This window comes from Gymnodraco acuticeps, unplaced genomic scaffold (genome assembly GCF_902827175.1).
Source record: "Gymnodraco acuticeps unplaced genomic scaffold, fGymAcu1.1, whole genome shotgun sequence".
NCBI lineage: Eukaryota > Metazoa > Chordata > Actinopteri > Perciformes > Bathydraconidae > Gymnodraco > Gymnodraco acuticeps.
In genome coordinates, this window is record NW_022990673.1 from 1 (window position 1) to 144,179 (window position 144,179).

The 144,179-nt window shown below is 41.0% G+C and overlaps 4 protein-coding genes across 6 annotated transcripts in view; 2 read left to right on the plus strand and 2 right to left on the minus strand.

The window, feature by feature from the left end:
• The first annotated feature begins 9,364 nt into the window (after positions 1–9,364).
• Positions 9,365–67,858, plus strand: LOC117555087 (neurocan core protein-like). The gene is made up of 8 exons (XM_034229790.1): positions 9,365–9,407; positions 9,545–9,661; positions 37,994–38,107; positions 53,183–53,341; positions 56,383–56,465; positions 56,949–57,093; positions 64,708–64,890; positions 66,096–67,858. The coding sequence occupies exons 1-8, from the start codon at positions 9,365–9,367 to the stop codon at positions 66,224–66,226; spliced, it is 975 nt and encodes a 324-aa protein (XP_034085681.1). The 3' UTR covers positions 66,227–67,858.
• A 29,041-nt stretch (positions 67,859–96,899) lies between these two features.
• Positions 96,900–106,241, minus strand: hapln4 (hyaluronan and proteoglycan link protein 4). Its single transcript, XM_034229709.1, has 7 exons — positions 106,044–106,241; positions 104,585–104,717; positions 102,252–102,441; positions 101,740–101,912; positions 101,017–101,132; positions 100,268–100,454; positions 96,900–98,168 (listed from the first exon to the last, which is right to left on the minus strand). The coding sequence occupies exons 1-7, from the start codon at positions 106,044–106,046 to the stop codon at positions 97,777–97,779; spliced, it is 1,194 nt and encodes a 397-aa protein (XP_034085600.1). The 5' UTR covers positions 106,047–106,241; the 3' UTR covers positions 96,900–97,776.
• Positions 106,242–114,032: 7,791 nt separating this feature from the next.
• Positions 114,033–126,299, minus strand: tm6sf2 (transmembrane 6 superfamily member 2). Its single transcript, XM_034230061.1, has 10 exons — positions 126,220–126,299; positions 123,902–124,005; positions 121,434–121,531; positions 121,203–121,306; positions 120,589–120,671; positions 120,095–120,219; positions 119,205–119,306; positions 118,373–118,465; positions 114,924–115,043; positions 114,033–114,269 (listed from the first exon to the last, which is right to left on the minus strand). The coding sequence occupies exons 1-10, from the start codon at positions 126,297–126,299 to the stop codon at positions 114,033–114,035; spliced, it is 1,146 nt and encodes a 381-aa protein (XP_034085952.1).
• A 3,791-nt stretch (positions 126,300–130,090) lies between these two features.
• Positions 130,091–144,179, plus strand: part of si:ch73-63e15.2 (protein strawberry notch homolog 2) — a 73,675-nt gene continuing 59,586 nt past the window's right edge. For 2 of the 3 annotated variants that reach the window (XM_034229750.1, XM_034229751.1), the window contains exons 1-2: positions 130,091–130,274; positions 143,579–143,801. In XM_034229750.1, coding sequence (XP_034085641.1) covers positions 143,694–143,801 — 108 coding nt within the window. In that variant the 5' untranslated portion in view covers positions 130,091–130,274; positions 143,579–143,693. The remainder of the gene's footprint in view (positions 130,275–143,578; positions 143,802–144,179) is intronic. The other variant, XM_034229752.1, reaches the window with a different exon arrangement.

Here is a 144,179-nt window from a genome sequence, read left to right on the forward strand (position 1 = left end):
ACCTTCGTGGGTGTCATTTATATTTGTGGGGTTATTGAAGGTTTGGTCAGATTTTTGCCATAGTGATGCGTGGTCTTTTTCTGAATCATAATGATCGATACTTACTATTCTGTGCATGTACTGCTTCATTCCTGCACCATCCATTGAGATTGAACCAAACCAGTCAGACAGTCAGAGTTGTAGTTGGAATATATTGCAATTTAATCTGCAGTTTAAAAATCCTTGGAGACTTTTTCCCTTGTGCTGTGAGTTTTTCCCCCAGTGATAATGTTAATAATTATAAGATGAGGGCCTTTCATGTCACCCAACGGCATTTTACAAACAGGGAACAAGTAAAAATCTTAAAACATTTGGATTCAAACCTAGAATGAACGCTGTGCTGATTGGAGGCAGTTTGTTTTTCAGCAGCCTGATGTGTAGGTGTATGATGTCATAAAGCTACAGTCCCCACAGTTGATCCTAGGGCATTTTGACACGGCACTTCATCAAGTAGAAGCTGCAGATAAACCGATGCAGTCTATCTGGTTGGCTTCAGTTTGCTGTTGTGAGATAGCAGATGACAAAAAGATGTACCCACCTTCTGGCTGTGATCACTCTACGGTTGTACTTTTTAGTTCGATATCTGGAAAGTGTTTGGAGAGTAACTAATGAAGGTGTTTATGTCTATTTTTCAGGATTATTTTGTATTTTGTGACTCTCAGACCCAATGTTAGCCAGCATACAAACACCTCAGTGTGCACTCATTAATTTGCATCCCTCTCTTAAATGCGCCCCTCATCTCCCACTTGATCATCTCACTGGCCTTGCAGGTCATGCAAAACACAAACTGATGGGCAAAGTGCACTTCAACGTCAGGAACATATCCATTTGTTTTTATGCACCACTTTTTTCACCATTATAAAAATGTGAAGTACATGTCTAATTGTACTGGAAATAGAAACTCAGCCTTGATCTGTGTGCACATCCCACACTTAATTTCATGCATACTAATCAAGAGTGTGTTTGTTCATTAGACGCTGTGGCATCACTTGACGAGTAACAATACATGTTGTATGCCGTAATCATGTAAGGCGGAATATGAATAATTCATGACACATCACCGGCAGTAATTGTTACGGTCTGCCTTATACAATATTGCTAGATAATAAAAAAAAGTGGAATACGGTTGATTCAATATTCTCCTTTCACAAAGCCCTGAATATGAGAGTGAAGAGACATTGAAAAGAAGAGGGGGAAAAATCAAAGGTGGATAGAATGTGTTTGTGATGATAAGCCGGGATGGATTATTTTCTCGCCACTCTGACAGCGCAGATAATGCAATTTTTTAGGACGAATGGAGACGCCACAAGTGTAGCTCCTGTAACAATAGATCCTCAATTCTGCGTAAGTCTCACCGCACAAGCCCGCTGTATTGGCTTGTATTGAATTGCGGGCAGTTTACCCCCCTCTCCGGGCTGATCCAGTGTGACACTCTGAGGAACTCACTGGGAGCGCATCGGCTGCTTTCTGCTGTCTCAGGCTTCTGGCACAGTAACTAATTGCAAGTGTCATGCTTTTTCAGTGTGTGTGTGTACGTACGCTTATTCGCGCATTTGTGTGAGCTTGCTTGGCGAGGGGAAGCAAACCATCAACTGAAAAAGAGGTGAAACTCAACATATTGAGGATTCTAAATCGAAAATCGGAAATTTTGAAATAGTTTGTCTTTATATATAAAAACAAATACATGTGTGTAACAAAAATATAGTTTGTTTTTATATATAAACACAAACTATATTTTCTATATTATAAATGTTTTTTTCTTGCATCTTTCATGTCTTATGTCACATACACCTGTATGATAGATGTACACCATTAAACTGATCCTAGCTCTTTGTGAATAAATAATAACATGGAACAGTTAAATAAACTGGCAAGCGACTCTCAGTTATTTGAGTAATCCAGTATTGATAGCAGCTTTCAGCGTGCTCAGTAATAATAGATGCGCTTCTGTAATGGATTACATATGGAGTGTTTACAGACTGCAGTCTACATCAAGTGTTGTTTTCACTCTCCCATCTCTCAGATACACAAGGCGTCTATAAGCAGCCATACGCAGGGCGCTGCATGTGTTCAGACGGACAGAAATAGCTGCTCCCTCTTCTGCAGAGCTCATCAATCCTAGTTTGTCAGAGGCCGCTCAGCCTGGGCTCGGGACAGTAATCACACAGCTACACCTGCTCCTTCGACAACCCTCGCTCTACGGGAACACATTCCCAGAGGATGCAGGGTGGCGACTGCAGCCTTTCAAGTGGTCAAGCTGGGATCAAGCCCAGATTCAGTATCTAAAAGTTGTCAGTTGTCCTTGAGAACTGACTTCCTGCCAGCCTGGGAACGCTCAGCCGGGTGCTCCGATCTCCCTGTGGAGAGGAGATCAATGGAGTGATACTTTATTATTCTTTACAACAACACACTTCAAACACTATGCAACCTCTTGGACTAATAGAACCGTAGTTGTCTTTAAGACCACATGTTCAACACCAACATTAGCCATTTTTTGTGGACAATCCCCACAGGAGCAACTTGGGGTGAAGTGTCTTGCCCGGGGACACAACGACATGCTGACTGCAGTGGGGTTTGAACCTGTGACACCCTGATCCAAACACCTACGCACAACCCACTGCGCCACACACCGCCGCGTATAGATAAAACCTATACTTACATTATAGTACATTTAGCTGTCACTTTCATCCAAAGCCACTTATAATAAGTTAGTTCTAATGGCCAAGGTGCAGTCAAAACAGGCAGGTTTTTTAGTCTTAGATTAAAGAGTTGTACATGTTCAGCACTCCTGATATAAGGGTAGCTTATTTTGCCATTTCGGGAGCCATGAGAAAAGAGACAGGGTTTTTTAAGGCGATAACTGGGTCCCCCCCCCCCACAGTGAGGTAGTACAGTAGCTAACCGATTGGCCAATGCAGAGTGAAGTGCATATGCTGGAGTGTTGGGTTTAACCAAGGTCACGAAGTAGTAAGAATCATATCAATCCACAGCAGGCCAGTACCAGTGTCTTAAAACGGACTTACAGAACAACCATCCAATCCAATCCACTTTATTTATATAGCACAGTTTAAAAACAGAGGGTTTGCCAAAGTGCTTCACAATATACATAACATTATAATAAAATATAATATTACACGAATAGATAAAAGGCACACATAAGTTCAGACAGACAGTAAAAGCATACAAATAGGTATGACATAGCTCAGACTGACTGGTAAGCGAGGGAAAAGAGGTGGGTTTTCAGGCGGGACTTAAAAGCTTCAAGAGTGGGCGACAATTTTACATGAGGGGGCAGGTCGTTCCAGAGCCTGGGGGCTACCGATGAGAACCCTCGGTCTCCCCTGGTCTTTTTCTTTGTTTTTGGGACGATCAGCCGCAGCTGATCAGCTGACCTCAAAGCCCTTGAGGGGGTGTACACCTGTAGGAGGACGGAGATGTACTCTGGGGCCAGCCCATTAAGAGATTTAAAAACAAACAATAAAATCTTAAAATATATGGCATCAAATGACCTTACTGTCCTTTATTTGTTTTTTTAGTGTGAAAGGCCATGTTTGGTTCTTTTCTGTCCTGTCATTTCCAAACAGAGGTTTTTGTCGTGCTTGTTTTGACTGACAGTTGGAACAGTGGGTTAAAGAGAGGGGTGGACGCCTACATTCAGGGAGGCGAGGCACGCTGACCCTCCCCGATGTGTTTTCGACCTCATGGACTGAGTTTGTTGTAATGCTCTCACTGCAGACGCTCAGGCTCTGCTCACATTAGATTGTCTGACTCTGCAGACTGACTGCTGGGGCGCTGACATCATCAGCACCAACCGGAGCAGCTCCACCAACAAAACCTAACCTCTGTGTCTCTCTCTCTCCATCTCTTATTCTCTCCTCCGCCACCTCCTCACCCTCCATTTCAACCCTCATGCAGCTCACCTCCGCAAATCAATCACTTTGAAGTAATCTGAGACCACATTGGAGTTTGCGTCTTAGTGCAAGAGAGAGGTGTTATCTCTATTTCAGAAGAAATAGGTTTCATTTTCCCCTGGTGTGTATTCAACTTGCCATGGCAGTAATTGTAGCTCATCTGCAGTGAGAGACTTGTCTGTCAGGGGACACGTTGATACATGGATTATATTCCTTCCTGTGAGTCTGCCTCAGTCCTTCCTGTCTGGGAAGGGATGGAAACTTTGAGACACTCGGGTCATGCAGATGATACGGTGAACAGTAACAGTCATTGCGTTTGGGACAAAGAAGACAGACATACTCATCAAGGTCAGGTTGCAATGGTTGTCACTTATCAGATAGTTAAGGTAATGAGTCAAGCATCACCAAAGATAACCCAGAACCAAGGAGTATCAAAACTACTCCAGTAAAAAGATACCTGCACTTGATCCGATTTGTACCCAGATCGGAAAAAAGGGTTTTACTTTCAAAACACTATGCAACCTCTTGGACTAATAGAACCGTAGTTGTCTTTAAGACCACATGTTCAACACCAACATTAGCCATTTTGTATTGTCAGGATAGGGGCTAAACGGGAAATCTTGGGTTGTCAAACATTCTGAAACATCACCTCAAGTGTTATTCTATTTAATGAGTCACATGATCGACCCGCAACCACAGCAGCTATAACCAATACAGGCTGTTGTGTGGTTTAGTTGAGTGCTGTCTATTGCATGGAGTTGGAAGTAAAGACTTCATTGCATAGTAGTGACATGACAGATATCAAATCTAAAATAATACCCTATTGTTTTGCAGTATCACTTTATGGGTATTGGTACTGGTTGTACTTGTATCATAATTTCTTTAATCACCCAGTCCCACATTACCGTAACATCTCTGGTACACTCGCCATCATTTCCTGTTTGCATGAATACTATCTGCTACCCTGCTGTAGCAATGTCGCTGTGTTCTGTATGTGCTTTTGCAAGTCACCATCAAAACGATGAATAATGAGTATGCATAATTTTGAACTGTCTGCAGAAAATTATTAATTTAGGCTTACCTCCATAGTTGGACCAGGCATAGGTGACATTCAGCATTGACAGAGCCACTTACACTGATGTATTATGTATGCCTTGTATGGCACTGTAACGCTCAACGCATAAAACACATGTTCATTGCGGTCATCATGCAAGTGACAATATGAATATTTCACACTACGTCAAAGTAATGATGACAGGGACTGTATTAAGTCCATGCTTTGCAGTTTAGTACAGCTATCCACATGGCTCTAACTGTGCTGTGTGCCTCAGCACCTTAGAGGGAAACATTTTAGCGGGGCAGCTCTGGCCGCAGGTGAAGTCTTATCACGCTCATGGAGGGGAACACTTAAACAGGCCATTGCATGATCTCTTTCTCAGCAAAGCTATTACAAGGTTCAGTGAGTCCAAGCACAGCATCACGGCGGTGTATATACAGTAAATGCAAGTGTGTGCGAGTGCAGTTTTGCTCCAATTGTGTGTGTGTTTATCTGTGCAGAGTTCAGTGTTTCTGTCAGCATAACCTTTTCTGCAAGCTTCCATTATGTTGAATTTGCTAACCACTCAGCTTGGTACTTCATGGGATTCGTAACATTTTCCTTATCCCCAATCCTCTTTCATTGCCCGTTCTAAATCCTGGGTGCATGTATGAGTTGACATCAGGGAGTATCTTCCCAAATGTGGCAAAAGGCTAAGATAATCTCTTAGGAAGGAGGCTTCGGAAAACTTCAGATGATCCCATGGAGCAGTGAAATGTCACACGTAGGAACATCCATCCATCCTTCTCCCGCTTAGTAGGAACATATTTTAAGAAATTGTGCACAGGATTGAAGAGACGTTGTGGTATCTGTTCAATGTCAGGGGAAAATACCTTATATGATCTATTCTATTTGATAGATATGCCTGCAAAGGAACTGACAGCTGAACTATTGTAAGACCTAATATATCTCTCTTTTGTGTCTATAATAAACTGTAGTGCTACAGAGACTGTTCTTCCCTCCTTCGTCTCTTTCTCTTTTCATTTCTGTCTTTCTCGCAGAAAAAGAAAGATACACAGTCTGCATAGAAGAGGAGACCTATTTTAAGACCAGTGTGTAATTAATCATAAGCTAGCAGCATGCATTAAGAGAGGAGGAAATGTATGATAGCCCCCTCTGTGACTTTCTGTCCCTCCCTTTTCTCTCGCTTATACTTGTGCTACTCTATACTACATTTTAAATGTGTCTCCCTGCCTAATACCAGGGTCTCTCTGTTCTTCCTCCCTCCTCTCTGTCGCATTTTTTATCTGTTCTTCACTTGCATATTCATTTTTTGTTTCACATCTTTGCACACACACGCACCCTCCTAATTATGAAAACGCAAAATGTCATCTAATGCCCTGACGGGAATATTTAAACACTAAAGCGCTGCATGTTCAGGGCTGATTCGAGCGTGTGTTGATCCATTCATGCATTACGTTTCTGTCTACTGTACATGTGATGACACCACTAAGATTGCAGGCTCATGTTTGTGGGCAGATGGTGAAGAACACAGTCTCATTTGTGTGTAATAAGTCGTAACTAATTGTCTGCAGAGTGGATCAATGTGCTATTCTGCTGCAGCGCCACTCTCAGTCTGTATAACCACAGACAGCACAGCCACAATTTATCAGCGCTAGCAAATTCTACTGGAGGAAAAGTCCTTTTCATCTCTTTAGTAGGGCAATTTACTGGAACTGTTTAACTTATATAAATAAATTGTTTATGTTGTTAAGGAAGTGGACCAATAGAAATAGACCTAAAGGATTAGATGGCGTTAAACACATGCATGCCCACACACAAGTAAACACAGTTGTCACACACTAGCTATGCTCTAATGGTCCTATCAGATGGTGATGCCATCCACTTAAATCCTAAGGAGCTTATTGATTATGTTTTAAGATATGTCACTCTCATTTTTCACGTCGACAAACTATAAGCATTAAGCCCTAGCTGCAGTATTACCCTCTGTGGTGTGACTGACTCGCAGTGGTCTTAAGAAGTTTGGCCTTTTCGCTGCTGAAGCCCCCCTCACTAAGGCGACTTGATGACCCGCCCTCAGCTGTCAGTCACACTGTGTGCATCACTGCAGCAGATACATATCCACCTGTGCTGTGACAGAGCTGAAATGTAAAACCGAAACTGCAAGCAGAGATACCCACATGTCAGACTTAGTGTGCGAATATTATCTCAACATTAATGTCCACCTGATGGATGGCCCTAACATGTTCTATCCCCAGAGGATGAATACTTCAGACTTATTTTACTTTCAGGGCCACTTTTTTTGAGTAAAATATGTCATAGTTTTAAATCTATTGTTTAAGAAAATACTTAAAACTCAGACAATTAATTATGAATAATCAAAATGTAGTCTATTTCTGGTTTAGAAACAGCAGTAATGTTAAACCTTTTATCTAGTTCCCCCTTTTCCTACATCATTGCTTGCATTAAATATACTCATGCCTAATTTCTAGAATGATATTCTGTATTTTAGGCTTATAATGTATTAAATGCCACACACAAACACAATCATATACTATTTAAATGCCATTAAATGTCACCTGATGATGGCAATTTTGCGAGTTTGTGTCACAAAGACATTACATTTCACAGTGGATTAGAGAAAGCGATCGCATGAAATTGAAGGTACTGTGAGCCATTTCTGTGTAAACGTGAAGCCACCTTGAAAAGCTTATTTTACAAAATGGTTGCATTTTGACATTTTGAAATATGTCATCGAGAGTGAGCGTAGGCCAACTCTGACTCACAATAGGTTTTCATATCACATCACTTAACTGAACAGTTGCTGTTGTCAGCAGCAGAGTAAAGTAGATTCAGGTTCACGCTCATAAACTCCCACATTCCCCTATTTTCCCTCATGAAAACACACCGAAGGAGCTGTCGGTGACATGCTTTCATCCTGCCTGCTTGATGCATGGACTGAATATGGCACATTGTTGGGTTGTTAACATGTAGCAACAGCAAACTAATCATTTAAGCATGAAAGCTAGCAATCTGAAGCAACGATATTAGTCTTTTTTTTATATTTTCTACACTGCTGGAAACAGATTAACATTTGGATTTATCGTTGTTTACAGTGTTGGGCAAACTACTTTTAAATGTTAGATATTGAAATGATAAATTACTCTCTTGATGGATGGACGGATTGATAGATGGATGGATGGATAATGACTCAAGCAGCTTCTTTCCTTCACCTATTTTCTCCATTTCCCCCCTCCATTACCTTCCCATTTGAAACCCAACCAGGCAGATACATTGAACATATCTTGTGTGTCATTCACTGCTCAGCACTTTTTTTACCATCTCCATGATTACCCTTTAAGTTATGATGTTTCTCAAATCACACACGGGGTGTTTTTCTTTCTCCTTTCTGCTGTTGATTTTAGAAAAAGAGCCTGTCTCTAATGACTTTTCTCATTCAGCGAATCCCTTTTACAGTATGTCATTTCAAAGGCAGCCTTTCCATCTCCCCAGCCCTGTATATCACCAGCTGCCTCTCTGCAGCGGTGGGGAGTCTATCACTCCGTTTCACAGGAAATTGAGCACACACCCACGTCAATGTATTTCTCTCCAGCGTTTGCAATGAGTCAGGGTCACACAGACATCCACAATTGTACACACATATGATTGCAAATGTACACACATGCATAAACAATGTACAAGTAGAAATGTTCCCAGACTTTCAGGGGAACTGCACTCTGTGTTCTGCAAAGCATCCCTCTGCTCATACATCATTACGTGAGTCTGGGTGTATTATGGAGAAGATGCAGTGTATTAGATGGCCTGGCACATTGTGTCAGGGGCTGCAATCCTATCAGGATGGATAATAAAAGGACACTTAATCTAGCCAGTTCCCTACAGTCCTTTTTGCTCACAGAATAGAAATTCCTGACGTCCGCTCTGCGGTCTAACCGTCCTTGTCAAATTCTCTTCCTCCCTCCATCCCATCCTAAAATATAAGAGCAATAATTACGACTTAATCTCCTCAATCTCCACCTTCATCCTGCAAAATGTTTCCCACCAAGACATAGAGTTATAGCCCAGCAACATAAAATCTGTTTATTACCTCTTTTGCAACGCTGTTATGTGCCATAAAAATAGATGCCTATGCCAGTATGCACGGCTGGGTGATGACTAGCTAGTTTATGAGGGTCTTGGCTCATCGGGGGACCTGGGATGAGAGGCTGGAGGTTGTCGAGTCAGCACCCTGTCCTTCACCTGGCGAGCATCCGTCATGATAAACTGGCACAACATACGTAAAAACATCCAATATGTCACCTTTTAGAAAGTCATGGAGTTCCGGACGTGTCTCTACGTAATGTCTGCCCACTCTACTCTTTTTCTGTTCGAGGATGAGCTCAGTCAGGATATTGAAGAGCATAATGCTGGCTCACTGCCTGTCATAGTTTGTCAACATTTGAGGCACTTTGGTAATGCTCTTTCCCTGTACGAAATCAATTATAAATTCACATTTGTCCCACTCTGTCTGTCTTTACAGTGGAGAATAACCCATGCCAGACCAACCCGTGCCTCCATGGAGGGAGCTGCCTGCAGGAGGGGGATGGCTATAGCTGCTACTGTCCTCAGGGCTTCTCTGGAGAGAGCTGCGAGATTGGTGAGTCACTGCGGGGGTCGGGGCTGAGCGGGGAGAGGTCAGAGGTCAGCAGCTGAACACAGATGCTGTGTCGCTGTGGAATAAGGGTAAGCGAGACATGCATACTGTATGTTGGCATAACATTTACCAGATGTACTCGACTGTGCAGTGAATTCTAGAGAAAGCAACAACTAGTTCCCTTTGTGGGTTTTCTTTCCTTGTTTGTGCTGGTAGGACTCTGTATTCAATGCTCTCAAAGCCAAGATGAGTTTTCCTGTCAGGCCCCAGTAGTTTTGGTTGAAGCTCCCCGACTGAAAGTGAACTGGGAATATCCGTAAGCGGTCAAGTCAGCCAGTTGTGACAGAGGTTACTGAATCCTTGTTATATGTGCTCAGCTGTGTGTGTGTGTGTGTGTGTGTGTGTGTGTGGTGTGTGTGTGTGTGTGTGTGTGTGGTGTGTGTGTGTGTGTGTGTGTGTGTGTGTGTGTGTGTGTGTGTGTGTGTGTGTGTGTGTGTGTGTGTGTGTGTGTGTGTGTGTGTGTGTGTGTGTGTGTGTGTGTGTGTGTGTGTGGTGTGTGTGTGTGTGTGTTTTTCCCCTTCTGCCCCAGGAGTAGTTGGCAGCTCATCTTTCCTCTCAGCTGTGTGAAGGGAGATTGCGGCTGTCAGAAAATGGCTGTGCACTGTTTTTGTTGCGTGTGTATGTGGCAAAGAGACGCAAGGACACATTGGCCACAAAGGAGCCATGATCAGGATCAGTGAAGGATGTAGCCGCTGATTAAAGTGCTGAAGAAAAAACTGTAAAATAAAGTAGGTGTGGCATTTACAGAACATATCAAAGTGACTTTCTTAGTTACGAAGACATAAAACCCTAGGAGTAGGTTGTCATTGAGCTGTAACACATCGCAGTTGGTTCAAAGTTGTTGTTGTTGTTGACGGCGTTCAGTCTGGAACATTGATTCGTTGTCCAGGCCAAAGAACCATGGGTTGAATTGAAGTAAATATTAGATGACGTGCTCAAGTGACCCTCTTTTGTGGTGTAATTTGGAACCATTGGAACTGTAGTCTCACATTTTTGTCTTTCAAAGCTTCTCTTCGGCAGTTGTCTTTTTTCCAAAGCTTGTTTTGAGCACTGAGCTCAATCTGCTCTATCTAAGGCCTTGCAGAAAATCAAAGGCCATTCCTGTTTTTAAATGTGAACTGTTATTATACAGATGCACCATCAGCATTCCATATCCTGGATGTCCTGAAATAAAAATGACCAGAATAAATGTTATACCTTTTGCTAGTCCTGACTTCTCGAACTCTGAGAGATCCATATTCATGTGTAGGCAGAACAAAGGCCAAGCTGAGGTTTTAAGGGTCAATGCTTTTGGAGAAAGGTCATAGATCAGGGGTCATATGGGACATTTTGTCCTGGGTCTGATTATCAATAACCTTCAATTATTTTTAGCAAATAGTACATATTATGCAGCATTAAGGTGTGCCTGTGCATTTAAACCATTGGAGATCAATCAACAATCTGCCAGTGGATCAATAACTTGTGACAAATGTATGTAAACTGCATCAATTACACACACATGTAGTTTCTAATGAATCACTGCAGTCAATGTGGTTTAGGTTTGTTATTGAGACCTAATGCGATGAGAATAAATTAGGACATTTAAGCCTTACATAACGTCCACAAGGTTCCGTTGCGTGCTTCAACTGAGACCCTTCCCATTTACTTTGAATGGGGTGACGTCAAGCTTTGTCGAACTGCATTGTGGTTCCCGTCGCGTCGCTTTGCCTCCGTTGCTCGCTTCGAAAGTTGAGAAAAGTTCAACTTTTCAAGCGGCGACGGAAGCGCCAGCCAATCAAATCATATGCCAGTACAAGCTCTAGCCAATCAAACCGCGTGCTTGTGTGTCCGGGGCGGGAGATGAATGTGATTGGTTGTTAGTCGTGCGCCAGACACGCCCACCGGCAAGCTTACGAACCGTGTGGACGTACCGTTATGTCGGGAGGAAAGCACATTCATAAAATATTTGTTATTTACTCATTACTTGATCGTAGCTTGATCATATAGCCTACTGATTTCCAAGATGGCGCCGGGTTGTCTGGCAGGCCGTCCAAGCATCTCTGTTTTAGTACTAGTGTTTGTTCTGTGTCTGTTTTGCTCAGTGACAAGGACCATAGACTCTCTGTTAGTATACAACCGACACGAGCTGCTTAAGATCGATGAAAATGTGGGCTTTTTTGCGAAGTTTGGCCAGGGTGGACACACCCCCCCTCCCCCCCCCCCCCCTTCTATCGGATGTACCTGCACACCTACTGCGGGCCGGGCCCTCGTTACCCCGAAGACGCAGACGCCGAGGCACACGCAGTGGCCGGCTGGTTAGGGTGAAAGAGTGGCTAGCGTGGTCTCCTGAGCTGGCTCAGCACCCTTTTCCCCCGGAATATGGACCTTGTTTTCGCCGCCTGGCCTCCCGACGCCCCCTTGCCATGGTCGGCACCTGGCTGGTACCTGTCGCTGACCCGACTCAAGATCTGCATATCCTGCGCCCCCAGTGGTCTCGCCTCTCCCCCCCGCTGTAGTGAACCGCCGCAACCTTCGGTCGCTGGGTCGTGAAACTCACGCGACTGTTGCCCCGGTTCCAACTAAAGGCTCGCTGATAAACGCGAGATCGATCGCAAACAAAACTTTCATCATCCAGGACTTCTTCACGTCACATGCTGTGGATGTGCTTTTTATAATGGAAACCTGGATATCTGCGGGTGAGTCTGCTGCTTTTACAGAGCTATTGCCTCCGGAGTGCAGTTTCATTAATTCTCCACGGGTCGTGGAGGAGGTATAGCGACTGTCTTTAGGAGCAGTTTATACTGCAAACCCACGCCGTCTATCTCATTCTCCTCCTTTGAACTGAGCCTGTTTGAGCTGGGACGGATTAATCCTGTACTGTGTGCGGTGGTCTACCGACCGCCCAAGTACAACAAATACTTTATAAAGGAGTTCTCTGAACTATTGGCCGGTATCGTGACAAACTATGACAGCGTTTTAATTGTCGGGGATTTTAATGTGCATGTCTGTTGTATCTCGAAACCACTAGCTAAAGACTTTCTTGATGTTTTATATGCTTTTGACTTCATACAACATATCTCTGGCCCCACGCAAGAGCATGGGCACACATTAGACCTTGTCTTATCCCATGGTCTGCCCATTTCAAATGTCAATGTGTGTGAGGCAGCTTTATCGGATCACCTGCCTGTGCTATTTGATTTTATTCTGCCCTGTCATAGTCTTAAATCATGCGCTCCTGTCCGTCACGGTCGTATGATGAAACCTTCCACTGCTGCTAGTTTCTCTCCTGCCTTTGTTAAATTAACACAGTCTGATAATATGTCCGCTGACTCCATGGACACTGAGCTATTAACCTCAGCCTTTCTCTCTTCCTGCACTGGAGCTCTTGACATTGTTGCTCCCCTGAAACTCATGCGCCCCAAAGTTAAATCTGAACCCTGGCTCAATGACGTCACTCGTGCTGCCAGGCGTGAGTGCCGGCAGGCTGAACGCAGGTGGAAGAAGGACAAGCTTCATGTAACTCGTGACATTTTGAAAGAGAGTTGGAGAAAGTATCAGAGCACTGTAAAAGCTGAAAAGATTAGTTACTTTTCTGATATTATTTCTAGTAATTTAAACAAACCTCGTGTTCTCTTTAAAATAATCGATGCTATGTTAAACTCTCCTTTATCCACTTGTATTGATGCTTCAACTGAGATGTGTGAAAAATTCCTCTGCTATTTTATAGACAAGATCTCCACTATTAGAGCCAGTATCTCACCACCCTCTTTTGACCCCTCCATTGACTTCACATGCACTGCTGTCTTCCAGCAGTTTGGACCTGTGTCGTTGTCATCTCTCAGTGACATTGTTGCTAAATTAAAACCCTCATCTTGTCCCACAGACCCAGTCCCTCCTCGACTTTTTAAAGAGGTATGGGACACTATTGGACCTAATGTCCATAACATTATAAATAGCAGCCTAGAGTCCGGTTCTGTGCCAGTTTATTTCAAACAAGCTGTTTGAAATACCCCTGATAAAGAAAACTAATCTGGACACTTCTGTCTTCTCAAATTACAGACCCATCTCGAAGCTTCCTTTTATTTCAAAGATATTGGAGAAAACCGTACTCTTACAGCTGCAGTCTTTTATACATGCACACAATATTTTCGATATTTTTCAATCCGGTTTTAAAGCGCTTCACAGTACTGAGTCTGCCCTTCTAAGAGTATTCAATGACCTCCTGGTCACTACAGACCCTGGTGACTCTGCCATCCTTATGCTCTTAGACCTCACAGCTGCCTTTGATATGATTGACCACTCCATCCTTATCTCTCGTCTAGAGCACAGTGTGGGTATCAGGGGCACTGCCTTAGAGTGGTTAAGGTCCTATCTGTCCAAGAGATCTTTCTCTGTTACGCTTGGTGACTTTACATCCTCTTCTGCCCCCTTATCCTGTGGAGTTCCCCAAGGTTCTATTTTGGGGGCCTATTTTATTTTCCTTATACCTTCTCCCCCCTTGGACTGATTTTTTAGAAAATATGGCGTCTCCTACCACCTTTATGCGGACGGACTCCCAATTATATCTACCCCTAAGAAAAAACACTAGCTCTCTGATGCCCCTGGTTGACTGTCTTAATGACATAAAGGCCTGGATGGCGCTAAACTTTTTAAATATAAATGAGAGCAAAACGGAGGTAATTGTGTTTGGACCAAATGGTGATGTCCCTTCCATTGACCTGGGTTCCCTGCAACAGTTTGCAAAACCCATGGTCACAAATCTGGGTGTCAAAATCGACAGCTTTTAAATTAGATAAACAAATAAACTCTGTGGTTAAATCCAGTTTTGATCACTTGAGGCTCCTGTCCAAAATTAAACCGGTTTTATCCTTTTTAAACTTTGAGCGTGTAATTCATGCCTTTGTTTCAACTCGTTTAGATTATTGTAATGCACTTTATGCCGGCCTAAATAAGATTTTGCTGGCCCGCCTGCAGCTTGTACAAAACGCTGCGGCGCGGCTGCTTACAGGAACCCGCAAGTTTGACCACATCACACCAGTTCTGGCTTCGCTCCACTGGCTTCCTGTCCATTTTAGAGTCCATTTTAAGATTTTATTGTTTGTTTTTAAATCTCTTAATGGGCTGGCCCCAGAGTACATCTCCGACCTCTTACAGGTGTACACCCCCTCAAGGGCTTTGAGGTCGGCTGATCAGCTGCTGCTTGTAGTCCCAAAAACAAAACAAAAAGACCAGGGGAGACCGAGCGTTCTCATCGGTAGCCCCCAGGCTCTGGAACGACCTGCCCCCTCAGGTTAAATTGTCGCCCACTCTTGAAGTTTTTAAGTCCCGCCTAAAAACCCACCTCTTTTCCCTCGCTTACCAGTCAGTCTGAGCTATGTCTTACCTATTTGTATGCTTTTACTGTATGTCCATAGCCTTTATGTGCCTTGTATTTATTCTTATGTGTGCTTTTTTATCTTTTCTTATGTGTGCTTTTTATCTATTCGTGTAATATTATATTTTATTATAATGTTATATTCATTGTGAAGCACTTTGGCAAACCCTCTGTTTTTAAACTGTGCTATATAAATAAAGTGGATTGGATTGGATACTTCTGTGCTTACGTCTCTGTCCTCCAGCTCTTTTTCTCCTAGGAGTGTTTAATTACCTTTCCCAGTGTTACTAAAGTGTTGATGTTGATTATGTTGCTAACAGCTGCATATCTGATGTTTCTACGGCCATAGGCAAAAAGGTTAATTGCTTTTTACAGCAAATGCTTGACCAGAATTTAACCAACTTAACACAGTGCTGTGCGATACTGTGCCTTCATTTATTTTTGTTTATTTGTACATCTACAGCTTCTATTTCTCCTGCATTATTCATGGTTGACCCAAGGTCACATTTGTTCTCCTTAGGTGCCTAACGAGTGTAGATTCATACATCACAGCCATGTCATAGCCTACTGTATAGAGACGCAAATAAAGTAATATCTCCTGTTTCTGCTCTTCACATAAAATTGTTATTTAGTAAGAAATGAGGCAGTGGCACTACCGATGCAACACACCTAAAAGGCTGTCTCCAGGACTTCGCTTGTAGCTGCAATTATTTGGGTAGAAGCGTTTTAGGGAGCTGCATTATTGATGGCCTGTGTTTCCACTGCAGTTCTCTGGTTAATATTTATGAGGGAAAGAGAGAGAGAGAGAGAGAGAGCGCGGGAGAAAAGCTGTGGACGTTTCAGTGTTAGCTCCACAGATCCTCTAGATTCGGAGATTAGTCCTTTGCTTCATCTGTATTCCTTACCTGATCTAAATTGATTCAGGGCTGTCAGTTAAGACATAGACAATACCATGTAACACTTTTTATCGAAATCTCAGCTTTAGGTTTTTATATATCATTAATCAGCAGAATTGTTTGTTAAAGTCTAGATAGTGCTGCAGGATGTGTGATTAATGAGGCACTATACAGCCTGTCAGTTTGATGGCCATGTGTTGAGATACAATAATGAATTATATTCTCTTTTCCCAGAAGCTGAAATAAACATTTGTTCACAGATATGAGAGAATAAAGTATAGCCCAGAATAGAGATGTAAATACCTCTGGGGGGGTTGTTATCTTCTAGTCATTATGTTGAGATAAAATAACCAAATATTTCTATCTAAATGTCTCTAATCATTCTTGTTGTAGCGAAAGTCGGTCCTGTTGCTATGGGAATATATATTTGTATGGGTATGTATTCTCTCATTATAATGGGATAACTTACAATGTGATCATTTGAACAAGGACATAGAGTTTGGTTACGTCATGTACTTCCTATGTGGGAGTCCAGGGCCTTCAAGTGTACTGAAGATCAGTCAAGCTACAGTATGCAACACAGTCAACATGTCACTTACTATCTGTGATGCATCATTGAACAAATCCACCAGATGTTGTATTCTACAAAATAAGTATACAAGTACAAATGGCATGTAAACATAATAAAAAAGGCACTTTATAGACTGTATAATTTATCTCTGACTCTCTAATGAGAAATACACATGCACTACATTCTTTAATTGACTGTTTTACTTTAAAATAGACCAAATGAACTTAAAATGAGGGATATAATGCCCTTTATTTAAGGGGAAAATGACTTGGTAATGAAAGTAACAATACATTAATATTCTCAGTATGAAAATCATGATAGTAATGATAAAAACAGGTACATTATAACTTAACAATTAATAATAAATAACGAAGATAATTGCAGCAGTGCTTTAGTGCTAAGCAAAGTGCAAAAATAAAAAGCCTCAGCTAGTTGAATAGCGAAGTCAATAGAGTTCAATTTCTCTTTAAATATTTAGGAAGCTGGTTTTTCTGATATCTATAGGTAGAGTGTTGTGCTCTATAGTTTTTGGATGTTATTGACAAAGGCTGCTTCTCCGATTTTTGCTCGGCTGTTGCTGAAAAAAACCCAAAGCAGATGATCGCAATGTTCTTGAAGGCAAACAGTGAAAACAAAGGAGTTAGCAATAGAGCTTAGTCCCAAAGATTAAGGCCTTTGTATAGAAGAAGGAAAACCTTAGAATCAATTGTAAATGTTACAGGAAGCCAGAGCACAACATCCTGCCTGACATGCCCTCTGTTCTCGGTTCTGGGTTTTCGCCTGCAGCAGAATTAAAAATTAGCTGCCATGTTTAAATTCTGTCGGCCTTGTTTTCTTTTGTGGATCTTTAAAAATCAAATGTCATTCTTGTTGACAGCAGCAGCTATTTTTGTTTAGTTCAAATGCAGTTTGTTGTGGAGGAAATACATTAACCTGTCGCAGTCTATCGCTGAAGACGGGTCATCAAATCTCCGTGATTCATACCAGAGCACGAGTTAGGGAAATCATTTCTGTTGGACTGCTGATTGTTCTTCAGAACAACCATTCAGCAGAGAGGGAGCGAGCAGGCAGGCAGATAAATCACTTTCTGTGAGACATTCAAATGCATCTGGACCAACCAACAAGAAGCATTATTTTATTTTTGGCAATCCGCAACAGATTCCAAACAAATAGCTGGTAGACACGTGTTTTTGTATTAGAAATGCAGAATACGTAGTGAGGTCAAGGTGGTAAGTGCTCCTCTTCACAGGAGGAAATTACTTTTATCGCACTCTCATCCTGTCTTTCAACCGCATGTCCCTCGTCCTCTCCATCTATCTTCCTCGGGGACCTGTGTGGATCCTCCTCCATTTTCTACGTCTTTATCATCTTGAGTTAAAGGACATAAAACTACCTGAGCTGCCATTTCTTTTTCCATGTCGTTCTCTCACTCATACATTTTTTTAAACAACTCTTCGAGAGCAGATGGGCACAACACAACACATCTGAAAAAGGCAGAGACACCTTCACTGTCCTATCAGAACGTAACAAACTACATTCAGGCAGATTCACAGGTGGTTCGAATAACTCCCAGGTCAATTTCAGCCAAATAAATTGAATAGCAACATCTCCTATCTGAGCACACAGACATGTCCTCAAGTTTATTTTCTGCTCGACACGGACCAACCTGATGCCTTTTTTATATTATTATTTTGCACCTCCCCTCTCTCTGGCCTCATTTCTAATCATGTGATAAGATCTGAGTTCTCTCTCCCACTTCTCACCTCTCTCCTTCCTCGTGCGGTACATTTTTATAGGAAAATGTATGCATTTATTTCTCTGACCACGTCTTCCTTTCTCTATCATTTTCTTTGTCTCACTTCAATCATTTTTTTATTCTCCTTTCATGTTCAGTCCATCTCCCTGCCCTTCTCTCTCCCCCCTCCTCACCCTGTTTGGTAAGACCTACAGCACAGCACTGCATTGAAATTGCTCCGCAGTGCAGATATTGGGGTGAAAACAAGCCTGTAGCCCCCCCAGCATTTCTCCTAAATAACACATTTAATTTCCTGCCACACTTCCTCTCTCACCCACAACCCCTAACCTCTCTCGCTCACTTTCTCTCCATGGCTCCCTCCTTCCCTCTGTATCTCTCTCTTGCTCTGTATTTTCCTGTCAAAGGCCAATATAATTATTCATACAGAAATGCCTCTGTACTCATGCATAAAATGAAACTTTTTCAAGCTCACACGCTCACTCACCTGCATACTCGAATTGCCAAATAGGCTCACAAGGGTGTGCATGAAAATATTCTCCTTTAACGTCTTTTTTTTGTGTTGACTCTTCCTCTCACACAGATCCAGCCTCCCACACACACCTGTCTGGGCCAGTCTTATATAAAACCAATATCTACCTGAGAACATATGAAGATTGAATGCATTACTCATGTTTGAAGAGGCCAAGAGAAAAGCTCCTGCTGGGCTTCTGTATTAACTAATTCATCCTCTGGGACCCACTCCTCACATCAGCTCACATGATTGAGCTTGAAAGATTCATGAGGTTGCGGCTATTAATATCATTGGCCCCTAACCCACCTCACTAGTGTGTCCACAGATCGGAGAGATGAGGTCAAGGGGATAGAATGAGAAGGACAAGATTATGGATGAGGATAATGGTGCTTTGTTGTAGAGACAGGCTTTTCGAACATTTGTCCTCCAAAATCATGTAGTTTTAGGCAGCAAGAGAAAATGCTGAGAGCTAGACATATTTATGTAAAATAAACAGACTTATAGCCAAACAAGTTGTACAAAAGATGCAGATGATAGATTTGCAGTGAGTTGCAAGGATATGTGGAGAAAGACGGATGGAAAGGGCCAGTGCTGCCTTGCTGCACCACACAGGACATCACATTCAGTCCTTCATTAATGATGGAATGGATTTATGTGTTTGGCTCCCAGTCCTCCAAGTTCAAGTGCTTACGTCAATACAGTCTAGAGTTTTACTGCCCTTTCTTGGCTTTTAATTTTCCTGCAATATGAGATTCAATGCTAGACACAAGGTGAAAGAATGCAGCTTTAGAATGATGAATAATGTAATGAAGACCTGCTCACATATGGTACAACAGCACATACTCTACAAAGATGGTGGGGGTAAATACAGGAAATAGCAATTATGGTATATGTTGGCAAATAATCTGTTCCCTTTTCTCTGCAATAAACCTCCTGGGACCCAGAGGTTTTGTGACAATATAAACATTCTTGTTTTTGTAGTGAAAAAATACTTCTCCTCATAATCTTGAATATATTTAACTTAAAGAGCCTGTGACAGCATCCCAACAACTGTTGTGCAATGAAATATTGGGCTACTAGTAATCTCGAACCGTCAGTTTAAAAAAGAAAAAGCGATACCGTTCCGTTAAATATCAATAATTTCGAACATCGCGGGAAATTCCTTCGACTCATTTTGAAGTTTTGGGGGAAGCCGGAAGTGACGTCAATGCGGGAACGCTTCACTGTGCAGCGAGAGAGCCAAACACGGACAAAGTGTGTTGTCATGCGTAGAAATGGTGAATTACTGAGTTTAGGCACGTTAATAACGTTTTAATGAAGTTGACTACAGTATATTCATATTTGTCAGTGCTTTCATGTCAATTCGGCGAACATAAACATAAATGATCGTGGTGAAGATGATGATTACATTAGGATTAAAAATCGGTAGTGAGAGCTACTGCATTTCCTCCCGTAGGATGTGATATAAAACAAATCGATTATTTTTGTAGTTGTAAACTCAAGTGGATGAAACTACATTTATTAGTGCTTTCGTGTCAATTCGGCGAACATATGATACATTAAATGATCCTGAGAATGATGATTAAAAATCGTTTGTTTGTGCCGGTCTGCATTTCCTGATGAGAAAACAAACCGATGCTTTTTGTAGTTGTACACCAACATGGATGAAACGTGTGTTTTTTTCACCACAATGTTGGGGAAATTAATGGATAAAATGCACGGATTATTATTATTATTATTCCCACTCCGATCGGGACACCAGGTCCACCGTTTCCCCGCAGCGAGGCTCCCCCCGTTGACAGTTTACGTGGGCTGGGTGCAGTCGCGGACTGGCCATTGGGACGAATCCCGATGGGCCGCTACCGAAGTGGGCCGGTCGGATAAATCACTAGCACATCGCCCATAGGCGGCGCGTGAGGCTCAGGTTTGGGAAGGCTAAATAACTTTTTTTACGCCTCCGGCGTCTATAGAAAAGAGATCAACTCAGTGTGCGGAGTTTAAATCTCTCAAGTCATATTACAGGATAAAGGAAATACAGTTTAAACTGCCGTAGGCCTATGCAGAGAAGACGCCGACGTGTCGCACTTATCATTCATATTACATCATCAATCAGATCATCGATCATATAATATCATAATATATCATATATTTCCTTATCTGCCGTGTCTGGCCGTGCAACACTTACAGTGTCACATACTGTATGCAGAAGTATTATTTTTAGCAACACATTATGTTGACGAAACACTCGAGTCAAATGTAATTAAAGTCAGATCCACTCGTGTCTTAGACGTGAACGCGCTCTCAGCTGGTGAGAGAAACCCTGGCTTGATTTACCGAGTTGATAACCAGCGTCGTAGGACCGCTTAGCGAGATCTCGTTTGTTAGTTTGTTGTTGTTAGTTTGTTTGTTACTCAAACATATCCAGGGTCTGTTGAACTGGCTTCGTAGTACAGGGCACAGGTGGCTGGCAGCGCTAATGTCAAAGACACAGACATTGCATTATATTTGTATTTTACCAGGATGCAGTGACACAAATATTTACATATTTACATTTACTATCTACAGCACCCGCCGCCCCTGACATCCCCCACTCCCCCCGTTGACAATTTACTAGCGGTACCGAAGTGGGCCGGTCGAGAGTCCCGGGATGATTTTTAGTCCCATTCCACCACTGGCTACATGACCGTATGATCGCCCATATTGACGCACCTAATTCCTAAACTTCTAACAGATACAACATAAACCGATCCTTCAGCCTCATATGAGCTCTCAGACACGTTCAAAATGAAACCGTCTGAGCTGTCTGAGCTTGCTGCTGTGTGCACCATCGTGCATTTACATGCAGATGCTGGGATCCTGAACGGTGCAGCTGGAGCGCTGTGCCCGCAATGACGTCACACGTCATTTGGCGGGACTTGAAGAATCCCCGAGAAAATCCAGGAAATGGTCAACATTGAAGGGCAGATTAATGGTTATCAAAGTACAAATATCCAAAATCAGTTCAGTAACGGTTTTCAAGGGGACAATATTTACTCAAATTGATGGGTTTGGATGATGGGGGAAACTCGTGTCACAGGCTCTTTAAGTGTAAACTTTGTTTTGCTAGTAATTTAAATGTGCAGCTGCAGCAGCTCATTCCAATTAAAAACGTAGAATGTAGAAACATGAGATGTTTGTTATGTAGATACACTTAGTTATTTTCCCAAAATGTGCTTATTTACTTTCTTTCTGTTAGTCACACAATTCTGTCAATAACAAAACAACAAAGCTCTATGGTGCAAAATATGCCCCAATTAACAAAGGTTTATCTCATTTGTTTAAGCAATGCAAACACAGATTTGTAGAAACACCACATTGCAGATTTTATATTTAGTTAAGTGTAACTTGTTGTGTAATATTCTGGTTTTCTAAACAATTAGAACTACATGATTTATATAACAACATAGCGCAGTGACTGTGTTAACCCATGCAAGAGGTCTGCTTTGAGGCGGAGTATGTGTTTTTGGTGAGATTGATGACTAGCAGTTTGTCGGCAGCTGAGGAGCTCTGAAAGGGCGATGATTGGCTGGCTCAGCCCGTATTCACATGCCTCATTAATTCATCAACGCCATCGTATTCCTCAATCAACATTATGATTGGCTGTGCCCTCCCCCACCACAGAAGATACCACCAGCATTACTGCAATGCTGCCAATACAGGATAACTGAATCTAACTCAAACTGTGAAACATAGACACAACCACATAGTCAAAACTGGTCAACATAGACAAATGGAGTCATAGAAATAACACATTTAGACACAACACAAAGATTCAACATTCAGCTAACACATGGATGCAACCCCAAGTACCTGCAGCTGTGTACTAGTGTGTAGTTATACTCTATACAACACTTTATAAGAAATGGGTGGACTGTACCATTTCCCCGTACTTAATCAACGTGGTTACTCCGAGTCCTTCCTCTCCAAAATCCTCCGGACAATGAGAAGCAAAGGACATACTGCCTGCGGAGTTGAATGAAAATGCACTGTGTGTGCTACATGCAGTATCTTTTTGGTATAAACACACCTGCAGATTAATGAGCTGCTGGCCAGGACTCACCTCTCGCTCTTTCCCTCTCTCTCTCTCTCTCTCTTCTCTCTTCTCTCTTCTCTCTTCTCTCTTCTCTCTTCTCTCTTTTTTTCTCTCTCTCTCTCTCTCTCTCTCTCTCTCTCTCTCTCTCTCTCTCTAACACACATGTTTCATCTTTGTTTTCCCAATCTCCCATACACACACACATTCACACACCTGCCACCTTGAGTTGCTTCATCTTTACTTCTCTTCTTTGTAATTGCGTCTTCAGCTGAAGTATCGGCTGCAGTTAATGAATATGCATGTGTGTGTCTGATATGTGTTTGGTTTAGCTCAGCCCGTGTGTGTGTGTTTCTGTGTGTGTGTATCGTGCTGGATGGATTGAGGCAATGACTGGTATACACCGGGTGACAAGTGAAGCATATAAAAGGCTGGCCACGTAGAAAGCAGATCAAATTGATTTCCCATGAAGAGAGGGAACAGGGTTTTACACATGGGGGCCTTATCAGTGTTCTCGAAACACTCACACAACAAACCACACATACAGACACACTAACACCTGCACACTGGGACAAATATCATCTGGTATGAATCTGGATCACATAATGCTACATTCACATGAGTGGCATAAAAACACATGCAACAATGCACACACATTTTCTAGCTCTAATGGTCCCCTTTAGAGGCATCCTGTGGAGTTGTGGACCACTGCTAGCACTACCAGTATTTTATTGTATAAGTGTCCATGTTTTTTTTTCTGCATGCTATCAAACACAAATCACATCTTGCTGTTGTGTTCACCCCATTCCACACATCAACAGTTGATTTGTGATAACGTGCCAACAACCATTTGCATTTGACACTGAAGAAGAAAAATGCTCGCTAGCAAACATAGATTTAAACGATGCTTAAATGCACTGAGAATGTAAGGTTAGCTTAGATTAACTCGAGCAGCTACAGTGCAGAGCTTGCAACGAAAAGGGTCGAAACATGTATAATATGAATTAGCAGCAGTTACAATAATCTTATTTAGCAGATCTATCCATAAATATTCAATTATAACACTCAATTTGAGTTTGACTTTTATCTGACTCACTCACTTAAATAAGAAATTAACATAATTATATCAGAACTTGAAGTTGTTATGTAGTCTACAAATGCTATTATTGTCTAATAATTACTATAACAATCAAAGGTTTTCATCAAGTGAATCAGCCCTCAAATAAACATCCCATTTATTTGAAAGCCTCTTTCAGAAACGTAAATTGACCAAATGTTCTTCCTTTTGCATGATGCTCTTTAAGGATGTACGGATCCTCGAAGAAGTCTAAACACATGTATACAGTCCATACATTTACAACAGTATGTACACATACTGTACACACTCAAGTGAACTACCCATACCAAACAGTACAAAGTCATTTCATATTTTTCCTTTCCGGTGCCGGACAGAGATTCTGAAAAAAGAGACAAGAATGTGACAAAGAGAAATGATGCAATAAATATAGCATGAAAGAGACACAGACAAGATGACTAGAAGGATACAGCCCTTGACCAGGCCTGAGTGTGATTGACTGTCAAACACAAATTATCTTAAAAAAAAATAGAAAACTAAATCTTTCCTTAGATATACCAGAGGCCGTTTGTTTGGTTCATGAACCAGTTATTTTCAGAAATAGATCTAAAGATTCAACATCAGAGCTTCTTTAACTCAGAAACACATCCTTATATAATTTCTCTGTCAATGATTAAATGATTCTGATAGCACTAAGGAAAAAATAGATAATTCCACTCTACTATTTCCTCTTTAATATGTCAGAAATAGCGACAGGAGGCAGAGAATAGCCTGTCATTCACCCCTCTGGGGAACTGCTCTACTTTAAAAGTAGAAGATATTTTTTAAGTGTGTACGCTGACAGAAGTAAGAACCAAAAGATAAGAAAGGAGGAAATGGAGTAAGGAGAATGGAAGGATTAATGGTAAAAGTTAAGGAAAGGTAACGGAGAAAGGACACGAAGAAAGAACCCGGGTGGAAAGGAATAGAGAGTGAAGGAAGGAAATAGAAAAAGCAGCATTAACAATCCCTTTTAGGAGACGTCTAGCTCCTTTAAGCTGAGTCGAGGTGTGTTAATGATCTCACCCTGGGTGTCTCAAGCAGATACAGTTATCAAAGAACAGGCCAAACCATGTAATGCCCAGAGGGAAGTGCTACTGCTAACACCAGAAGCCCTAAAGGGACACCTGCAAACCCTGCTGTTTCCAAGGAAATTAGCCTGGTGGGACCCACGGGGCAAAGGAGGATAAAGCAACCATTTACACATCTCCAGAGGGAGAGAAAGGAAATAGGTGAAGAGGCTCAGGAGTGACTAATGAAAAAGCAGTATGCAAAGCAGAGAGGGAAGGAGGAAATATCTGGAGACACGAAGAGGAGAAATAAAGGGAAAGCATTCAAAAGCAAGGGCACGTCTACAAATGCTGATAATTCTCTGAATGTATTTGTTATTTCCTTTTTATTTGTAATTCTTCCACTATCTCCAGTTTCTTTCCCCTTTCTGTGAGGAGACAGAAATAGAGATTGAGGCAGTATGATACTGGTGGCGCTGTGGCTCTGTGGCAGCTTGCTTGGCTTCTCCTGCTCCTGGCTGCTTTTTCCTGGCCTCTTCCCACACAACATATAAACAGACACTGCATATGGAGCCAGTGAATACACGAGCAAACACACACACACACACACACACAGTGATTGGAGTCAGACTGTCAGAACGGAGGGCTAGCAGAGCGATGTGAGATGTTGTGACACTTTGCCTCATTACATTTTCCCTGGCTGTTATGAGTGTTGCAGTAGTGCTGTCAACCAAAGCTGGGACCTGTCTGAAACTGGGCGCACACACGCCTCCAATGCATGAATACCCACATACAGTAACAATGTTGCAATACATGAATTAAGTCAAATCATTTGCTGTTATTGTATGTCATATCACTGATTTTTTTTGGAAATGTCTACAAGGCAGGTTGAAGGCTCACTTTGCTTGCCTCCCCTCGACACACAAAGAAATCTGGTAAACCCAGACACAATTTGGATTGTTGCCTCTCAAAACACCGCCAGGGCTCAAAGATGTAACTGCGTCTGGGCCTAGCGCTCAGGTACTATATCCCTGCTCATTCTAACATGTTGGCAAGTGGAATAGATGGAGTATTTTCTCAATATTTACCACAAACCCCAGTGATTTTTCCTCCAGACGCTGGATCCTCTGATAGGTTGATCAGCGTTGAGCCTTGGGCTGTACCAGAGCTGCTCTGTAGTGTGTCTGTTTCCTCTCCTACCCGCGGATCCTGATCCCTTTATAATCAAACCCCACCCGAACACAGCTGAGGGCCCGAGACTCTACTGAATACTGCTAGCACAAACACTCATCTAAATACAGACACACAGAGAAACACAAACAACTCACTTGTCCATTCAGATAAACACACACTCACAGGTGCCAGCAGAAACACAGATGTATGCTTTATGTATTGTATTTTAGAATAACACTTACTACATGTGTTGATTCTAAAACCAATGTAAATATTGTTATAGTTGGGCACCAGGATTCATTCTTAACCTTGAATACTGCATTCATTGTCTTTTGTGGAAACCAGTTCTGTTATTCCTCTCTAAAGACTTCAAGTACGTCTTGTCCTTAAAAGTTAAGACTGAGAGAGTATTCTGGTTCTTGGAAACAGCAGATGATAAGACACTCCCACGTCAAGGTTCAAGCTTTCACACCTAGGTAAAATCCATCTGCTAATATAATGTAATATGAACACAAGCTCCGGAGCAGCTGCTAAATGGACCTCAAAGCAAGGTGAGGTTTTTCTGCAAACATTTTGCAATACATATCATAGTTTGCGATTCAGTTTCTGCTATTTATTAGGCAGAAATATCACATTCTGTTCGGTGAAATTGTATCATTATGTAGGATTATGTTCTTTGTATGGCCACTGAATTCAACCCACATTCTGCCATCATCTTCATGTATCTCTGTGCTTAAGAAGATGGACAGCAACACTCTGTAAGGCGTAATACACGGTATATACACTAAATATATAATATCCCTCTCCTTATTCTAAAGCAACCACACAGTTATCCTGCAGGCATTATGGAACCCATGTCCTCCCTCTTTCATATATTTTCAGTGAGTCACTTTCCAAAGCATACGTGTTGCGACCAAAGATTTGAAATGCACAAAATATGGAAGGTATTTAATTAAAAAAATGTAATAGAGTGAAAAGCTTAAAATCAACACCTGTTAGACTTTATTCTCAAACCCCCTGCGCTCGGCTGTTCCAACATTATTTTTCCTGTGATTCCTTTTTTTCTTTATCCTACCTATCAATTGTCATTGTACCTACTGTAACCAAATATCGACCGAGAACTCCTCTCCAACTACAGACCTATCTCTAACCTCCCGTTCCTTGCTAAAGTACTTGAGAAGGTCGTGGCCGCACAGCTCCAGTCTCATCTGTCTGACAATGACATGTATGAGACCTTCCGATCAGGTTTCCGCCCTGCACACAGTACAGAAACAGCCCTAATAAAAGTAGCCAACGACCTACTGATGGCAGCCGACTCTGGGTCACCCAGCATCCTGGTCCTTCTTGACCTGAGTGCGGCTTTCGACACAGTGAACCATACCATCCTCCACCGCCTCGAGACCTACACCAGGGTGACGGACACGGCTCTGAAGTGGTTCTCAAGCTACCTCACGAACTGGAAGTTCCACGTGTCTCTGGGGAGTTCCAGGTCTGACGACACCGCAGTGACATAAGGGGTCCCACAGGGCTCAGTGCTGGGGCCGATCCTGTTTTTAATCTATCTATTACCTCTGGGTCATATCATCAGACAACATAACATCAACTTCCACTGCTATGCCGACGACACTCAGGTCTACATCAAAACACAACCCAATACCACCACTATCCAAACACTAAACACCTGCCTGGAAGACATCCGCTCCTGGATGACCACCAACTACCTTCAGCTCAACAGCAGCAAGACGGAGGCAATCCTGATAGGCACCACCGATCAGCTTGCCAAGGCCGCCAACATCAGCCCCTCCCTTGATGGTCAGCTCATTCCTCTCTCCTCCGTTGTCACTAACCTCGGTGTAAGGTTTGACCCCACTCTGTCTTTCCAAGCCCACATCAAACATATCACCAAGACCTCCTTCTTTCACCTGAAAAACATTTCCCGACTGAAGCCCTCACTCTCAACTGATGACATCAAAAAACTGGTTCATGCACTCGTCTTCTCAAGACTAGACTATTGCAATGCACTCCTCTCCGGTCTCCCAGCCAAATCCATCAACCGCTTGCAACTTGTCCAGAACAGCACAGCCAGAGTTCTCACCGGTACAAAAAGGTCCGCACACATAACCCCCATACTTGCAAAACTACACTGGCTCCCGGTCCACTACAGGATCCAGTTTAAGGTTCTGCTCCTCACGTACAAAGCCCTGAATGGACAAAGCCCAAAATACCTCTGTGACCTCATCCATACCCAGACATCTACCCGCTCTCTCCGCTCCAGCCATGCTCCTCTTCTTTACATCCCCCGCACACGTCTCCGAACAATGGGAGACCGAGCCTTCTGCTCACTCGCCCCGCGCCTCTGGAACTCCCTCCCAGATCAGCTGAGATCTGCCCCTTCCACCGAGGTCTTCAAAACCGGCCTTAAGACCCTCTTCTTTCGGTAGGCCTTCCAATAAACTTTGAGCATGGTACACCTGGAGTAATGCCATTTTTATCGCTATCACCGACTTTTATTTTTGTACTTTATTTTATATTTTATTTTTTGATTTCTTATTATTATTACAATTATTTGTTTAATCTATCAAAGTGTATTAGTATCCTTTGTTGTGAAGCACTTCGAGATTTGTCTTGGCAGATGAGAAACGCTATATAAATTAAATGTATTATTATTATTGTAAAAGTGTCTCTCTGTAGTGACTCAACATTCACAGGCATACATTAAATGTGTGCTTGCAGCTCTGGATATCCATTCTGCAAACATAAACATGTTGTGCCAACACACACTCACACATTGAATTGAATTGATTTATTTAAAACAAGGGACAGTGTACATTAATCAACATATTAAAAACATGTAAAAGTACTCGAATTAGCCAAAAGGCTAGTTTTCATCCATAGTCCCTTTGCCAGATGGTGATAGACATCCTAAAAGCAATAATAAAAATACCACAACATTGTTATACCATTGTACATATTTACAATAGATGACATCACTGAATACAGATAAGAGCAAGTCATGATAATAAATAAATAAATACAAAATGTACAATACACACTCATACACACACCTACACCCACACATCAGTGCTGACATGCACACATAATACAAACATTTGTGGAGTGTGGTTAAGAAACTCTTTCTCTCCTGCACTCTTCACACACGCAATCCTAACATAAACATATTCATATAAACCCATTCAAAAAAATTGCTAATGCTGATTAATGCTGCCTTACGCACACCAGCATTAGAGTTATTGACAGAACACAACACGCTCCATTGAGTGTGCATGCTGTCTGGACGAGCAGGCGGTTCAATAGAAAGGTATCCATCTTTGTAGAGGGGCTTGGAAATGTCAATGCCTCTCAGCTAGCTAAAGGAAGTCAATCATCCAGGGTCTCGCACAATGAATGATGACAAACACAAAGAGCCTTTTAGCAAAAAGCCTTTGTGTGACAAACATTTCCATTTCAAAGCGTCCATTTTACAGGACTCCTTGTCAATTTATCTTTACATAATGTCGGCTGTGGTTTGGAGGCAATTAGGCAAATGTAGAAAGAGTGACCAGATCTGTCACTGCTGCCGGTTGATAATGGAGCAGACTGCCACCCAGTGTGTTTGCTACAGTGTGTGTTTGCTACAGTGTGTGTTGCACGTATTGACTGATTCTAATTTTTCTTGCATGAATTTACGTTTTCTTCCATGTTACGGATGGAAAAAATGTCTTCTATTGGATTAATGTTGTCCCTTCATGCCCCCATACGACCCTGTCAGATGTGAAGTCTCCACGTGGCATTTACTGGTTCAAAGGTTCTCTGTGTAACTGATCAGACTGCGGTTTGATCTGTACGCCTGGCATTTAGTCTACATAGAAAAATGTGCTTTTCCGGCTCTGTTAGAACAAACTGGCTGGCTTTCAAATGCCTTTGCCTACCACCTGCAGAAGTTTGGATGAATCATATGCAGCGTATAATGAGATTTTCCTTTGCTCACCGTCCACCTTCTACTTGTGTTTCTGTACACATGTGCTCTCGTAATGAATCAAAACAGTTGTGATGTCTGTATTACATTTCTTTCTCTCTTTAACGTTTTCTTTGTTCATTGCCTTCTTTATCTTTTCACTAGAAATAACAGGGTTTTTTCAAAGTTGTTACCATTTTGACGTTTCAATCACGCATTTTACAGATACTTTCAGTCTTTTAGGGAGTTTTCCCTCAAATATTGAATGTTTCTTAAGAATAAAAATCAAACTTAGCACTGAATTTCTCTGCTCCCAGCACACTTACAAACAGTCATTAGGTTGACAAGCAAAATGGATACAATCTTGACCTCCGATGTGGATGTTTGTAGTATTTTTGGCGTTTGAAATGGGCCGCCGGCCTCTTTACTTTCTCTCCAACTCCTAAACACAGGAACAAAAATGACTTTAAATCACATTCAGAATGAACCTCTTAAGACTGCAGAGGAAATTGTAGCTATTTTTGTGTCAAAGGCAACAAATGTAAAAAATACCTCAAACGCTTCTCACTTTGACATATCCTTTTATTTGATGCTGTTGGTGAATATTTATGAGCATTTGGAGGAGAGTATAGGACATTTGCAACACAACTCACTGGTTCACATTTAAATAGTTTGTCTGAAAGAGTTCATTTTATATAATCCGTGAAGGACATACAAGAAGACACAAATATCAGACTGTGAATGTCTTCAGTAAACTGTGCAACTAAGTAACACCATGTTCCGGTTATCAAAACACTAAAAAACTATTTTGAATATAGCAATAAATACAAAGCTTACAACCTGCTAAAGATCAACATCAAGCAGAGTTACCAATGATGGTCGCATGTGGAATTTCGTCCTCATTACAAGACTTATAAGTGTTTTGGTATAATCAGAAAAGTGCTCTGGTGCTTGTTTAACCTCGCCCAACGGAGATGTCACAGTGTACTGACACATCCTGGAGTAAACTTCTCCATATCTGCAGCAAATGAGATGTTATAGCACTGGAGGTCAGAATTTGCGACTGTTTATGTGGCTGTCCAATCAGTGTTGCAAGTAAATATAGTTTACTGTAGCATGCATTCCTCAATGCGTACCATCTTGATTAAGAAAGTCCGGTTCTTCTGCTCAGAGTGCCTACATGTACCAGAATGCATTGCTTCTAGCTTCTGACGCCTGGAGGGTCCCCGTCGGCCATATATGCATCCTCTCTCTTATAGTATTCTCTGGCTTGTATAAATGTGACTAAATATCAAAGTCAACTTTAATGTCAATATTTCAGTTTGTGTGTACAGAGAGATCGAAATGGCATTTCCAACAATCCCGAATACACAAATAAAATTATACAAATATGTATAAAAATATGTATATCCTATATACACAATCAACAGACACATTTATATCCAAAACACTGTAAAATATATCCTCATCTACAACAATCTCTGCACTCATTTTGGGATGCCATTCAAGCATTTAGGGAAGTTCTGATTTGAGCTGCATGTAACGTGCATCCCCTGGTTACCTAGTTACCAAGCTGAAACAGCCGGTGGTTCTTTAATCCCTCCAACTACGCCACTGTCACATCGGATGAAGGTGTTGGGAGCAGGAAGAACAACACATTTTTGCAGCTGTCAACTCCACTTTGTTGTTCATTAAAGCCAACACTGAGCAAATTATATCTTCAGTCATCAACATTTACAACTAATTGGACATCCACATAAACAGCGGTGAATATTAAATATTAAACACTTTCTGAGTTATGATTTAATATTAATATGACTCTCTTGAAGTGTTTGAAGTTAACTAAAAAGTGAGTGTTTGTGTTCCCCCATCACTCATAGTAGAATCCGAAAAAAGAAAATGTTCAGAACGTATTGATTTGTTTATTTAACTTGGTGTAACTTCTAAGAAAATGTCTTCATTTTATAAATTTAAGGCTCAGAATCTCGAAAATCATCATGTCTCATTCTACTCAGTTGCCATCCTCAATACGAGGAATTTGTGTTGTGAGAAATGACCGAAAGGCTTCAGATCCTTTGAGTGGTGCTTATATGTTGTCGTTTGTGTTTAAAGAGGGGTTTTAATGAATCCATAGACCTCTCAGGATCCTCTAATCTCACTAAGAGCCCTGATATTTGATTTCAGCCTTTTTCATCTTTACAAATCAGACACTTTTTGTTGGTTGATCTAGCCTCATTATTTATTTTCTTCCTCATTGGTGGAAGGAAAATAGAATCGACTGTTTATAATGTGTAGTTGGTATTGTTTTTGTGTTGTTGGCAGAGTTTCTCCTTTTCATTATCTGTTTTTCGTTGCCAGCAGAAAGCTACAGTCTGGGATTGTAACCTTTTTCTGGTTGTATAACCATGCCATTCTTTTTATAGCAGAGTTACTGGACCACTAAAATAATATACCATGCCGGTCCTTGGCTGAAATATGGATTCCTCTCTCCAAGGCGTTATTGCCCTCCGAGTGGACTCTCCCCCTTTCTGCTAGACTCTTCCTGACTAAACCCGCAAGGATTCATAGCCATGAAATTGCTGAGATCTCATTTATAAAACGCCGAAAGAAGCTGTTTACTTATTATTTGGCCTGAGCATTTACAAACTCATAAATCCCACTGTGAAAAAGACCCTCTAGAGAAGGACGAGAGAGTCAGGGAGGACGGGAAGGTGATAAAGTTGATCTTCAGGTAGACTAAGCTTTGATCGAGTATACAGGTAAAAGGCGTTTTAACTGATATATTGAACTGACAAATAATCCTAAAAGGGAAATGAGTTGGGCTTTTTCTCTCCCAAAATGTTGTTTGCTCTCCATCTCTTTCTTTCTGTCCCTTTTCAATTATTCATTCCCTGGTTTCGACACATGCCTGCAGTAAGCCTCCAGATATTCTGTCTACTGACACCACCCTCCGTTTGTCGAGCTGCCGTCTTACTATCCTCCCTCGTATTTCTCAATCTGAATTTCCCCCTCCTCCAACATCACCCTCATCATCTATTCTCAGAAGTACACAGAGAGGCGGGTTCCATATTTATCCTACAATCAAACATTCCCATCAAAACATCATCATTTTTCAATCAGCAGTGAACCACATTTAATCCTCAATTTAATATTTGTATCAACTCTGCCATTACATGTATGTTAGTCACATCGACTGCTCACATTTATTTACTGCCTCTCCTGACAGATTGAAATGAAAAATGCTGGCTTAAAGAAAAGATGGTAGTGTCACTTGTGTTTTAGCTGTGCCCAGCAATTACCACAGTGGCTGGCACATGTTTATCCCTCCATCCATTTAGCTGCCAGCAGATAAGTGGAGCACAGCTCTCCTCGACTCTCTTGAGACTTTCCTTGTGCCCAGGCCTGATTTTGTTGTACTGGGGAACGGGCCAGAGACTCACAACCCACACACACACACACACACACACACACACACACACACACACACACACACACACACACACACACACACACACACACACACACACACACAACACACACACACACACACACACACACACACACACACACACACACACACACACACACACACACATACACAATGCACAAGTACAGTCACGCAAAGACACACTCTGCCACCTGCTGAAGTTAGATGGTTCTTTCATTAAGCCGAGATGGACGGAGTGAACATTGAGAGGGGTTTAAGTGGACAGGCCTGCTGCGCTCTGGCTCTGTTTGAGTTAAGGTGAGGTTGACACCGACAGACACCAAGGATCAGTGTTTTGTCACGGCCACACAGTTTTAACAATATCATCAGGTATTTACTGTAGATTTAGCATGAACGTGAATTCCTAATCCACACAAAAATGTTAAGCTTGATGTCACTTTATTGGGATGTATAAGCGGCATACTGTTTGTGGAGTGATCAACACATATCCTGCAGAAGAGTGTACTCAGGTTAAATCTGATTTGTACATGTGTGTGTGTGAACAGGATTATCTAACATCAACAGTTTATAAGGAGGTTAAACAACAGTGTGATGTGGAAAACCTTTTAGAGCACATACACTGTGAATGGACTTTTCATTATTGTAGGAGACATTGGAAGTTCAGTAGTTGATGAAATAAGCAATGTTTGGATATACATTCTTTATGAAATGTAAACCTTTATGTTGTAAAATACCCAAACTGTTATTTTATATCTTCAAACATGTCTGACTTGGATATGGTTTATTTTCTCAGGACTTTTTACTGCAACTTCATCCTTATTTAAGTGTGATGCTTGTGTCAAATCACGACATCTCCATGACAATATTCCAGAACAACTTTGTTTTCAGACCTACTTCCACATTTCTGATGATAATCCTTAAAGTTTGTCAAATTTGGACCAAGAAATGTAAAGAGTGAGCCATTGTTATCATTAAAGCTTTCAGGTATTAGCTCTCAGCTGGAAAGGCACAATTTATAATCAAGACATGGTATCAAATATGCTCAAAAGCTACTTATGTATATCTGTATTGCAATGTTCTTGTTACCTCAATACTGACATGCACATAATTTGAATATGTTTGCAATAAGATAATATATGTTGATGCATCATCCCAGCCAATTTACTGATCTAGTTTAGGTTTTCATCCTCTGTATTAGGGCTGCTCAATTAATCGTATTTTAATCGCGATTACGATTATGGCTTGCAACGATTACGAAAACAACGTAATCGAAATAAAACGATTATTATTATTTATTTATTTATTTTTGGTTTTTCAGTTGAATTATACTTAAAGTTCAGGGTAATCAACTGTTAAAAACATACTGTTCACATTTTTTTTCTCCAATAAATGGATGTTTTCAAAGTCAATGAATAATCGCATTTAATAATCGCAATTACAATTATTGACCAGCAGCCCTACTCTGTAAATCTATCTGCATTAAGACAGTATACAGTAAAGCCTACCGCGATTACATCTGAAGTGATTAGTTCCTCATGTGTTTATCCCTTGTTGCCACAGTATAACGTTTTTCGAGGACAGCCATCTAATTGGTTGAGAGTAAAAAGAGCTATTATCAAGCTACTTGTGTTTGGTCATTTAAGATAAGATTGGTATTTATTGACCACCTTTGTGCTTGAATTTTCCTCAATTTGAAGAAATGAAGGTCTGTGAACCCCAGCTGCCACTGTCTATAGATGGTTTCACTATATTGGTTGCTATAACAGCTTAAAACATGCCCACTGTGGCCCCTCTAATAGCCGATGTTCAGAGGTGTACTTTATTGACCCCAGTGCTCCTAAAATCCAGGGGCTTCCACCACTCCTTATAGTGCTGCAGTGCTTAATGAGGCCAGATGCTGGCTCGTATTACCCCCAGTAGCTGTTTCTGAACAGCTGTACTGGCAACCTGCTCATCTGGTTCCTGGTGTAGAGGGAGGAGGGGGGGATATTTGCAGCATCTATCGGGAGGCGTGTGGCGCAGTGTATAGAGCGGATGTATTCGCATCAGGGGTTCACAGGTTCAAACCCCACTGCAATGTTGTTGTGTCCCTGGGCAAGACACTTCACCCCAAATTGCTCCTGTGGGGATTGTCCACAGTACTGAGTATGTAAGTCGCTTTGGATAAAAGCGTCTAACAAGTAACATGTCATGTAATCTATCGTTCATCATACATGCTATATTAATTATATTTCCTCAAATGTTCACTCAGGGATCTGTATAATCATATTTATTACAGATATTTTGGGGTTATATCATTCTCTGTTGTCGATCTGCACTGGAAATACTGTACTTAAAGCTGTGGTCTCAAATGTATTTTGTACTCAAACATTATATTCCACACATTATTTTCTACAAAAAACATAGAAGAAGATGCCTGCTCTGCCTGCTATAAGTACTTGTTATGTCATCACTCCTGGACTCGAGCAGGCGGTTTAATTACCCCAGACGGGTTTCTATCACTTGATGCCTGGTTGGACTAAAATACAGCTTTTTGTCCTTTAACTTCAACATCACACCATTTAACACCATTAAGCGAGCGTGGCCTCTCTTCACTGCAGAGCACCTTTTAGAGAGTGGGGCCAATTGTTTTGTGGCGGTTAACTGTCACAATTAGCTAATAATCCTGTGGAGTAATGTCTTCACTTAGTGGTGACTGCTGGGTCTCAGTGGTGAATTTAAACGTTAATGATCTAAAATAACATTATGTCACGCTGTAATAAAAAAAATATGATTATAACAGCTTACGTGACTGGCATAGAAACCCTAATGCAGTTTCTTATAAATATTCATCTTTAGGCAATTCTCCTATCATTAATGTTGCAGACTGTCAACAACAATTTACTCATCTCCAAACTTTTGGATCCCTTAACAAAGATCCCTTAGTCACGCAACACAGCAAGATTAAAGGTCGTCACCAGCGATTTGACATCTAACTTTTTCAAAGTTGAGGGACTCAAAAGTGACAGATTTAGAATACATCAAATGAGTATCCTGATTTTTTGTCCCTAGGATAAATCACGCTGGATCATTAAATTCCCATAATGCAATCCAACAGCATCTTTTATCAGACCCTCTCTGCCTCTACTTTGTAATGCAGACTGACTGTCGTAACAAAAATCAAAGTTTGGAGCCTAAACTCAGCCCCCTGTTAGATGTATGTCAGATCATCTGCCTTCAAACGGATTTTTGAAGTGTGTGTGACTCAATTGCTGCCCCTGCTGTGAAGTTCTATTCCCTATTTATATTTTATTTCCACCCCATCATGAGTCAGACAGAGAATTAAACATGGATTTGCGACGATACACTAAACCAATACAAATGCCATCTTATTATGACTCCTCTGACTGGGTCTGTACCTCCTGCATCAAATTCAGCCTATTAATATCAGCCAGCCCAAAGCAGAGCAGTAGCAATGGTGCTGTCACACTGTTTTATCCAAACAGACTCCTCCGCCCCAAACTGTGTGCCTGCAAAGCCCCTGTAATCCAACCCTGAAACTTGCCAGCTTCCCAAAGTCGCAGCTTTAAATCACCTCTCCCCTTGTTTTCATTACATCTCCTTCACTCTGTGTTTTTTTAGCATTTCCTTCCCTGCATCTTTCGTCACTTCCGACCTTCTCCTGCCACCCCCGCCTTGTTTCACTCCACCTCTGCTCCAATGACCTCTTGCCGTGGCCCCAGGGACTCACCGAGATGTTGTGATGGCAGAGGATTGTGGGATGCCAGCTGCCGTTTTAATGATTTTGCCCCTCGGCACAGATCAGCTCGAGAAATACAGTTACCATTTTTCAACTGAATGAGAACTCTCACCCCTGCAACGCCTCTGCAAAATATGTGTGTGTGATTGTTTGTGTGAGTGTGTACATTATGCGCACAGACATCGAGACTTGATTTGGTCATTGCGAAGCTTGAAGACGGCATCTGTCTGCTTGCATTGTTTGGCCGCTTATGCACGTATTACAATGGATTTGCACACAGTTTGCACACAACTCGTTGTGCATGAATGTGTTGGATGGATCACTCTCTAACCTCCATGTCTCTCGGTCTTTCTACCCTCTACCCCTCTCCGTCAATTTGCTCTTTCAGCTCAGGTTTAGAAAACTGCAGCACGTCCTGCCAACACATTGCTATTAGCATCATGCGCTTCAGTGCATCCCAAACCTCTCACTGATGAAGTTCAATCCATTCCCTTTAATTATACCTTTCTCAAAAACACCTCTAATCTGTCCAAAAGTTTGATCTCCCAGGGTTCAGTCAAAACTGTTGCAGGTAGTTTGGAAAGTACCTACAATGATTTTGCTGTGTGTGAATGTGTGTTGCATCAACCTGACTCAACCCGTATCTCCCCCCACACCCCCTCTCTTTTCTCTCCCTCCAGACATTGATGACTGCCAGTCTAACCCATGCCAGAATGGAGGAACCTGCATCGATGAGATCAACTCCTTTGTGTGTCTTTGTCTGCCCAGCTACGGAGGAGCGACTTGTGAGAAAGGTAACAATTTGCACTAAAACTCTGCTCTCTCATCAATAACAACACAGGGGAGTGTGTTTTGTGAGAGCAGACAACTATGCAAATGGTAAAAATTGGTGTAGATAAGAAGCAAGATGATGTGATAGTAGAAGTAGCAGGCAGAAGATAAAGAGGGTGATGAGCAGTTAAAGAAGAACGAGGAGGTGACACATTAAGAGAAAGATTATGCTATAAGAGCAAGATGTGGAGACAGAGTTAGAGAGAGAACAACAGGGTTAATGGAGACAGAGTAGGCGGTGCAGGTGGGAGGAAGAGGATCTGAATGTAGACAAAGAGGAGGAGGGAAGCCCTTTGGAATAATGTATCCATTTCTGTACGACACCTGCGACCAGCTGGTGTCTTTTCTCATTACGGGAACTCCCCTGTGAGATGGGCGCTAGCAGGGAGGCTGCTCACAAACTGCATGTTACATCAATGAGGGAAACCAGCAGCTGCTCTATACATTAGGGTTGATTATTTAAGTTTTTGCACAATTTGATGGATAAGTGCCCAGATTTCTTAAGCTTGAGTGTACATCCCGAGACTGAAGGTTTTGTGACATTAACAGTAAATAAAAGGCTTCCAAAAATAGATTGGAGAGATGGTGAAGAAGTGCACATGAGCTGCCTTTTACAGTATGTGCCAGATTATGTGAGGAAATGGTTCTACAAACAACCAAAATCAAACAAACAATTATTATTAGTTGTAGCCTTTTTAACTTTAGATTATACAAATGAATTCCAGGATATACAAATTCCTTTATATTATAAGTGTAAAGGGATACTTTGGGAATTGAATACAAGTGAGTTTGGAGCTTGCTTCCCAACTAACAATTCTGACTAATGCAAAACCCCAACATCCCTTGAAATACAAGAATTAAAATAGCACAATTAAAAATGTAAGAATGAAAAGTTGGAGGGGCAAAGAGAGTGTGAGAATAGTAAAGGAGACATATGTAATAGATGGTTGAGAGAACAGGGAATAGAGATTTAGGAATCTGCTCTGAGATATATAAAAGCAACTGTATCTCTACTGGTCTAGCGTGACCTCCGACCTCGACTCTCAGAAGAGTTTTTACGGCTCTTCTGTGGTCTGAGAGACTCGGGGCAGAACAATCGATGGAGAAAGAAGAAATAAAAGAGAGAGTAAACCGAGCGAAGCCAGAGAGAAGCAGCAGACAGACCTTCTAAATGTTGTAGAAACTACAGTAGTGTTTGGCAGGCCCCAAATGAACTTTTCACTTTGCCTCGTTTGTGCAGGCTTATTGTAGTAGTTGGCAAACCATCAAGAATTTCAATTCTACTTTCAGCACCTCAACACAACCCTTAGTGTGTGTTATTTTCTAGTAATTCATACACAGGCATTCACACACAAACATCAGCTACCGACTGGTGATATGTCACCCTTGTGCTTTTTCTCGTTTATTTAATCTCCTTCAGCTTATATGAATGCACTAGCAACTTTCTCTGGACTTCACTAAAGGTTGGTAGATAAATATGAGAAGTCACAAGAGGATTAAGTGGCTTGGAGAGAGGAAAAATCCACTAACTTTAATGAAGTAAATAGCTCGAATGGCCCTCTAATCTAACAGTATTCCACATACTAGTTAACTCTTACTGTAGTTGCCCTTTTTGATCGCCCACTGCAGGAAATGTAACTTCAGTAAGTCTTACTTGTAATTTCCCCGAGGTCATGGCTTCCTTTTTTAATATGTATGCCCCTCCTGTGGTGTAGATCATACACAAACAAGAAAGTAAAAAAGCCACAGAGACTTTACAGTACATGGATTTTTATGTTGTGCTGTTTACAACTGTGTTATAATAAATATACAGCTTCTTTAAATCAAGGCAGATCATTAAATACTTTATCTGCTGTGTCTCACAAGTTTGGATTTTCATTCTCGAGTATTGCACACCCCTATATACTGATTCTCCCCTCCTCTCATCTCCTTTCCAAACACACAAATAGGCACGTACATAAGTACATCTCCATCCAGAGTGCCTTTGATTTGACATGCACTGGAGCTGCGGTACGTTTCCTCTCCTGCTGCGCCGCTGCCTTAATACCTGATTGGGAGCAGCAGGTCTGATTGTGTAAATCGGAATTCTTTGTTTTCCCATAGCTTTATCTCTCGCTACTTGCCGGTTGCATAAATATAGGAAACAGCTGTGAAAAGTACAATTTGCAGCAGGCGTTGCTCTGCCAGTTCATTGTGATCTCAGTTAGATATCGAGAGGGGGGTCTGAACCGCGACATGAACGCTGGAAATGAACTCATTCGTTCGAGGCTCCATCTATTTAAATGTCATCCAATTGGTCCCTGTCTCAGTGAAGTGGTCCGGCTGTCTCATTTCCTGGATGTTTTGTGCTGAAGAGGAGGTGGAGAGTGTTTAGAGGCTGAATAGATTCAATGGCTATTTATTTATTTATTTTTGGCATTTCTGCTTTATTTAACAGTGAGAGAGAAAGGATGAAAGAGAGGAGGCATCTTTGGTAATGGCTTTAATGGCGCACACTCTGCCCTATTAGCTACCAGGACAGCCTTCACTGACTATGTGTGCAATATAGATTCTCACCTGAGGGATAAATATGTAAACATACACGTCCGCAAGTAAGACCATCAAACAAAGCCATGTGATTACAGTAACTCAAATAATTTGCATTGTGGCTGGCATTATTTTAGTTGTTCCTGCAGAAAATCTTAGCGGGAAAACTGTTTCATTTCATGTGCAAGGTGTTTCTCAGTTCTACTCAACTACTGAATATGTTTGTAATGTTCCCTGGCCATTTGCCAATTCTGGCTTCAAAAGAAGTCTTCAATAAATTGCAGGTAGCATACACTAATAGTTCACTTTATTTTTAGTATCAGTCTGTTGTTTACACCCAATATAATTCCTTCAAAACACATTCTTTCTGGGATATGAGTTGTTATGCTTGGTCTTTATTTGCTAAATTATCTTTTACAGTGCTCTATATTGCAGATAAAGGACACCAAAACCATTGTTAGTCTAAAAAAAATTGAGAATGCCGTTGTGACGTTAAAATAAAGACGTATACGGCACATCATCAAATTGCTGTTGTGCCATCATTTCTATCCTCTATATATGTATTATTTACCTTGCTTTGAGTGGTAAAATAAATATATAGAGCAGGGGTGCCTAACCTTTTTTGAACCGAGAGCTACTTTTAAAGTTGCCAGTCTGCCGAGATCTACCAGTCCAAATAGAGAGGCGTAGCCATTACTGACAGCCTACTACCAGGTAAATACACACTTCTACTTGTATAAAACTTACCTTTGTACGATTAATACTTCATAAAATACTATCCTTTATCTTACCTCTTTCTAATCTACACACATACAAGTATTTAACTGAAGTTACACAACAGTGTTGTTGATACAAAGTTGGAGTTTATTCACACGTCACTACAGTGGGTAATGTTTTCAAGAAACATTGAACAGTGCTGCCACATATGACACAGGAAAAAAGAAAAGACTCTTAACCCTTTCTTTGCCATTATATAAAAATAGTGTTGCTACAAAAGTATAAATTAGGCTTACTAATAAGACAACTCAGATCTGAAGCTACTCAGGAATCTGCTGCCAAAGTGCAATACAAATGACAAAATTAATAGAATCAAACCCTTTTTTTGTTGCATTTTAGTAGAGTATAAAAATAAATGCCTTTAAAATAGGATGCAAGCAACACTAGTTTCTTAACCTGAATTGATAATAGACTATAATCAATTTAAGTTTGCATTTTTATACCGTTTTGTACAATAATTATAATGAATATGTTCAAACAAACTAAAACTTACAGCTGATTAATAACGGTATCTAACTTGAGTTTTTATTATATCAAAAACCTGTTGAAATGCTACTGTTATTTGTACTGTCCCCCAAAAGCGCGTCGGCAGCCTCCAGGAAAGCTTCTTTAACAACTTCGCAGTCTTTGAAAGACTTCATGTGTTTCGCAAGAACGTGACTGACACGATAAGATGCTATGGTAGCAGCCTTGCTCTTGTTGTTGGGCCTGGTGAAAATGGACTGCTGTGCATTTAGCTGTCCTTTCAGGCCCCTCCCCTTTTGGGAGCGTCGGGCAGAATTAGGAGGGAATTCCGTCTCGTAGCGTTTGTGCACTGTTTTGAAATGCCGCTCCTAAATTACCCTTCTTCGATAAAGCCACGCTCGCATTGCAGATGAGACAGATCGGACTTTGAATTGGAATAGATACAAAAATAATCATCCTCCCACTCGGAGTGAAAATTATATATTTTGGGCTTTTTTGCTTCTGCCATAATTGCGGTCTTGTGTGTGTGCGGACTGTCACTCCTGTTGAGTTGACACGGAAGGAGTTTCGCCAACAACAACAATGGCGGATCACAGGTTTGCGTTCGTGCTCCAGACGCTACTGACCATGATACAGATTTTAGTGCAACATTTACAGCTCCTCTACCACAACCATCAGCAACAATAATAATATAATATAATAATAATAATACGTCTTCTTCGCTGCTTTTGGTGTATTTTATGGCGGAAGTACAGCGCCACTTACAGGCCCGGCATATGTACTACAGCGTCTCCAGCGTTTTCGAACGTTTTCGTGTGGACTTACACGTTTCTTGAGCCGTTTCTGTGTGGACGGAAGACCTTTTTGAAAACGACTAAGGTCTCCGTGTGGACGGGGCCTTAGAGCGCTGGCCAATAGAAGCGTGAGGGTTACAAAGTGATGAAATTATGTTACGGAAGTAAACAAAGGAGTCCCTTAGACCCTTTTCAGGCAGTGGGAGAATGTGTGGGAACCGTGGGAAACAATAAAAAATCCCTCCTTTGGCAGTTATTTTTTCAACAGTTCTGTATCAGTAATGAATGGATATTTAACCAATAGAGACATCTTTCAGTTGTTTAACTCTCCTCTCCTCTCAGCCCTGAAACTGACTGTTGAGTCCGTCCTGCCTTCTTTTAGACTCGCTGCCTAATCTGGGGAAGCAGAAACCACATTTCTCGCAGCCTGATAGAAGTGAAAAGTGACAGAAGAAGAATTAGCTGGTTTCTTCTCATCAGCTCCTTTCCTGCACTCTCGCTTTTCATCCTGCGTTCACTCGGAAATTCGTTTCGCTCAGACTTTCCAGGGAGAAATACAACATAACGTGCATGTGTAAGAGTGCGGATTTGATACTTTGCCATTCCTCTCCTTTAGACACCTCTGTTTCATGTTGTTTCCTTTCCTTTTCTCTCCCTACATTTCTGCTGTCACACCCTGCACTCCTTGCATCTTGTCGTGCCTCTCATCTCTGGTGCACTGCAGGAGGTTTTGTCACTCTCTGTAAGTGTGTTTGCTTCTGTTTGTGTGTGAGTGTGCCTGTAGTCTGTGCAGGCCGCATCTGCTGTTTTGCTGTGACTGTGTGTGAAATGTTTGTGTGATGCTTAAACATTTCCTAGAGTTGTGAAGTTGACATATTGCACCTAACAGACCGTCACACAGCTACACATACACTGTAGTCCCTTTCACACATGCACTGCGACCCTGAACTTATCTAGACATTAACCGCAGGACATGTATGTGAGAACGCAAATGTCCGAATCAATCTGTCCTCAATTATCAAAATATGTTCTCGCTGTTTATTCAGCAGTCGAACACATTTGACGCCGAGCAGTAAACTACAGTGTTAATAACTCTTGGTTACAAAATAAACTCAAGCTAAATGAAACAATAATCCTTTAAAAAAACGAATAATTACAAATTTAAATACAGAAAGCTTGTGTTAAAGGGATTGTCTAGATAATTAATCCCAAGTTTTACGCTGTTCACCCAAAACTCGCAGGCATGCTAGCCCTTTACTTTTTCTTCTTCTCCCCCTACTCTCTTCCGTGCCCTGCTACCATTAGTTATTACATGTCATTTGTTAGACGCTTTTCTTTGTCAAATCATTTATATTAAGGTGACTATATAAGGTTGTGCAGTGATCAGTAGGCAAACACAGGTGAGTTTGCCTGAGTTTTGCTTAGAAATAAAATTGTTATGTTTGCAGGCTTTAGAAAGTTCAGTGTGACCATTATATACCGCCACTTTCCACTGAAACCAATATAATCCAGTGTAAAATAGGGTTTCAGGCCCTGTGACTAACTCATTCTTCTGGCAATGATACACACTTCCAAACACACACTATACAAATGCATGCACACAGTAGTCATTTGACAGAAAAACAAAACAAGACAGAGTTACAGAAAACCTAAAGAAAAGTAGAGCAAAACTCCCCCTAAAGAGGACTGCGGGTGAATCTGGGGCAGACAGATAGGACGGCTTTTGAGTACGTCGATGCCAACAGCAACACCAGTAACTGCAGATTGGAAGCAGCCAGCAGACAATGAACTGTAGCCGACACTCTGAGACTAATGAGCAGGAGAGCAGGCTGAGGGTAATCGCTTCAGAAAGCTCCAGACGCTCTGTCACTTCTTCATTGTGCTCTCTTTTATCTGACCTCATATTCTACCTTGTCTCTCACATATACATGTTCTTACAGTGAAGGTAATGTTTTTGTTATGTAAAGTCACTAGCTGTAAATAAATGATTGTATGATGATGCGTTGGCATATAAACTGTCCTCTGATGTAAAAAGCTTATCCACAGGAACTACTTCCATATTGCAAACTTCCCTGTTAACATTCAATATCTCTGTGACTTAGTGCATCTTAATGAGGGCATGTCTGAATTTGCAGGGGAACAGAGTTTTGCTCTCACAGACCTGCATAAACATTCTCTTTTTCACCGTAACCACACAGTTTACCCAAGTGTTTCAAATTCCTGACTCTATCTCTACATTATTTGTCCCTAAGGAGCTCTGATTTTGCACATCAAAGTGTCAGGGAGTACTGCTGAATGTGTAAATAGCTGTAAAGAAGTATTTTGAGGCTTCGGTGTGTGCTGTGCAAAGTCAGATAAATAACTTTACGTAATGTCACTTGATTGCTACATTTAATAATGAAAGAAATCCTAGGGTGTGGAGTCAGAAAGAAGTGAGTTTACCGTACCTCGCTAACTTGCTGCTCATGCTATAGCTGCAGGATAAATTAGCCGATAGGAGCATCAAATAGCTGATCTCCATGCTTACTGTTGGCGACCGTTCGTGTGTAACGTTGGCAGCTTTTGACGAGAAAGAGAATCCATGGCATGAAAAAAAGATGATATCTCTTGTTCAGCTTCATAAATGTTTTATTATTTTTTTATACTGACAATCTTGGGTCCAACAGTGTTACATAAACTACTTTATTCATGTAGCACATTTCAACACAAGGCATTTAAAAGTGCTTTACAAAAAATGCTAAACTTATGCAGGAGAAACCCATTATTAAATTACATTTAAAAACAGTTATTAAAAAAGCCAAGAGAATAAGAAAAACTAGCTAATATCGAATCAAACAGGTATTATTTGATTTATATAGCGTTCAAAGGTATCAGTCACTCAGCCCTCATCATGCCATTGCTTCTGGACCACAGGTTGCTATTGTTGGAATCCCATTGGTCAATTAGTCATGTCACTCCAAGTGTATCTCCCCTCACACGCTCTACACTCTTGTTAAGCCTCACTACACTGAGTACTTTGGCTGAACTTGTCATCTACAAACTGCTGTGATGTTTTATAGTTCTTTGTTTACTGGTTTGTTTGTTTTGTATATCATTGTTGTAAGAGTGGGTGTTTTTGTGATCAAGTATCGGCTCTCAGAGTTGACAGAGAGGCTGAGGAGGAAGGCAGCTTGAGTTCACAGACTTTCTTAATCTTTTCTTTTCTGTCTCTGAATGTAGTGCCACCGTGTAAACTGGTGACTCAGCAGAAAGCTTGTCTCAACATTTATTTTTGTGTCCTCTGGGTCTTTATAGGCTATTAATGCTAATGAAGATTAATGCGTTCTAATAACAAGGTCGAGAAGGATACGTGCCAAGAATGAGAAGAAAAGGGAACTGGAGCATCTTGGTTTACTTCGCACACGGGGGTCTCCTGAAGAGAGAACAAACACTGACAGAAACTCAGGTGCACAAACACTGACTCAGGCAGATGCACACACAACACATCCCTAAAGTATTGCCTACTGTAAGTCTGGCAAAAAACTATTCAAATTGACTAATAGCGAGGCATCTCCCTCACTCCTTAAGCTTTTGTGTTCAAGACTTGCCAACTCTCCTCCTAACAGCAAGTTAGGAGCACTTTATTCTCATTCAAGGTGCTTAATTAGACAATTTCCCTGAAGCAACTGTCATTCTCTCTCCTGAGTCGCGGGAAGTTCAGGCAGAAAAGAAAGAAAGTAGTAGAGGGAGGAAGCATAGAAGCAGGTGTTACAATAGATGAAAAGAGAAAAAGAAGGAGTGTGAGAACAGTGAGTGTTCCTCTGCTGTGCATTAATGAAGGTTTCTGATGGAGCGCTGTGAAACAGTACTTTGGGCTGTGCTGGAGGTTCAGTTCACTTCTGTTCTACCGCTTTCTGATATTTCCAAGAAAACTGTAAAATTACTCTGATGGCCAAGGTATAAAGCCGGGCTTACATTTACTGTCATCTCACAGTTATTTCCACCACAGAAAGTTCAGGAGCTTAGGAACCTGAACTTTGCACTACAGGAACATGTTTTAGTTTTGCCGCTTGACTTCATGCAGCAAGCAATATAAAAATAAGTTGTATAGAGACAGATGACTAGAAAAGAGTTCAGCAGAAGAAAAAAACATTATTTTATTTATAATTTGTACTGAATAATGTATATACAGTGTGGCGCAGTGGATTGTGCGTATGTGTTCGCATCAGGTTCAGGTTCTAACCCCACTGCAGTCAGCATTCACCCCAAATTGCTCCTGTGGGGATTGGCCACAGTATTGAGTATGTAAGTCGCTTTGGATAAAAGCATCTAACAAGTAACATGTAATGTAATATATCTGTATGTAGTCAGCTGAGTTGATGGTTAAACTACTAAATTACCAACTAAATTAACTACAGCGAGTAGTTATAAAAAGGTTTTCTGTGATGCCGCCACATTTATACTAGACTATTCTTATCTATTTGCAAAGGGAAGGAAGAATATTTTAGCAGGTTTTCCCAAATGTAAGACACCAACAAACCAATGCACATGCTAATTGTGGTTGTAAAAAGGATATAATAAAATAGTTGCTAGCTTAACGGTAGTGCTCATCTCCTGGTGATTTCATAACTAAACACGTTGCCTTTGAGAATGTGTGATCGCTTGTGTGTGCTTTAGATTAGCTGCACACTGATAGAGTATTATCTCTAGAACAAAACTGAAACAGACAAAAATACACAAATATGTCGAGTGTGTGTGCTCTCCTCACCTTACACCAGTGGTTCTCAAAGTGGGGGGCGCAGAGGCATGCCAGGGGGGGCGCGAGAGACCAGGAGGAAAAATGGTTAAAAAATAAATAAATAAAAAAAAATAAAAATAAATCATAATTTTAAAAATTATTGATTCGAAAATAATATGATGCAGTACAGTATTATTACGTGTTGAGAGATGTATCCATAGATCTCTTCATTTTGCTCTCAAAGTGCACCAGATTGATGCATTTAACTTCAATATTTAAAAATGAAATCTTCCCGGGGGAGCTTGCCCCCGGACCCCCCTATGTGAGGTCCACACACCACCTATAAAAATAGCACTTTACCCCTGCTAAGCTGATTATCGAGCCTTCATTGTAACAGTCGCGGGTACACTGTGTATATGCATGGGGAATGTTGCAGTAGAAAATTCCACTGTAGCGACCGGTACATTAATGGGAAACCCTAAATGTTTGAGCACCCTCTATGAAACGTCAAGCTACCTGAGCTACTGAGCCTGACTATTTGTGTTGGGGGGGCCCGACTTTTTTTTTTCTCCAAAGGGGGGGCCTGACAGAAAAAGTTTGAGAACCACTGCCTTACACCAATTAAACACTGTATCTGTATTAAGCGACTTGTTGTCTTTTGCCCGCGCTGCCCTCACTTTTACCTCTGCCCCCCCCCCATCAGCATCAATCTGCATAGGCACATCTATCGACTCATTATGCAGAATGAGCCTTCAGACTGGCATTGGTCCTTCATGTTGTGCTTTGTAGCTGTATTACTGTAACATCCATAACTCCTAGTTGTGAGAATCACACTATTAAGATGTTCCATAAATCAATATTGCACTTGTTACAACCATTAATTATTCCACAGTCCGTTTTTTACATTCTTCTTAAATTGTCACCTTTTGTTGCTGGTTATTTATCTCTCTCTCACTTCTCACTCCTCTCTGTCGACTGCTGTCATCTGCATGCTTGCAAATGGCACACTGAGCTGTCAGCCTTCACACAGAGAGGAGGCAGAATGACACACACACACACGTACACACATTCTCGTCATTCAGGGATCTAAAAAAGAGGAATCGTGGAAATTTCCCTCGGTGATGTGGATAAACGAGCCAATCAGTCATCTGGAAGTATAAGACTTTTATTTCCTAACTGCCGCTCACTAAAGTCTGTCGGAATATTAATCGCCGAAACATACCCCCCGCCTCTCTCTTTGCCTGACAGAGGGAAAATAGGAAAGAGAAGACGACTTAAGTAATGTCTAAATATTTGAAGAGGTTGATGTGATGTGGGGCTTTGAGCCTCACTGTCAGCGAGTGGGAGAAGAAATCAGCTGAGACTAGGTTGAAGATCTGAGGGGGAGAAAACATGCCTATTTACTTTTTTCCTCTGATTTTCTTTCTCTCTGCGTCTCTTGGTCTCTGTGACTCCTTTGCTTTCTGTCTCTCTGTTTTCAGTGCTCCCACCGTGCATTTCACTGCGTTAGATGTACTTTGTCTTCCTTGTACACCAAATGATATTATATATGAATGTAAATCCCAAGTAGAAATCACACCACGCTTGCATGTGTGTCGTTTGTAGTTCTTGTTTTAAGCTATTAGTCGGGTCTTTTTTGTGGTCAGCATTGGCCTTACATTGCAGATATTCACAGCAGTCAGTGTGATCGAATGAAGGTGTGCATATTTAATTTGTTTTGTCTCAGCAACACCTACCCTGACTCTCCTGTCCCTGTAGATAATAAACCACCGTCCACCTTCATGAGCCAAACTGGACCCACTCCCAATGCCAATACAATGTACAAGCTGCCATGTGGGCAAACATATTGAACAGGTAGCTTCCAGGTCAGATGACGGAGTGAGTAAATTAGCAGTCAGCAGAGCAAATCACAGCTGTCCGGGTCTGATTTTTGGTCTCATAAGATCAGAGATTACCGTAGTTACATCGTTCTACCGAATGCTAATCTACTGCTCTCTGCTCAGAAGCAAACCGTCTGTGCTACAGGGAACATGTTGGCTTCAAAATGTTGACTCTGAAGCAGCCAGTGTCCTGTAAAACTGTGATAAATTCCCAATGTTAACCTAGTCATAAATGTCCTGTCCTCTCAAAAAGGCACATGTTTTAACATCCATTAGAGTTTACTCGTGTTAGCTTGTATAAAGGGGTTTCAATCATGTCAAAGCAAAGGAAATATTTGAAGGAAACCAAGGATTGATTCGACCCAAGCGCTATAGACAGACACTGTACTCATATTCACAAGCACAATCTGAACAGGAAGTAATCCCAGGATCATCTTTCAATAACAAATGGGGCTAACCAGAAAGCCACTGAGCCACCCAGAGGAGGCTGAAAGGTTACAGTGGCTAATTGGATTTCATGTCATTAGCGTGTTTTGAGGTCATCAGATCCAGTCCCCAGACAACCATGAGAAACTTGAGCTGGCCAAGTAATGGATAAATTACCCACAGTTACAGTAATCGTTGTCAGAGCTACTCGCATAACTGCTCAGAAGAAATGAATAGATACAGTAGGAGAAGTAGCAATTTTACAATTCCTCAATTACTGATCTGAAGTCCAAAGAGGAACTCAAGCACTAAACGTCTGTATTGAATGATTAAACTAAATCATTTTCATGTGCAGGTTGAACATAAGAGCTCATACCTTTCATGCTGGATTTTGATTAACATGAAGAACAAATATTTACGTTCTTGTTACTTTAAGAGAACCCACCGTGCATTTTCTAAAAGTAGTACGACTGGAGCAAAACCCTGAGGTGATGACTCACTACTTCAGTCTGCGTGTATGTTAAATCTTGTTTGTAAATACTCTGTAAATTCAGATTAGAATGACAGGAATGCATTTTAGTGTCATTTTTTTACTGACATGGATTTATGATCCCAAAATGTCTGTGATGAACCTCATTTTATATGTAAAGAAATGCAAATAATTATTGAGTGAGTATTAGTTGATTTGGGTTTGCCTTGTCAATCACATTTTTACTTTAGTAGGGCATAGAATTTCTTAAATACGCTTCGTAAAGAAAGATTACCATATTTCTTACCACCACAATACTTGGTGGAGACCTGGCTTAACCTGTAAAATTCAAAAACATATTTAAAGAGAAACATTTTTTAAAACAAGTAGCCATGCAAAACCTTTGGTTTCATAAAACACTTTTAAGTTTGGGACATTTTGATTTGAATAACTTATTATGTGATCAAACTAAAACTAAAGCTTTTGGTATTTTACGGTTTTCAGATGCTTTGATTGAAGTTACTCAGCCCATTACTCAATGTAACAGTGGTAATAGAACATTTATTTACATTATAGGACTCTGTTTCCACCAGACGGACTGTATAGGACTGAATAATCACATTTCAGACGGACCAGTGGAGGAATGATTGACAGACACTTGCCTCCATATATTTCCCAGATAACTTTTCTCTCTCTATTCTTCATTGCTCTCTTTCTATCTGCAGCCAACATGCACATGTGAATGTTTGAATGATCACACACTTATGTGTGTCTGACCTTGAGCCTTTCAGCTTTACAGTATGTTAGCTGAATGAGACATGAAGAAGACATGACACTTCTGAGAGTCAAGTATATCTTAGCATGCTATTGCATGTCAGATAAACTGTAGGTTATTTATATTTACACATCGCTCATCATCATTACTTTCAGTTACAATGTTCATCACTTTTACACTAACTGTATCTTCTGAGCAAGATAATATTAAGAGTTGGGAGAAAGAATATATAAATATATGTTATTATATGTTGAAATATTTAAGTTGCATGCCGAGTCCAACAAGACCTTGAACCGAGGAGGCAGATTTGCTGGGAGCCGATGCATTGCATGTTGGGAAAGAGTGTCATTGCACTTCTCAGCATTGTACCTCAGACAGCCCTGAACAACATGGTGAATGGAGCAGAGCGTATAGGTTTTAAAAGCACTTACCTTCTCAATGCAGTATGCAGGTTTCGAGGCCCTTGTTTTATATCACATTGTAGAAGGGCTTTCATAATGGACTCCTCTCCGCTCGGCATCTCTCTGCATACTAAGCAGAGCCCCATACGGCCCAATTTGCACCTCACAATTTACTGGTGTCGCTTCACATTTGGTGGAGGAAAAGCTGAGGCCTTTTCCCTGATCCGCACACTGCAGGGAGGGGGAGGGGGCACAAGGGGGGGAGAGCGGAGGTTGCTTAGCTCAGTGGTTCCCAACCTTTTTTCCCAAGAGCCCCCCCAAATGACTCCGGTTGGAAGTTGCGCCCCCCCCCCCCCCCACACACACACACACAAGGGGGGGTACAACAGCGGTAATTAAAGTTTAAAAGTCTCAAAAATGCTACAACTACTGTCACAAACTGGATGAATGTGAAGTATTTTGTTAAAGGAGGATGAAAGCGTAATTAAGGAGCACTACTGGAGTGATGTTGATGGTTATTGGACTCAGGATTAATTCATTTGGATATCCCGCTGTATGAAGACATTAAAGGACGGTGCAAGTGGAAAAAATTCACAAAGGCATTAAACACATGCTCAAAGTAAGCTGGATTTTGCCGATGTGTTTATGTGGATTCAAGAGTCGTAAATAATCTACAAAATGGAGGAGAACGATCTGATCGGAGCAACTGTGACAAATAATCCAACTGAAACCGGCATGGACAATGACTATGTTTTAAAAATGCGCTTATCCAGAAAAGCCTGGTTTGGACACTTTACGGGCAGAAGAAACATTTCTATTAAAGAAAGAATTATACATTTCTGTCTTTTTATGCCTTTAATAGCTACTAACTTGAATTGCTATTCAAATGAATAAATCAATTATTTTTTATGTTTTATTGTAATGTAGAGACGAGGCTTTTAGTGACAATCATGTATTGCTTTACAATTATATGTAAAAATATATATGATATTTGGCCTAAAATCATCTGAGGCCTGGCGCCCCCCTGCGATCTTTGGGCGCGCCCCCCAGGTTGGGAACCACTGGCTTAGCTGACGGATAAAGCCTGAACCACCTACAATCAACCATTCATTTCCATATTTTCAGGTACACAGACGTATGCACACATACACAATCCAGCGCTGAACCGAAAGCCACACACACACACATCACATCTGAAATGTACAGTTTATAACACACAGCTAACCCCCCTGACAGATGAGGGGCGATAGTTGAGAGAGATGAAGGGAGGAGGAGAGGATGGGTGGAGGGAGAATGTGTGTGCTGACAGGACTGTGACAGGGCTTAATTACCAAGCGAGAACTGTGCACTGGAAGCACTTTCTAAGGATTGTTGTCATTTGAATAGATTAAAACGCCCTTTCACTGGTCTAAGCTGTCTCACTGCCGGCTTGCCTCTGCTGCGGATTAATAGTCAAATCAAAGAGATGAAGAGAGAGATGGAGACTGGGAGGAGTGTCACAGAGGGCACTAAAAGCAAGATGGTGCTGAAGAGAGAAGGAGAGGGAAAGAGGGGGAAAGGCAATATATAGATTTTGTGTGCTGCAGGACATTAGGAATCTGCTGTGGTGATACAAAAACAAATACAAAATAATAATGGTTGTTGCCCTCTTAGTCCTAAATCCTTCATCCCTGTGCAAAGCAGTTATTCTGTGGGTGTTTAACGATTTGAAAAAACCCACATTTCTCTTACGATGGATTTCCCGTTGTCTAATCGCTGTCTTTTTCAATTACCTCCCCCTTCTTTTTGCAAATTGCCCTTTCCACCAGACACTGAGGGCTGCGAGCACACATGGAGGAAGTTCCACGGCCACTGCTACAGGTACTTCAGCCGGAGACACACCTGGGAGGACGCTGAGAAGGACTGCAGGGAGCACAGCGGACACCTGGCCAGTGTCCACAGCCTGGCCGAGCAGAACTTCATCAGAGGTGGGTGGAGGTCAAGGATAAAGCAATAACGAAAACTAAATTGGCTCAGAAAGTGTACATGTTTTCTTCTGAATGCAGGAAGTCAGACCAATTTATGTCTTGCAAAGTCATAGAAGTGTTCAGAGTTACCTAGGAATGTCTAGTTGGAGTGTTTCCCAGACTTCATTTTTATAAAAATCTTCTCAAAACAATTAAATCACCTAATTGAATCTTTAGTGATCAATGCAAAGAGTCTCAAGGTATGGTAGGAGCTTTGAAAGGCTGCAATATCTGTGAGCAAACCCTACAATGCTAATGCTAGCATGACAACATGCTCACAAGGACAATGGTAGCACATTCATGTTTAGCAAGTATAATGTTAACTATGATTAACAGCTTGATTTTAACATTTTAGCATGCTTCAAATGGTCAATTGTAACATGTGAAAACTAGCACTAAACTCAAACAACGTTATTTGCAGCTATTTGGTCTAAAAACCTTATTATTACACAAATACAAATTGTTTGAGTTGATGATGGATGAAAAGTCACGATATAGCCAAGGCAATTACAGCTTGTCCTGTTGGGTAATGACTATGTCAAAGCACATTTCTGTAACTGATATACTCATAGACAATCCTGAAATGGTCTGACTGTGTTGCTTCACATCTCTATAAAATATCTGGCTTCTCTTACAGCCACCAATCAATTTAAATAATAGCACTTACACATCCTTTCAAATCTAACCAGCTCTCCTTCAGCTGTCTGCCTGCAACACATCAGTGATATCTACTCTTCTTCATTATTATTATCATAACTTGGCAATGGCAGCTCTTGCCTTATGTGTATTCCATAATCCAGTGATAAATGTCAGTGTTGTTCTACTCTGAACGACCTTTGAGGAGGTTTATTGCACAGACAGACTGTGAAGAACACCCTCAGGAGCCCAGTTTGTTCAGCCAAATAAATGGGTACTATAGGCTCTGATACATTGTCTGTGACAGAACATTTAATGTAATATACTTTCATATTCCTTCTTAGGGTGCGATTTGTCTTGAAACAGGTGAAAAATCCACACAGTGCAGGTAACCTCATTTGAAACTGAGCTAAATAAGACCGAGTAATTTGACAAAAAAAGAGCTTGATTTAATTTAGTTTAAGGTGGATTTGTGTGGGAAAGATGTGAAATTGTCACATGCCAGAAGAAGATTTTTTTCTACGCTTGTATTAAAAAGAAAAAAGGATTTTATGACTCATTGATTAAATGGTTGTCATGTGTAGCGAAATCAACAGACCTGCTATTTCAAGCATGTTATCCTAAATTATTTCCAAATGCAATTTACGATTTTTTGCCAATTTTCAATGCTGTTCTTAATCCTTTATTTTATTATTCTTAGCTTTTGGCCCCTGGCAGTGCTCTTCATCCACATGTTGTAAAATGGCCAGATCACAAGCACCAGTCCTCTGTAATATTGAATCCACCTTCTGTCTTGAACAGATTTCAGGACAGTGTCATCTATCTAGCACCCATCTTTCTTCCATACACGCACGGTTACCAAAAAGTGTGTTTAACTGCCTCGAAAATGGAAGTCTCCACCCCTGCAATAAGAGGATCAGAGCCATTAGGAAGATTAATGGGCCTGTTAATGATGTTAAGCAGATACACCATGATTGAAATTCCATTACATATGTGCAAGCATGTGCACGCGCCAATGCAATCGTGCACACAGACCCCCCAAACACACAAATGAGATTAGCTCAAAACACCATTAGTGATTTTTTTCTTTCACAAAAAAAAGTCTCATCCCCAGTTTACCACAGACAGAACTGTGAATCTCCATTATTGTTCTTCTCTCAGCTGAGGGAGGGTCCCTGCTGATGTTTAGCTCCAGGACTGTGTGTTTGGAGCCTGTTGCACAAAGAATAACCCTGCAGCACAATATGTAACATTAATGAGCACTAAAGTGGCTTTATACGTATAGTAAAGAACAGCTTACCAGTCGGGGGGATATTGCTGAACCTTCGGAGACTGTTGTATTATATTTTCTGCTGTGCTATAAAACCTTTTTGACGCATGAAGAAGATAACGTGAAGATGTCAGAGAAGTATTTGTCTTTCAGGGAAAGATTTTGAGAATTTTTAGAGCTTTATCCATACGAGAAACTCAGTGGCGGTTCTAGACCAATTTCACTGGGGGGCCAGTTATTTTCTGAGGGGGGCACAATAAATGCAGGACGAAAAAGAGAACTAGACAGTATGAAGTAATTGCGCATAAGAAAACAATGCAATACAGTTATTGGTATTTGTTTCAGTACACTTATTTATTTCAGATAGATCTTATAGTTATTACTGTTAGCTTCAGCTTAAGTTATAGTGCAATGTTTGCACTAACACCATATTTATATAAAAAATAAAGGCAATGAACAGTTACATCTCTACTTTACATAAGGGTGTCTGCACAATCTCACATTACAGCAACAAAATCCTGCGGTTTTTGGCAAACCGAGTACCAGAAAATATACATTTTAAAAATAAAAAAAAAATGTCATTGTTAGGGGGGCCACAGGGGGGTCAGAGGTCAGTGTTAGGGGGCACTGCCCCCCCCCTAGAACCGCCCCTGGAGAAACTACATTTCAGGGCGTCTTTACTATTGTTTTTTGTACCCGTATTTTAACCTCAACCCCCATAATGATGACCTATTCTACTTGAATGATGTAAGCACCATACTGTACATTATAACATACATTTCTAATGTATTAAAGGGAATTAAAACCCCTTTTTACAGACCTACTTGCTTTTTTTTGTACCCTGGAGCACTACATTGCAGTCCAAAGGTTGGACACCAATCTATTCCAATTTAAAAAAGTGTATTTCCATTTACTATCCACACGTTTTGTTTACAGAAAAAAACGTTTTTAGACCTGGCTGAGGTGGAAAAGTTGGTGTATCCATGAAAACAATGGGTGTCATATATTTCTATGTCTGTGGTTTGTGTACTGTGTGTATAATTGTGTGTACTGTATTCATTTCCTCTGTATTCATTTCCTGTTATCTTCTACTCAGGTCTAAGCCATGACAACACATGGATCGGGTTAAATGATCGCACAGTGGAGGAAGACTTTCAGTGGACCGACAAGATGGATCTGGTGAGGAACTGTGTGTTGTTTTTTCTCGTAGTCAGCTGATGATCCCAGTAGTGTTTAAGATCCCAGTGGAAGTATATCATTTGGATTTGCTTGCAGTAACACAGCCGTAAATATCCTGAACAGCAGTTAACTGAAGGGAAACTAATCCATGAGTTTCTGTTCCCTTTGTGTCACACAAAACATTTTCACTGTTACCTATAGCTTGAGATTTCATTAAAAAGATTTTGCAATACAGCTTAATCTACCTATGACAACACATATTCAGTATGCACAGAAACGGGATGTTTTTGTTTAATTAATAAAAAAACATCACAAGGTCATTTAGTAACCATGAATTTAGGAGTCATTCATAAATCATGTTCCACAAAGAGTTTATTGCCATTGCCAAGTAGACATGAGATGAGTATCTGATGTTGAGAAAAAAATAGTTGAAGTTTTAAAACTACATATAGTTGTTTAAATGTTTGTCTCCTTTTTGTGCAGCAATATGAGAACTGGCGTGAGAACCAGCCAGACAACTTCTTTGCTGGAGGAGAAGACTGCGTGGTGATGATCGCTCATGAGAACGGCAAATGGAACGACGTGCCATGCAATTACAATCTGCCCTACGTCTGCAAGAAGGGAACAGGTGAGAGCAACGGGCGGATGGAGGAGAGGAGAGAGGAGCATGAAGTACGCTGAGACTTCAACAGCTGATGTCTGATGACTGACAGAGAGGTGAGGAGGCAGAGTAGCAGGATGTAAAACTGTAAAAAGGCATCGGATTTAAACAGTGAGACGGCGAGGAATCGGACAGAAGAGGCAGTGAGACAGAGAAAAAAGGGCAAAGGAGAAATAACCTCACTGTGCTGTCAGTTCTTTAGTCTGAAATCCTATAAGGGGAGTCGTGAGATGGATAATGAGAAAAGATGACAGGATGTTCTTAAAGCCGTTTTTCATTTTTATCTGAAGGGGATTACAAGTGTTGCAGCCTATTTCTGAGACGACATGTTCCATCGATGGCTTCTAAACACCCTGGCTATAAAATACTTACCATTATACACAGTGCAACAGATTAGCACCATACCTCTTCAATCAGTCCACATGCTTCAGATGCACTCATTACTGCTCTCCAGCTCAGCGCCCCTTCTTATATCTCTCATAATCCTGCAGCACGACTTTGAAAAGTTCTCCATGTTCTTCTCATCACGGCTTCATTTCCTCTGCCAAATGTTCTGTTTCACTAAGGTGAAGCACGTCTTGAGGCGGAACGTACTTTCTGCTCAGGAAACTTTAGCTCAGCAAAACCAGGGAACAAACGTATTGGATGGTTACGTTTCTATACGCTGCTACCTCGGCTTCATGTCCCCTGTTGGTCACCTCATGCTCCTCTGAGAGCCTATTACAGCTCCTTTTTGCCACACATTTGAATATAGGTCAGACTAATGACCGATGGCAAAAATACAAACGTAATATAAGCGTAAGGCAGGCAGGTTTAGAGAAATAGCAGGACACAAAAACACAACTTTGCCTGAAGCTTTGACACAAAATGTCGCTCTAAGTTTCACTTTGATAAATGCATGTGGCATCATCAAGATAATGCCATCATGATCTGGAAAAAATGGATGACAGAGGAGATTTCTGGTCGGCTAAATGGTAAATGGGCTGCATTTATTTAGCGCTTTTTCAGTCTTTGCAACCCATCAAAGAACATTTACATATAAGGTCGTCATTCACATTTACACACATTCCTGCGCAGGCAGTGGCTGCCATACAAGGTGTTACCTGCTCAGGTAATAATAAGCGTAATCAAATCTTTCCCGGTGAAGTCTGTAGTAATGGGTTATAATGAAGGGCCTTAACCTGACTCAAATTATAGTCATTCAGGCTTATCGTCAGCGTTGAATCTATACTCACTTGTAGAAATGAACAAAATTGCCTCCCTCATTGTCCCTGTTCTATTATTATATTTGATGGTCCTTAACATAAAAGCCTTAAAGGCTTTACTGATGGTCATTATGTTAATTTAGGCAAATTACTCATGCTTTAACAGATGGTTTGTCTTCAGAGGATACAAGCGTAAGAGCGTATTTCCCTCACAAACACAGTGTTGCACCACCTCTGATGAACACTGTCACAAGTCCCCAGCATCCGGCCCACCTCGGACCCTAATCAGTCAGTTACAATCACCAGCATCTTTTCATCTCCCCCCGCCTCCCATCAGCCTCTTCTTTCACTCTAAGTAACCCCATGTAATGTCTTGTCTTATCAGTGGAGTTTGTGAGCTCCATGCTGAGTATTCTCTGCGCTCTCTCTGCTTCTCAAAGCTTGTGTGACGTGTTTGTCTGCTGCTCATCAGCCTGATGAGGCGATAACAGCACCGTGTGAGCCTATCGGACGCCTCAATCAGCCGCCCAGTGCGATGTGTCATGCAGATTGTGAAGATGTTTTTGTCATATAAGTGAAAAGAGGTGAGACTGACATCTGATGAGACGATGGTCAGATCTAAGGGAAAGACAGCCAGACTCATGAAACATAGTATTTACACAACTCGCTCTCACAAGCCTCAAATATTACTCACACATTGTAGCGAACCTTGTCAAACCTGCTTCTGATTTCTTCCGATGTCTTTATCTTGAGCTATCTAGCCGGCTAAATATCTGCATAATGATGTAGAAAATGTAATCTGACTTTGTCTCCTTTTGGACAAAAACAATCCAGTTCAGTAAGACATAACCTGAGGTCTATAGGTCCTCTGATTACAGAAACCTCACAAAATGTATACATGAAAACGTTATGCATTGAAGTGACTTTTGACCTTTTATATTGATGAGCGATACATTTTGTAGTTTTGAATACAGTGTTTTACTACGAAAATCAGCAGTGTTTCATTGCTGAATCCACATTGTATAAAGAATTATAAAGAAGAACAAACGATTTAAGGAAAAAAAGAGGCACAGACCAAGTTCTACACTTACATTTGGATTCAAGTAACGAGAGTCACATAGACTTCTGAGCTCTTTGAGGGAAGAGGAGAAGGAATTTGCCCAGAAGAGGACATGTAAGTATTACAAAATAGTTCCATTGTTTTGATGGGTCATTATATACAGAGACAGGAAATCAAATTTTGCATGACAGACTCTGCGCTCAGTGCTCTGGGAGATGATAGGCTGTCGTCTCTGCCTTTAGCAGTTGATGTGTCTGTTGGTGTGTAATGTAATCATTGTTGGATAGACAGTGTCTTGTCTGTCATTGCTCAAATGTATTTTGAAAGTAAGGGGAACAACTATTTTTATTTATATAGGAATTACTCAACCAGCTACTGTGAATGCTTCCAGTTGTGTGTGTGTGTGTGTGTGTTTGAGTGTGCATAGAGCTGTACCAGTCTTAGCTAGTGCGGCAGCCTTTAAAGCAATTGACATTGTAGTTCAGAAGTGATTTGGGGGGAAACAGGTTCCCCTGTGTGTGAGGACGCCACAGGTGAGGGAGAGTATGTGTGTGTGTACTCAAAAAGTACAAACACTCCTATAGAGTGGTGCAGTGATGATGTATTTCTTTAGGCAAACCGAGAAGTAAGCATTGCAAGGGTTCCCTAGACAAAAAGTCAATTGGGTTTTTCCATTCTAACTTTGTATTGGGCAGAAAATAAGATCTTTGGCAAGCACACGTTTATGATTTGTAGATGTTTTGTTCAGCAGTATATTCTCCACATATAAACACCGTTTTTTGAAGCATAAATGCAATTGGCAGTAGCAAAAAACTTGACTTAGAGACAAGGAAACCAAACGTTGGAAATTCGAACTAATTTCCAGGTTGTAAGACTAATTCCTGCACCTCTATTAAACCTAATATACACGTATAATTCCAATGTAATATAAAAGCCCTTGTGTTGATTTATGATCAGTGCTGACGATGAATCTCTCCAGTCTCAGACAGGAAGGAGGAGATAAAGATCCTCTTGAACAAACCCACCTGAGCAGTCTTCCCCTCAGGGATCCTTTTCATCGCTGCTACAGATCGTTACATCCTCCACAGGGAGATGTGCGGGGACCTCCACAGATGTGCCCCCGACCTCCACAGAGCTGCTATCACTGGCTCACAGCAATCTCTGACCAAACACTATCTGCGGAGATTTAGAGAACTAAACTAATTTGTATACTTTTATAATGTATATACTGTAGTATCCTCCTCTGCTTTTCTTTTTTAGTGATAGGTTCTACAATTGTAGAGTATTGTAACTTCTTCTGTATATTTTATATTGTGCATTCTTCAGATAGGACGTATATAACGCATAATGCTGCTGTGACAAAACAATTCACCTATTTGGGAACAATAAAGTATATCTAATCTAATAATTCAGTACATAGGAAGATATGTAAATAAATGCTTTAACAGAAAATGGTCACTCCTAGATATTGAAGAAAACATTTTTTTAAATATTGAAAAATCTTGTTAATTTGAGGTAAGTTGGGGCATTGGAGCCTGTTAGTTTGCTCTGTTATTTCAATAAAGTTTATAGGAATCGTGCTTTTCTCTTTGTTTTTGTTTTTTTATTTAATGTTGCACTTCTTACGTTTGTTTGCAGATACAAGTTAAATATCCTGTGGTAAACACACGCTGTGGTCTATCGCATATCATCACCATTTTCCGCTTTTTTATCTGGCAGGTGGTCTGGGCTGTGTGTCTTCAGCAAACATCCACACAAACATCTCCCGCAGTTTTTTTTTTTTAATAAACAACACTGAATCTATCCACATCTACTGTTTCCATGTGAGCCTCGCTGCCAGAGCTGTTTCAGCGAGATGCTCACACACTTTCAAGTCTCTCAGATTCAGTGTAGCAGAATCCTAAGTAGGTGTCCGGATGCTTTGAGGCCATGGCGGAGTGCTGAGAGGAACCAGCCTCTAACTCTCAGTGACACACCCACGGAGACACAGGCAGACAGAAAACACACACCTTATGTAACCTGCATGCAGGGGTTTCAGCTTGTACACCACCTTAAATGAACTGCATAAAAAGATACCCACCTTTGCCATCTGTAAGTGATACATTCAGCAACGTACAGTGTATTTCTTCTAGATTTTAAATTTGAATACATACATTAAGAAACTCTAAAATCTCATCTCCTATTTCCTCTGCACGAGTAAGTCACCTCTCCTCTTCAGCGTCCTCTCTTCTTTTCTCTTCTCTAAAGAGTGAAAGACCACCATGATCTTATGGGTATAAGATAAGATAGTACTTTATTGATCCCAATTTGGGAAATGTTTGTGTTGCAGCAGCATAAAAAGATATGGCATTGTACATACAAATGTAAAGACAAGAAATAAACAAGAAAGTTGAAAATATACATGTTGAATGTATCTAACTGACTTAAAACTGTATAAAAACTCAACTTATGACAGCTTCTGACATCCATGTATGCAAATACTGATGTATTCACTAAAAGTCACAACTCCATTGCAGTGGAGCTAATGAAACGGACCGCTCCATTTGCTTTCCCTGAGTTTAGTGACATTTTCTTTTATCCCCACTTCAATACCTTCTGACTTTGCCTGCCCCCGCTACGAGAAATCATTCAACAGTGTATAGGTGAGGGCTAATGGAAAACTACCTTTGAGCCTTTCATTTGTGTTGAGTGTGTGATCGTCTCAAGTGAGAAGGAAAGTGCTTTTCGCCCCCTTTTCTTCCACATTGCATTAAACTGTAAATGTGGCATTACAACTTTCATCAGATTTAATGACATTGTTTCTCCTATTAAGAACTTAAGAGGTATTAGGAAAAGGACAAGGGAATTAAGAGGGTTTGTAAACATTTTCTGATTGCTGATTAAGTCCTCTTATCACCGCTTGTAGCACTGAAGTGTGTAAATCACATTCAAGGGTGGAAGCAATGCTCTGGTGTCGGCAAATTAGAGAAGTTTTTACCTCAAACTCATTTCCACAACCTTTATTCCTTCTGACTGTTAGCCAGATATCATCTCTGATAGAAGCTCAACCTGGAAACGTACAATAACGTAATATTTTATTATTTGTAATACTACAGAGTATCATGCTCTGTCGTGATATTTTAATGGACCAAAAGCCAGTGGAAAAATAATCCACTTAGGACTTTTATTATGACTGGCATTTTTACACGTTAAGATCCATGATTGTACTGTATTCTGTGTAAACTATACGTTGTGCCCTTTGTGTACTAACTTAGCTAATTTAATGGACAATAAAGTAATCTATATCTACATGTGTATTGGACGCCATCATGGGGCCCAACTATTTAAATAGAGATGATACACATGTAGTAGATAGTAAGGCGTGATAATCAATGTGAACACTTGTGATATTTTGTTGAAAATGTACAGTATGTCAAACAGAAACCTACGGTGGCCGACAGCTGCAAATGTGCTCCCGAAAACACTTCCATTAGAAGATACACGCTGCAGTTTCAAAAACAATGCAGATATAAAAACACTAATGTGCCAAAACACAAAGCACAACAGTCCCAGCTGTGTGCATCACTTTTTAGTGTCCCTGTTTCCGTTGGGTTTTGGGATTGTTGAAGCGTTTTGTATTTGCAGGATTTCGTTAACGTTGCGTATATTTCTTTGCATCTGTCGGCCATCGTAGAAACCTGGACTTGTTGCTGCTAATTTCTTTGCTGCTAATTGTTTATTTTACCAAAACAAATATGAGAAAGGGACTAACAAATGACAGGCATGTGAACTCTAACCCATGGTGTAATGAATTAACAGCTTTGCAGGAGCACATACAGTTGATTGGTGCCCAGTTTTACCAGGTGATACCCAGGCTAATAAAACCTCTCTAATTACACAAAGATTGAATACTTCCAGGGGGAAATATGTGTGAAAGCTTTTTTCACAGCAGATGTTCAGCAACCCCACAGGTGTAACTAATACCTTGTTTAATGTTGTGTTTCACTGCAATAGGTAGAGCAGGGCCAGCCATTGTTAAAATGATTAGAGCTCCCTGCTATGATAAGTCAAAATATCTGCTGGAGTAAAAACATTTCATGATTCATAATAATATTTGGAACAATATCAAAGTGCTCTGTTGCTTTTGCAAGGCTTTGGTGATTCAGGTTGGCATAATGTATTCAGAAAGAAAAGTAAAGTACAAGATAAGATTTTTGACAAGAAGGAAAATAAACCTGGGGATGCTCATCAAACAAACACATCAGTCAAATCCAAAATATAAACACGCTCGTTTTTTTCTCGTGCTCCTTGTAGATATGGCAGCAGACTCCGGTGTATTTGTTCTAAAACTATAGCACTTGGGGGGGAAAGTACATCAAAAGAAACTTGCAGTGTTAAATGTTTTGTCTACTCCACCTGCCTCCTACAACTTTTCCCCATGACGGGGTGTTAGCGGTTGATAAAGATGACAGAAACACATTCACCTGCTGCCTCCCCCGCAGGCTCCCTCCGACTTGCAATATCTGTGAAGTTGTCTGAGTGAATCCCCGAGGCTTGTCCACCCTGTCAGTCTCTGACCGGCCGTCAGTCTTCTCTCCTCTCAGCTTGTGAAACATTTCTCTGATTCTGCTCTTCATGTGTCTGACAGTGACTCTGACAGCGGCCCACTCACTGACAGATTTACACAGACACGCTGTCCTGCAGACACTAAATCCCCTCTGTGATGTTTGTGTGAGGCGTTTTCCAAGAGATGGGAACGCCCTAAAAGAAGGAGGAAGATTACACACTGATTGCAGAAAATGCATTTAACTGTTTTGATCACTGATCAAAAATATTGACTTCCAAAAGCAATAAGCCTGTACAATACTTCACCTCTGGCGAGGAGGAAACCTCCAGCTCCATAGTTTCTTTAATTTATTTTATTAAAAAAAGTTTACTCTTGTTTTCCTCCCTTCCATAACCCCTGAAAATGTGTACATATTGTGCTTCAACATGACCTCTTTGTGTTCAATGTTGTGTACTTTGCACACTTTATAATACAAATATTCTATGTTTATAGTTGATTTGGTAATAGGCTAGTCTGTTAAAGTGATTTCTCAATTATTCTGTATATTTTTGTATTGTGTATTTGTATAATGTAAACCCAGAAGATACTCTATTGATAACATACTTTTATTTTTGGGATTAATAAAGTGTTTCTAATCTGATCTCTGAGCTGAATCTAAGAGAAAATCATTATAATTAGATTTCATTTTATTACACAAGATGCCGTAGAGATAAACAGAAGTGGACAATCTGATTAACATTCTATGACGTTTCCTTCCTCTCCCCTTGCAGTGCTTTGTGGCCTCCCGCCCAGTGTGGATAATGCCTTCCTGATTGGTCGGAAACGCTCCCACTATGACATCCACTCAGTAGCGCGTTACCAGTGTGCCGACGGCTTCCTGCAGCGCCACGTGCCCACAGCCAAGTGCCGCGCCAACGGGAAGTGGGACCAGCCCAAAATCATCTGCACAAAATGTACGTTTTTACACGACAGGACGGCACACAGCAACACTTAGAGCAGTATTTCCATTTGTCGGTTCCTTTTTGCATTTATATTTGTAGTTGTTAGCATAAACACCACCATAGGTAGAGTAGACGAACCTCCTACTTGCAATGCCTTCAGGAGCTGCTGTCACCTTGCTAATTCAGGCTCTTCTTCCCTCATTATGAATAATTGCAAGCAAAAAGATGAATGTGGTTGCAGACTGGATGAATTTCCCCTGGCCTTACTTAGAAGTGGTAGCATTCTCTTTGAAGTGCTTTATGCTTAAGGTAGATTCTTTTTTTTCAAACTTTTACACAAATTATTTGCAACCGGTGACCGTCTACTACTGAGAAAGGAAGTGTGGTAAAAATAGAAACATATCATAAATGAGATTTTGTGCATAAAGAATAAAACACTTGGAAATGCAGGACATGCAAGCAACCTCTTATTTTAGCTTAGTGTCTAAAAAAAGTCTTCATTATGCAACTTTCACACACCTTAGCTCCTTTGTGCCTTACAATAAATTCCCACAATCATTTCGACAGAATAAAGGGAATACATATCTTCACTTTTCTGCATAATATCTTACATCTTTCAGAGGAGATATAAAGGGTTGAGATATATAAATATTCAACAAATGGAGCCTTGTGTTTCATTTCACTCCACTCACAATGTGACAGTAATGATGAAATACTGAAATAATGTAGCCTCTGTTGAAAGTGATAACAAATGATTTTCCTTTGGACTCTTTATCTCTGGACGGAGATGTTTTCATGGCCCAGAGTTACTGTTATCATTCATTGCAGATGACATGTCTTTGTTGGGGAAATCCAGAAAGGGACAGAGAAACCTAATTTGGCAGAACACCCGGATCGAGCTTAGCTGAGGCTGTGTGGATGGCTAGCTCAGTGCGCTCTCGCTAAAGGCGCCCAGTTTACTGAATGTGAGATAAAACAGATTCTGTCAGAGTTTTGTGAGCAGCTAAACCTTCTGCAAACAACAAGCGGTTCTGACCTTCCTGTTGTTGATCCATTTCCCCTCGTCGTACCTGCTTCCAACTTCCCGCACCTGATCTGTCTGAAAGCTTGTCAGTGATTTATCTCCCTCTTACATCAGTGCTCCTCCCGTTCTGACTTCTTCACTAAATCCGCCCTTTCTTTTATCCCTTCTGTCTTTCTCTGTTTTGCTCCACCAGCCCGACGAGCCCACCGCTACCGCCGCCACCACCACAAGGGGAGGAGGGAGCGCAGGAAGCACAAGAGGCACGGCCACAGAGAGGGGGGGCACCATGGGGGGGAGCAGGGCCACAACCACGCCCACGTCTGAACCAAAAACCCGCTTTCCTACTCTCTCCTCTGCTGCCAACTGCGGTTTGCCTGTCGTCCTTTTCCTCCTGCCCAATTTCCCCAAACACTACTTTACATCTTACAGCTCAAAACTCAAAGCCCCCTCCCTACACTGCACTGCCCCTTCCTCCCCCTTTAGCTCCACCCCTGGCTTTCTGAGTCAGCCTGTACCATAGTCAGCTCTAAGGCCTGCAGAGATGCTGTGAGGTGTCACCGGGACAATATCAAATCCCTTTGTACTTTCTTTTCTCTGTTCTCGTCTTACCTTTTCCTTCTCCCACCTTTCCGCCAACTCGACCCAGTTACACTCCCCCCTCCGAGCTCAACGACGACCTGAAACATGGGGCTACGCTGACCTGTTTTTGAGAAAAAAAAGGAAAAAACCTTTGAGATCCACACCGAACATTCTTCGGAGAGATGGTTTTAACTATAAATAGGGACGACATCACTGAAAATGCCGCGTCAGAATCAGACGAGTCAAGGGAGACATCCGTGTTGTTGACTTTGAGCCTTTTGTCTGTTGAACACATGTTATTTTTTACAAATACTCAGTGTTTATTTCTGCTGCTTTTGGTTCCTTCTTTGTAAGACATTGTACTTGACTTAAAGCGACTTCTTCTAAAACGGATGTAATAGATTTTCTTTGAATCAGAGGCAGTTGTAATTGAATTGTGATTGTTAGCGTTGTATCTTCTTGTCAGTGTGAGACAGTTACTTTAGATCAGATGCTTAAACCCCCAGAGGAAAATGGAAAACACATTGCATATCAATTCAGTTCCATCAAACATCAGTTGCATTCACAAGTGTCGATCTCACAGAGCCCTTGTTGTGTCAGACATCCATCCCCGACATGTTCGAGGGTTAATTGAAACCTTTGATGTCAGTTTGTCTCAACCCAGCTCAGCAATCCTATGTTTGCTTTGCCTTTTCTGATAGTTTGTGTCTCACTAAGAACATGTGCTGTGACTTAATTAAGTTGATGCGGCAGGTCAAAGCTCCTCTAACTCATTGACAGAGTTTCACGTCTTTGGTCTGATAAGGAAAAATAAATGCTACCAGCTTGGCATGAGAGACACAGAGCTGGTAGCATTACTACTATATTTGAGTAGCCGCCTAGTCAATAAGTCAACACAAGATATAACATGCCCATGCACACAGTTTAGCTACACAAACACATGTCCTTTTAAAATAACTATTGCGTTTAGCTGTCTTAAAGAAATGTCCTAAAACAAAACTGATTCTGTAAATTAAGTGAGGTAATACTTCCCTGTTTTAGTGATTTTTCTATTGTTTGAAATGTTTTAGAGTGTACCTGCTAAACGCTACATCATGTACGCAGGCTAACTGTCTCTGTTTGATGCTTGGCATGTAGCGACATTCAGTTATTTACAATGTATATTGATACACTAGAGCCCTCCCTCTATTCCAGGATGAGGCGGAGAACTGGCACGAAAACTAAAAGCTAATGTTGATGACACAAGGTGAGGATGAATATCAGGCAGAAGCTCTCATCTCAGTGTGTGTGTGTGTGTGTGTGTGTGTGTGTGTGTGTGTGTGTGTGTGTGTGTGTGTGTGTGTGTGTGTGTGTGTGTGTGTGGTGTGTGTGTGTGTGTGTGTGTGTGTGTGTGTGTGTGTGGTGTGTGTGTGTGTGTGTGTGTGTGTGTGTAGTGTGTGTGTGTGTGTGTGTGTGTGTGTGTGTGTGGTGTGTGTGTGTGTGTGTGTGTGTGTGGTGTGTGTGTGTGTGGTGTGTGTGTGTGTGTGTGTGTGTGTGTGTGTGTGGTGTGTGTGTGTGTGTGTGTGTGTGTGTGTGTGTGTGTGTGTGTGTGTGTGTGTGTGTGTGTGTGTGTGTGTGTGTGTGTGTGTGTACGCTTGAGCGGTGTTGACAGTGGCTGAGGTCCCAGAGGATGATGATAGAGAGGGTCGGCAGAGATTAAGGTTTCCCATTTCTGGGGCCGACACCTGTGCTCGCTCCTCTGCGTGTCCTGCTTTAAAGAGAGGATCCAGACGGATAAAACAAGCGCTTTGCTCTCCTCCTCTTTCCCTTTTTACTGCGGGTTAAATTGGTGTTTTTTTAAAGCCAGGACTTGAGGTTAAGGCTGCTGGGATTATGTCCCAAACACTGACTCCAGCACTTTTATCCTTTCAGATTCTCCTCTCTTGCTTTTTGCTTCTCCTCGTCTCACTTTACTGCTTTTCATTTATCTTCCCCACTCGACATTCTTTTCACTGTCGATGAGTTTTTACAATAGAAAAGTAGCAGAAGGACTTAAATCCAGTTTTACCAGCTCTTTATTGGTGTAAGACTAACGTTGGTATTTTTCAGCCTCGTTTCATGTATCTCATAAAGAGAACAGGATCGGGTTATATAAAGCCGCTTGAGGGAAGAAATTCCACCCTGTGCGCATGAATTCCCTGCCTTTGTTTGTCCCTCCTCACCTTGGCAATGACAACGTTCCTCCTCACGGAGAAGAGTGAACCTACACCTCCGTATCAGGTTAATTAATCTGCTGCATGCCTAATTAACAAGTTACATTATCTGCAGAGCTGTGGTGACGGGGGAAGGGTTAGGGTGACGGACAGGAGACCCAGAGAACTGTCACAGCCGTCCAGCGTCTGTCGTCTGAGATGTCAGGCTGCAACGGACCCCTTTTTTTTCTATCTGTCATGAAAAATGGATGGAGCACTGGTGGTTGAATGAAAGGGCATACAGAAGCCCCTCTCACTGTTATTCAAATCAGAGCAGATGTCAAGAGACAGTGTCATTACTGCTGTGTAAAGATGGAAAAGCAGAATTTTGGCCGGATATAAAATATAATAAAATTGGACAACTAATAAGCTAAGATAAAAAAGTAATCTTTGTTTATGTTTAAGTGAGCAACTGAAGTTGAATCTGCTGTTATACCTTGTCTTCTACTTCTGCAAAGATTTCGAGCTTTCTAAAAAGACACAGATTTATGCTTAATAAGTTGTTATGAAAGGATTTCCCTCAGATGATGCATTCTTTTTTTTGTTAAACTCTAAAAAGTTTGACTTCTACAACAAAGGAGCCTAAATGTGTGTGTGGGCTGTGTGTTGTTTGCTTTTGGCCCATCCTCTGGGACTGCTATGTTGTTTTCTCTTTCTCTTGTTTCTCGTAAAAATGCCAACCTTTTCCTCACAGCTTCTATCCAGCACTCTTTTCATTGAATTAATGCAAACACACACACTTCCACACACTCATTTCTGCTCTTCAAACTTCAAACACACTGACACTCGCGCTCAGAAGTGTCTTTGCTTTTCCTCCTTTTCATCTACTTGGCTCGCTCTCCTCTCCTCTCGGTCTCTCTCGTGGAAGCCCTGAGGGCAGCAGATACACAGAGACCGGGCTTTGTAATTGTGAGTCTTAATTGTGAAGATGAGTGACTTACCGGAGGCTTCTGCCAGCTGAACCCCAGCTCTGCAGCCTGAGGGGAGCAGCAGGCCAACCATTGGACGGCTCTGCAGCCAGCAGGCCTCTTCTCAGGCTCTGCCACCTCTCCTAACTGTGAACGGGTTATTCCCCTTACTCACAGCTCAAGTATTCAGCAGAGAGGAGATAACTGTGACTGTTTTACCCTCTAGATAGCACTGACGGGAGCACAGCTTGTTTAAATTAGTTGTAAATGTGTTGCATCATTGTGACAGAATTTACTTTGGGTGCGCTTGTGTCTCAACAGCAGGTATTTGCAGCATTCATTCATATTAATATAATTCACTGAAAATCCCAACACAACAAATACAAAATGTCATAGTGAGAGGAAAAACCTGGAAGAGGGTTATACAACTCTGACTTAAACCCTCAGTATGAAATTAAATATTAGAGAACAACAACAAAAAACGAATTAGACCTCCTCGAAGTGAATAACAAGTACCTTCCAGGCATATAAATGAAGAGAACTTGAGAGGAGATCACAATCACCTGAGTGATGAATGTGTTTTTATATCACTTGATTTTCTTTGTGATGGTGATTTGACAATGCCTGACAAAAAGCTCGGGGCTCTTGATGCAGTGTGTGGATACTTTGCCTGATTCACATCTTTAAATAGATGACATGCAAGCGAGTAGAAATTGATCGATGGTTAAGCCCCCTTCATTGTTTTCAATGTAGTTCAACTTTAGTTTCTCTCATGGGAAAATATCCGTTTGATAATAGTGGAAGATTAACCACTGAAAACGTGTGTATACTTTGAAAAAATAAGCCTTACAGACAGGCGTTACTCTTAGCTCTTAGCTGTAATTATAACACCACACTCTTTGTCTGACAAACAAAAAGATCGATTTCTTGTTCTACCATTGGCATTTTTAAAAATTGTTTCAGTTTAAGATAAATGGTTTTGTGTTTGGCAAATGTAAAACTAAGGTAGCTGGGATGCAAAATTGTAGGAAAGAGGAATAGAGAGAAAGCATCCAAAATCAATGGTGGATATGGTCAGGAACAGGGTTTTCTTCTTCTTTAGTTCTTATTTTAGCAAAATCTCTAACCCTCAGTTTGAAGTAACATCTGGTTACAACTGTTTGTACTAAGCTAGTTAGCTGAACATGCTAACGAATGCATCTGAAGTCTGAGTGAACAAAGAAACCCCATTCCTTACATTGTGTCATCTTTATCATCAAGAGAAATAAGTGACACAGGAACATTTCTGTGTGTATGTGTGCGGGCCTTTGTGCAAACAGTGTTAAATCAAACTGAGAATCTCTGTTGCCCACGTGAACTGTAACAACTGTCAGTGACTGTACACCTGATGCATTCAAATGCTCCTCATCGCCAATGACAACCTGATAAGAGCGGTGAGCGCTGCTGTCCTCAGTCGCACACAGACAGACTATTGATTTCATGATTACGCTGTCTGTCTTGGCTTTCTATTAAGTCTGTCGATGGCTTTGACGGCACAATAGCGGCGACTGACCGCTGGACTGCTAATGCTGCCTTTGCTTAATTTGCATCATTATCCTCATCCCATCAGACTAAACAAAATTATTTTCAACCTGTTGACATCGCCTCTTCACTGTTCAGCATCTAAAGCACAGGTACTAGTGCTGTTTCGTCTCTGTCTGAAATTGAGCTGAGACGATTTATCATTGAGGAGAAACCGTCTGCATTCTGCTGGGATAGATGAATGGGAAGATGTTTCAGTGAGAGAATGAGAAATGAAAGCGACAAACGCAGAGCAGAAATCAATGACCCACTCCTTCTCCTCTGTGATGTAAATACTCTGAGGTTTTCCTTTTTTAGAAAATCCATTTAGACTCTGGGTGTGTTCTTTGCGTATAGCCTCTGTGGACCATATTCATACAGCCTCAGTGGATCCAAAAAGAGGCATCTCCCTCCTCTAGTTTCTCCCTTTTGCTCACACACCCTGCTGTTTTTAACCGCTGCATCAGTAAGACAAAACAAAGACATTCAATACACACTGCGGGATATCCAGAAGTGAGATGATGCTTCACGCAGCAGAGACATTTCACTTCTTTGGCTCTTTTCCCCGCAAAACATTCTGCAGCTTCCTGTGTGTTCATGTCGACTGTGATCCCAGACAAATATAACAGCAACTGAGCCCGTCTACGGCTGTGTGAAGGTGGTCCACAAGTATTTATCCATATTTATTGATGTATGTTCTTTATGAATTCCAGTCCTGTCATTGTATTATATTCTTTACAAGACAAATGATCATTAAAGAAACCCTTGTTTGGATCTGTAACCTGTCTTTGTTGGAGTGATTATTTCTGTTCATGTAAAGCCAGTATGTGTAGAAGTGTGTGTGTGTCATTAAGTCTTCCTTTAAATCACAATAATTGTTTTTAAAGTAGAAAAGTTAGATAATGCCAAGGTAGCAGTGTGCAATGACCGATGAGTGTCGTGACTTTATTTGTAAGAGAAAACTTTCAGGGTTTTAAAACGTATACAACAAATCGATCCAAGTTTAAAACCTGGAGCCACTTGAAGGCCAACCATTTGAAATGATGAGGTGTTGAAAAAGAAACACCAAGGGCAGTAATCCTCAGTCCACACATACATCTGAATTGTTTGTTAAAAGTTTGTCCTCTCCTCTCTCTATCATCCGATCCTCTGCCTTACAGTCTCGCTCTAAGCTTCTGAATCTGCAGCCAGAAAACAATCTGACCTTCAAGTGTTCTGGTCCAGGAGATGCGTTTCCAAAGCTCTTTTGATTAGGGGAAACATTTTTCTACAGCCAAGATATCAATAACATGAATAATATGTAGCTCACATTTCCAGATAGGAAAGAGGAGAGAGTAAGTGAGAGCGATCAAAGGTAAGAGGAAAGAAGGGAAGAGGGCACAGGAGGGGAGGAAAGAGATTCTGTGTTGGCAGCAAACAGGTTTGTGAATACGCCTACTGTTGTACTGTCTAACCTCGGAGACCTTCACTTCTCATGAACTTCCTCTGATGAGCTGAATATGAGAGTCTCTTATCAATGGATGGTTCCATTGCCTCACAGCTCTGTCTGCTGTAAAACACAACCTCCTCTATCTATCTCTCTCACACACACACACACACACACACACACACACACACACTCCTTGCCTCTCTTTCTCGTTCCTCTCGTCTCCTTTGAAATGTGACTCACTCATTTCATTATTATTCCGAAACACCGGAAGAAGCCACAGTGCCGGGTTCTGTTTTCCATCTGCAATCAATCACCCTGAATATAGCATCTCTTTTACATCCTCTCCTTCCTCTGTTCTCGCGGGCTGAGTGATGTTTTTCGCTCAGCTCGGTGATTCTCAAGGACGCTGCTCATTAAGGCTGCTGGAGCTTCTCTTAAACTCCCAGCTGAGGATGACCTTCAGCTCTCCTCTGTTGCTGTGCGAAAGTTACGGATTTGTTACTTGCAGCAGCACTCCAAAACAACATTTCATTACGGCCTGCGCTCTTAAATGTTTGGCTCCGAAGACCAGCATGCCCTCTGAGTGGAGGAGAGAGTCCATGAAGCTTACGTAAGCATCCTTCTTCAAAACGTTCTCACGAAACGGCTTATAAACTACTTTAAATACTATTAATACCCCAGATCTGTCCTGATTCTTGTATAACTTTGAGATTAGCTGATAAATTAGACGCATGAAAAGAGTGCTCATCATAACCTTGTTCTCGGGTCGATATCAGCCTCATCTGGCAGGCATGGCCAATCGATGGGGATCTCTGGTATTATCCTGCATTATCTCCTAATGACACTGCCAAAGTTCAAGAAGATTATGAAAAAGCAACAAGGGGTTTAGCATCTTCTTACGCCTGACAGTCTCTTACTTAACCCCAAAGCCGTTCTTCCTCTTTTCCATCCAGAATTACTTCCTGTCTTTATCTCGCACATAAACATAAGAGGCTGCAGGCAAAATTAGCACTTGTTTTTTATTCTGTCTGCACACATCCACACCAAGCCGCTTATCCAAATCAAAAACAGATTAATGTGCATCTTAACCCTGTTTATCTTCCTCATCTTTATGGCAGCCAGGTTGTTGAATAGCTCCAGTCATGAATCTGCAGATGGCGCCTCCTCGGCCCACTAACAGCTTATTTTACCGTCATTATTGTGTGTGTGTGTGTGTGTGTGTGTGTGTGTGTGTGTGTGTGTGTGTGTGTGTGTGTGTGTGTGTGTGTGTGTGTGTGTGTGTGTGTGTGTGTGTGTGTGTGTGTGTGTGTGTGTGTGTGTGTGTGTGTGTGTGTGTGTGTGTGTGTGTGTGTGTGTGTGTGTGTGTGTGTGTGTGTGTGTGTGTGTGTGTGTGTGTGTGTGTGGTGTGTGTGTGTGTGCGTGTGCGTGTGCGTGCGTGCGTGCGTGCGTGTGTGCGTGTCTGAGCATGAGTCAGGCCGGAGGAGCAAAGCCAGCACAAACATCACTCTGAGCCAGGTCCTTCATACAGCGTCGCCCTCACATTCTGCTCTGCCAGCTGTGGGCACACTGCAGGGCTTTGTTACATGACCCCAATGACAGTATGGAGATCATGTCTTTAATCATCTGCTCTGAGCACGTCCCTCAGCGGTGGGCTGGGTGACAGGGGAGAAGGAATTGCTTAACACATGTATATATTTTTTTCCGTTTTTACTTTTGTGAAATATTGGAAAATGCTATAATTCAGTCTTCTTATTTATATGGGGTTACCAAATCAGTTGGTAACTACTGTATCTTTATCATCAAAGTTGCCAGCAAATATTATAGATACTTTATTGGTGTAAAACCTTAGTATCTTTGACATGTGTTGAAGATGTAGAATAAAGTGGCTGTCCTGTTTCATTTTACTTCTTGTATCACATATTGCCTTAAAGGGGCCCTATAATGCTCATTTTCATATTTGTATTCAGTGCCTCTGCTGCGACATGATTACATGCTTTAATGTTCAAAAAGCTCTTTATTTTTCTCATGCTGCAGAACATCTTTTCACCCTCTGTCTGAAACCAGAGCCCAGTCTGCTCTGATTGGTTAGCTGGCGGGATCTGTTGTGATTAGTCAACTGCGTAGAGATGTCCCACCCTTTAGTCTATTGCGTAGCAGACCATTTAGATCAGGGGTGGCGAACCTTTTTCCTCTCAAGGGCCATTTAAATGTTTTCAACATCCTCCGAGGGCCATACAAATTATTGACCTCTGCTTAAAAATCACAGCACATTCATTTGGCCTTTCTTTCATGCTGTGCAAAGAAAAAGCAACCTCTTAATCCAGATATCTTACCATTATTTACGTGCATGGTTGTGGCAGAAATATATGGACACAAGATGTGTGCAAATGTATTTAGTTTCCTATCCATGTGAACATGATTTAAGTGGAGGGGGGGGTCCGGGGGGCATACTCCCCCGGGAAGATTTTTTTTAAAAGTAGAAGTTAAAACCAACAATCTGGTGCACTTTGAGAGCAAAATGAAGAGATCTATGGATACATCTCTCAACACCCATATGAAACAGAACTGTAAGCAGATTTATTTTTCTTTATGGATATTTTACAAATCACTCCCCTTTCAAACTGTAGCCTATTCTTGTTTATTAATAACAACTTTTTTTTTACTGTCATATAGTATTTTATACCTGTTTACTTTATTCTCTTGTTTTTTTAACTATGATCATATAAAGATGTGCCTTTACCTCACTGGTTGTAGAAAAAGCTTCTTATATTAGTTAGCATAGCTAGCGAACCAGATGCTAATAACAACAAAGTTATTGACTGTATGATCAGTATGACAGATGAACAGATCGCCACTGGGCTCCCAACTAAAGACACAGCCACGCAAAAACTGCAGCATGTGTACGGCTCCTTATGGGTACTGCATTTTTTGAAGTGGCAGAGCGGTGTTCCGGTGCTCTCCATCAAAACCGATCAGACGAGACATATACCACGTGATGACAAGTTAGGCTCGTGTTGTGTTCAAGGACCCTGACCTTGGCCAGGAAAAACAGGCACTCGCTTGTTGATTTCTTAAAATGTTTTCTTTTTTGCGTGTGTTTATAAATTACCTCGAGGGACGTATGAAATGGTCTCGCGGGCCGTATACGGCCCAGGGACCTGAGGTTCCCCACCCCTGATTTAGATGCACACTATGTAAGAGAATATTTTAATCTGATCTGTTTATAGAGTCTCTTATTATTCCTTAGAGTCTGTGATACTGCAAACATCTGCTTGTAGTCACTCAAAGACTCCTCTGTGGGTTGAGGTCACAGGTCAAACGCTTCTCCTATATCCGTGGGGGGGTTGAGACCTGAGGTCACTGAGGTCGTCAAACAACTCCACAGTGGCAAAGCCCCGGGGGTGGATGAGATCCGCCCGGAAATGCTGAAGGCTCTGGGTGTTGAGGGACTGTCATGGTTGACACGTCTCATCAACGTTGCGTGGAAGTCGGAAACAGTACCGAAGGAGTGGCAGACCGGGGTGGTGGTTCCCCTATTTAAAAAGGGGGATCAGAGGGTGTGTGCCAATTACAGAGGCATCACACTACTCAGCCTCCCCGGGAAAGTTTACTCTAAGGTACTCGAAAGGAGGGTCAGGCCGATTGTCGAACCTCAGATTGAGGAGGAACAATGCGGATTCCGTCCTGGTCGTGGAACGACGGATCAGCTTTTTACTCTCGCAAGGATCCTGGAGGGGGCCTGGGAGTACGCTTATCCGGTCTACATGTGTTTTGTAGACTTGGAGAAGGCGTATGACCGAGTTCCCAGGGAGTTACTGTGGGAGGTGCTGCGGGAGTATGGGGTGAGGGGGTCTCTACTCAGGGCCATCCAATCTCTGTACTCCCAAAGCGAGAGCTGTGTCCGGGTCCTCGGCAGTAAGTCGGACCCATTTCCGGTGAGGGTTGGCCTCCGCCAGGGCTGCGCTTTGTCACCAATCCTGTTTGTAATATACATGGATCGGATTTCGAGGCGTAGTCATGGGGGAGGGGGTCTGCAGTTCGGTGGACTAAGGATTGCACCACTGCTTTTTGCAGATGATGTGGTTCTAATGGCTTCATCGGTCTGCGACCTTCAGCACTCACTGGATCGGTTCGCAACCGAGTGTGAAGCGGCTGGGATGAGGATCAGCACCTCCAAATCTGAGGCCATGGTTCTCAGCAGGAAACCGATGGACTGTCCACTCCAGGTAGGGAATGAGTCCTTACCCCAAGTGAAGGAGTTCAAGTATCTCGGGGTCTTGTTCTCGAGTGAGGGAACAATGGAGCGTGAGATGGGCCGGAGAATCGGAGCAGCGGGAGCGGTACTGCAGTCGCTTTACCGCACCGTTGTGACGAAAAGGGAGCTGAGCCAGAAGGCAAAGCTCTCGGTCTTCCGGGCCATTTTCGTTCCTACCCTCACCTATGGTCATGAAGGATGGGTCATGACCGAAAGAACGAGATCGCGGATACAAGCGGCCGAGATGGGTTTTCTCCGCAGGGTGGCTGGTGTCTCCCTTAGGGATAAGGTGAGAAGTTCGGTCATCAGGGAGGGACTCGGAGTTGAGCCGTTCCTCCTTCGCGTCGAAAGGAGCCAGTTGAGGTGGTTCGGGCACCTAGTTAGGATGCCACCTGGGCGCCTCCCTAGGGAGGTGTTCCAGGCACGTCCAGCTGGGAAGAGACCAAGGGGTAGACCTAGGACCAGGTGGAGGGATTATATCTCTTCGCTGGCCTGGGAGCGCCTTGGGATCCCCCAGTCAGAGCTGGTTGATGTCGCCAGGGAAAAGAAAGTTTGGGGCTCTCTGCTGGAACTGCTACCCCCGCGACCCGACCACGGATAAGCGGGAGAAGATGGATGGATGGTTGAGACCTGGCCGCATCTCTTTGAGACAAGCAGATCATTGTCTCCCATCGGTTATTGATTAGGTAAACGCTGGCTTTCTATGGGCCGGCCTCTCCTCGTGTTGGTTAGATGTTTTGTGGCTTTTGGTGCAGAGATTATCTTGGTGGAGCACAGGACAGTGTGAAACTAAGATGATCTCCCGGCCGTATGTAATTAATGTACTGTGATCAATAAAACTCTCAGTGCTTTGGCTAACGACGGTTCCAGACTCCTTCATTCTACCTCAACATTGCAACAACAGAAGTTTACCTTCACAATTTGGCGTCACTGAACAGGATACCGAGATTTCTTCAGAAGACTGGTAAGTGCTTTTTTTCAAATCTATTTGAACAACTGCCTTACCAGACTCTGTGATTGACGGTATCAAAATTATCTGTGAAACTGCGCGTGTGCAATTTGTTTTGGTCTCTCCACTGTACATTTGAAGGCTTAATCATAACCTGAGGAATCGGTGTCTGAGGGGGATTCTATCCTGGCCGGTTTTTCCTGTGATTGCTGCTGGGGCAAGTGCCAACAAAAGCAAGCACAGCTCATGTATAAAACAATAAGAATATTTGGGGCTAATAAATAACCTCGGAACATCGACTTTTAACGATTTCCGCTGTGTGTGGTTTCTAGAATTAAATTACTGGACAATCACACACTGCAAATATTCGGAGAGACCTTAAGGAAAGCATCAGCAGGGTGGAACCTCTGTTTCAAAAAGCAATGTGAGGATTTGTAATTGAAACAAATTGCCGAATTCTGGAGATTTCAACGGGTTTAAATCAGACCAATCCGTTTTCGGGTGTCTGTTCAAGCCTGCACGAGGGAGGGCGAATTCCCCTCCCCCCTGTGGTGAACGGCACACGAGGAATGTTTAAGAACACAAGACTTGTATTTTCTGTTAATCACACCATAAACTCAAGAACTACATTTAGCTATTAAATGGGAAGGGTGGTGGCAGAATATTACATTCACACTGTGTTTAATAAACTAACGGATTATTGAATTGGATGTTGTTTAAAAAAAAATTTATTAAAAAAAATAAGTAGCCTACTGAATTAATTAAAACAATCTCTGCTCTCGGTCGGTTGAGCAGTTTTACCACTACATTTGCATAGTGGTTTTGATTGAGAATAAGGTAGTGTATTGCTCATCAACAGATTACTAGTAAATATGGCTGAGAAGAGCCCATATTAAACAGATATTTCAGTGCTGCCGTTGACGTTTCCGTAATTTCGGACTAAATTAAACTGGATGATTTTTTGGCCAGGGCGCTGATTTTGTTGTGAGTACATGTTTGTTTGTCTAATTGCAGTGTTTGATTTATTGTACTAACCGTTAAACATGGGTAATACTGCCTCCACAAACGATTCAGTTGGTAAGAGGAAAGCGATTTCACGCACAAAGACACTTAAAAAACACCCAATTGCAGAAAACCAGTACACGCATTTGTTTTCTCCAAACATGCCGTCTGGAATTGTCGGAAGAACTTTGGATTGGTCTAAAGTTATGCCGTTTACATCGTTACTTTGCGAACACTCACAACAGATTAATCAGAAAGGATTGATTCAATTTGATTGGCCTCTGACAGGTAGTTTTGATATGGCCGTGTTGTGGCAAGCATTTAAACTGGTGGAAGATAATTCAAATTGTTCATGGGATCAGAAATACATGACAGAATGTGTGAAAGCCTGGATGACTATGGCAGAAAAAAGAGGTTATGAGGAGCGGAAGAATGCAAAATCTGTTGGCAGCGAGCGAGGCTCCATTGAGCTCAAGGCGCTGATTGATAAAGTTTCTCAATGTGCAAAAAGTTCTCATTTGCTTAGCCTAGAGGCTGCTTTTGATGTAAGATCAGAAAACATGTCCAGATTCAGGGAAAGACACGGTGAGAATGTTCCAGACATTGCAAAATCAATATTTTTTGATTGGATTAAAAGAAGTGGTAAAACTCCAACCCCATCTCAGCTCATTTGTATTTTGACAGACGCAGGGCTGTTGGACGGAAAGCAGGCTGTATCTCTCTGTACGAAAATAATTCCTGCGACAGAACTCTCAAATCCCGTTGCGAGAAACTCCGATGATGATCTGTTAATGACAGCTGCAGCTATCATGAATAAAAATGGTTTGAGATATCAGACAGAACAATATAGAGAATTAGAATCGGCACACGCCGAGCAGAGGGCAGCAGCGGGGGAGGGGAATGTTTCACATGGCAGTCCGCTATTGACCCCCACTCCTGGCACTCCGCCACTCCGCTTACAAGATTACACAGGTTCGCCGTACGGCACCAGTTTTCCAAAACATGTCCAGCGTAAAATGTACACGACAATGCAAACATCTCAGGATAATAATTCTGAAGATAGTGTGACCGCCCCGAAAATTCTGATAGGAGATGTTCCAGTTTGCAAACCCTGGACACCCGCTGAGGTCATTGATGTCACTAACCACGCTCCCAGTCCCACTAAAAGTCCAGATGAGTATCTGTCATGGTTGACTAATGTTTGTTCAGTTTATAACTGTTTGGTTCATGATGTTAAACAGCTGATAATCTTAACATACAAAGCAGATTGGCCCACGTGCAGAGACGAGTTTAAATTTCCTGAGTGTACGGCCGCAGGGGACTGGCCCACGACACAGACGCGAGACATGTGGATACAAAACGTCGCTGCATTGGCTATCAGAGCATGCGCTAAAACTCACACAGATTTCTCCCAAGTGACGGCTTGTGTACAAGACCCAGCAGAAAATGTCCCAGAATATATCCAGCGTTTCATGACAGTATGGGACAATAATGCGGGAATTAAAAGAGAGGGTAATGATTTGTTTGCCATACAGACCTTGATACATAATTTAATCCCAGAGACAGCTCAAACCTACATGATGTCAACTCCGGATTGGCAAATTAAATCTTGGAAAATGACTATCGCCACAATGCGTGCGTTGCATAGGAGCCAAATATTTCTTACTCCCAGAATTTCACAACTGCTTCAACAATTTCCTCAAAACACCCAGGCTTATCAAACTCAGGGACAAAACCACACACAGCAGTATCAAAATCAGGGGAGATCACAGGATTATCATAATAAGAGCAGACAGCAGCAGAACAAAAATCCCAAAAAGTTGATGCCATGTCATGTTTGCGGAGCAACGGATCACTGGGCTGGACAGTGTGGTAAGCAGTGGGGGGTCCAGCAGCACACACAGCCCCCCCTCACCCAGCCCCCCTTTTCCCAGCCCGCACTTCCCCTTACCCTTCCCCAGCAGTCCGGACATCTGGCATTAACGCAGCCTCCACGGTATGACAGACAAACTCAGCAGGAGCAGAACGCTCAACAAAGTGGATTTAATAGAAGATAGGGGTGCCAGGAAGATATAGGATCAGATTCACAGCATTTCCCCATTCAAGCAGCAACAATTCGCCTTTCCAATAACCCGCGTGAAGATCCGATTATGCCCGTTGATTTTAGTGGTACGGCTGTAGATATTTTGATTGACAGCGGAGCCACCTTGTCTGCCGTGCGTACTAAGGAGAAAGTGTGTGAAGCAACCAATACATTTGTCACAACCATCGGTGTTGCTGGAATTTCTATGTCCGAACCCATTTCAGAGACCACTAATGTTTCAATTAATGGATCAAACGTGCAACACTCTTTCATTATTTCAGATGGAAGTCCTATTAATTTAATGGGCAGGGACTTACTATGTAAATTACAGGCAACAATACATTGCACTTCAGACGGATTGTTTTTGACAATTCCTGACAGTAAGGTCTATCAGGCAGTCCAATTCATTCAATCATCGCGAGACAACCTTTATTGTTGGTCATTTCCAGATTTCAACATGATTTCTGTTTTCTCCACAACAGGGATTCAGAAGATTGCTAGCATTTCTCCGGTTTGTGCGTCTTTAATGTCTCTTATGCGACCTGTGTTGAATTGTCATTGCACAGCAGCCTTTAATCCGTCAGATGACTACGCGCAATCAGTAAGAGGTTTTTGCAACAAATCAGATCGGTTGACAAGTGAACAATATTTGTTCATTTCCCGACAAGGATGTGCTTTACCCATCAGACTCACAACACCCCAGCAGGTTCTCCATGTTGAAGAAACCCTCCCCTACATAACGGTGGCTGTTACGCCAGGCAGTAACCCAAAGGAGGTGGGGGCCATGGCAGCCCGCTGCCAGGCCCAGCTGGAAGCCTCACTTTCCCCTCTCTCACACACACACACACAGGCACCTAACATAATTAACTTTGGAGAGGAGCATTTCCTGCTGCGTCTCGCGGAGCCGATTGCTCTTCCCCAAAGCACCTTCCTTCATTTACAACCAAACCCCCCCACAGAGTATGGCCCCCTCTCAGATTTTTTCAGAAGTCCCGGCTACATTATGGGCAAAACACAAGAATCATGTGGGTTTTGTTGCCTCAGCGCCTCCACATCGAGTAACACTTAAAGCCAACGCCAGATTTCCAGCTATCAGACAGTACAATTTGCCCCATAGAGCCATTTTGGGGATTGAAGGAGTCATCCAATCTTTGCTTGATCAGGGCGTGTTAATTTACACAACTAGTCCCTGTAATACTCCAATTCTACCCATACCTAAACACAATCGCCCTGATGAGTGGCGCTTTGTCCAAGATTTGCAAGCTATTAATGCTATTGTCATTCCGACAGCTCCAATTGTGCCGGACACCAATTCGATGTTAGCTTCTCTGCCCCCGGACTCTAAGTACTACACAGTGATTGATTTATGTTCAGCATATTTCTCTGTTCCTCTGCATCCAGACAGCCAGTATCTGTTTGCATTTACTTTTAAAGGTAAACAAATCACATACACGCGCCTCCCACAGGGGTTTGTTGAATCTCCGACAGTGTATGCAGCAGCTGTGAGGAGAGATCTGGACACTTTGGTCCTGACAGGAGGTAGTACCTTGCTTCAGTACGCAGATGACCTGTTGTTAGCTTCTCCCAATAAAGACGCCTGTCGCATCGACTCCATTCTGCTCATGAAAAGACTTTCTGAATGCGGACACAGAGCATCCCTGGCCAAGTTGCAATACTGCCAGACTGAGGTCACGTATTTGGGTCACATTCTGAGGGATGGACACCGTCTCCTCTCGCCAGCAAGGATTTGTCTGTTGAACAAAGTACCACCACCTCGCACAAAGAAGGACATGCTTTCCTTCTTGGGCATGGAAAATTATTGCAGACACTGGATTTTTGAGTATGCTGTGATGGATTCTGTCCTGCGTGCCGCCACTCTGCAGGCTGCCCCTAACATTGTTCAATGGTCTGAGGACATGCACACTGCCTTTCAGGACTTAAAGCGAGCCCTCACATCGGCTCCCGCCCTGGGTCTACCTGATTACCATCAGCCGTTTCACCTGCACGTCCATGAGAAGGGGGGCTTTGCAGCGGGCATCTTGGTGCAGAAGCATGGCTCTAATTTCCGGCCTGTTGCATACTACTCATCTCGACTCTCCCCTGTGGTGCTTGGTATGCCTTCATGCCTGCGGGCTGTGGCCGCAGTTGCGATAGTTGTAAAACAATCCTCTCCCATTGTACTGGCCAGTGACTGTGTAGTACATGTCCCACATGCAGTTTTGCATATTCTGAACACCTCTGCTACTCAGCATATGACGGCAGCAAGGCGATCTGGTTATGAAGCGGTAATTCTTTCAAGTCCACACATCACTCTTAAACGTTCCCCCCCCCCTAAACCCAGCAACACTGGTGCCAATTCCAGATTTTGAAATAACACATGACTGCGTCACAACGATTGACATGTCTTCCTCCCCCAGAGCTGATATGTTGCAAACTCCTATCCCTAATTCAGATATGATTCTATACACAGACGGGTCTGCGAGCAGGCCGTCTGACACAGTACACTTAGCAGGCTACGCTGTTGTGAATGACTGGGAGGTTTTAGAAAGCCGGGCCTTGCACGTCAGCTCAGGCTGCAGAGTTGTATGCTCTGCTCAGGGCGTGTATTTTGGCTCAAGGTAGAGTTGCAACCATTTTCACAGACTCCAGGTATGCATTTGGTGTGTGCCATGATTTTGGTGTCTTGTGGAAAATGCGCGGTTTCTTAACATCGGCTGGTAAACCTATTCAACATCATGCGTTAGTAGCTGAGCTATTAGACGCTATCCTGCTCCCTGCACAGCTAGCAGTAGTTAAATGTGCTGCTCACACAAATTCTAATGATCCTATTTCGCGTGGAAATGCGTTAGCCGACACCGCGGCTAAACAAGCAGCAGTTTCCTCCTCTTCTATGGTACTCCAATGCCCCTCGACACAACCCGCAGAAACCATTTGTTTGCCTTCCTTTAATGATGTCGCGGACATGCAAGCCCGCGCTGATGTTAGGGAGAAAGATTTATGGCTAAGACGAGGTTGTACACTTGACGCTGAGTCCAGCTTGTGGCTCCACCCAGACGGCCGGATGGTCTGTCCCCGTTCATTCCTCCATGTTTTGGCACATGTTGCACATGGCAAATCACATGTAGGAAAAGGAGGGATGAATGGGATTATAAAGTCACAATGGTTTGCTCCAGGCATTACACTAGCTACACAGACCCTTGTAGATAGATGCATGATATGCCAGCAGACAAGAAGAAGAAAAGGTCCAGTTCAGCATGAACATTTACCGCCCCCCTCGGGGCCCTTTGTAAATATGCAAATTGACTTTTCGCACATGCCACCATGCCAAGGATTCAAATATCTTTTGGTAATAGTGTGCCAGTTCTCCAAATGGGTAGAGGCCTACCCTACCAGAAAAGAAGACGCCAGAACAGTTGTAAAGTGTCTTCTTAAAGATGTTGTCCCTAGATTTGGTGTTCCAGCAGGGATTAACAGTGACAGAGGTCCAGCATTCATTTCTAAGATAACCCAGAGTCTAGCTACAGTGTTAGGGTTCAAATGGCAATTGCATGTTCCCTATCATCCACAGAGCTCAGGCCAGGTTGAGAGAATGAACTTGACTATAAAGGAAAAACTCACTAAAACAATGTTGACCACAGGACTAAAATGGGTAGACGCGCTGCCGCTAGTTCTGTGCTCAATCAGAAACTCACCAAATGCAACGACAGGGCTCAGCCCACACGAAGTATTGATGGGAAGGCCAATGTTCACAGGATCTAGTCCTCCAGTAATGCCCCACAGACTCACTCTTTTGTGGACAGAGGATTACATGACTAACTATGTCAAATATCTAACTGACATGTTGAGAAAGTTTCACAGGCAGGTGGCTGACAGGCTCCCCCAGCCTGGTGAGGAGCCCACCCACCCTTTTCAGATTGGTGATAATGTACTAATCAAATCGCTTGAAAAAGATTCTTTGTCTCCCAGGTGGAAAGGTCCTTTCCAGGTATTAATAGTGACCAGAACAGCCCTGAGAGTACAAGGTAGAGCGGAGTGGATTCACGCTTCAAGATGTCGTCTCTCTCCTCTACCGGATGCTGGCGTGTGAAGGCAGTCACCATCATCGTCATTCTGGGTTTACTGTACCTGGCCAAGAACGCCCTGCTAGATGAAGCTGTGAAAATCCCAACGACAGGTGGCGAGGGACCTCGCCCGTCTGAGGGAGAAAATAAGGTGCTCTTATCTAAGAGCGCAGACGACTTGACCACTCAGGGTCCAGGCCCTGAGGGCAAAACAACACCAACGGGCAAAGAAGTGCCTAGCGACAAGGACAGGTTGTATCCAAACACCACACAGACATTCAGTATGGTGCAAGAGACACAAAGAGAGAGAAAAGGAGGGAGAACAAGGAGGATTGTCTCCCTCCCTGATCATAAGTCAGAGACTATTGCCGTTAACTGCCCAAGTTCAATATGTGACTCATCTAACTGTATTATTGTGTTTCCTGTGTCCTCAGTTTACTCAACATGGGAGTTATATCCAGAAAACCAGTACTCTCGGTTCAGGGTCGCCCCAGAGGGGGTAAGGATGGTTCTTAACACCATCGAAGAAATGCCCCCAGAACTGTGGTGTAGCACGATAGAACAGTTCGAGGCACTGATAAGGAAGGAGGTAAAATGTACAGTGCGGAAGCCAGATTACCGCATTCCTAATCTAGGTGATACTGCATGCACAGTTACTGGACCAAATAGCAAAACAAATGTTCCATCTACTCCACTTAAACAATCAGGAGGCGAGGTAGATTCTTCAAAAAAGGCCTTAATTACTCCTTATAAACAAACTAAAACTAATTCTGCAGTAAGTTTAATGTTAGACTATGCACATGAACGTAATGTTAGCAACTGTTGGTTGTGCCAAAATATGCCAGAATCAATGCATTCTCCTATGTTTAGCCCAATTCCTTTCACAAAAGCTGATTACGGTTTAGTAAACTGGAATGACATAGCATCTAGAATTAGCGATGAGGCTGGGGATTGTTACACTCCTTCCTACCCAATAGACTCTGAAAAACCTTTACAGTACAAGGGCTTAGTCTCTCTCATTGTTGATACAGTAAATAAAGATTACCTGCCTGACGGTTTCAAACGTTTGATGTTTTTAAAACTAATATATATGAAGAAATACGTTAACCTAGCTTTTGAATATAGATTCCAGTTAGCTCTAGCTCAGACTAATTGTTCAGCTAACTTTACAAGTCCAACATGTACAATGCAACCACACACACCCGCTTTGTTAGTGGAAGCTTTGGTAACAGTTGTGCCCTGGTTCGGCTCTAGGACAGTGGACTCCGTTGAGGTTAAAATACATGACTGTACGCAGCCAATACCCTTAGGCAAGCCCCCTACACGTGACTGCTCAGTATATGTCCCCCCAATTGTTGTGCATGAATGGAAGAATGTGTCCATCTGTTTCCAGAATGCAGTAGGATCTCACACCTCTCCTGATGTGGGACACAGCGACTGTAATGCCATAGTGAGAGTACATATAGCCAGAATTCCCCTCCCACAGAGAGTTTACTTAGTTTGTGGGGACCGGGCCTATGGATGTGTGCCATATGATGTTTTTTATGGTACCTGTTATCTAGCCTACCTAATCCCTTTAATCCGTAAAGTAGAGGCTACTGAGATTGCAGCAATACTTCCCTCTCTACACAGGAACAGCAGGTCAATTACACAAGGACAACAGATAGCTAGCCTATTCTTGCCTTGGTACGGTATTTATGTTACTCAGCAGGAAATTGTCGCATTGTCTAAAGTTGTAGAACATCATTTAAATGTATCCAACACAGCGATGTTAGCTGAACACAAAGAATTGCAGGAAGTTAGGACAGTAGCACTACAGAATCGTATGGCGCTTGACCTCCTCTTAGCTACCCAAGGAGGAACATGCAAGGTGATAGGAAGTGAGTGCTGTTCTTTCATATCTGATGCCACACCTGAAGTTATGGACATGGCTCATGATACTGCCAGGGGAATAAAAGAATTGCATGAAACTCATGGGTTTACATTTGGGGAATTAAGTGGAACTTTTGGATCTTGGGGAGCGGGGCTGGTTAAATTTGTTGTTACTGTTTCAGTGTTTATCTTGGTTGTGCTGATCCTAGTGATCTGTTTGATCACTGTGGTTAAATTAGCCATACGAAGGGTTGCCAAGACCGCCCTCCAGGCCCCACAAAGGCTAGTTGGACATTCGACTGTACAGGACACAATATTAATGTACAATGCCGAGCTTCCGGACCCCTGGGTCTCCATCGTGATCTCCGACCCGTGGGTACCTCCATTCAACGATTGAGATGTTGTTTAAAGTTGATATTCTGAATAAAGAACAGATGTTTTGATAATTGATTACAGTTGATACACTAGATTAAAGGACAAATGTCTGATTTTTCCTTTGCAGGTTGTTTTACAAATAAAATGTCTGATTTTCCTTTTCAGATTTTGAACAAATGTATTTGAATGAAATAAATGTATTACTAAGTGCCTTACTCTTGAATAAAGCGTAATGAAGTAAACGTAAAGTAATGTTAAAGATTGAGGACACTGTAACTTTACAGTTTACAGATTGATCGATTCATCACTGCGAATTTATACCTTAAACTAGGAACCTTAGCTGGATTTCTCATAATCCTAAATGATACCTCAATTGATTTCTTATAATCCTAATTGTGTTTTTTAATAAGTAATTGCCTTAAAGTAAATCTTTAAGATGTAAGATGATTTAGAATCTGTGTTTGATGAATGAGATTAACTGAGTGATAAATGATAAAAGATCTTATTTTTGAAACATATATTTTGCTATAATATTTTGTACCCCATGTGTTTATTATTGTACCTTTTGACAAAAATGCCAAGCACTGAAGAGAGATGATTTTTATTATGATTGACTGTGTTCAATCATGGTGATTGAAGTGTTTTTCAATCTTGTTCTATTTTTAATGTAATGAATGTATCTGAGCCCACCCAACTCTGAGGACGCCTATTGATTTTAAGTATTGACTGAAATATTCTTAGACTAATGTTAATTGGTTATCAATAGATTGATAAAAAGAGTGAATCTGTAAGAGAATATTTTAATCTGATCTGTTTATAGAGTCTCTTATTATTCCTTAGAGTCTGTGATACTGCAAACATCTGCTTGTAGTCACTCAAAGACTCCTCTGTGGGTTGAGGTCACAGGTCAAACGCTTCTCCTATATCCGTGGGGGGGTTGAGACCTGGCCGCATCTCTTTGAGACAAGCAGATCATTGTCTCCCATCGGTTATTGATTAGGTAAACGCGGGCTTTCTATGGGCCGGCCTCTCCTCGTGTTGGTTAGATGTTTTGTGGCTTTTGGTGCAGAGATTATCTTGGTGGAGCACAGGACAGTGTGAAACTAAGATGATCTCCAGGCCGTATGTAATTAATGTACTGTGATCAATAAAACTCTCAGTGCTTTGGCTAACGACGGTTCCAGACTCCTTCATTCTACCTCAACATTGCAACAACAGAAGTTTACCTTCACACACTATAAAACACACTACAGGTAAGGGCAGAGCCAGCCCGACCCATTAAGCGACATAAGCGGCCGCTTAGGGCCCCACAGCCACTAAGGGGCCCCCTAGCAACAAACCTGAACCTCATCATGACACAAGAGAGGACGGCAGGATTGTATTTCCCGTGTTCAGTTAATGCAACAGAGGCAAGACACCAGACCAACCAGAGAGTTTAATGGAAATAAACATCTGTCTTATTGGCTGACAGGTACCTATCCTGTGAGCTGTGACAATGTTTAAAATAAACTGTCAGTCGGACTCAGAGTTTCTGAAGATGGACATAAGAATACATTTTCTTAAAAAATACGACAATTCTCAAGTGGTGGCTCACACAACAACCCCAGAGCCACCACTTGAGCCAGGTAAACAAGGTATGTAAATGTCAGTAAACTTCCAAGTTATGCGAACATGTAAGCAAAGCATAAATTACAGCTACGTTGAAGTTACTTTGAATCGCGGGGGTAAGCTAAACTGTTAGCAAGTAGCTATAGCTAGCCAGACATATTAAATAAACACTTTGTCATACAATCTAAATGTAATGTTTTTTAGCGTTACCTGGTGAAATGTGAAGCTCTCTGGGAAATGTTGACTTACTGTTCGACATGAAGCTAGAAGCTACCTCACAGTACCAAGCCCGCCTTAACCTGCCATCAGGCCCTGGGGCTGATAGTTTTTGTAGGCCCCCTATTTAAACAACAAATCAAAGTCATTTATAGCCTCGGCAGGCTCTGTGATCGCACTTCTCCACTCTGCTCTACGCGCGCCTGGTCCTCTCCTCCAGATGAGTGACGTATCGGGCCTCCCTCATGTATCTGTCCGGTTGCCGTTGGCTCCCCTCCACGTAGCAAGTCCTCGTCGTCCTCCCATCTCCTCCAACGGATAATGTCCCTCCTGTCTGTTTTTCCTCTCCAGCTACTCCATCGCTATCAGAACCAGACGGCCTACTTGGCTCCGAGGCCGGCACCGCTGCCGCTCGGTACAGAACTCATCTGTCCTTCCTCCTCATCCTGGCCTACAGGTTTAAAAATAACCTGTAAGCTTTGGCATGTTTTGTAATAGCTGCTTGTCTCGAAACTCCTTTTCCCTCAACAATTTCCTTTTCCGAGCGCCACTCTCAAACTTTTTCTTCTCCGAAATTGTCTCCTAAACAACCTTCATCTGTCACTCAATCACTCGCAATTTGAACAAGTCACATGTGAAACATATTCTCATTCTGATTGGCTGTTAAGTGGTGCCCACTGACTGTTTCGGAGTCATCATTTTTGAGAAAAATCTCTGGAATCCATCGATCTGATTGATTAGCGGAGCAAATGATCAAAATAGTATGGAGGGAAGATATTTGCGTTTGGATTACTGGTCTGGGGGAAGCTCACGAGTGTGTGTGTGTGTGTGTGTGTGTGTGTGTGTGTGTGTGTGTGTGTGTGTGTGTGTGTGTGTGTGTGTGTGTGTGTGTGTGTGTGTGTGTGTGTGTGTGTGTGTGTGTGTGTGTGTGTGTGTGTGTGTGTGTGTGTGTGTGTGTATACGTGTGTGTGTTTGTGTAATTTTGCGTTTGCGTGTATTGTGTTTGTTTCGCGGGGAAAACACTCACGAGAAACACCGGCTGTTGTTGTGCCTGCTGTGACGTCAAGTTACTCCGTTCTCCGCTTGTAATTATGCCGTTACAAGCTTCAAAGTTGTATTTATCATCTGAATTTGCCGAAACAAGTTTAATATTCTGAAAGCCAAGACTTTGGCTTTGTTTAATTGAAATCAGATGAAAACAAACTGTAACGGTCCGGACCTTGCCGTGCCGTGTTATCTATGATTACTGCACCTTACATTCATAATTTCAGCCGGAGGGAGGGGGGGCGGCGCTGTGGAAGTGCAGGGTGGCGAGTGAGAGCTGTCATCTTCCCTTTACAAGCTTCAAACATGTATTTATTGTGTGATTTTGGAAATAAAAGTTTCATATTCTGAAAGCCAAGACTTTGTTTATTTAAAATTTTTAAAAAACACCCGAAAAAAAATAAATATATATTTGAATCTTTTTTAATGTTTTTATTATTGGCTCATGATAGGCCCCCGATCTCCGTCGGCCCCTGGGCTTCAGCCCAGGTCAGCCCGTGCATTAAGGCGGCCCTGCACAGTACACAGTTGATCCGGAGTCCTGTCAGTTAAAGTGTTTCATAGTTAGCTTAGCTAAGCATCAACCTAGCACTGAAATATATGGATGTTATTTGACAGTATTTCTGAGAAAAAGTCAGCTGAAATGGTGTCATAGTTGCCACTGCTTTACATGTCAACAGCATGTTTGAACGTATTTGCAGCAGTAAATGTGTCTGTTTGGCCACTGACGTTGCCATAACAACACCTGAATTTAAATGTGCAACCTCTTTTTGTGACAGATTTTTGCAAGAAATTATAATTCTTCTGCATGATATTCCTATTGACAGCTAGTTTCTATATGAACATTATGAGATGGACAGCCAGAGAGAATAAATGAAAAACAGTTGTGAAATACTATATGACAAAACAAGAATATAGTATAAGTGATTTGTAAAATATCCATAAAGAAAAATCTGTTTACAGTTCTGTTTCATATGGGTGTTGAGAGATGTATCCATAGATCTCTTAATTTTGCTCTCAAAGTGCACCAGATTGATGCTTTTAACTTCAATATTTAAAAAAAAATCGACATGCTTATTTATACAATATGTGTGCTTATGCTAACATCATAAGACAAAAGTTGGTTCCGTGTTGTGTGTAGTGAGAACGCGCTAGAGTGAGGGGGCCCCCAAGCCAAAGCTCGCTTAGGGCCCCCAAAAGTCTAGGGCCGGCCCTGGGTGGGGGGGCCTCTTTAAATCAGAAGGATGTGTGATATAGTGGCTAAACTGGCACCCTTTTCCTCACAGAAATCTCAACAGTTTTTAAGGTCAGAAGTTTGCCTCTTTACTGCAGCTTCCTCAGGGACGTCACTCCAAGTTCCATACGAAATGAAAGTGCACACAGCAAGCCATAAGGTGAGTGGGAGGTGTTGTGGGAGGGGGTTTTGTGACCGAGGTGAGATTAGCTTCAAACGTTTGTGTACTTCTGGATCCACTCAGTTCCTTTATGTCTCCTTCAGACCACAATAGCTCACTGACCAGTCAATTTCCATATGCCGGTGCAGGCCCAGATACCCTTGAGCCTTCCTGCATTTCACCAGCACTCTTCATTCCAGATGTTTTTTCTGCCTTTCTCCTCTTATCTTTCGGCCTTCCTTTTATTCCCTCAAACGCCTTTCTCCCACCTATCTCTCGTCCACACTTCTTATTCTCTGTGTGGCTCCCCCTGCCTGCCTTTCAATCTGTCCTTCGCAGTGACTTTGCTTTTCTGCTGAGGCTGTTCCCTTTCCTTCATCTCTTCCTGACACACACACAGCTTCATTCTCAGACAAAATGATTTGAACTCTTTCATTAACCTCCCACTATTCTCTTTCGACCAAAATCCGTGATTGTTGTAAGAGCCCTGTGAGTAATCCATAGTGACAGCTCGCTACCAGAGATGTGAGCTGATGGAAACATGCAGACCGGACTGTGGTGAAAACTAAAGATCACTTTCCTTTAGAGGCATGTATACAACACAGGGCAGACTCTCTCATTCATTAGCCGCAGTGCACTCCATTAGATGGTTAACACTTTCAATTATCTCAACCCTGCTTCCTGTTTAATACGGCCCGCACTCTGGAGGAAACCTCTCACAATTTGGCTGATTACCCGTCTCCACAAACTTAATGCTTTCGATGTATACTATGTATCAGCAGCAGCAGCAGCAGCAGTATGCTCCGGCTGGGTTACACACAGAATGCATAAGGCATTAAGGGAGATCATTTAGGGACATGGGGTAATTTCAGAAGCTATTTCCCATGGGCTAATGCAGTATGGATATGGCTTCTGTTTGTGAGTTCATTCATAACCATGTTGAGGTCTGATGCAGAAGTAAAAGTTAATTCCTGTGGGGATAATCTCACAGAGTTGCATTCTCCTCATGTTAGGCTGCAATTCCCACTGTCGTCAAATTAATCATGTGTAAAGACGTTTGTGGAGACGAATGCAGGAAACAAAATGAAGACGTTCTTTATGAAAACATAAATAGGCTATAAATCAATACATTATTTGCAATGATGTAACAAGTCTCTAGTTTTGTTTACATTATTATAGTCCAAATTCTGCCTGGCTATTTAAAAACTGCCTTTGGTTAATGCATTCTGAAATAACAAGACCACAGCTGGAACATTTGATTTCCGGATCTAGCTTTGCTTATAGAAAAATGTTCAGGCACAAAACCAACCATCTGTAATTTCTTTTCACGGCTTAAAAAACCACAGTAAGTGAGTTGGGTTTGGAGTTATTGCTTTTGAAGAAATTAGCATTTTAGATGCACAAACAAAGAGCTAGTTTTGGATAGTTTTCTTATTAACTAAGTTTTGAGTAATTGCGATGAGCCTATATATTTTATGTTGGTGTAATGCTCTTTGATTAACTTTGAAATGCACCAGAAGAGAGTAACACAGTGTGGCTGTGAAGTAGACCACAAGATGGTGCTGTTATGGAGATAAAAAGGAAACACAGGTGCAAAACATTATATATGGATGACTGCATGATACAATGAACCTATTGGAAGCTTGGTATGTGTATATAAAGTGGTTCCTAACACATCCCTTCTGTTTGCACGCAATGCAGGTCTGAGCTGCAACACTGGGCTTTGATTAATACAAAGTAGGGAGTGAAGTGTTGCATGTAGGTCACCTTCACCAGTTACTGCAATTCATTTAAAAAACACTTGCAGCAGCACTAATCTGTGGGGGTTGAGAAAATCAATTCTTAATCTTTTATTCACAAATATGTGTCTTTATTGATTTAGACAACTCATTTAGATCTGTATAAAGTTAAGTCAGATGTGCGCATTACGGTATTTTCCCCTTATGTGTTAGAATCTACACTTTGGGATGTTGGACTTAAGGAATATAGGATGAGTGTCTTCTAAAAATCTAGTTTCACAACGTCGAGGACCTCCAACCCCCATGTTTTCATGTAGGGTCTGATTAAACCTGTGGTTAGGTTTAGTTGAGCTTTGCTGTGATTTATGTGGGGACACAGAAATCAGTGGCAGTGTTAAAACAATTCCCACAAAAAGTCACTATTTTCTGGGAACAATTCCTCAATGCAATGGGTGTGTTATCGTCTGAGTACTGAACTGAATGAGTAAACAAGGGAGTGATTTAGGGCACAAGCTAAATGTATTATTACTAATATATTTATAATGTGAAAAGCCCTACACACCCAAACAGGTGTATTCACGTATTGTCTGATGACTTATTGTACAAAGCAGCACAGGTGCATCTAACAATAACGATGGCTGCAGTCCAGAATCCTGGTTTTCTGCACGCTTGCTTAATGGTTTTGCCATCTGACAAAATAAAATGGGGAATAGTCATAATTAATGGCATTAGTTCCACCTGTAATTGCCCTGCTGTGACAAGTCAAAGATATCTGCTGTGAAAAAGCTCCAAAATGATGGCAAAGCTATAATTTGTAAAAGAAAAACCACCAGGAGAAACTTGGAGATGTCAATCAGTGTGGAGAAGAGGTCTAATCAGGCTTAAGTGTAAACACCTGTGAGGTGCAGCAACAGTGAGTGCATATCAATGTATCTGACTACCATCCTGTTTCATTTGACTTCTTATATCACTTTTTGCCTTAAAGGGGCCCTATCATGTTCATGTTCATTTTCAGGTTCATATTTGTATTTTGTGCCTCACTGAGACATGATTACATGCTTTATTACATGCTCAAAAAGGTCTTTATTTTTCTCCTGATAACTGTGCTTCAGCACCTCTTTTCACCCTCTGTCTGAAACCAGAGCTCTGTCTGCTCTGATTGGTTAGCTAGACGGCTCTGTCAAGCGCTTGGAGATGTCCCGCCCCTCAGCACATCACATACAATTGTGGAGCGCTAGCAAATAGAAGCGCAATTGTTAGATAGTGATGTCATTATGTTACAGAATGAAACAAAGGATTCCAATGGAGTAGTTTCAGGCAGGGGGGGGAGTGTGTGGAAGAGCCTTTGCAGACCATTTACATGCGAAACAACCTATATAACACACGACTACAGGAAAGAAAAACCCAAAAAGCATCATAGGGCCTCTTTACACCCAGTCTCTGTTTTTACTTTCGGCCTGTTGGGAGGCCCTGACCTCTATTAAAAGCTGATAAATGTGACCAAGTGAACATAAGTGCATTCCCTTCTCTTTGTGTTTACTGTGTGGCAGCACTTTGTTGTTATAGGGTCACCTAATTTAATTTCATGCTCGGGCAGAAAAGGCAACGAGCAGGCCTGATGAAATGAAGACAGCACTATCATCTTCTGAGCAAAAATAGTTCAAAGGGTTCAATCACATTTCTGAAGCTCGTCATTGCATCATCCTCGTAGCTGTCTGTCTTTTCTCTGCCGAATGTTTCTCCTGTCATCAAATAAAGCGAGTGTGGACAAGCTTTTATAAAGGCCAGTGCCGCTCGAATGTTCTTCTTCATGAAGATGTTCTAGTGCAAGGCCTGTTGAGCTCACCATCTGTGGAATGTGTGGTTTCTTTGAGCACACAGTATGTAGCTATAATATTGTACTTCTTAACAAAAGCATACTGCACACAGATTTGTCATTTCTGTTCAAAAGTGTTAGCAGTCAAAAGTGAAGTGGCTGCTATTCATGATGACCTCGCTCTTACATAAGAGGGAGCTTGCTGCTCAGTGCCATGCAAAATGAATTTTAAATGGGTTACAATTGCAATCCTGAGCATGTCAAAAACATCTAAATTACTTCGGTTTCTAAATGCGGAATACATAATCCTCCATAAATGATAGATGTTATAGTGCATCATGCAGGACTTTGCTTATTAATTTAGCGGCTGTGACTCTAAATTCACACAGCCTCACAGACTAATGGGGCTTCTGAGGGTTTTCTACAGGTCAATGTTGTCACTGCTAGCTATTACTTCATGATGTTGGACCTGCGATAAACATGACTTTGATTACAACCTGCCAGTTGCTATGACGATGACATGGTTTGTTCTGCTGTGTTGGCACAACACCAACCAGCTCCCACTCGGAGCTGGGTTCACCACTCAGCAGTTTCTCTCAGCGGCAAACACTCAAGCACACCAGGCAGAGAAAGGCACATATACTCCTGAAGGAAACAATTGAAATAAGATTTGTTCCTTATATCAAGTTTTTTTTTGAAAAATTCATAGAAACTAAGATGGAGAACAGTGCATCCATCATGCTATCGCCTCTTTGTTATGGGAAATTAGGAAGTATTGACATTATCTCTGTTTATTTTTACCTTAATTTGTTGAACCATAGCCTGTTTAACAACTGGTCTTTTGGCAATCCGGCTTGTTGTTGTGTAATGTCCCGAAAGTTGGTGAAGGACACTCAAATAAACCAACCAATCAGTCCAAATATAACTATGTATGATGAATCTCGGGTATCATTTTTAGCCATTGCAGCAGTTTACTCCATGGCAATAAGTTGGTCGATCGTTCGCCCAACCACTTTGGTCCAGACTGAAACACCTTTAAAAAAAGAAAAAAAAGACAGGGTAACATTCATGGTTTCCAGACGGTGTATCCTGATCCTCAGAGATGTTCTCTTGCAGCATCATAACATCTAGCTATTTTAATGCAAATGTCTCAACATTTATTTTGTGGGTTGCCATGGAAGCATCATCTTCAGGTTATTTTGTCAAGTACTTTAATAAGCAAATTCCTTCAAAACTAATGACATTCCCGCCTTCAGCTGTATTTTGTTTAAGTGCTAATAAGCTAATGTTAGCATGCACAGCCTAAACGTTATATCCGTCAATTAGGTGTTGCAGGTTTCGGCCTGTCCAAGGACATCCAAGGGTCTATAACTACGCTGAAAGGAAAACATTGAAACATTTTATGAGGTTTGATATTCTTTTGTTATCAAAAAGTTTGCTGAAGGCATTATAAAAGATCAAACTTTCCACTTCATGATTCTGTGTCAGCTCATCTCCATGTAGAAAGCATGACTGGCTCTGGTCTGCGTATCCTCTAAATTAACTTTTCAGACCATGTGAGTGAGATGATCGACTGACTGGGCAGCTGTGGCTCAACAGAGCGAGTTGTCCATTAACATCCTGGTCAGTGAGTCGTTGCCTGATCTTTCCTACGTTAGTGAAACACCAATCAGGTCAGTCCTGTGCCTTGCATGCCTGCCATTACTGCGAAAACTGTTAGTGCTCTGTATAAAAGCATTGTATAAATGCAGTCCATACTCATTAAACTCATCGCACCGTTTAGTGTGCCTTCGTATGGAAGTGCATCTGCTACATCTCTCCTCTCATTACATTTTTTCATCAGTAGTTCTCATTAAATAACTGCACACAAACAAAACAACTTTTACCTTTTTATTTCCCAGAACATACATTTATTCATTGTCGTAAACATACACAGTAATAAAGGTTGCTGCAAACATTTATAGTGCAATTTGTGGACCAGGTAGCTTAGAAGTATGTGAGGTAAACAGCAATTATTGTAGCTTTATATTTCTGACTAATCAGCCTCAGCATACACTCTCAGCAGCCAAGCAGTACATGTTCGCTTTAGTCTCAGCTAAGATGCTATCATAGATTAAAGCTATATTTTAAAGTGCACATTTTTTAGAGCTAGTACAATATGTACTGTACTACTTGTTCAGCTCTGATGATAAGATTGCCTGGTCTTAGTTAATGAGGCAAATGACTTGCGCTGTGCCAGACGCTTGCTAACGAAGCATGGCACCCAGATACAGGCAAGTTACAAATGACCAATTACAATTTATAACTAAAAGGATTCTATTTCCATCTGGCAGATGATCCTGTCTCACCACGTCATGAGTGTTTTGACTCTGACTGGGACCCTGGCTCAGACTGGAGCTCAGCAGCCAAAGTGAAGGCCAAAATATCATCCACACACACACACAATCGTAAACAAGGATATTTATTGCAGATTCTCTGATGTGATGTGTGCCTGAGTGATGAAGCTGCCGTTAAACCTCACAGCTATCCAGCGAAAGATGTGCTAAAATACTCACTCCTTTAGGGTATTGTCTGGCTTGAGACAAAGGGAAACTCACCCTAATAAATACGTTGCCATAACCTCACTTCTGCAAATGAGTGCATCTTGTCGAATGGTGTTTTACTTTGTAAGCGATGGATAGTTTCCTACTAGGTGACAGTTGTTGCTGTCAAATCTAAAATTGCTTCCTCCTTCTGCTCTCAGTCTTTGCACTTTAATTCCCCCTTGTAGCATTTGTGGACATGCTGCTACTGCTTTTCTTCTTTGTCAAACTATCTGTGGGGCTTTTTGTCATGACAGTACCACCTACTGTTTCATCCTTGTTCTTTTGGAAACAGAAGACCCCGTAGAGGCGGAATTTTTTATCAGGGAAGCCCAGGTGTCGGACGCCTGGCTGGGATCCTCCACAGCGAGAGCGAGGGTTGACAATGGGGTAACGGATGCTGCCGTCCTCCAGCCAGCCGGCCTCACAGCGGTCCAGGAGCTGGAACTTCCACGCAGCGTACAGTTGACCCACTTTGGCCACAGCCGAGCCTTCTCGAATGCAAGCCTTCACCGCCTCTGCATAGTTCACCTTCTTAAAGCGTTTGAGAAAATACACTTTGCCTGAAGGGATAAAGAGGGAGAGGAGAAGGTGTTTGTTGTAAGAACAACTGAACATGTGAATGTAAACAGAGCAAGTGCATTGATCAGGAAGGCAAAAGGAAAGAAAGAGAGGGTGAAGCCCCAGAGACAAGCTGAGCCCTGAGGGAAGATATCCTCAGCGCTCCTTGCTTCTCTGCCTGTCTGTGTTCAGAATATTAAATCGTTCCAACAAGCCGTCCGGGCACCCGCTCAAAATCGAAAGGCAATACCATGACTCAAAATTACTCTTAAAACGTTTCCATTTTTGCTTTCATCGGGACACTTTTTCGCCCGGCAGTTTTAAGGAATTGGCTGAATTGATTCAACTGAACTGAATCAAAACTAAGGATTCTCCTAAGAATGAAAAGAGAATATAAAGAACCAAACCGAGAACAAAGAGTTTGATGGTTTCTCCAAACAGAGACAACAAGAAAATCATGTTCGTATCCTCAGGTTTGCGCTTGGCTCAGCTATTGATTTTATGCTTGTTTATGTTCCTGCTGGCTATTAGAGAGGCAAAATATTGTCTCATATATCCCCGGGGGACGCTCGGTAAATACCTTCCAGCTGGACGGAGCAATAGTGACCACTGCTGAGACCTCCCCCCCACAACAGACTGTCCACAGTAATTAACACACAGGGGAGGCCATGAGCAATCGTTTAAGCTTACTGTCATACTGTCTTTTTCACGCTAAGGAAAATTGATGGCACTGTTTCTTTGTTTCAGTTCGGACTATCCCAACACTGTTCATGATTAATTGAAGAGCATTGTGTTTTGTCTAAATAATAAAAAACGTCTTGGTTTTTAGAATAATCTTTTAAACTTCAAAGAGGTGCAGGCAGGATGGAAGTTTTGTCCAAATCTAATTTGTTAAATACCCTGTTATGTTTCACTAATTAACCAATGTTTTAAAGCAGTTGTTACACCGTTTTGGAAATACACTTATTTGCTTTCTTGTGGAGTAAGAAATAAAATATCAGATTCTCTTGTTTGGCAGGTGAATACGAATCTAGTTGGATATAAGGATGGTTTGAGCACATTTCTACGAGAAAGCATAGGGTGCACAAACTTTCTTTATTGTGTGTTGTTTTCTTGGTCACAGGGATAGCTTCTAGTTGCTAAGCTAACCTGCTGTGGGCTTTTTTAGCGTACTGATATGAGTGTGGTATCAATCTTCTCAAACTGACTGATGGCAAAATGGCTAATATATGTATAACCAAAAATAACAAACTGTCCCTTTCATTATCAATAAATCAATCAAAATAATTTGTTAATCCCAGGTGGAAATCAAAAATCAAATCAACGGCGAAAAAAAATATCTCTCTACAAGAAAGATAGACAGGGAGAAGATAACTTTATTTTATAATCAATACTTATATTTACCCTTGATTGCTGGTATCTCTCACACCCCCACAGAGAGTCTGCTCTCGCGTCTCTGTCACTGTTAAGGAGTAATAATCACATAATGCTGTAAAACCTTTTATTACAGTTTTTTCTCATCATACACGTTGAGAGGTTTTGACTACCCCGAGATAACGGATAACTTTCATGATGGAAAAAAAAGAATCCAGCCTCCGACTTTCTAAAGTAAGTTTGAGCTTATAAACCTGGAGATGTGTGACGGAGACACTATAGCAGACTCTCTGTGGGGATGTGATGTAAATCAAATAACTTGGAGATGAAAGATGCTGGCACCCAGAGGACGCCGTGGCCGGAGCATGGGCAGAAGGAACACAGCCTGATGTAAATCCAATGGCCTTAGGCTGGCAAGATCACAGGCAAAGATCACAGGCATGGACCTAATTTCCCCACTGGCCAACAGTCATGATGGATCCTCTCCCTATACAGTACCGCAACAAATCCAGTGCTACCAGTTTCTTGTTTTCTTCCAATTATGAGCAGACATTCTGAGTACTCAGTGGAATGTTTGTATTTAGTCGAATGATCATGCAGATAGACTACAAAGTGTTTCTGATCTTCAGATACAGACATGTCTGTGAACACCACTATGGCCTCCAACCATCTCTCTCTCTCTCTCTCTCTCTCTCTCTCTCTCTCTCTCTCTCTCTCTGTTTCTCACCATTGAGCTTAGAAGTGAAGCAGAAAGCATCATAGCGCTCGTCCTCCTTGTGCCTGTAGCCATAGTTACGAACGCCAGCGGGGGTGTCCTTGCGGCCGCACTGGTCTCTGGGATGAGATATTGGGTACTGCACTGAGCCGTCCTCCAGCCATCCAGCATTACACCAGTCCAGCCCTTCCAGCCAGGCCTGTGGCGGGAGATAATGTACATTAGTGGGTAATACTAAAGGATTAAATACACTATTAAGAGGAGAAGGAATTTCATTAATCTCTTCTGACATAACTCTGGACTTCATATGGGTTTCTTCTTTTAAAGCCTTTGGTAAAATCATTGGATTGGTCCTGCATATTTCTAATTTTAGACTTACTATTGTAGTGTATGACTGAAAGTTGTAGCCAGTAGTGCATTATTAATATTAAGTATAAGAGTAGGCAGTAAATGAATGTGTTGTCTTTGACACATACCCGTATCTCCTCCCATTGACAAAATGCAATACTTTAACATAAGCATTAAATATACGAACATCTTTGTGATCCTTCCACATACCGTAATATTTCTATACTGACTATTTTTTTACATTATCATTTATTTTACTTTGTTTATGTTTGCACCATAATGCACCAAAAACCAACATATCAAAACAAACCTGAATTGTGATTTTAATGTGTTATACATTTTAATCCATAGAATTGGTTTGGGATTTCGACATGATTCAGGGCATGTGAAATACAGGAAATGCATGAACTCACCTTGTGCAGTTGAGAGTGAGAGGCCAGAATAGCGTCCTGCTGTTTGCAGGCATCCTCCCCCTGGTGGTAGTTGAGTTTATAGCGCCCCTCTCGGGGGTAATAAGGAAACACCACTCCTACAGGTGACAGAAACAGACCTTCTCTTGAGTGTGTTTATGTAAAATGTTTGAATTTCACTTGAATCTCACGTGAACTGGTCTAGCTCTCCGGCCAACATTGTATACAAGAGCCAGTGGAGCATTAGAAATGTCAGAGCTTCTCTTGACAACTGGTACGACAAAATCCATGAAATCTATGTTATGGAAAGAATCACCTTCTCAATGAGGCTTCAGGAAAACACATTTGAAGAAATATGGAAAAAGTGGAGAATTTACATATCCCAAAGACGACCATCCCTTGTTTGACTGTGTTTCTATACACCGATTGAATGTATATGTATGTATGGTCACATGTATGTGTGTATTGTATGTATATATGTATGTTGATATGTATGCATATGTACATGTGTAGACATTTACTATTTCAAACAACCCCTGTGTACTTTTTCGTTTTTATTTTATTTTGACTAATTTTGTATGCTATTTCATTTGTCACTTTCGGGTCTCTAAAAATATATGATTTGAAAAACTGTACTTGTATTATAATGTGACCCCAAATAAATTTAAAAAAAAGAAATGTCAGAGCTTCGACAAAATCTCTTTCAATGCATCTTTAATTCCTGACCTTCAAGGTCAAGGTTGACAAATCCTGTATCGTCCTCCATGTCGTTAGTGACTTCACACTCAAAGCGTCCATAGTCCTCCAGTGTGACATTTTGGATGATCACCGAGGCGTCTCCGGGTCCTGCCTGCTCCAGAAACACTCGGCCTTTGTACGAGCCAAACACACGCTGCTCCCTGGAGGAATTTCAGAGAAATCTATGAATTAATTTTGCCCTCATAAAAGCTGCTATGAGCAAACATATTGAGAAATACTCTAACATGAAAAATTCTCTATAGATTGATTTTATGTGGCAACTCTTCTTTTATCGCCTGTTGAAAAGAGCAATGTTTTTTTTATTGACACAGTGGGTTCATGAAAATTAAATATTACATTGTCATGGTGTGTTTGGCAAGATAGTATGTGGCAGTAAATATATTGAAAATCAATTCAATCAAATAAACATTTATTGGGTTCTTTAACTGAGAAAACAAAAATGTATTACAACAAAATATACAAAATGATTGACTGAAAACCTCCCAAGTGCCACAAAGACGTCCTCAAACTGCAGAGCATCGGTCACTTTGGTCCATTTGATCCGAATGCGAGCGGGGTCGGTGTTCTCCGGCTCATGGTGGTATCTGCAGGGCAGAGTGATGGAGCCGCCGCGGTGTGTCACCACTTTCCCCGGAGCTGTCTGCACAATCACTGCCCCGGTGTCATCCTCTGTGGGAAGATAAACTCTGTTTTAGGGGAATATAGTTATCTGACCTTTACCTTAATCTTACTTCTCTGCTTTCTTACGATGTTTTTACTTTCTTTATTCATCGATACTTAACTACTTCATTGGCTAGAAATCTATATTTTGAATAATGCAACTTATCAAAGTTAATATTTGCTATCATTTGTTTATAGTTTCTACAGTGTGTACAGTATGTTCCTTGTCTCTTGTGAATGATAGTGTTGTTTCTTGTTGGTTGTATGTACAGTTGAATTGTTGCATGTAGCATTATTGAATTGAATTGCAATACTAATATGTGCAGTCAATGCTAACACGTTCACAATATGCATTTCCCACAGAAAAAACAAACCTGGAACCTGAACCTTGAAGCTATAGTGCTTACTGCTCCACCTATCATCAGATTACCCCACTCCAAATGTTGTCCTCAACCTCTGCAGCGAGTAATGTGCCAAAATGACCCGGGACTAATGGTTACCATAGGCCTCTTCTCCTAATGGGCGATAACAAGACCTAGTTTGCATTTTTGGCAGACATTTGCTCAGTGTGTGTGTGTGTGTGTGTGTGTGTGTGTGTGTGTGTGTGTGTGTGTGTGTGTGTGTGTGTGTGTGTGTGTGTGTGTGTGTGTGTGTGTGTGTGTGTGTGTGTGTGTGTGTGGTCTAGCATTACTATACTTGTGGGGACCTAAATCTGTTTACAGTCACGTGTGGGGACTGGCTTCCCTTATGGGGACAAATTGGAGGTCCCCATGAGGGGAATCATTAATTTCAGGGTGAAGACTTGGTTAGGTTTAGGGTTAGGGTAAGGTTAAGGGTTAGGGTTAGGCATGTGTTGGTTATGGTTAAGGTTAGGATAAGTCTCCAGGAAATGCATGTAAGTCAATGTAATGTCCCCTGAAGTGATGTATACATGGTGTGTGTGTGTGTGTGTGTGTGTGTGTGTGTGTATGTGTATGTGTATGTGTGTGTGTGTGTGTGTGTGCGTGTGCGTGCGTGTGTGTGTGTGTGTGTGTGTGTGTGTGTGTGTGTGTGTGTCAACAAGTGCAGGGTAAACATTTAATGAGCGGCTGCAAGAGGTTTTCTGCTATGTTGTGACCAGATAAAGGCACTAATAATTTTTCCAAACCGGCAATTAGTAATGTCACTGATTTCGGCTCTCTTCAAAGTTGTTTATCACCAGCAACCATGAAAGCAAAGTGGTGTTTATTCAAAACCTTAAGACTATATTTCCCAAAAGCTAAAAAATGATGTTAAGATCAACAACATCACGCTACTAGCGACTCCTACTGGTATTAAGAATGCACGTGTGCAAGAAGGTGGCTGAAGATTGGAAAATATGCAACTCTACATGTGTTAAACTGTCTTCGTAAAACTGGCAGCTCAGAAGCAGAAGGCAGTCGTTAATTACTGCAAACAAGCGCTGAACAACGCCGTAAACTACCTGCCTAGCACCAGACATAAAGCAGACAAACACAGTTAAAGACTAGCTGCAAAACAATGTCAAACTTGTTTTTCCGTAAAGTTAAAGAACATTTACTCAGCGGTACTTTCCTTTATGTTTTCCATTTTATAACCTCATACTTGCATCTTCTACATTTAATAGGAAAATATACATGTCTAACTAGTTGGAAAGTATACACAGATTACATATAATGCATAGGCATAGCGGCCGGGAAGAGGAGTTCAATCATTGGAGAATATCTGATGCAGTCGATTAGTTTAATCCCTGATGTCATCAATATTCTTTGTGGGTAAATGTTAGGAATCCTAACCAGTCCTCAACTGGATACTTGGTGGTGGTGCCAGATGTGATATAATATTACCATCTTTCAATATTCTTGACTTAACAGTATTGAGGTCAGGCATAATGTTTGAAATATTATTTGTAAGGCTTTATCCTGCCGGTTTTCTTTCTTTCTTTCTTAGGATCGTTAAACCCTGGGTAAGACTTAACATGAGCATTTTTCATGGTGCCATCTCTAGAACTAATTTGACCTCTGCAGACAGTGTATCCTCCTTAATTATTGGTACACGATGTAACAGCTATGCAGATCAGTGCAGCATACTGTAGGAGCTCCTTTCTTTGCTGCTGTGAGCTGCAAGATGTGCAAAATAAATATATGTTCCTTACCGAGCACGTGCACCACTTTTCTCCTTCCCTTGTCTGTGTCAGCAGGCAGGCAAGTCACAGAGAGTGCAGAAGTCAGGATGAAAACCAAAAAGGACATTTTCCTGAAGGCCAGAGGCCGCAGACGCTTCAAGAACTGCCGGAAGGGACACAACAGAGAATAATGGTGATCACAGGTTAAAAGGAAAAATTGAGAAACCAGACAGCAGCGTTGCAGGGAAGCAATCAAGAGTAGCCTACCAAGGACAATCAGTTGACTTATTAGGGGTCCAAAACAGAAGACTAAACTTTATAGGAAAGGAATAATAATAAACTATAACCCCACATATTCCATGCAACATGGGAAAAATCCACCTATGTCTCCTGCCTCTGTCATGCTGCAACTCTGACAGAGAACTTTAGGTGTTTAAAAGTTATATAGCTGAGCTGTTCATTGAGAAAAGTGAGCCAAACAAAAAGCAGCAGATAATTGATTTGTTCAGTTCTCTCAAAACAGGAAAATAAGGTTACCGAAGTGTGTCTTGAATGTTTTTGGTTTTAGAGTCATGCTTTCAAGTCACAGTTTGCGACACTGAGCCGTTTTAAGCTGCCAGCTGTGTAGCTCACAGTCACGTATGAAAAGAGGAGATAGTCCTCGACGGATGGGCGAAACTTGTATCTTGTTTTGCACTTTTTTATCTTTTCTGCCAAGTGGCAGTTGAAGGGAAAAGTAAGTATTTGGAAAGTTTTGAGGGGGAAACAGGATTTGCACAGTAAACAATAGTAAACAAAGGAATATATGCAGACATGAAATCCTCACAGATACTGAAGAAGTAAAATAGAAAAACATGTACATATTTCATGTAGAGAAAAGCAGAAAAATACCACAACACATTCTGAAATTCTCTCCAGAGTATAGGAACAAACTCCCTCAGGCAGTGACCAATGAAGGATCACCTTGCTGAAAAACTCCTGAAAGCTACTGCTGCTTATTCCGCTCAAGAGCTCATTATCTTTACACACTCTCTCTAGGTTATGGATTAGTGTGCAGTGGTTGCTCAGAGCACTACAGCCGCAGACTGGTGTGTATTTTGACCCAGGGACTGCATAAATCCATGATGCATTGCAACAAACTTTCAACACATGCTTACGCACATAGTTTGTACTGAAATAATATTATCCTGACAACAAAATACAGGAGTCAAGTAGGTATACAGCAGCTGTGTGCACTGCTCTGCATTGTCAGTGTCACCTGAGAATAATGACTTGTATGTAAACAGCACTGCTGCAGTACGTAACATCTGAACAGGCCCCAGTGAAGCAGGGTTACTAAAGCAGCAACATTACATGCACATTGAAAACTATCAACCGCCCTGCTGCATCATTTTCTCAAGGTTAGTCCAATGAACATCCCTGCAGTTCCCACGCAGCACAGAGAACTGCAGAGCATAACCGTAGTAATGGAGCACAAAAGTGAACTTACCATGGCTATCACAACAGGATGAATGTCTGGATGCAGCAGATGTGGTGTTTTACTCCTCACTAAGCGTTGTTCTGCAGCAGCTCTCACCCCTCTGCCTCCCTCTCTCTCTCTCTGTTCCCTGTCCCATCGCTGATCTCTCGCACTGCAGGGGAACCACCGGGGGTTGTGGGTCCCGCAGTCCTCCGATGACGCAGCACACATTTCAGTGTGAGGCTGTGTGGATAAGGCAAGGACTCAGCAATGATTTCACACTGATTTGTTTGTGAGTGTATTTCCTGTTGTTGTTGTTAGAGCCATTAGAGTATCACTTATTGGTTTGAGTGTCACACAGTTCGTAGCAGTTAATGCAGTGAGACCTCATTAACTTTCAGGAAGAACATACACAAATTGAAATAATGAAAGCTGTTTGTGTTGACACTATGACTGAAGATTAGAACTGAATTATGTCATTGTGACAACACAAATCAAATTCATTTAAACATCTTTATGAGGAACAGTAATAAAGAATATATTTTTTATCTCAAATGTTCCCATTGTAATACATTATAAGAATTGTACGGCATTATAAGACAACATTTTTCAGTCGTAAAAGTGTACTGCACAATGTGATGGCTGATGTATTGCACCATCAGCACATGTAGATTGGCTCCCTATAAGATTCACTTTCAGGATACATTTTTGGACTGACTCCAGGTTGGGATCTACCTTTCACAATAAAAGCCTATAGACATATACACTGTGTCTATGTTTACCAGAGAGCTTGTTGCTGAGAGCCAACATTAACCAAATATGTTACAGCTATCCTATCCCCAGATAGCAGAACAACCAGAGAAACGTAAACATTGTTAACTGTATGTCTCTTTTACCAGACAAAAAGTAAATGTTGCTACTTTTATTTGTGATACTTATTTGCAGATGTTGCTCAATATTTAAATATTGCAGTATTGTTGCTTTTCCTCAAGCAGTAAATGTCATTACTTCCTTCACAACTTAATACAATGTTTAATAAAAACCAAATGCAATATAGACATTAATTCAAGATGACATAATTAGGATCATCATGTATTGCAATAATCACTATTGCATCAATTCATTTGGCCCAAAAAAGCAGGTGGTTTCCAACAATAAACAGACATATGAACCATATTTGGTTAATATACTCAAGAAATTCAGTGGCTTCATTGATATCTGTGAATTTGCAATACAGACTGGGTCCAGCAATAATGAGTGCTGGAATGATCCCAGTTGAAGATGATACCTCTCCAGTGGTTGTGACAGTTTTAGTATAACACTTTGAATGTATCAGTTAATGTTCAGCAGTGTGAAATCATCATTTAGAAAGCTTTTTTCTCCTGCAGCCTTTTCATTGCATATCTGGCAAGACTGTCAAACTATTGGTTTCTGTAGCCCTACATGCTTTTGCTCTAAATGCAAAGCATCACTGTTGTCTGACTTTGAAGACACTCTCGAGCAACAGGCATGTGGTGGAGACTCTGTATGAGTCTTTTATGAGAATAAGGGCGAAATAAGACAGGCCTTTGAGATGATAGCAGCTGACAATGAGAAGAGACAGGGCACTAAACAGCATGAGACGGCTCTGTGTTGACCGTTTTTTGCTTTAATGAAACTGCTCTGATGGATTTTATTTGTTGCATACTGTGCTGCTGTGATTAGTTGACTATCAGTGTCTTGTAGAACGATGTTTCTGCAGTCCTGTTTGGCATCACTTTGAGAACGAGTTCCCAGAGTTTGAGACATCTTCCTGGGTTCTCCATGGAGCATCGCAGACCTATCAGCATGAGACCAAAGTAAAGAGCAGGGAAACTGTTGACAATTAGGCAAAGCTTTGTCGAAGTAAGAAATGCTAGGTCAACGGTATTGACAACTTGCTTTCAGGCTATAACCAGCAGCTGGATTCCTCCAAAGACTTTAACAGTTGAATTTATGTGTTAGTAGCGTGTTCATTGGATTTAGACAAGGCTTTTGCAGAAGAGTTGCTTCAGTTAAGAGACCTCAGAGCAGAGAAAGATTATCATCCTGCAAATCCATTATTAGTTGAGGAATACCCTTCAGGCAACTTCCTTCTAATATTGTTGTTGCACTGAGGATTTTCTAAGATTACCTGTTACCTCAGAGGGAGGTAATTTTCTCTAATGAGATGCACAGAAATTGAACTGAGAACAACCACAGGGCAGAGATGTCCATCAGCAGTGATTCAGAAGGCTGGATTTTGAGGATTTAAAAGCCCAGATGTCCAAACAAAATCAAGAAGAAGGATTGCTAAAGGTAGGGATCAATAATGTAGTGTTGTTGCATTGGTGCATAAAAGTGTCCAGTATAGATGTGCTAGAGTTCAGTTTGTCCCTGGAGATTCATGGATGTGCAGAGCTGGTAATGTTAGGCAAAAATCAATGAATGTAGCTTCAAGTTGTTCAGTGTGAAACATTTGTTCACTGCCTACTGAAGGAACGCTGCATTTACCTTGTGTGTAACAATTAAATATACTGGCTGCATAGAGCTTGAATCCTGTACAACTAGAGCCGATTGGTGCATTTACACTTAAATGACACCCACCTGCTACCAAACATGGCTGAAGAGTCAGGGGTCCTAAAATGGGCTAAAATTGCCACTTTTGACACCCCCACCACAACCACACCCTTTGTTTTGTCTATGTATTTTGTTAACCTTAAGTAAGCAAATTAAACAAGTGTATTAAGCAAGATGCATCTTTTGAGTTAAAACGTATACTGTAAAAAAAAAAGTAATCATAAATCAGGAGCCTTGTCATTCCAGTTTTTTTAAATACTGTGTTGCATATTCACAAACAAAGCAAACAAAGACCACTCACTTGGTTGAGCTGGACACCCATATGCTAGGGCCTGGTCCATGTGCAGAGGAGCGGGGTTCAAATCCAGCAATGGACAATTTTCTAGGACCTCTCACAGTTTTTAATCCAGCCTTTCAGCCACATTTGTTCAGTGAAAGAGGAATGTGGATTAGAATGAGCCAAATACTGGTGAGCAACCAGAATCACCAGTTTTGAGACTATATCACCCAATAGTGGCTTGAAAGATTGCTTTTTTAACAGTACACCCCGGGTGCTACTAGCATTGAAGATTGAAGAAGATTCAACTTTATTGTCATTACATACAGGTAGTAACCAAACGGTTTCTCTGCATTTGACCCATAGTGTTAGGAGCAGTGGGCTGCCATTATCCACTGTATAGTCACCCGGGTGCAAACAGCATCTGCCTTAATCTTTATACTTACACCATGTAAGAAGCTCATACATTACCTATTGGTTTCTAGATGGATTACAAAATACTATCCATTTATTAGCCCGGACCTACAGGACTTAATGATAGGTGCCTTAATACTTTAAATGAAACAATGTAATGCAATGGTTGATAAAACCATTCATTCAAAAGACATTTCATGATAAAGTGCTACCTCTCCCTTCACTGCAGCGTGAATTGTTTAGTTGTATTTTTCAGAGCCACAGCTCTCAGGAGCCCGACTGCACAGCCGAGCAGGCATCTGCAGCAGAGATCCCCTTGTGACTCCCATCATGGGATTAAAGAGCTGTTCGGAGCGGCCACATTTGATTTAAAGCCTCTGTCACACACGGAGAATGCATTGCTAGCATGTGCAAGCAGGGGCAATGGCACACTTCAGCATGAAAAAGCTGCTGAGGGAGAGTGAATTAGATGAGTTTGCCTCTCCCTGTCTGTTGGCCTATTGCTCAGCGAAGTGCGCTGGATAATTACTTATGAGTGGGCCGCTGTTATTGATGGGCTAGGGATGGAGACAATGGTTACAATGCTGTTTTATAAAGCGTTATCTAACCGTGTAAATAACCTCCTTTATCCCTGTCAAGAAAACACTGTGTGTTCATTTAAATGACTAAAATGTATCCAAAGCATTAGCATTAGCATGTAATTGAAAAGGCTTGGCGGCCCACATCACATTGTCTGTTGAAAATCTGCTGTTTTATTTTGTCAGTCATTGTCAGGTTTCACACTGGGAAGAGTCCTCACAGTATTCACAATTGTCTCTGCTGTCTTTCTTTTATTTAACCATTGAAAAATAAAACGTGTTAACACTTCACAATACATCCTGGTACTTATAGTATAATTCCCCTACACCGCATATGTCCTCTTAACTTATGGTGAAAAATCTTTGGGTGAATCATTTGACTACATTAAAAAAATACCCTGTTACTTATTACTCATTACCACTCACCAATTACCTACAGTTTTCGCAAATTCTCCTTTGGTTTCAAATAACCTTTAGAGACCCAGTCCTTTTGCCTATTAAAACGCTTGCAACTTATTTCTCCTTTCCTCATTCATTCCACATTGTTACGATCTTGTTTTTTGAACCACTGTTCATTTTAGTACCAGGAACCTGTAAGATTCACATGATGATATGACATCGTTAGTCAAAGGTTGAAGTTCGAGGATCTCTGTGTGCTTTTCGGCACCACCATAAGCCGTTTTAGCAGGTGGGTTTTTGGTTCCAGTGTTTTGCAAAAATAAAGCCTTTCATTAGTAGGCCATAGTCTCAATCGCCATTGTGTTTTCTCATTCAGCAATTGATGGTGACTTAAACAGACATTGAAACGTTCAAGAGTATTGCTTTAAGAGGATTTATCCAGTAAATGTTGAGTTAAACTGTTTGATTTATACATGGCTTCTAAAACTTAGTACAAAAAGCCTGCTGGTCGTTTCAATGTGTTTGTTTAAAGGCGAGACACGGCAGGCAAAAACATCGTTTTTTAAGTACTGGTCAATTTTGAGATTTTGTGCTATTTTGATTCCATAACATGTTTTCTTTCAGGCTTTTAGAAGGAAAACGTACAAAATACACATTTAAGTGTTTATTTTACTATAGTTTGTCTATTTGCGTCTGTAGATTTCTCCTAAATTCACCAAAAGTTAGCATTCTAACGTAACATAAAGTACCGCGACCGCTGTGTGCACCATGTCAACAGAGGTATCGCTGGAAAGCTCCGTCTCTCCTGCACAATCTCATCGGATCCAAATATGGTCATTTCCTTTGTATCAGCAACCAGTCGTGAAAGCACAAAGGGGTCTTAAACCAAGAAACGAAATCTCATTGGCTGGTGTCAATTTCTGACAACGTGATTCGTTCAGATGCGTCACGTGGTGTGCTAAAACACTTCCTGGTTAGCTTTCACCTAGAAATTGAAATCTCAAAATGCCAAAAGAACGGCGAAAAATGTTTTCACAGAGAAGACGACAACAATTGTCACTTGCACGAAGCAAGGTTATATAAAAAAAAATGACCCTGAACATGAAATACCTTCACGGAGTGCGTCGATGCGCAAGCTGTCATCCAAAGAACAGGAGGGTTTAGCTAGCGCCTCACTGCAATCTTTAAAGGTCGTTTTCTCAAAATGAGTTTTTTCTCCTACTCTGAGTTCGAAATTTCAACTTCAGTAGCACGTACATACACCAAACCTTCCAGTTATATTCCTATCAAGATTATGAAGGCTTTTACAGAAGGGTTTGTTCATATATAATTCATAGCCTGAATTATACAACATTGTATACCTAAAAACATGGCGAAAATGGATATTTTAGGGCTGTTGACAGTATTTTCTGATTTATGGAGTGATAAAAAGAGATATCCAAAATCCCTTCTGTAAAAGCCTTAGATACTAATATGACTACAAAATGAAACAAGAATTTTGAATCTGGCTATATCCAAAGTTCAGATTTCGATTCCTGAAATGTGTTAAAATATGTGCATATTTAATGAGATAATGGATAATTTACATATTTAAACATGCTATTTCAGAAAACTTGTAATACAAAAGACAATTGCCTTATTGTAAGTAATTAACTGGAGAAATTTCTAGCTGATACCTTTAAGTAAAAAAAATTACCCTATTCACCTGGGGTGTCTCGCCTTATTAAGCAAACAAAAACCTCAATCATTTGATGTATTTGTGAAAGTCAATGATGAGAGCCACAGCAGCCTCCTTTACTGGGCCACCCACACAGAGCGAGCACAAAGCAGCCTCACTCAGCAGAAAAGAAACAAACAGGATAAAGGAATTTAAAACAATTTAGGCACACACCATCAGACAGAATGAAGAATGGCGGAGGCACATCTTATTTTCCCACTTAGGGAAAATAAATCTGTATTTTTAAAGCGAGATAGGCTGGCAGCAGACAGCGGCAATGTGTTCAACAGAGAGAGTGACAAGAGCCGCTGTTGAAGTTTACCTTACCTTCTGCGGCACATGTTGGCACATCCTTGCCACTCAGCTGTGAGTAATGATCTGTAGCGGCTCCAGATAAGAAATAACAAGCATATTGTGTATTTATCAATTCCCCCTCCTACAGACTCAAACCCCCATCATTTCTATTTCATACGTGTGTGGGCTGACATTCTGCAATATATCCAAAACATAAGCAATACACACGTTTTCATAATTTCTGCCCCAAACAACATGGCAAACCTTCCAAACTTAGAGTGAAGGGCCAACAACTAGTCAGTAACTAAGAGTATAATAATGCATGGTGAAGATGAAACATGTCAGAGTGCTGTCCAAGTCAGGATGCTATAATAAATTGAAACATTGAAAACGATCAATTAGTCATTAACCTATTCTAGTTTAGCTTTTAAATGAATTGTTACATGTTTATCTGTAATGTACTTTTTCCCAGACTTCATATAACTTTTTGCTATTGCTAAATCTTCTTCTGTTTTGGTTTCCTACAGCTACACACACTGAAATATAAAGACCTTGTTATTTCCTTTTGTGTTGAAGTATTTCAATGCACCAAACAGAAAGAATCACATCCAATTACTCATTTTGAATGCTTACAAACTTCAGCAAAGGAAACATGCTTTCCTTTTGGGTTGAACACACAAAGGATGATTTGCAGTATTATTTTTCAGCTCACCTCAAGTTCATGTCGTTCAGGCTTTGTGGTGTATTCTGTTACCTTCATGGCTGTATATCATACAGTATACCCATCCACTGCCCATCAAAGTACAAACTCAATAATGTGCATTTCGTTTGTGTTATTGTGGAACTGAATAGAGCTGAGGTGTAGGAACAAGTGTAAAAAGGAAACTTAGCGTTTGTGAACAGTGTCTCTGAGAAAAGGTCTAAATTATAAATCGTAAACGGAAATGGTTCCAATGTCGGGTTAGATGTTTTAAATATGTATTAGAAAAGCTTTACTTGCAAAGAGTGTAAAAACTGAAACCCCTGATTTACACCCGCATTATTATATACTATTATACAGAACATTGAGCACTAACCTTGGAAATACAATTCCTGCCATTGGCTTTTATATTACTATTAGTCTTGTACTATGTGTGCACATTTTTAGATTTGTGTTCATCATACACTGCTGTATATATATATATTCTTTCAATGGCCTTGATGTTTCTGTTATGGGGCAATCTGCCCACTTTCTGAAGGACCCATCCAACATACAAGGTGTAAAACCTCAACAGCATGGTGTTTTCACCCATCAACAAGCTATTTGCTGCGCTGAGTCCTTGAGGCACAAGGTTGTGAGAGTTTAATAACAGACGTGATTTAATGCTGTTCCCTCTCCTTGTTCTCACTTATTTGCTGGAAGTAAAATAAACAAAACTAAGTCTTTCCATACCGGCTCTGTGAGGCTTTTCTTACTGCGGTGCTAAAATGCTAACAATGAAAATGCTATCACGCTGATTTACAGCATTTGTATTTATAATGTTTACCGTGATCATTGTCTAGTTTAGGACGCTACATACAAACCGTCTTTACTGACCAATAAGCTGTTTCACAGTATGTATTACATAAGGAATCAAAGTGTTATAATCAAGCAATTCAATTAAAAACAAAACCCAAATATTTTGAGCAAAATAATCTTGTATTTTGGCATTTGAAATAAAACAACTCTTCATGAATAATCACACAGGTATTTACCTCCAAAGGTCAGATAAGATTAAGAATAACTATTTGTCTTTGATCTTGGTATCTTTCTCTTCACTGTTTGGCAAACCGGTCTGCCCAGGAAACGGAGCGATCTTCAGGAAGAAGTAGGGGTTATTGCAAACCCTCATGGCCACCAGGATGGGAGTGACTGCATAAAGCAGGTTAGCTACCAGCACGGACCAGAAAACCCCATTTGGGATACGAAATTGAGCCGTAGTACGAGGGTGGAGAGACCCCCCGATGTGAGCCCACTGGCACTGGAAGGAGACACAAACAAGGCAGAGGTTAGACTGCATTGTCATCCACTTATACTGAATATTATCTATCTGCAATGATTACTCCACTAGTTGGTTTATATTCACACAGTTTCTTCCACAGTTCCTGGAGAGAAATGGGGGGAAATATTTACTTAAATTCCCTTATCATTAGTCTGCTGTTAAACTATACAGGCCAACACATAGGCAACTTCACAAGGGATGACTTAAGAAGCTGGCTATTAATTAAAAACTGAAAACTTTGCCACCTTTTATAAACATTAAAACAAGGCTTTAATCAAGTTCTTCCTGTTGGTTCATGGCTCCAATCTTCCTGTCAGGTTTTTAGAGGAAGCACGAGCAGCTTGTTAATTACAGAAAAAAGATGCTTCAAAGGAAAAATGTGGACCAGGTCATATTAGCAGGATATGAGCTCACTACAAAGAGTTTAATTGAAGTGACACGTGTCAGAACTCTTATTGATGAAAGTAAACTTTACTTTAACTTTAATTAATTAGAGGCTGCAATTACCCTAATGACTTGATGCAATGCAAAAAAAACTGTCAGCGCAACCTGCTTCAATATGCAGCACCTGTATCCTAAATAAAGTATTCAGAGCCAGTTATATTTATTGACCGTTTGTCTTCATGGTGTTACCTGGATCATGGCCCCTGCTAAAAACAAAGTCCAGTCTGACATCCATGTGCACCCAGGCTTGAGGAGACCGTAAACAAAGGCACCCAACAGAGGTAGTCCATAGAAGAACAAGTGTAGCATCTGAAAACACAAAATATATTACTTGTGAAAACCAGATCGGTCGATCATTTATTGCAAACATGAACATTTACCAGTGTCTTCCCTCACCATTTTAATCACCCTGATCATTATATCACAACATACTCAAATTAAATACAGTAGGTGAGTATATTATAGTCTATAATCAAGCTAATTCTGTATCCAGTGAAAAGTGTTTTACTGTGCAGAAGTACTTTCCTCTCCATCACTGTCAGTCTGTGTTGTTGTTGGGTCCTGACCAACAATCCAGCAGACAATTAATACAGAACATCCTCATTCTCCTCTGGCCTGCACTGCACTACTCTCACTGAATACAGAAGAGGGCTGCTTTGAATGTGCAAATACAAACCCACAGAATAATTCACTGCGTATAAGTAGCCCCACCAGTGTGGAAGAATACTGGAACCTTTCTGTATTCAATAAAAGTACTATCACTAAAAAAAATCTCTGTACAATTTTAAAATATGTGTTCTTAGCTCTGTAGCCTCTACAGCAGAGGTTTTCAAAGTGTGAGACGAACCTCCCCAGGGGGGCTGCTATAACTATTTCAGGTGTGGCTCGATGAATGGAAGTGAGAAATATTACATTTGTTAAGACGAGAGGATCAGATCGAGGAGCTTAAATGTGTGATAAAGTAATAAAGGAAGTTGAGATCCAGGATTTGGGGGGAATTGTTGAGTTTTTCGTACAGTGATGTACATACACTGATAAATGCACCACCAGTAATTATCTTTTTTATGTATTTAGTGTTGTCATATTAATGTCACTAACAGCAATATTACGGTGTCGTGGCTCGATGACTATGGGATAATAAATGATACAACCATCTAATGCATCTAGGAATTGAATTTAAGTAAGTGAACTAAGGGTGCATTTTTCCAAGCTTTGTCTGAGGGGAGGCTTACAATCTCAGACTTTGAAAACCCTGTAAAGCGTTAAATCATTAAAGTTTATAAGATGTTTTAATCTATTTTTATGATGTATATGGTTCAGAGGTTCAGGGGTCCAATTATGTAGATCTAAAAGTTCATTTTATCTCTTTTATCTGATCTCATGTTGAGTAAAACGTCATCAAACGATCATTAAGCGCAGTCATAAGATAACTGAAATGTGAAATGTACTCAAATAAAGTCTCAGTTTTCTCAAACTTGTTCTTAAGTGTTTAAATTCTGCTCTGATTTATTATCAGTACAACACAAGACAAACTTGATCCATACCAATTTGCCTATAAACAAGGGTGCAGTACGGAAGATGCTGTGGTTCACATCATCACTAAACATTTAGATAAACGTAACACCTATGCAAGAGCCCTCTTCCTAGACTTCACATCAGCATTCAACACAATACAAGCAGACATCTTGGTGTAAAAAATGGCCAAAATGGAAGTAAATCCATACCTGATTTACTGGTATGCTGCTTTCCTCACTAGTAGAGAGCAACTTGTGAAGGTTAACAAAACCCTGTCATCTGCCATCACAACCAATGTAGGGGCCCCCCAGGGCTGTGTGAGTTCAGCTGTGCTCTTTACTCTCTACACTGTTGATTGTCGTTGATTGTGACTCCCATAAAGTCCCCATTGTCATCCATACAGATGAAATCAAGCAGGGAGTTTCATACAAATACTTGGGTGTAATGACTGAGCATCTGCTGTCATGGAAGGATCACATTGTATATCTGTGCAAAAGGACAAAACTAAAAATATATTTTCTCCGCCGTCTTAGGTCTTTTGGAGCGAGCAGAGAAATTCTTCTGTTGTTCTTTACATCTGTGATCATGTCCATTCTGCAGTACTGCAATACTACCTGGTACAAATGTTTGTCAGCAGCTTTAAAATCAAAACTGCTCCACCTGTTAATAATCTGCTCAGATTGTTGGTCAACCCTGTCAGAGACTCTATGACTCAGCCTATCATAACAACCTAGTGAGGCTGTCCAACAACATCATCTCTGACCCAAACCATGTTCTGAACAGTGAATATGAACTGCTACCATCTAATCGGAGATACAGGGTCCCACGATTCAATAAAGTCAGACTGAAGCACTCCTTTGTGCATCAGTCAATCCTCACAGTAAATACAGAGCTAAATCCCAGATCAAATGCACGCTGAAGGCACTTTGAGCATGTTTTCTCTCACTGATTGTGCTGTTATGTTAGATGTTTGTTGTTTGTGTTTCATGTATTGTGTCTGGATATTTGTCTGTTGATGTTGGACATGGAGCTGGTGTGACGCAAGTCAAATTTCAGACTTGATCTGACAAATAAAGTAATATCGTATCATAAGTGCAGTGCTGGAGTATCTCACCACTTCTCTCAAACACAAATTTGCACCCTCAGCACAAATTACTACTCCCACACAACGGTCAAAACAGAGACCGCCTTGACCTTCAACTTAAAATATTTGGCGCATGAAAGCCAGTTTCCCACTTTAACCCTCAAATTATACCACTGAACGCTTTCTTTTCATTCTTGGTCTTGATGAATTCTAATGAGTTGAGCCCAAGGCCTGAAAGCCAATCATATATGCCCTTCAGTCTTTTGTTTAAATGTCTTTTTGGTGCTGCCACGGTAATCTGCCACATATCGTTCATCATCATCAATGAATTTAGAGGTTGGTCAATGCAGAAACATTGCAACCCTGCACAAACCGAACTTCTGATTCCTTCACACGTACACAGAAGCACCAATGAGCGAATGCTAGACACACAAACAAACACACACACACACGCATACACACGCACGCACACACACACCGTTTTTCAAAGGCTGCTACTCGAGACATACTTTCACATGCTGCACACACGCTCTCCTCCCACCCAGTGAGATGCTGATGGGGGGCTTTGGGAGCAGGATTAGCTTATCAAGTTCTCAGCATGCGGTTCGTTTGTCTGATCAATGACTTTCAATTGTGACTGGACTGCAGCCCCAACAAGGTCTTTGGATAACCTATTGACAGAGTTGTGTACGCCAAACAAAACACAACAAAACCCACAGTCGAGGAGGGTCAGAAGAACAGAAATAAAAGGAAAGCTTACCCAGAGCCAGTAACTAATAATCTGATAACCATCTTACTCAAATTAATCGAGGGACAACGATGCACTGGCCCTTGCTCATTGTTGCTGTAATGATGAAAAATGCCTCTGTAATCAGCTACAAGCTGAAAGAGTGGAGGAGATAAGGGCAAGCATCCAGCGCACTCAGAGTGATATCCAGCAGGCAGAGGTCCATTATGTGGCTGGTTATTTAAAACAGGCTGGAGAGGGGCGTTCAGGTGCTGCTGCAGATAGTGTGGAGAGAGAAAGAAAAGCACTCACCATCACTCTGGGGTAGCCCACTGGATCCTTCAGGTAGGGTTCATAGTGCTTCACGTAAATCGAACAGGCTTCAAGCGGAGAGTCCAGAGCCACCTACAAAGGGTGGACAAAATAACAGCAAAACCACACAAAGTAATGCAATTTAATCAGACAAATCCACAAACTGCAAGTTTCCTTCGGCCTGATATTATATAAAAAAGAATGGTCCCCATAGACACTAGTATTTTCAGTATCAGTATTGGTTAAAAGAATGGCACACTGCACATGGTTAAATTAATAGTTTGACATTTTGGGAACTATGCTTCCTGATAGTTGTGTGAACAAAACATATCTGTCCACTAAATGTGAAGCTACAGCTAGGAAACATGGGGAAACACCTCTTGAAGTATCCAAAGACATCACGATCCGCTTTGCTCCAACTCTAAACTCACTAATTAAATACAATATGTATTTGTTTACAGTTTGCAAAACCACAAATGACATATTCATTTGTGAGCTTTAGAGGTGCTGGAAGGCATATTTGTACGTCTCAACAGAGCCCCTCTTGCTGTTTCTAGTCTTTGCACTGAGTTTAGCTTAAGAGCTGCAGGAGCTAGCTTAACGTACTCTCTCAAGAGACATGAGAGTATTATCAACTGTAGGTAGGAGGATGCCGTGATTGACAGAATGGAGTATTCTACAAAGCCGTCTAATAGAACACAATAATACACACAATTTTGAATCCTTGCGACTACCTAAACCTATCCGCATGAACAAGATTACACGCTGCATGACTTTCAAAACTTCCATCACAGCCTCGTAGTCTGTACACATGGATGTGATGTACACTCACCAGGCCTCTGATGGCAGTGAAGGCCATGGCAGCGATCAGAAGCACCACCAGGATCAGATCTGTAGGACGCCAGATCAGCTTCATGCTCTGAGCCTGCTGGGCCTGTGGGGAGAAGACAACACAATGTGGAGCATGGAGATGGAGGTTGTTGCTTCAGAGCACACCCTCAATCTCACTTCAATGACACCTCTGTTTCTACAGAGTGGAATGTGTGTCTCTACAGGTTTTTAAACCCTGCAACTAATCTATTCATTTTTTGGGCCACTTGAGGGAACTCAAATTCATATGTAGTGTTGGCATGCCATCAATATTTGAGTTGGTGTGGCACACTGTTGGGTTTTTACAGATCCAGCAGCTATAGAATAACATAAGTCTTCATTTGTTGTTGTGTTTGTGTCTATCTGATGAAAAGTCCAACATTCAACACTTTTTAGCTATGTTCTCGTGTTCTCTTTTAGGAAATATCTAACTCTGGCTGATTCACTGAATTCACTAGAAGGTTGCTAACTTATTTTATCTTTCATTTGGGCAGCAGTACACGTTAATGCAGCAGTAATATTAAGCCAACACATGATATATATACAAGTAAAACTCTGACTGAGTCTCCACCTGACTGAGGGACAATTTTGATACAAATTATTTACTTTGATCTTTGCTACTTTAAGTTCATTTTGCTGGTAATAGTTACATAGGCTTCTTTTACTTAAGTAAGGTTTGCATGATCTTTTTCATACATTTGGAGTATTTTCCCATTGTGGTTTTCAAAATGCAATTTTTTAAGTACAATTTTGTAATGCTTCTTCCACTGCTGGCTAACTTATTAAATTTCATTTGGGAACATTGTAGTTTCACTTGCTAACATTGTTAGGTTGTTCATGCATCAGACTTACATTGTATCCACCAATTAGTGGTCTGTCCTTGGGCCGTGTGAATAGTGTAATGGCTCCCCACACAGGCATCAGGAGGAAAAGAAAGTTGATCCAGAAAGCTGGACGGATCTCTGACCCATATTTACCTGCCACAAAGAAAAAGCAAGAGACTTTTATCATTGTTTACTGACCCATATACATCTCAGTGTACATCTGTATTAAAGCATCCAAATGAAACCTGTACAGCTTAAGGCATACAGTACAGTATGGCTATGATAACACAGCAGACTTTAGACAAGTCTGATCTTGCAACACTCATGTATGAAGTTTGAAAAGTCAACAACAGCTGCTTAACGCCTGCTTCCTGCTTTGTTCTGTGGCTTGCAGATGAGGCATGGAGCATGTCTGTTGGCAGGCTGAACTGTGACACTGATGGTACACGACAGGGCAGATGTTCACTTGATCAACGCTTTTCATCACGGTACAAGTGAGGGGGAATAAGAGATGTGACTCACCTGCCACTATACCGGCAATGAACACACTCATGTTGGCACACAGAGAGCCAGCCCAGATCAAACCCAGGGATCGGTAGCCTTTCCTGGATGGGAATACATGCCAGTCAGTCGATTCATGCCTCTAATGGTTAACTTCTTACACATCTATCATACATTTTCTGTGTAATACATAGCGCAGTGCAATTTATCCTAGTGGTTAAAAGCTGGCAACCTTTTAAAACATTTTTTTATTATATGATAGTACCTAAACCAAGACAGCACTCACCCTGAACTCTTGAACCCACTTATTCAAATGTATGACTAACTAACTCTAGATGACCCTGTTTCCTGAAAATAATGTTTTATTCAGGCCATTTGGTGAATTTGATATGATTAAGGCAACTTGTGAATCTCTCTCTGTCTCTATTTCTTGAAGAAAGTCTAATATATGAAACAACAAGTCAAGTCTATGGGCTTAGTGCTAAAATATTCTGTTACAGCTGTGCTTTCGCAAGCTCTTAAGTTGTTGTTTCATCAGTTAGATAGGGTACTGTTGATTTCTGTATAGTCATGTTGTGATGGACAGCAAGATGAATGAGCTTGATGTGACCTGATGTGACTTGATCATCACCCACCTGTCTGTTATCCTGCTGATCATCACCAGATACATGATAAAGTGCACTATTCCATCCCAATAACACATCATGATGGCATAGGGCGTCCCCAGGTAAGGCTCTCCCTGAAACACAGACAGTACATGGAGAGTGTTCATGACCAACAGTGGGTTCAAATATGGCTGCCGTTTTAAATCAGGGTATTTTGTATTATTAACAAAAGCATTTTAGAGGTGAGAATAAGAAACCTACTGTCTTTTGGTAGAATGCCATAAAGCCGGAGATAATTCCGTCATATTCCAAGGCACTCACCAGGTCAATGACACAAGTAAAGGAAAATACAGCAAAAACTGCAAAGGCAATAAACAATACAGGTAAATAAAAACATCTATCTGATAGATACATGTGAAAAATGCATAATTTTAAAATTCATATTGTTTCAGTGTGTGTTGGTCCGTGTAAATGCAACTAAACAGTATTAGCTTCAGACCCCCCCAAAACTTGCAGGACACCATGACATGTTAAGCAGCTTTGAACACACGTCATTCAAAAGCCACCATGATTTTGAAAGTTTCATGAAATGACTCAATCTCTTTTGTCCAACTAATCGGAAAATACATACAATGTTGTAAGAATGCTTAGAAACCGCATGTCTCCTAAACCTTTATAAAACTCTTAACTCTTTTCCAGCTTTTTTAATTCCACATTTTTAAGTTCAAGGCATTTGACGTCAACTGGCTTGTCAGTAATTTATGGGAAAGCGGGAGGAGAAAATTAAGTCTTGAGCAGTAAGGTATGCTGGAGGCATATTTATATTGAGTCCCTGCTAACCTAAGGTTAGAGCTGAAAGACCATGTCAACAAGACAGAATTTAAAGTGCAGAGCTGAACAAACACCTGAGTGGCATGTGAGTCTTACAAATGCTAAGAAACTCTGGCCCCAGTAGTACAATAGCTTTCATTTACTGCTTACTAAACACTACTATTCCCTGTGAGGTTTCTTCAGGAGATTTGGGAGCTAGAAAAGCAACTGAAACAGCTTCCATATTTTTTGTATATGAATCACTAATACCAAGTGTAAAAAAAACGTTCTTTTAAAAAAACTGGATTACTAAAAATGGGCTTTACACATGAAGTAACAAGGGGGTTATTTTGAGTGCCAAGAGGGCAGGATCGTGCACCTTAAGGATGTTGGCTGACTTTTTAAAGTGCAGCAGTCTCACTGGTTAACAATCAATGGACTACAACACACGTCGGCTCACCAAAACACTGGCTACAGCATGTTGAAGACTTTCAGCAGATGATCGTAGAAGACGTCTGGATGCTTCGGACCATAAAAAGTCCTCAGTCATCAGGATGCAGTGCAGCATGAAATGTAACTTCACATTATAATTAAGGAGATGGACATTGGTAAATCATGCTCATTGGATTGTTAATGACTGGGAAAATGTTTCCTGGATATAATCAACTACAAAATTCACATTCACAATGGCAGAGCATGTGGGGTAAACAATATGAGGCAAATGACCCTTCATCCGTGGAAAAAATTGTACACAACAGTTGGGAGGTATGACTGTTATGGGCATGGCACAACCGATATGCATACACTGACTTCATCAAGAACTGAACGGACACTGTGAAGTATTTATCAGAATTAGCAATCCCTTTAGCTGAACTGAAACAGAGCATCTAAAAACGTGCACATCATTTGTGGAAAATCGCACGCCTGCATCAGTGATTTGCAGTTGGATATATACAGTTCATAGAAAACAGCTGTAAAAGCCATTGCAATGATTTTCTGCCTGGAATTTTTGTCAGAATGTCATTATAAAGGGAATCACAATGTGTTGTGACACGAGCATATCGCTGCAGATACCACAGCTTAAAATCGCTGTATCATATCCTTCCTATCTGCCCTTCACACACTCTTTGCACACAGACACATGCGTTTTGTCTCGACTGTGTACCAGGGCCTCTGTAATCCTCAGGACAACAAGGTTTATCTCTGACATCTAACAGGTGAGATAGCAGGGGGATTATGGCTCTCTATCATTGAGAGGAGCCTCCCGCAGCTTTGTCCTCATTGTTGTGGTTTCTCCAGCCTAACACTAGCCTGGCCCTGGGCACCAACTACCGATATATCACATTTCTTACCCACAAGCCTAGCCCCTGGTATCAGCTGCAGGGGAGAATTTGCAGGGAAATAATGACTGGAAATGGAGAACATATTTGAACAATAACTTAACGAGGAACAATGTGACACAAATCACTTGTTAAAAGCTAAATTAAAAGTGTGTAAACTGTGCACAAGGGGCCAACTGTCATATGATTAAAACTGAATCCAAACACCCTTATGGCATTTACAGTCAGTTGATAGTGTAGTAGTAATGGTTTTATGCAGGAGCAGAAGTGTGGAGTCTTCGTGTATGACCCATTTTCCAAAAGCTGTGATTTTGCTTCAAGGTCAAGTCTCAAAAGAAAAGCTAAAAGGTTAAGTATGTACAAGAGGTGTGAATGTTCTCAGCTTGAAGGGGGTTTGGGTCGGTCATGACTCAGAAAAGTGTGGTTAAGCTTTGCTCTGAACCTAAGCTGCTTTCGACATATCAGGTGAAATCACATTGAACACAAGTCATGTTACATACAATATAATCTTTGTAAAATTCAGTGATTTGGAAATATATTGCATGTGAGTTGTGAAATGCACATAGTTGTGTTAATTACCAAAGAATAGGACATCTTTAGGGGGGTTGCCACGCGTGATGAAGAAGTAGAATAGAAACACAACCACCAACACAGCAACGCCAATCTCCAAGATCACATAAGGCCTGTGAAAGAAGAGGAATCCAACTGTTATCTAAGAAACATAAGGGTACAGATTGTCCACAGGCTCACTGCTGACACTCTGCACTTTTAGATACCAATCTGCTTCTGATTTTCTGCTTCATTCTCTTCACTAATTAGTTTCTAACATGGAAGTTGTGCCAGTGTGCTCGGCAGTGCTAATTTAGTAAATTATGATGAATGGGAAGTCAGGGAGAATGATAATCACGCAACACCCAGAGTCAGCACAGGGAGAAATAATTCAGAAGTGTGAGGAGAAATATGTGTGAGGGATGCACTGCACCCAGAGGGAACAAAGGCACTGCTGGCGTGGTGCTTTGTGTCCCTGCAGATTTCTGATGAGATGGCAGCATCACATTATTTTCCTTTCTTTCTTAACGCCTGTAATCTTAGATTGTTTCTAGTACATGTGTCGCCTCATTGTAATCTGAAGTTTTACAAATATAATAAGTTTAAGCAATCCTTAATCACAATTGTTGGTATTTCTGATTTTAAAAAAGTCAAACTATCTGTCATCTTATTATGGCAGGATCACATTGGATCTACTTTTCTTGGCTCCTTTTATTTGAGATTTTGGTACAAGGAGTAGCCTTGTATCAGTTTTACAAATATAATGTGTTTAAAGAAACTAATTTCTGAATCAAAATGGCTGGTATTTCTGATTAAAAAGTCTCAAAATGATGTCTCTCTGTCATGTTATTACATGCTTATGTTTTGTTGAGGAGAATATTTTAACTGCCTTCAATTATCTTTCTTTGTATGAGGGTATGCATTTTTATTTTCTAAAAGAAAGTAACAGAACATTGTCGTACAGTTAGTATACAGTACAACAACTTATCTTTGTTCAACTTAAATAACCTCTCATACTGCTGTGGTGGTATGCCTTCCAGTAGCTTTAAAGCCCAGCTTTACAAAGGTATAATCAATCATAAGTGTGGGAAGCAGCAAGCTACTATAAGGCCATGTTAGTTCAGCGCTGCCCTCCATGTTTACTGGTCAAAGGTACAGTTTTCTCACACTGGAAAGATTAATGTGCTGAAGGTATCTCCGGATAAACAACATTACAGCCTCAGAAAAACTCACAATGTGTGCTCACAGAAGGAAAACAAATGCTGTGAAGCTTCCTTGCCAACTCTCCAATTCAAAAGTGCAGAAAGATTTATGCACACAATACTGTTTGTTTACAGAGTGGAAGAGCACAAGGCATATTGTATGTCATGAGCAATTGATCAAACTCTTCTGGGCAGTATGTATTGATTGTCAATGTCCACACACTCAAAAAAGAGCCAGCAGAGATATTCACACAGGAGGAGTGTAAAAGTCTGTCAAAAATGAGTAATATCTGGCTGTAAAAAGTGCAAGGGTGTCGGAGTGGAATGCATGTTTCACTGGCTATTCAGCTCATGAGGCAGTACACAACTCTTAAGACAATATAATGAGAGCAGAATCCCAATAAACAGGCAAAACATAAAATCATTGAATAACAAAATAATATAATAACTGAGTTATCTGAGAAAATTAATTATCTCCAACATCAGATTATCTCCACACATTCTATTCACATTTCCTTTTCTGTTGCCCCAAGAAATGCCAAGTTTAATCTTTTAAGGAGTTTACACAACTAGAAATGTACTGAAATTTGTGGAATTAGTAGTGCTCAACATAATCATGGATTTACGACATGGTCACCATTGAACACAGAAAGAAATACCTTGACCTTATAGTGTACTCTAGTGGTGGAAAAAAACACTGCTTTTCATCTCATGTGATTTACAGGAGGAATTGCCTGTTAAAAAATAAACATTTATATTATTTTAATTGTATTATAATTGTTAAAGATTATATTTGTGTTGGATTAATGTAATTTTAATGTTTTTAGGTGTTGGGGTTGTATACAATTGTTGCTATAATTTTACAGACAAAATTGACTAGTTTCCACCAATTAGTGTAGAAACGTAGCCATAACAATGTTGGCACAAATGTAATAATAAACAATTAAAAGCACATGAAAAATGCCTTGGATGCTTTTCAGACTGCTAATCCACACTGTGGGCCTCAATTAAAAGCTAGAGATATGACCTTAGTTTACTTGCACTATCAATGAAGAGCACCACATTTTTTCTTCAATATCCCACATTTCTTGACTCTGTTCAGCACTCTATTTTTTTTTCAATAAATCAATACGTGTTTTGACTTACTCTTGAAATGCAGGAATGCTGTTCATGGCATACAGAATGCCGAGGGCAGAAAATGAAAATAGAAATACAAAGGTCTCCATCTCTTCAAAAGCTGTTCCCTTCAGAACCCCTCAGCACTGGTAAAAGAAAAGAAAAGCACAGTTATCGGTTTTCACGTCAATACAGTATCCTCAATATAGTAACACTGATATTTTAAAAACCAATATTCAAAAAGCAAGGAACCAATATATTTAAGAGAACTGGAACAAATGAAATAAATCCTTTAAGTACAACTAAATAATATGAATGTCATGGAATAATATCCTAAATAAGATCTACAATTTTGAATAGAATGGAAAAGAAGCAGAGCAGGCTCTTACCGTCTGGCTATCCTCTCGGTGGATTAATCAAATTAGGGCTGGCTTGAGGCAGACATGGCCTTTACTGGGAAAATAATGAAGTGGAGACAAAGAACCTTTTGGGGGTAAAGTTAAGCAATTTGGTTTGGTCAGAGATTTACATAAGTCGTATTAGTGAGGAGGCCTACATTCCACTTCATGTAGCAACACACTTTAAGTGACCCTGATCCTGATCCACTTAATGTGTGTTTTGAAATGTGTGATTGTGTGCCGTTTATGATTCACTCATATAGCTATACTACAATGGTTTAAGGAGTATGGATGTGACAGTAGTTTTCAGGGATCATAAGAATGTAATTGTCTGCTCTTTTTTGTTTCCTTCAATCCAGCAAAAAAATTTGGACACTGTGACCTAAAATATATCAAAATGTTGATCCAATTCAAGACATGGTTGCATATCAGTATGACAAAAAAGGAAATTAAATGGAGATGGATTAAGTTCCTTAAAAGTAACCACTGATTTACATTTCTTAACAAATACTTTTTGCTGGTTTTGCAAAGGTTTTAAAAACACAAGGAAGGTCGTTGACGTCAACTGTATGCAGAGTGCATATCTATTTACAGTCACTAACTTGTGTAAGAATAACAATGAACAGATGCTGAATAGGCAAACAATATGAATGAATGTAGCTGTTTGAGGAACACAGTTTTACAGACCTATTTCAGAAAATGTGCAGTGAAGACATAAACAGGAAGTGGGAATTATTCCTGCGGCCATTTCTCCAATCTGCAAAAAAATATCAATGGTTGCAAATCTTCATTGAGCCTATGTTTAAGGGCTCTGCTTTGGGTAATATTTCTAAGCCCTTTAAATTATGTTTGCAACTTAAATATTTCAGTTATTTCTTAAAGAACTCAAAATCCAGTTAATTCCAAACCAAGTATTTGCAGTATGTTTCCAGTAGGGTGCACCAGAGCCAAGCTAAAAGAAAAGACCCCCCCCCCCCTATTGATTTTGAGGTTGTTAAATTAGAAATGCTTTTGATTTAAAATATTCAGAAACATCAGAAATGTTTCCAAAAATTAGGGTAATTGGTTTATCACAGCTTGATATTGCGTTGACTCAATTCAGATACATGTGTAATATCTATTCCTATTCTGTGTAAGTACATTAATAATAGCACAGGTAAGTCATATTTCTTGTACATGTATGTGTACAAACACCTGGCAAATAAAGGTAATTCTGATTCTTATACAGTGACGCTACAACAGATAAACGCAATGTTAGTCCTAACTCAAATGGTCTTCAATTATTAGCTAACATGCATAATAAAGGTGTAACTTAAATGTGCCAGGAGCTTGCCTTTAAATCCTGTATCAACAGCCACCACCTGTCTGACAAAAGACCAAACAACAACATCAGACAGGGAAGACAAAGCACAACCCTGCCAGTATCTTTTATCTTTGAGGACAATTTCAGTAGCTTAAATGTAAACAACACACACACATGCACACGCCCTTTAATTCCCACCAACCTTCTATGTTGGGAAAGAGGGGACTGTTTTACCAGGAAAGCCGTGGCACTGTGTGTTTGCTGGAAACAACTGGAACTCTTCCAGCTCGATGGTTCAATAACGTAGAAGGAACAGATGGATGCCAAAATGAGACAGCGACCTGCATAGATGAACATCTATCCTATTTAACATCTAATATTAAATTGGTTTGTATACAATAACTGTCTGCAGGGAAGCAATTCTGGTGATTTGCTTGAATGAAAATACCTATAGAACAGTAACAAAACACATTTGGTGTCAGTTGCAGAGAAAATCCAACACTAAAAAACACAGAAAGGCTTTTTTGATAAACATTTTTAAATGTTTCCTAAATTTAAACATAATGCAATTTATGCTCTCTCTATATATTTTTCCCTTCTATTGTGCGTTACTTTTACTTTTGCAAGATGCTTTTTTATATTGGTTTCTTCTCCAAAATCCTCTCTGATATTACACAATGAGCTCTTTTTACATTCATTAGGTTATTCATTAGCTTTGATTATTACTATCATTATGGCTCATAGTCATTTTCAGGCTAAATTTAGACCTATGGCCTCTTAAAGGGACAGAGAATAGGAATTCTAAACCTTGCAATCCCAGTTAAGATTAGTAAAATAAATTACGTTCTAATTCAATCATAAAAATGACATGCTCTATAAAGAAGTACAGGCATATCAGTAATAGGCAACGTCTCATGGATTAACATGTATTTATAGACATCTTTCCTAGAATGATTTTGGTTGAATAGGCCTCACTACATTTTCATTTTTTAATGGAAGTTATTGGCTCAATTAACTTTGAAAGCTTTTTAACTGTTTGAGATCATACAAACTTACACCGAATGTAGGGTATAGGGACAATTTAAAACCAACCCAAACACACTTTGCCTGTAAAATTCCTTTGCAGTTTGATTAACATTTTAGTCTTTTAGATGATGTCAATTTATAAGCAAGTCACATCAAGCAGCATCAAGTTGTAGATCTTACCAGGCAAATTGATGTTTGGCTATTTAATCAAATTCATTTCCGAAGCTTATTATTAGGACTTATCGTTGTTTAAGGCCAATAATTGGGCAGTAATTGGATAATTTCTTGTCTTATTGGCTATCATTTTCAGAGGTGGGAGAAATACTTCGATCTTAGATGGACAAGTAGCCTACAAGTAGAAATACCATGAGTATAGGAATACAATACAAGGTGTTATAACAGAACAAAGACAAAAAGAAACACTAAACATAAAGTCAACAATTAATGTGGCACAACAGCATAACACAAAACATACTGTATATGCCAACAACGTGCAAATAACAATATATATACATATTGGTATATAAATAAAAAGTGTGTGTGTGTGGGGGGGGTCACTCACTGCTCCTGAGGTTGTGACAGAATACTGTTACTAGTCCTGCATTAAAAAAGAATACTCAACTAAAAGTACAAAATTATCAGCATCAAAATATACTTAAAGTGCCACAATTTAGTCGTGAAAAAATGTGCACATCTTAGAATAATATATCATATGTTTTGATTATAAATATTGATGCAATAATGTGTTTATCAAAGCTGGTAAAGGTGCAGCTAATTTTATAATAACTATTTATGCTTCAGGGTTTTTCTTGTGTAAAGTCTTATGTAAGTGTTGATTATATTTCACACCATTGATCCAAATCGGCAAAGCAAGTAAAGGTATTAAATAGGTAGGCTACTATTTAAATATGTATTATGTAGTGCGGAAGAAGTAGGCTACAAAGTAACACAGCTTTGAAATACTAGTATAGTACAAGTGCCTCAAAATTATACTAGAGGAAATCTAGTTAGTTTCTTTACGATCATTTTAATGAATGTATTCTCATGTTAAGCATTGGTTCAGGTGTGAGATCAGTGTGACAGTGATCAGTGTGATCAGTGTGTGTGTAAGATGAACTATTTATGGCCTGTCGGGCTACTCTCTGCTCGCGATCACCAAGCGGCACTGCGTGTGACGACAGCGGCGGAAATATTTTCTCGCTATTCAAAATGGCACCGTCTCAATCAGGAAGTGGAGAAAACAACTAAGAAGAATAAGTTGGATACAATCGCTATTTGCTGTTACTTTGACGCGAGTCTTCGTTGAAAACCATCCCGTGTGGTCGGGGTTTGGATTGAGAATAAAAAACATATTGATGGTAAGTGTAATTCGAGGATATTGTGAAAAGACAGGCGACACATCGGCAGTTGCCTTTATACAACAAGATGCGTCCAGGGAAGCTTCTCCTAGGAGCGCACGTTTTTAACGACGGGTTACGCCGGTCTTCAGTGGTTCCCCTGAGTTTAGCGTTATCATAGACGACGATATCGATAGTCTTGGATAAAGTGGAGATCAAGAGAAGTTGGGTTAGGGTTATCTGTAGCACAGAATAAGACGCCGTGTTGTTGGTATTCGCAATTACGATTCAACGGTCAAGAAAGGCCGGTAGCTAACCACTAGCTTATTCCAAGCTAGCTAGTTACTACGTAACGTTAGCTAGCTTGTAATAAGCTACTGCTCTGATAATCGGTAACCACCAAGTAATGTGGCTCATCACAAATACGTGATAACGTTACTTTAAAGTGAAACATGCTTGCCTAAGTGCTTGTTACACAGACATGTCATACAATAATCTTAAATGTTCTTCAACACACTGACTAGTTAAGATAGTGAGGCTAATCCAATAACAGACGGAGGTAACATTCAAAACGAACATACCCAAAGTCAGAAAATGACTGTGAGCTATGCTAACCTAGCTAGCACAGTTGGCTACACTAAGTATGTCTAGTGTATCAAACTAGTCTAAAATATTGCTACATTTGTGATAATGTGTCAAGATAACGGGAGTGGGCAATTCACAAATGTGTTGTATCCAACGTTTGGTTTCTTTCTATCTCATCTAAAGTGTTTCGCTCGCCGATCGACAAGCTAACAGTGGCAGTAAGCCTGTAATGAAGAGCCTTGGCTGCCTTTCTTTGTGCTGCTCGAAGACCAGTCTGCCCCGGTACCCTTCTTTATAAACCACTTTTCGTTTACGGTTTTGGTTGCTAAACATTTCACAAAGTCCACGCACTTTAATTCATAAACATGTAACGTTAAATAGGAAGAGTTATTTATTCATGCCTATTAATTTACACATAAGGCAACGTCTTGTTTTACTAACGTTATTATCGAAGTGTACATTGAGTAAGATGGATTAATGTAACGTTGGATCTCACAAAGAGTTGGGTAATATAGCCCCAGTTTGTGCCCGGCATGTATTATCATAACGTTTATAAAGGAGATGGTGTAATGCTGTACTTTACTAACTTTAGTCATCAACACGCTAGGCTAAACATGTCAGTTTTTTTGTTTCATAGCTTGTTTTTAGTAGGGGTGGACATATCTGATCTAACATTATTTGCTTAGTGTGAGACTGAAATCATAAACTGGCATATTAGGGGTTGACTCAGACTGGAGGAGTGAGTGACCAAGAGGAAATGAAAACAGTTCCCACAAAGAAGTCCCCCCTAGTTTTTTTTGTTTCGTGCAATTCTCACTCTTCAGTTTCCAGTGGGCCTGTTGCCTGTAGCCAAGGTTCGTCAAGCCTTGTCATAGTGGTGTGCTATTTTTCTAATGATTAAAATCCCAATTTTCATTATTAGAAATTCCCCTTTGCTGATGGACACTTTTTGGTGACTGTTAAGTAAAAAGTTCCCATATTTTACTATATGCTCTTGACCCCAGGGACATGGTCAACAGCCCTGGTGTCATTTGTTGTCAAATCCCTCTTGCAACAAGCTCTGTCTCCCTCATAATATAGGTTGTAATAGCAACAGGCAGGCTGTTCAGCTTTTTGATTGACTAGCAAAATTAAGGGCTAACAAACACAACTCACTGTTCCCTTTTATCCTGTCCACAATCTAGACTGCTAAGACGTATTAGATAGCTGTTCTCAGAGACAAACACACACAGGCAGAAAGGTGGCTGTATCCTATGCTCTTTTTTATTTGCTCTGTCTTTTGATGTAACCAGAATAATTGTACTTCCCAAGTGAGTGGACATATTTTATACATATAATACTGGCTACTTTTGGCAACCAGTGTGCTGTGGTTTATTTTGAGGATATGTGCAATTGCCTGGCCCCTTATTGTAGTCCTATTAAAGGTTACTTCTGTGACAGTTTAGTTGCATGTTTGTGCTGCACAGCTCCTGCTTTTCCAAGTTTCCTGTGTCAGACATTTGAGGGCTGCATGCCCTGCAGGGACTCTGATGGTCACAACAACACACCAGATGTGTTAATACTACGTCTACAGGAATTGTGAGGATGCTACTCAGAACATGGAGTATTTCAAATCAGTATTGGCCAATGGGTCCGCAATGTTTCAAGACATAATTATTTTCCGAAATGTTAATTTTCATGGATATTCTTAATTGTATTGATTTGGTTTTTGTCAATATGATACTCTTAGGATATTAGTTTTTTCAACACTGACTGGTGGTGTGAACTCAAACAGCTGTGATACATGGCTCAACCATGGCTCATGGCCCCTGCTCTTTGTGACTTGGCCTCCATTCTCCCTCTGCCTTCATCTTTGCTAGTCCCTTTTTTCTCCCCTATCCAATTGGTGCCAGTGATAAATCTAATTTATGGCCCGTGGGCTGATTAGAGTGAGAGTGAAAAATGTGGAGTGGAGGAGGGGAATCGGGGCTAGGTAATACGTTTGATTCAGTTCCTGCTTTCCCGGAATCTGGCCTTCATTAGATAATAGTTCATGTATTAAACATAACATGGATGTTTGGTCATAAGAAAGCAAGAAAAACAAGGCTTTGTTGTTGGGGAATATGTGGCCAAAGTGTTCACTTCTACATTGTGACGAGACAAACTGCTCTTTTACAATGGGCTATTTGAGTATCCCATGTCTCAACTAGTATCCAGACCTGGAGGCTATGTGGAATACTCCCAAGCCACATAAGAGCTCTGTACGAGTTGACTGAGATGCAGGATAGCATGCAACACTGTAGCATTCCTCACTGCTTTGCCTTTTTTCTGTGGAAAAAGTGTGTCAACATCCTTCTTAGAAAAACAAACAATGATTCCAAAATGGGATTCATCCAGGAAGGACATTTGAGAGAAATATTAGTGTCCACGTTGATACATTACTGAATACCTTGTGTGTCATTGTGTCACTTATCAGCACCATGTGATTAACAGGGAAGTACAAAACAAACATTATTTTTAAGGCTGACATATAACCTGGACTGTAAATGTTTGGAGTAGCGTAATAAACTGGCCTTTTTTCCCACATCTAACATCAAAAGATTTGTGATTAACTAATGTTATCCAACATATGGCTGTCCTGCCTGCTTTGGTGGTCTTATAGCAGTGTTGATGACCCATATTGTTTTGATGAATGTTGCACTGGTGTATTTGCATAATATGTTAGAGAACATATGTTTTATATGAAGTTATTTGCTACATGCGCCTTTCTCTAGTCAGAGCGTAGCTTTATACTATATATTTGTTGAAGCAATGCATTATCTGTAGCCCACTGCTTGACTACAAATCAATGTACTGTAACAAGTTACAACAGTTAAGTTGTGGGTGGAGGTAGTTGCTGCAATACACAGACCACAGCCATATTATCACCGGCCACTTTACGCCCTGCTTGGCTGGAGGTTCAGTGTCAACTTATAAGACACTTTACACCTCACCACTGACATAGCATGCTATATTTATTGAGATTAAACTATTTTCTTCTCTCTCTCTCGACTCTTTTTACAAACTTGTTACAGGACACCTTGATGTTTGGTTAAGGTTATTTGACAATACAGAATGAGTAAATGTTTGCCATTCTTGTTAACTAGAAGACTGACGAGGTTTGAGGATATTTATTTTGAAGATGTCAGTTAGGGAGAGATAAACACAGCCTTTACTGACATTCCTCCCAGCCACTTCAGTTTCATTTAAACAATGAGCCACATTTTGACTTGCCTCGTCCTACCCTATAGGTATTTACACTGCTGGCAGCCAATGTTATTAACTTGTCTGATCTAACATTTGTCCTTAAAAAACAGTTCAATTAATCTCACATATCTTGATCCAATCGTATTTTAATGTGTGGTCATTTTTTTGTGAGGCAGCAGCAGTTCGTTTTTTCCTTGTTTTGGTCACATCCTTTAGTTATGGACATTGTACCTTTGAGAAGATTAAATGAAAGAGTATGAAAAGATGAGGTGATGTCAAGAATGACCTTTTAACAAAGATTAATAACTATGTTGGCTGATATCAATTTCTTAACAAAACAAATAACCTTTTCAATAAAGAGTGTTAGTGGGAAAGTTACTAAGTGGGGTACTTAATAGTTAAACATTTAACTTTAAGTAATTATTGTTCCTTAAAATATAGGGATGTAACGATATATCGCGGTAAATAAATGTCTCGATACCGTCGTGAGACTGACAAAATATACCGCAATTTATTTTTAATTTTTTTATAAAACCTTTATTCAACCAGGTGGTCCCATTGAGATCATCAATCTCTTTTTCAAGGGAGACCTGTCCAACATGGCAGCAAGTAGGTTACAACATGAACATAAAACAACAGATAACAATAAAGGACATCGTATTTACAGGGTTACATGTACATACCTAGAGACATTGACAAGTACCAACAGTATATTTATATCTCGCCCTGTCAATAAGCCTCACCTTCTTGGCAAAAACTGTATTGTTTTGAAGTGGTGGAGAGACAATGCACAGTTTTACCCACTGCTTTTACCCATGGCTAAAGCATATCTCTCTGTCCCAGCAATATCAGTACCAAGCAAGAGAGTTTTTTTCCACAGCATGGGATATTGTAAACGCCCAAACATCCCAGCTTCTACCTCGAAATGTGGACATGCTCATATTCCTAAAAGATAACCTTGATGATACTGAGTGAGTGAGTTAGAGTTGAGTTACTTGAAAAACTAAAGTGAAACTTGATTTATTCTATTGCAGGGTCTGATTATTATATTGTTGACACTTCAAAATACTATCCTACTAAAATGCTGTACAAATCAGATTTATTATTTAATAAAGAAAAAAAATTCAAGTAAAAAAAAAATTCTAATTTTTTTTAACTTTATTTTTCAATATCGCGATAAATATCATACCGTGGACTTTTTATTGTGATATTATCGTACCGTGAGTTTTTGGTATCGTTACATCCCTATTAAAATAACAAATATTTTAGATATGTTTGACAGATTCACTCAATGCATTTCTTGATTTGATGAAATGTAACTTTTATTTTTGTCTTCCACAAATAAGCCACTAAAATGTTTTGAGAAAATACATGTTTCTGTCTAATCTTTCTAATTCACTGGCTTACAGTAGTTTTACCTGTCAATGAGTATGCGCCTTAGTTGATACCAGACAGATGACCTGAATTTAAATGATTTGGGCAAAGCAAAGGGTGCATACGGACAGATAAAGACTGCTCCCAGAGAATGGAGGTCATTGGAAGTGGAGCAGAGTACTATCTGGATGTAAACAGCAGCACAGCTGAGTTCACTAAACTGAAACACTTACTCTACATTGGCAACAACACACACTTACCTTTATTGAGTCATTTTTAATTTATTTAAGTACTTCAAGCTATTTAGATTCTGAGCCGCAGGTTTGCTCCAGTTGCCATTTCAGGATAAGCTGCACTTAGAACAAAACAATTGTTTTAGTACTATGTAACATAATATTTCGTAACATCACAACAGGCACGTTTAAACCCCATCTTCTATCTCGCGCTCTATTGCAGCAGTGCACATTTTGCTTCCCTGTGCTATGTTAATTGTTTGTGAAACGTGCATCTGATAGCTTTCGCTTGGTGTTTTGACTGCCTCTGATTAACTACGAATAAGAAGGGTGGAGATTGAGAGTCAAGGAACCAGATGCCTCCGATCAGCAGAATCCATCTGGGGGTCAGGCTGGGTGAGAGGGGAGAAAGCAAAATGAACATAAAGAAAATGTAGACATGGCTAGCACAAGGCAAGAGAGGGATTGTGATGGAAATAGGAAAACAACAGGCTCTCGCTAGAAAGGGATAGTGATGGAAATGGGGAAGGAGTCACAAAGAGAATATGGGGCAGTGAAGGGTGGCAACAATATAGAGTGGGAGGGTGAAATAAATGGGGACAAAGATGGTTCAAACTTTTTTTGAGAATCAAAATGCCGAGATAATTACTGACGCCAAGAGATAAAGTTGGATAATAATACTTTACCATCAGAACAAATAAGGAAAAGGAGGAGCTGTGTTGTGTCTGGGCGGATGAAAGTAAATGAAAAAGGCTACATTGTATTTAATGAGTCGTTTTCTGTTAATTAAGTAATCCAAAAGATATAAATAGAGATTTAATTACAACAAAAAACGCATATACCTATAACTTTTAAGTTGTGACTTTACATTGGCTTCTTTTCTATCTTCACCTTACAACAGTGGAAAAGACACTTAGCTGTGAGAAAATGCACCGAGAATCACTAGCCTGAATAACAAGCCCTAACTAATCAATTGTTCAAAATCTGTCCAGCCTATAGTATTCAATGAGTATTTTCTATTCAACTTTATTTATTTAAAATAAGCTATTGTCTGTTCACCAAACTAGTTGCACAAAAGCAATGCATGGTAGAGAGCTGCTGCATCCAGCGAGCATGTGTCATCATCCCTCTCTATTCTGAGGAAATTAGATGTCAGAGGAAAACGAGGCAGCTAAGTGGATCCTTCTCTCTCTGATGTACACATGCTTTGATCTATTTCTGGTGGGGGCTGGTCGTGGTAGAAGTAGATGTACTCCTCAAAAAGAGTGTCATTAAGCCATTGCAAAAGCAGAGTGTGTGATCTGTTTCTACTTCTCTGCACTGCCCCAGCTTTGGCCTTCTTTCTCAAACTCACCTTTCTTTCCTCTTTCTTTCTTTACCACAACAAAGGCATCCATTGAACCACAAGAGCTGGATTAAGTCCCCCCCTTTATGGACAAATCAATGTAATGTCTCATTCAGCTGGTGTTTGTGGGCCCAAAGATATTTCTCATAAAGGCAAACTGGTGCTGAACAGCCACTTAGAGTGGGTTAATAAGAATCTAATTAAGATGAATCGTTATCGCTTTGTAAGGATCTAAATCTTTGAGCCCTTCTTTTCAGTCAGACCAAATCATTGAATTGACTATTTGTTCAATGCTGTCGCAGCCCAGAGAGCCTCTTTGATAAATATTTGAACGGTGGAAATGCAATAACAACAGGCTCTTAAAACCCAAATTGTTTCCATTTCCCGGCTTTTGATAAGACAGCAGATTAGGTTACGCAGTCAGTCGATCGTTATTCTCTATCCAGTGTCCTGCCCAGTCACTGGGCTGTCCGCAGCCCTTCATGGACATGACTGTAACGCTGAATGGAGAGTGTGAATGTGGGGAGGGGAACAGGAACAGATTGGTAGCTAATGTCTGTCCTCCCATCCTTGTGCTTAAGACAGGACTCTGTGTCATTAATGTGTTTGTGCGTGTGCACACAGAGGCAGGGATAAGCCTTTTGTGTTGGAAAAGGTGCTAATTAATAATGTAGGCTGTTTTGAATGACGAAGCCCTGTGTTTCCCTGGGAAGTAACTTGTTCCTTTTATGAATATTTTATCACGGTAGCTAATGAATCCAGCCATTCTAGGCAATCATAACCAACTAACAGCCCCCTCGCTGCTCTGGTGTCAGGCAGCTGCTGCTTGATCATTTCTAACCTGATTACTGGCGATGCTGATGCACTCAGATTGGAGATCATGAGTGAGTGTCGTGCATTGGATTAAATGAATCATCATTAAGACAGATGCACATACAACAGGAGAGTGAAAGATACAATGAGTTGTCGTCAATGCACTAACGGTACAGTTGCAGATCAGAATTAGACTACACTAATATTATTAGTATAATACTATTTGTACAATTTGTGTCTGCGTAGGATTGTTTCCAACTCTTGTGATCCAAACTTTTTCAATACTTCCAAAAGTCATTATATAATGAAAAGGTTAGTTGTAAATCACATTATCACACATGCAACGTACAGGACATATAATGACTTGACATGGTTTCAGTTTCACGTGGAGTGTCAAACGTCATACAGCCAATGTATACTAGTACTTTTGTCTGTGAGAAATGTGGCTAAAATGATTCCTCTGTAGGCAATGAGCATGTAGTAATGAAGATAAATCACAGATGTGTGTTGAAGGATTATCTCTGCACCTAGAGAAGGATTTAGTACTTGAGAGAGATGATGAAGCAACAATTGCGGGGAGACAAAAGAAAGTGGGATAATGACCATCCTTCGGTCCAAACCTTAGCAAAATGGTGTATTTTCTCACAGTCATACTACATCTTCACTGCCTTTTTGTTTTAGGAATTTGTCACCTTACCGTAGGGTAAAATAATAAAATATTGTACAAATAAACACCTTTATCCATCATCTGGCACTGTGTTGTGTGAGTGGAGCGTTGATTATATTTCAACACTCTACATGTGAGTGTGCATTTGTGATTGAAATGGCACACGCGCCAGGCAGCGAGGTTGTTCTCCTCGTGAGCGTTAATCGTGATTTAGCAGCTTAAGGAAGTCACACTTCCCTGGATGATCCCCATGTGCTCTGGCCACAACTGATACTCTCCAAAGGCCAACAGCATAAAGCCTGACTGCGCTTCCTGCCACACTCTGCATTTTATCTCTCACCTAATGTACTTGCAGCACATGTTGGTCGCTGTGAACATAAAAACAAACATCTTGTGTTTTTGATGTGACAGTGGCATGCTGCTTGTGAACTTCTGTCTGGCTGACAGACGGACACAGTGACTCACACAGACGAAGGGAACCAACTGGCCACTTCTTACGAAATCTAGCGTCACTAAATCTCCATGTTTGCAGTCCTTCTGCCCACACAGGTCATTGAGTGTATTTTGCCACGATCATCGCATCGTGTTTGAGCTTCATGTCTTTCAGATGTTCACAATCGGTGCACCTGAAATGGCCTAATCTCCCTGCAGTGAGCTTTTGCGCCAGGCCACCCACGGAGAGAGATTGAGGGAGACACATGGGAGGGGGGTTGTACAAAAACCAGCAGTAACCTTTGAAGTAATTAACAGATTTAACAGATTACCCTACAAAATAGTCTCTTTCTCTACTGCTTTATAACAAAGGTGTTGTGTGTGTACATCTTTATACCATGGCCATTCTCTTTTCATCATATGGATATTTAATTTAACAGTCTTGACATTATAAATCCAGATATCGGCAAAAAGAGACATATTTTAAATAACTAGTCAGGGTTTAAAAAAAAAAAAAAAAAGCTGTGTATCTGCTGCTTTTTTGATGAATGAACTCCTTGTGTCCCCAGTGCGGCAGTGGGCATGCTTCCTTCTTATCTTTCTTTCTCCATATCTCCAACCCTCTTTCCTTCCACTGATAGCTTTCCTCATCACCTCCCTCTGTCTCTCCATGGTGTTTAGGACTAGTAGGGGGTTTGCTGTTTTCCGGTAATGAGAGGCTTTACAGGAAGCAGATATGTGTGACCATGATCAGTATCGATTATCCTCAGAGGCTGGCTGGAGGAGTGGGGGGTTGGCTAACAGGGGACAGCAGAATACGGAAATGTTTCTGTTGCTAAGAGACAGTAACTGCCATGGTGGTGGGTGACGTGGGGATGGAATGACAGCGACTGTCTGTCTGCTCAGGCTTATCAGGAGAACTATGTGTTTTCAGCTGTCACAAATACTGACTAATTTATTCTGTCTGCTGTAGAATGTGTACTACTACTATTAATACTAGTACAACTACTACTGTATTCCTACACACAGAGCAACCTGTGATTATATCATTCAGAAACTTAACTATAGTTTTATAGACATCACCCCTGAACCATGTAATGCAATATAATTACATCAGATAAAGTAACAAAATCAAGTTTCAGTTTAGTTTCTCTCTCAATCACCCACTTACAACTTTCTGTTTCTCTTCACGCTTTTTCTCTGCATGGTCTTTGTTTAGAGTAGCTAGTTTCCCTATTATAAAACAATGCTTTACACCTAGGTAAAGCCTAATTCAAGGATGCTTATGAACTGCTTGGATACTATTGGCCCATTGAACTGCACCACCTGTGGCGTGCATGTTGGGCTGAAAAGGGTTATAGTAATTTAGCAAGACCTCTGACCGAGATAACCCTACAAGAGGCTTAAGAAGCTTCGATGCATCCAAGCTTTAAGCCTCCTTTGGATGTTGCATTGAGTACAATTCTGCAACACCAAAGGGGCCTCACAGGCTCTCCACATACACTCCATGACTGCCCCTTGTTTCCCTTCCACTGCATTCATCTGGACCTCAGAGGCTGGAAGCTGTCCACACACGTTCACATCAGATCCCATATCTTTTTTCTTATGACCTCCTACCTAGAAGGTTTGCCTGTTGGTCCTTTGCACATGTTCTTATACCCTTATCCAGACAGTATCACACCGGCAGCTTTAGGGTAAAACGGCCTTTCTTTGTGTGTTTTGGCAATGTGAATACATTGGGTAAGGTCTCTCTGTCGCACACGCTCAGACACACAAAGGCCCTCTTATTTGGACCCTCATGAACTCTGTTAGGATTTATTACCTCAGCTTTGTCCCCAGTGAACACGTCAGGTCTATGTCGCAGATTGGGGGGGAGGAAGGGAGGGGGGACGGAAGGTAACAGTCTGATTAGTTTGGGGCAAGGAGTGATACTGACGCTACACAGACATGCATTGTGGAGAGCTAGGTGATTGGGTTGATTCAGAAGTCAAAATGATGAGTTGTTTTTTCTTTACATGTATTTGGCATATCCATTTAGAATCAGTAGTTGATTTTCAGGGAAACAGATCTATTATAAAAGCACATACGGTGAAAGTGTGCTAATGCTGACTTCATGCACATTATTTTATATTTTCACTTTCATAACATCTTTGAATTATGCAGCAGAGGCACAAAGCTCAAGAGTTAACCATATCTGAAGAAAGTAGGTCATTGTGGTTAGTTTCCCAATTATAGGGTTATTTTGCCTAATACATTCTGACAGATTCCAGGGAGAAGTCTGTAATTCAAATGTAAACACAGTACTATCTTTAGCAAGTTATAGTATTGCGTACATTTTAATATATGGTTTGATTTCTAAAATGTGCGTATGTATTAGAAAGAGAGTGTGGAGCTTGTTAGCATCACACAGGGTTCTGCCTGTGTCCAAACGGTCTGGTCTATCCAGTCCAACCTGTCATCATATCAGGGACAAACAGCTTGAGTTCTAAAACACACAGTCACGCATGCAAACACACACACAAACAAACACACACACACACACGCACACGACTTGCGGCTCATTTCTGCATGACTTCCCCCATTCCTGTCTATCTACGACTGTCCTAGGCAAACAGTGAAAACCTACCAGCACAATTATTAAGTGTACATTATGTGAAATATGAGTAGACGTATACATCAATGATCAGTTGCTATACTCGAGAGAAGGCCTGCTCCTCTGCATCCCAGCCTGTTTGCTCCGTGGACCTCCTGCGCGGATATTAATTGGTCCTCTGATAAACGTTGAACCTTGAGTGATGTTGGGTGATTACCATCTAATAAGGGCTGTCAATCAATATATATAAGCTCACACTATATTATGATTTAGATCTGAATTCAGTTTTTGTAATCTACTAGAAGCAGTGTTGATGGAGAAGAACAATTATTGTTGTCATGTCCTTCATATTGTAACAGTTTTGATTTAACACAATAAAACATGTACACCTTTTTTTTTCTTTTTTTGATATACGTTAAAGGGGACCTATCATGCGAAATGCACTTTTGTACGTCTTTTATACATGAATATGTGTCCCTGGTGTTCCAGGGAACTCACCAAGTGTCAGAAAACACAACCCTCTCTATTTTCCACTATACCCAAATCTCTAAAAAAAGGGGCTGCAACGGATCTGATACAGACTGATCCAGATTTGAACACTTTACTGACGTCAGTAAAGTGGCGCTACGGCTATTGGTCAATTCTCCACCTATCAGGGGAATGAGAGGTTGGGCCACGGCCGGCCATTGCTGCCCGAAAACGCTGGAGATGCTGTAGTACATATGCCAGGCCTGTAAGTGGCGCTGTAGTCTGCCACAAAAGCAGCGAAGAAGACTTCCCTTGCATGGTTGCCATGGTTGCCCTTCTGTTTATTCTCCGCTGTGGCTCTTTTTCTCCCTCCCCGAGGCAAGCGTTTGCACCTCCTGCTTTAAAACAAATGAATAATGACTCTATATAATCCTATGTAAGGGATAATGTGCAGCGACGCGGTCATTATGGGGAAAAGAACACCGACAGGCTGATCAGGAGCCCGACGCGAAGCGGAGGGATCTAGATCGGCATGAAGGCACATTATGCAATGTGCACATTATCCCGCTTATTACATTCTCGACAAAGTAACGACATGACTCCCAATATTAATTGAAATGCTTTTATGGATTTAGAAAATGATTTTATTGATTTAAAAAATAGTTGTATTGATTTAAATTGACATGCATCCGCTAAGAAAAATAGTCCGTTGTTACTGTTTGAACTAACGTAGCAACGGCAGGAACTGCTTCGATAGCGTTTTTGAGGAGCTTTTTGATCACAGATTTGAAAACATCGTTGCTTGCTTTAAAAGTAGCACAATTCATTATGTCAAACCTTGGAAAGTATATAGATATCCCTGCCCTAATGCTAAAGTAACTGGCAACTGAATATGTGTCGCCGTTTGATGTCTATGTCTGGACCGCTGCGTAAAAAGGAGGGTTTCTGCCCCATTACTTCTCTTCTTACTTCTATAAGAATAAAACATGGTGGACGGAGATCTCTTTTTGTCCCCCTCTTCTGACAGCCCAGCAGCTGATCTCAGAGCACGCTCCCCTCTCCTGCAGGGGGGCGTGGTCAGCTGCAGCTCACAGAATCAGCCACTGCCAAAACAGAGCTGGAAAGAGCAAATAGAGCGAAATGAGGCATGGCTAAAATGCAGGATCTTTTTGGTATTTTGAAAAAAAAACTATATTTACATACTTTATATAGGTATGGCCCTACAATATATTGTTCAAATATAGCATGATAGGTGTCCTTTAATTAAAAAATGTTCAAGAGTGTATAGGTCTAAATAATTGTCTCTTATTCAATTAATTAATTAAACTTGTATCTTCTTTCAATTGTAGTTTACTCCCCACTGTTTTTTACGAGGGGATTGCAGGTGGAAATGTATTAAAAGAAGAAAAATAAAAAATGTATATTGTTAGTTTTTCCTACTTTCTTTGAATGACTTTTAAGTCCCACCTCGTTGATGCTGTATTTATTATCACTATGTTTGCTGGAAGACATTCCCTACAACTCTTCTAATGTCTCTCTGGCCCTTTCTCCCTCTCCTTTACATCCCTCCTTATCTGCTTTCCTCCTCAGGTCATGGAAAGCCTTTGCCCTAGTTAGAAGTACTATCTGGAACACAGCCAGCACGTGGTGGTCGGAGGGAACATAGCCTAAGTCAGCTGGTGGTCATGTGTGAAGCTCTGGTCTGATGCCCACCCTCCCCTCAGCGCTGGCCATGGACGGGGAGAACTACCTGCATCCAGAAGGCCCTCAGCTGGACAGCAACTTGTTCTCTGTGGCCTCCCCTAGCACAGAGGTATGCTAACGGCTTATTTACATTTATTTAGATGCTAGATGCATGTTACTTCTTACTTGGGTTGTTTTTTCTTGTAGTCCTGTCCATGTGCCTGTATGATTAATGCAAGTGGTATTAAGTTTATTTATAATTATTTTATAGAAAGCAGATACATTCCTGGGAAGGTTTTAATTAACCTTTTTTTGTTATTGGTTATAGCATTACTTGGTTGAAAAACGTCAGGTATTTTTGAAATAGTGTTAGGAATCAATCCCAGAAGACTGCTTGAATGTATTCATTGCATAAGTATAGAGCAATGCATTTATACATAGGACTGTTGGATAAATCAGTTATAACAATACGATATATTGACAAAATTAAACTACTGCAGCGTAATGC

Excerpts from the sequence above, each read along its gene's own strand:
- LOC117555087 (XM_034229790.1), top strand. The coding sequence starts at position 9,365 with ATGTCTGCCCACTCTACTCTTTTTCTGTTCGAGGATGAGCTCA. Across the intron at positions 9,662-37,993 it reads TGGAGAGAGCTGCGAGATTG|ACATTGATGACTGCCAGTCT; the intron begins GTGAGTCACTGC and ends CTCTCCCTCCAG. Across the intron at positions 56,466-56,948 it reads GGACCGACAAGATGGATCTG|CAATATGAGAACTGGCGTGA; the intron begins GTGAGGAACTGT and ends CTTTTTGTGCAG.
- hapln4 (XM_034229709.1), bottom strand. Across the intron at positions 101,913-102,251 it reads GTCTTTGTGGCACTTGGGAG|GGAGCAGCGTGTGTTTGGCT; the intron begins GTTTTCAGTCAA and ends AAATTCCTCCAG. Across the intron at positions 100,455-101,016 it reads CTCACTCTCAACTGCACAAG|GCCTGGCTGGAAGGGCTGGA; the intron begins GTGAGTTCATGC and ends CTCCCGCCACAG.
- tm6sf2 (XM_034230061.1), bottom strand. The coding sequence starts at position 126,299 with ATGGAGACCTTTGTATTTCTATTTTCATTTTCTGCCCTCGGCATTCTG. Across the intron at positions 120,672-121,202 it reads ATCAGCAGGATAACAGACAG|GAAAGGCTACCGATCCCTGG; the intron begins GTGGGTGATGAT and ends ATTCCCATCCAG. Across the intron at positions 114,270-114,923 it reads TAGCAGGGGCCATGATCCAG|TGCCAGTGGGCTCACATCGG; the intron begins GTAACACCATGA and ends GTCTCCTTCCAG.